General features: G+C 40.1%; 1 protein-coding gene across 2 annotated transcripts; it reads left to right on the forward strand.

Moving 5' to 3' along the window:
• Positions 1-16,836: 16,836 nt before the first annotated feature.
• On the forward strand, positions 16,837-108,508 carry znf385d (zinc finger protein 385D). 2 transcript variants are annotated; one of them, XM_022193637.2, is made up of 8 exons: positions 16,837-17,151; positions 28,291-28,433; positions 63,196-63,303; positions 74,929-75,097; positions 94,496-94,840; positions 98,197-98,378; positions 104,665-104,766; positions 107,375-108,508. In XM_022193637.2, exons 1-8 carry the CDS (start codon positions 17,130-17,132, stop codon positions 107,627-107,629), a joined length of 1,326 nt encoding a protein of 441 aa, XP_022049329.1. In that variant the 5' UTR covers positions 16,837-17,129; the 3' UTR covers positions 107,630-108,508. The 2 variants fall into 2 exon arrangements, with proteins under 2 accessions (XP_022049329.1, XP_022049330.2); XM_022193638.2 differs by lacking the exon at positions 16,837-17,151 and having other exon boundaries at positions 107,378-108,508.
• Positions 108,509-120,069: the final 11,561 nt, after the last annotated feature.

Raw genomic sequence — 120,069 nt, forward strand, 5'->3', positions numbered from 1 at the left:
GCTTTCTTTTAAGGGAACAAATCAAGTTGAAAAGTAACATATTAGACATGTGCTTTCTGTATTCTATTTGTGCCCAAGTACAGTTCTTATTTTCATACAGCAGCAATGTCAGTGTAATGCAATATGTTGTAATACTCTGCAACGTCTATTACCACCACACCTATCAAGAGTGCTGAACCGAAATGTCATGACAACAGAGAGCTGAAAAAAAAAAAAACAGAAATTAATAAGCTGAAGCGTTTCATTTTTATTTGCTTGGGATCGAGGAGCGATTATGAGTCATTCACGGAGAGAAATATCAAAACTGCACAAGTGGAAACTCAAAACCAGATGAGAAAGCTCTGGCCCACGTCGACTCGACCACAAGTTTGTAGACCGAGGATTACACTGACGGCCGGCGACTATGACGGAGGGTTTATGAACTGCACTGCTACATAAAACTGCGCCATGTCAAATGTGGCTTGTGTGTAACCCACCTACATTTGCAGTGAACGCATTGCGGCCTGTGTCCCTCCCACTAAGCCTTCTGGGATTGAATCTGGTTTCCCACTATTTCCCCTCCATGTGTTTTACATCACTGGGTGAACGGCGAACAGGCTGGAGATAACCGCTCATACCTGCAGGGTAAAACACTGGCTCAACAAAGGAATTGGAGGAGCTTTTATTCTGAAATTCGATATACACCATTTAAAACAAGTGGCAGTACTTTAAAACAAACCTGGCATGAGAGGAAAGCACACAACTGTTTCCAGTTACAGCCATGACTCATGCAAAACTCTCTTTGCTCAGAATTGTTGTATTTTTGGGGATATCATCAATGTTATATGAGATATTGACTGAAGGCACGAGCTTTTTCCCCTCTCTGTCAGTGTCAGGCTAGGGTGGATGGCAGCCTGCAGCACTTAAGGAATAAAATGACACGTAAAACCACAGCAGTAACACTTGCAGTTGCTGTAAAATTGAAAATGGGAAAGAAATGGGGTTTCAGGTTTTCAGCCTGAAAATGCTGCCTCTGCATACTCTGCAATGCTCGACCGCTTACTAAATTGTTGATCCATCTTCTATCCTGCTTTCTTTCTTTTTTTCTAGCCTTGGAGTTTCTCAGCAGAGAGGATCAAAGTGTCCACGCAATTCTTTTCAACATCCACCACCACCACCAACCCCCCTGCTTTTACCCGACAAAGTAATTGGAAACAGATAGTGAAGTTACAGAATACTGGACAGATACTGTGATCGTTAGCAAAGAGGATTCAGAACAGAAACAAGAAACCAAAGAACAATAATTGCAAAAGGTTATAAAAGGCGTCTACTGCTGAAAATTGGATTTAAACATTCTGAACATGTCAATTACATAATGTTAACTTTAAATATGGTATAACTGGCTTTCAAATATTAACATTTTGGGGAATTTCTGCCTTTGCTCCTGACATTTCAAGAGAATTGTCAGTGTAAAAATAGGAACAACGTGAAAAAAATGTTTAAAAAAAACTTGTCTTCTAAAACCTAAAATATTTTATTACAAAAACAAACTTATTTTGGAGGAGCAAAAAGAAACAAGTAACATTCTTTCAGTCCAGGAAATGCTGCAGAGTTTGTAGGAGGATGATCAGGGAGGGGAGTGTGAAACTGCATCAGTAAGCCGAGACAGAATTACAAACGGCAGCATTGAATTGCATGTGTGCATTGCTTTGTGTTTTCTGATTTGAGTCGAGTGCTGGGGAAGTGGATCCACCTGTAACAAACAAAAATACTGGATAGAAAGGAAATCATATGAGGTAAAAAGTGCTGATCATAAATGGCACAAGGGCTGCCACAGTGTTTAATTGATGATTTTGAGGTGAAAATGCATTAGTCTTTTTTTAACTAATGTATGTTCATTAGTTCAAGACTTAAAATGCTTCAATTCATTATAATAAACTTTCTTTCATGTCACAGTGCCTCATGACATCAGCCAGTTTTAGATCCACTAATTTGTTGACTGGAATCGGCACTACAGTTTAAGACAATGATGGCTGCAGCAAATTCGGGTAAAAGTTTCCAAAGACCCAATGATTCAGCATGTGGATACATCCAATAATCACAGTGCAAAAGGCGGTTTGTAAAGTTTGACACAACGCTATTCGGCACTCAGATACTCTACTTCTGTTCTCTCCAGCTCTCTGTGCTCACATATGTCGCCTTTCAATACAGCCAGATTCCCAATGAAGCTGTTCCCATTACACATTTTCAGTTCTATCTTCCTATTTCACCATTTCTGTCATCAGACACCAGAAGAAGGACGAAACTGTGACTAAAACACAGATCATTAAAACCATTTGTTAACCAGCAATCACTTCAAAGCCGCTGCTCTGCACCACTAAAATCCTTAATTCATCGTTCAACAAACTCGCTGTACACGAGCCACAAAATAGGCCATGCCACGAATGAGACTATAATTTCATGGAATTCAAAGCTATGACAAAAGTCTGAGATGAATTACACAAAGAGACAAGAAACTGCTTTGACTGGTCTGTCCTTGTCATATAATTACAGTGACCATGTTGCACTAGAACACAGAGGACTTAATTTATTTTACTTTGAGTTAACAGAAATTTGCATTTCTTTTAGAGTTCCATTACTGACTTTAAATAAGAGCCCTCTATTAATTTTTTTATCATGCTGGAGTTAACAGCTTAAAGTTTGGCACTTTAAAACATAAATCGTTGTTCTGTCCTCTATTATACAGTGACAGTTTGTTGAAAATATTTTTGTCTTTTTGAAGAAAAATTCGTAGTTTAAATTCACTCAGAAATAGTTAAAATAATTAATGGATTAATCAGTGATAAAGTAGGTGTTCATGACAGACCCTAAGTAGCACTGGGAATTAAATTTTCAGTCCAAGAAGACCTCGAAACGCCGTTTGTTTTTGCTTGTTTTAAAAATAAATCACCATCAGTTTTAGACTGAAAGTCCCAAACAGACAGAGACACATGGATTACAGTCCAAATCTGTGTAGCAGATAGTGTTTCCATTAAAGGGTCAGCTCGTTTCTCAGTGGCGCCACATGGGTCACCCCCCCACCACCACCACTTTGATTTGTTACAAGCCAAGACAATCAGAAGTCCTGTTTTGATTCTCTTGGAATTTCATTTCTCTCTTTTCTGTCTCTTTTCAGACCTCCGGCTTTCTTTCTCTCTCCTCTCTGGGCTGCTGGTGGACGGCTTTGAAAAGTCGAGAGTGTGCCTGTTGATCAGATAGTCCTATAACTAATGAAAAGCGTCATGGAAGTGACAGCAAGATTAATGAAGTATCCCGGGCTGCACTCGCATGCGACGCACTGGGGCTTTTCCTGCAGGGCTGCCGCTGCTGCTTAACCGCTATTTATGGTGACAAATAATGCCCCATTCTGCCTCCGACACCTGCGAGTCAAGGTTAAAAAACACATTTTCCACAGCTAGTGTGCGGCTGAGGACGACAGGATGGGGGAACGCAAATAAAAGGGATGGAAGATGGAAGGCAGGGGGAGGACAAAGACGAAGAGAAAGGCAGAGCTGCCATTTCAGATAGAGAAAAAACTTATTTTCTGAAACCGGGCTCGATGGGGGAGCAGTGGAGGTGGTGGGGGGCGGACAGGGAAAATGGGAATTCAGGATTAATTGAAAACATCTGTGCTGTGCAAAATGGCCGCAGCAGAGGAGCCTGAAGGGGATGATAGCAGAGAGGAATCTCATACAGCGCATGAGAACATTTATTATATTTGATTCGGTATTTATTTTCTCACTCTCGAGGAGACAGCTGATGATGTCACCAACTGACTGGCTGTCTGGATGGATAGATAGTGTATGTTTGTGTGTGTATGTGCACGCGCAGACATCGCTTTGATCAAGAAAGTGTCTCATTTGTAGTCAATACCGGCAGCCGGAGCTCAGGAGCAGTCAATTCTGTCTGACCTTCAGCAGCAGCAGCCTTACAGTGGGCCAGTCAGACTGTGTGTGTGTGTGTGTGTGTGTGTGTGAGTGTGTCGAGCCAAAACCCAGGCGGAGGTTAAACGTGTAGGAATCCAGACCCACAAAACACACTTACACCCTGACAGTGATAACGCACACACATACGCACAGAGGCAATCCTGCTTAGAGCCAGGGGATCATTTGAACTTCTGCCGTGAAGCTGTACAAACATCTGTACAGAGACACAGGTGCAAATATGTGCACAGCTTTGCTTTTTGTATACAACATGTTTCAACATGCATCCACACATGGACAAACATACATGTGAATACAGTAGTTTGCTTCTGTCAGCATGTTTTTACAGCAGAAACAACAACAACATCTGCATATGAATGTAGGGAAAGTGCATAAAAAGGGGGATGAAAACTTATTTTGTCTTAGGGCTAGGTGATATAGTTGATAAATTGTCTTTTTATAGTCAACATCAATAATTAGTCATTAATTTATAAAGACCAGATGAAAAGAGATTCATTTTGAAAAGGGTTTCACTATTTTTACTTTAAATTTACCACTTTAGCCTCTTCATTAAAGGTGCACAGACAATGTTAACACAAAATGGAAAAAAATAAATTGATACACATAAACAAAAATAAATAAGAATAACTAAATGATCTCACTTGGATAAACATTAAATAATAAAAGCAAGTAAAATTCACCCCTACGTTGTCAGTGCAGGCTGCCAGAAATGCGCTGTTTAGATGGAGGAAGTGGGGAACAAAGGATTGTGGATGCTTTAGGACCACAAAGCTTGCCTCACAAGAGTAACCTCCTGTTGTGGCCTCATCCTCCACCAGGAGAGATCTGTGAGCTTGGATGGAGGCAACAAGAGACCCAGGCAGCGGCAGACCAGGGGGGCTTCATTATTAAAGATTATGACAGCCTGTGTATGAGGCAGGCAGGAAGCACGGCTGGGGTTTATTCAAACAACTGTGCAATATTATGTGTAATGCACTAAAGTGAAACTATTAAACATTCTATCAACCACTTTTCTTAATGCTATTGATGAAGTGTCTACTTCTGACACATATCATCGTTGTATTTCCCTGACCTAACTTATCTTGTATTTTAGCTAAAAAAAAAAAAAACCTGATTCCACAGGAAGTTGCAAAAGATTTGACTGGATGTAAAACCTCTCTAACATGCCTGATTGACAGGGGTTTTGATTCCTCAAGCTGCAGCCAGCAGCATCTCAAATTCTTTGTATTTTAACTTAAACAAGCTACGATCAGAGAAACGTGGATATTACCACAGGAGGGAATTATCTCATCCAGCAACCACATCTTGAAAATTTGGTAAGACTTAGCCATGGCTTTCACCGTGACCTGATCTCAGTAAGATGTAATACATGCATTTTTAAGAAACAAGATTTCACCCAGCAACTTGAAAGGTCATCTAATTAAAATGAAGCAAGCAGTAGCCAGCAGGTTCCCACCTTACAAAAAAAAAAAAAGGAATTTAACAAGGAATGCCTTAACTGCCAAAAAGATAATAATTAAGAGAGAAACACAGAACATGAAGGGCTAATGAGAAAAAGTCCAGAAACTGTGTGAACAGAGAAGACCGATCCACTCACGACAACAGAAAAATCACATCAGGCACTATGATGCTGCCAGAACTGACTCAGCCCTCACTATTTGCCTGTATTTGAGTAACAACATAAATGCAGGGCCATGTTTAAAAAGCAGACACAATGTTTGACAGCACTTACTCGTCACCCAAATGTGTGACTCCTGAAGCTTTGAATCATCAATCAGAATGTTTTCATCCGTTAATGAATTAAGCAATTCTCCTTTCATAGAATTCATTTTCCTTGCATCGCTCAACATGAGCAATGCATGCGTGAATGCGATTGTGTAATTTGTGTGTTGTGCAGCTGTTTGGCAGACCCCATCTGTGTGATTTTTATGTGTCTTACTGCCACATAAAGAGTTTTTACATTACTATGAATTTGCATTTGTGTGTATTTGGCACTATGTGCGTGTGCTGCCAGTTGTTTTGAACCTCTCTGTTTATCTGTGTGTGTCTCCCTTAGAGCAGTTTGTTGTGCTGTGTGTGTGTGTGTGTGTGTGTGTGTGTGTGTGTGTGTGTGTGTGTGTATATATATATACATATATATATATATATATATATCAGTGAGCTTGTCTTAATATGTGCGTCTGTATCTGATTGTGTGTACAGTTTGTGCTGTGTGTTTTGCGCCTAAACATCTTATGTGTGTTTGTGTTTAAGGGCCAAAGATAGAGGAGAGCAGGAGTCTCATGACTGCAGAAGCAGAACAGCAGTCTGATATCAGCTCCTGTTGACTGTGATTACAACCAGGCAGAGAGGGAGAGGGGAAAAAAACACAAATCATGAAAAGAAAACGAGAGCGAGTGACTAAGTGAAAGCACAACAAGACAGAAGGGAGTGAAACTCAACAAAAAGACATTCTGGGAACAAGCATGTGAGAGTGAAGAGAAAACAAAAGCGTGAGTGTCATCAACAATGGCTGAAAAAAGATGTGTAAAAGAGCAGAGAGAAAAAGACAAAAAAGACAGAATCAATCAAACTGTTACATGCACTTAAGTAACTGTCACCTAACTGCAGTAATCGGATTTCTTTCATGTCATGCATATAAGCAACTTGGCTTCTGTAATTGGGGTAGGGTGATTAGAATAACTTGATTACCAGCTATATTTCTCTTGGAGAGCTCAGGCAGAGCACGAATCACCGTGACAGCGAAACGGCAGGATGAAAGGCAAGATCATTAAATGCAGCAATGAATCCTAGTTTGAAAATAATTTGGTTCCAAGTCTGAGTAAAATTGAAAAGAACACAAAGAAATTCTGTTTTAAAGTCACCTATTTGTAAAACTCATGCTGTGAAGACAAGCTGGGCTCTCACAACACAGATTCTCTTCTCACTGTGCCATCAGTCCAAATGCTCCAACACATACACAGAAGAAAACAATAAATCAAGATGGCGCAGAAATAAGTCTGGGGATATGGGAGGAATTTGATTACTGACCTACAGCAGGTATACATGTTTTTTAACAGCTGGACACCCTAACCTACACTGACTAATTAGGTATTTCACATGAAAATTCAAAATACAGCCACAAGCAGCGGCTTGTATGGTCAACACATTGTATGCTCAAAGCCGGCAGCAACAAGCTTGGCAAAGTCTTCATTTCAGCTTCCTAATAGCACTCTTCAGACAGAAGATACACAACACTGCTGCTTAATCAATCTCTTATGGTGACAGCACTCTGTCATTTAGACATACACCGTTTCTCCATCCAGACACACCCATGACAGTGATGGACAGAGCCAGTACATGCAATTCCTTTCCAAATCACTTCAAAACAAGTGTAAGTAGGGCTACAGTGGGGTAGTGGTTAGCACTTTCGCCTTGCAGCAAGAAGATCCCCCGTTCAAATCCCAGCCTGGGCCTGGGATCTCTCTGCATGGAGTTTGCATGTTCTCCCTGTGCATGCGTGGGTTTTCTCTGGGCCCTCCGGCTTCCTCCCACAGTCCAAAAATATGCTGAGGTTAACTGATCACTCTAAATTGCCCGTAGGTGTGAATGTGAGTGATTGTCTGTATATGTAGCCTTGTGACAGACTGGCGACCTGTCCAGGGTGTCCCCTGCCTTCGCCCGAGTCAGCTGGGATAGGCTCCAGCACCCCCCGCGACCCTAGTGAGGATAAAGCGGTGTATAGAGAATGGATGGATGGATGAATGTTGAAAGGGATACAGAAATGTTACTAGTTCTGAACTAGTGAGATTGTTGTCATGACTGTTACCGAAAACTGATGAAGGTGCTCCAGGGCTCCAGACTGTAAATAAATGGTTGCATTTTGTGACCAAAATTTGAGCGAGTGCGAGTACATTTTTCATCTCCTCACGCATGTGCGACCAGTAAATTTGCCAATTTTTTTAAAATTACTATTGAATATTTTTTGCTGCAGACAAACTTCTGCTCCACACTTCAGCCCAGCAGACAGTAATGCGCAAATGAGCTGGTTTAACCGAGATTAACTCCAAAAGAAGAAGAAAGGAAACGAACACCAAAGAAGAAGAAGGTCGGCCAATGTGTGTGTGAGCGGGGGACGAATGACAGTGAAGCTCCTGATGTTTCCATAACCCTTTATTTACGTTCAGCCTTATTTTGAACACAAATTCACCTTTCTATCCTTTCCTTTCTTGTCTCCATTCCAGCTGCTTCTAAGTTTAGACAGATCCTTTGCTAGACAGCAACAGCATGTAACCGTTTTCTTTCGTCTTTACGTCGATTTTCGGAGTCTTCTGCAACATCTTTGTAATCTCAAGAAACCTCTTCTTAGAGAAACACTTCCTGTGCCGCTGAAATGGTCACAAAATAAAAGCCCGTAGCATTAAAAATACTCCTTTAAAATAAAAGCCTGGAGGAAACTGTTATTTTAACACTAGCAAAACAAAGGCCCTGTGCTCATCCAGATGTGGAGCTGACACATTCAGATGCTGCCACTTTGACAGAAATGGGCTTAAATCTGTCTCAAGACAGACTGACAACTATCAGGTAATAGTTTCATCATTTCATCAGTATACAAACTGTACATCCAACAAAGTGTAAATGTAGGAAATGAGATCTCATCTTGTCTACTAGTGGCAGAATGATTTACTGGTCAGCCAATTACTCGGGCTAATTGAATATCCTTTTGTGAAAATCGGCATCTTTTGACTATTGGCTCAGTATTGGCCAATCACCAGGGAGCAGGACCTGGTCCACAGCTAGCTACTGCAGCTACAGTGATGGATCGTTTTCCATCGTGCAGAGCCACACGTTCAGTTGAGTATTGGAGCCTTGCCTCCAATGCTGCAAAAAGACAGCATTTACTGCAAACATCATTCTCGCTTAGAGAGGCTGAACAAGAACTAAAGAACAGAGAAGGTGAAACAGAGTTAGAGACATAAACCATTGTTGTCTGCTAAAGAAGTGGACATGAGATACCACATTAGGTCTAAAATTAGCCAGGTACAAGTGCTTGGGTAAAGCAAGATTAAAATAGACCCTGTGCACGTCAAAATGCTAACTTCCGGGTTCTGACCGGAAGGGCTTACAGGTCCTTCCGGAGGCTATTTCGCAGCATGGATAACATGGAATCAAAAAAGAAAAACACTGTTTTCTCAGAAGAACAAAAAAAATCTGATTTCAGCGTGTTCAATGTCGATATGGGAGGTACTGTAGAGTACCGTTATGTTCGGCTTGTGGTGTTTATAACCGTTCTATAAGCCTTCACCGTTTTCCAAAAGACCGGCATTTGCGGGCTCAGTGGATTGCCAAAATTAGACGAAAAAAAATGTTTCACACTGAGCTGAGGATCGGAAATATTAGTGCATAGTCACTGATCAAACAGCAAATATCTGATAAACTATGACAACAATCCGTGCACTCTTCAATCATTTGTTATTCCGTTTTGACACTTACTCAAATATAGAGGAAATCCAAGCATTTGTCATTTTGTTCAAACAAAACTACAAATATAAAATGTCTTGCTGAACTCGACTAACCCTTTAAGCTGCAGTCAATTCCAGCCATTTTCAGTACAAAAAAAAAAATCGCTAACATTCTATTTGTAAATAAAAATATGACGAGAAATACAGGGAATATTGGACGCGCATCGCGAGGTGCATTTCCTTGAAAACGACCTATTCGTGGAGTATATACCGACTTCAGGACATGTTTTGGACAAAATATGTTACTAGCTTGTTTAGTCTGGATGTCCAAGGTTGGATTATGGCCGTTTTTTGTGGAATATTTTCATCCGTGTGTAATAATGAACCCGGAAATGTGAGTCGCGCTGTGTACGTTGAAGCCGTGTATAGAGAACGGATGGACGGATATTTGTTGTTTGTCGGACAAATGTGTTTATATTACCCGCTGTGGTAATCACATCTGAAAGTGGTTTATACCGGCGGATTCATGAAAAATCTAAGCTTTCCATCGGCGTATAGTGTTTGTATAATCACGTTTGCAGTTTCAGACATTTAGCAAATTGCTTATGCAGATCTCAAAGTGTACCGCAGATGGGACACTGAAGCGCAACTGAAGCGCAACGGGCTAAGTACCAAAGACTGTAAAGTGGATTCTAGTAGCTAACTAAGTAAAAAATAGTAATGTATAAATACTAGAAAATAAAATGATAAGGTACATGTTTGGAAGCCCTACAGTTAAGTTAGGCGCTAGTTATGTAGGATGCGATGCCACTTACCTTCAAAGTTATATATGTACTGGGATATATAAAATTTGAATCCCTTTTCCCGTTTTCTTTGAGGAGCTGAAGAAAAATCATCAACGAGACGATAAACATCGTCAACAGAAATTTTAGGCAAGTTGCCTAGGCATCTGGAAAAGTAAAGTGTACTGCTGGCTTCTTCCATTTTGACAGCGCTGTAAGCAGGACCGGAAGTAACTGTAGCACCCGGAGTTTTTCAACCGGAACTAGCACATGCTATCATGCACAGGGTGCATTAGCTGCTGGACAGAGAAATTTAATGCTATTGTCTTCAAATGACACACGATGGTTACTGCGACATCAGACATCAGTACTAGTGGTAGAAAATGATGCCGTCTCCTGATACACTCTGTTGTTACTCACATTACCACTTTGATATTTGCTTTGTTTTTTCGACAGTATTTACTACACAGCATACGGGAATTTAAATCTATGTGAACCAACAGACATCACAGAAATCAGCTCAACACTTTTCTACCATTGATCTTTGATGTAAAAAATAAATAAATCTACTTCAGCTCTAATTAATATTTTCCTCAAAAAAACACTGAAAAGGAAATACTGTGACTGGAGTTAATGAAGTGTTTAATAAATTCAGAAAAAAAGCACTATAAACAGAAGGTGCTATTCAGATACTCAGCCATGTTTTACTCCTTTTCAGCTGCAATTGATTCAGGTTACATGTTTTATTTGACTTATTCCTCACCTGAGGTGTTAAGTGTATTTAAGGTTCTGTAACACGAGTCAAGAGATTGGAAAAGCATGGCAAAATACCAAAAATATAGAGAAAACATAGCCTGTAGGCCCACGCATAGGGATGCAACTTTCCTAACCAGTACTTGACCATGTAATCAACAACTGATCAAAGTAAAAGTAAATAAAGTAAAGTGGTTGTTTTTCTATGTACTAATGAAGCCATTCTAGTGCACATCTATTCACCTCAAATTCAACTCATCATTACTGGCCACACGAACGCAGAAATTTTGTCCTGATAAACTTGGACTTGTTTTGTGTATGAGAAAACTAGTCTAGAAGTCATTAAGTGCATTAACCAAAGTCTCTGTCATGGGGGCCCGTCTCTAGTTAAACCCCCATGACACTCTCAGCCATACAAACAACCTTACATGTCCACAACAATCAAAATTCAAGCTCAACACAACTGAAAGAACAATTACTAAATAACTCATCAACAAACTAGATTACACCATCAACATTCCTATGGTTGTTTGAGATTGCCAGCACAGAACTGCCTGTTATCCAAGTAAGCGTCTCCTCAGGTCGCTACAGTGTTAAACCCGGCAAACGTGCTGCATTCTTTCATCTCATTAAATAATAAGAGGCTCCACATGGTGGAACAACCAGGCACTACAGTTAATGTACAGTACATTTTCTGACATGCATGTCCTCCATCCTTGCCTTATCGGTTAATATATTGTTAATCATTACCACCCCTACTCATGCCTCAGTTTTGTGGTAGCATGATAAATCTAGGTTACCTCTAAAAACTGGGTAAGGTGCTCGCAACCCGTGCAGTGAGGATATGCTGGCCTGGATGCTGGACTAGTCCCAGACCGCTGTAGAGACTTTGTTGCTCTGATAGGTACGGCTGAATTTCATTTACCTCAGTGAAAACGTTCTACTGGTGCACTTTGGCAAAGATTTTGTGGTAGTTGATTACAAAATTGCATTGGTTTGGCTTGCAGATTTCCGCTTTACTTTTCATTGTGTAATCCATCTTGTCAAAGCAAAAAAACAAACATAAGTTTGAGTGTACTTACTTGGTCTATATCAGTTTGCCAAAGGATGTTCAACCTGCTGTGTTGAAGAAGTACAGCCAGTGGTCATCCTGACAGCAGCTGTTCTAAATGTCCTCCGATGAATGATGCTTTGTCCTTTTCTTCATTACCAGTGAACACATGATAAGAGCTGTGAAGGGAAAGAAAACCAAAATATTACTATATTGGAACAGCCTCACTATATGGCACTGTAAGTTAGTGCCATTCTGGAAATAAACAGTTCTAAAATTTTGTGTCATAAATCTATGAAAACAAATTACTGTTTATATTCCTATAGATTCATTCTATTTCAGATCATCAAACTTTTAACTACTTCTGCTCGGCCGCAAATTTTAGTTTGCTATCTTAAATACTTTCCAAGATTTTTAGTTTAAAAAACCTGTAATGTTAAGCATGCTTTTATTTGCACATTAAATCTTGATGTTTAGGTAACATCGTATTATATGCAAAGATAAAAAACTGAAATTTATCAATTTTTTTCATTGTGCCATTGATTCAGCATTTGCAGTATCAGAAAAGTAGATGAAACGAGTAGAAATATGACATAAGAATTAAGTCCCATCTTTGAACACACATTAACAAAAAATGGTAATGAAGAAATCTTTATTTATTATTATTATTATTATTAATTATTATTATTATTACATTTTCCTAGTTCCTCATTGGAGAACCCTTTGATTTCAACCAAATCAGAGAAGATCCAGCAGAAGGCCATTGATTGTTTGAGATGGAATAATCCAATTATGAAACTCCACTTTCAGGTGGAGTGCTTTTTGTAATTGAGTTTACCATGGAACTATAAAATTAGCACTGTAATTATAAATTCACCTGCATATAGACGACATTAACAGTTCAGAATCACCTACGGAGAGCAGTTTTAACTAATTTAAACGCACTTCCTACACCGCAAAATACACTTAAACAAGACCAGGTGCTTAATTAGACCACCTGTTGTCCACTGGGTCGACAGCAGCAATTTTACTAGCTCACCAATTCTCCCTTAAAACACCCACATTTTAACGAAAAAGTGCAATAATTTTACTCAGTAATGTTCATGATATGAAACAAAATGACAACCAACCTTGTTCCCACATCAACCAGAAGCCAAACAAACAAGAACAGCACTTCTCTCGCCGCGTCGTCAAATTCAGGTGAAACTGACCGTCCTTATCCTAATTAAGACGTTTCCGTTTTTTTTAAAAAAACATCGATTTCACAATAAAAGTACTTGAATAAGGCATAGACTGTATATATAGTGGACGTAGCATCTGGCTCCAGAATTGAAGCCCACCCGGAAGTGTCAAAAACTTGCAATATCACGCCGTCCGCTAGGGTTGGCTCCAAAAAGCTTTTTCTCCATAGACCCCAATTCATTTTTGGAAAAAATAAAATTTGATAGACTGATGTTCTACAGCTCAGGATTTTTTTCCCATTAGTTTTCATGGTCAAAATGAGAGATCAGGTGGCCGATCTTAAAATAAATCAATACTGAATTTTAAATAAATCGTTAAAGTTGGCGGAGCCAGGGGGCGTGGCTATACTTGATAGACAGCAACAGAAGCCTCTGCGGTAAAATGTGGGCGGGATAAGAGAGTCCTCAGCCAATCCTGCCCCTAGTTGCTCTCCGGTCCAGTCTGTTTGATGACACTTTTTACGTCACTGGCTCCAAAAAATCCAAAACGGCGACCAGGAAGTAGCAAAATCCGGGCTTCATTTTGTCGGCGTTGAAACCAACGGGTGACGTCACGGTTAGTTTACACCTGGAATAAGGAAACACTTAAAAAACAAACAAACAAATAAACAAACAAAAAACAGGACTGGGCATTATGGCTGAGAAATTTATCACAGCAAAATGTTTATCAGTCGATATCAATAATTATTGATCATTTAATAAAAACATTTTACTTTTTTAAGGCAGATCAGAAGAACCTATAAATATAACCACCCATCTTTTAATTGAATCACTTCAGTCCATTTATTAAGGTGCACATCAAATAATCCTAATTTTGCACAACACTGTAAAACACATGCAAATGCATAGTTCATTTACACACACATACATGAAAATAAAGGTATGATCTCAACTTGTATAAATGTGTGTAAATATTTGCTACTGCACAATCCAAATTTCCCCACTGTGGGATTAATAAAAGCCGATCTTATCTTATCTTGTCTTGTGTTGTGTTGTCTTCTTTTGTCTTGTCTCGCAAAGAAATTATGTAAATTTATGGAAACATGGTCATTTGTTCATGCAACCAAATTTTGTATTTTATGATATTTATGTTTCAATGGCAGGTTGCATCATATGCATTTAAGTGACAATATCAAACATCTATCAAACTATTTTCTTATTGCTATTAATCAAGAGTTGCAAACATGAACAGAAACCAAACAGGAAAAAAACAAGCTATTTATTTAAGTATGCTGGATTATCCTAAATGCAGTTTACAGTTAATGACAGATTTATGAAAACAGAAGAAAAATGCTTTTAACAGTCTGGTTTATAGGCAATTTTCTGGTGAGCTACATCCGTTCATCCATTCTCTATACACCACTTTATCCTCACTAGGGTCTCGGAGGGGCTGGAGCCTATCCCAGCTGACTCGGGCGAAGGCAGGGGACACCCTGGACAGTTCGCCAGTCTGTCGCAGGACTACATATACAGACAAACAATCACACTCACATTCACACCTACGTGTATCAATTAACCTCAGCCAGAGTGCCCGGAGAAAACCCACGCATGCACAGGGAGAACATGCAAACTCCATGCAGAAAGATCCCTGGAAAGCCGGGACGCGAACCAGGGATCTTCTCGCTGCAAGGCGAAAGTGCTAACCACTACTCCACTGTGCATGGTGAGCTACACCTTTATCTAAAATGTTTTTTTTTTTTAAATGAATTCAGGTCATTTAAACAAATCTCTACCATCTACAGAAGAACTCTGTAGCTCAATCTTGCACCAAGTTTGGTCACCTCACCATTTTTCACAGCGTTGTGAATAGTAGCACAACATCCATTATAACATCCTTTGCTGCTGAAAGGCTTCTGTGGAAATTATTGCACTAGAATTGTGTGAAAAATTCCAAAGCAGTCAGTATGAGGGCGTGGCCTTTCCTTTGCATATTTTGAATTGCATTTCTGAGCCTTTATTGTACCTCCACATGTGGCTGATTGAGCTCATTCTTTTTTGTATTTTGGCATTTGCCTTTCATTTCCAGTTACTGGGCCAAGTTTCAAGTTTCTTTGTCATTCCTGCTCAGGGCAATTTGAGCTCTGGCATAACAAGGAGACTAATATACCCTAATAAACACACTATAAGGGGATGTAGGAAATCAAAATAATTACATAAATTCATACTCAACAATGGTAGCTAATCTTCCTTGGAGGTTGGTGAGGAAAAAAGCTTGAGAAACTAATAGAAAACATACAGAAAAGAAAAAACAGCAGTCCTTTCTACCAGTCAAAAATGATCGTTGTCTGACTGGAGAGCTTTTGCAGCACTCAGCTGGTGATTACAGCATTTCGCCCACCTGTGGCAGCACTGAGCGCTCTGCTGCTGAGCAGTGCTTCAGTCAGCTGGAGAGAAAGATTTCTTTCCTTCTGTCTTTGATTTGAAAAGGTTTGACATTAATGGTAGTTGCAGTAAATAATATTTTTTGTCCTGGACATTTTCCTCTACATTCATGCTGCATTAACTCATTCATTCACTTGAGGAAAGCACAGCAAGCTGCAGACATGACATGACACATTTTATCACCTTATTAAATTGTTATGGTGAACATGCTCGCACACTACTGCCTGGTTTTACATCTAGTAGATATGAAGCAAGAGAGTCATGTTTCAAGGTCAATTCACTCTCCTATTCACTCTGGTTCAATCTTCACCGAATCCTCAGGGAAATATTACGATATTTTCTGAACAGCTTGCCCTCCTTTCTTTTTTTAAAAAAAAACTTTAAAACAGGAAAAAATTGAACACTTTTTGACTTCAGTCACAGTGAAAATAATATGCAGCACACAGTGGATGAACAAGTATGTGTCCTTGCAGATTACAGGAAAAGTAGCAAACTATTATTGTGCTGTGGAGCTATTGTTCCTGCTATCGTGCCTGTGGGGTTGAAACTTTAAAACAGTTGATGACATTCAGAATATGGCAGCAGATTTTCCCTTGGCCCACTCACTTTGTTCTGCAAAGGGGTTAAATGCTTCATCATCAAGGTGTGATGAGTAGTGGTGAAAGTTAAATAGTTAATTTACAGCTTTGACACTAAAACATTGAGCTGCAAGATATTAAAGCACTCGACAGCACTGAGAATTGGGTAATTTTCTTTCATATTACCCCTGATTGCTTTTGCTGCTTGAAAATCTAACTTGTGCATTGTCTACCACCATCTAGTTCCTATTTCAAAAAAACATTGAAAAAGACACTTACAGCGGTGGAAACAGAGTGAGAGAGACAAGGAAGAGAACGAACTGAAGGATAGCAAGGGAACAGGAGGAATAGCGAAAAAAGAAAAGGAGCATGCTGGAGATGGAAGCAGGGAAAGGGGGGAATAAGATCAAAATAAAGGAGAGACAGCGGGGGAAAAGAAAAAGTGAGAAAGGGAGGCAGAGGCTTGGTTGACACATAAAACAAAGATGAGACAACTAAAGAGAGGGAGAGAGGCATTTGTGGAGAAGAGGCTGTTGCTGGAAAATGTAGATAGACACTTCGGAGAGAGAAAAGAAAGAAGCGAAAGGGATTCAGCGCGTGGAGGGGCCAGAGAAGAGGAGGAGGAGGAGGAAGACGGAGGAGGTGGAGGGAAGGGAAGAGCTAAAGAGGAGGGGAGGGGACGAAAGAGGCAAGGGAGGACCAGTGCGAGGAGAGAGAGAGGGGAGAGAGGCTGATACGGAGGTCCACAGACAGCAGCGGCGTGCAGAGTGCAGCATGCAGACTGGCCATTGACGCTTCTGTTGGATTGAACACACATGCACATACACACACACACCCCTGAGGAGTGTATGAGACATGCCCAGGCTGCTGTCCATGGACACACACACACTGGCAGGGCACCAGAGAGGAAATACAGCAAACCCCCGAGCCTGAGGAGCTATGGAGAGCAGCATGTTCTTTGGTGAGTTTGTATTTATGTGTGTGTTTGCATCCATAATCTCATCCCCCGTGTGTGTGTTTGTGTCTGCCAGTCTGTGCAAAGTCCCTCATCTAAATGTGTGTGATCTTACTTCTCATTCTGGAGTCTAAAAGCATAAGCGGCACAAGCACTGGTTTCCATTAAAGGAAAAGAGTGTGAAGTTACACACCTCAGAGAGCTCATTTTTTATGTATGTGTGTGCACTGCATGTGCTTTATCACAGTCAAATGCAGAGTAGAAGTGCACATTCTCCCCCGTCTCCTAAATGTAAATGCGTTCCAGCCTGTCTGTTACTTGTTCTAAAAAGTATAAAAAGAAAAAAAAAAGATGGATCTGGTGGCTGAAAGTGTGAAGCTGCTCACTGAGGGCTCCTAAAAACACTGAATGAACCTGCTCACCAGGTGAACTCCTTCCTAAAGCTGTGTCACGCTTTATTGGACTTAATCCCAGATGGCTGAGGATTCAGAGTTTTGGATTTGATTGTGGCTGTTTAACCAGCTGACTGTCTGCTGGAATCCAAATAAGATTGGAGTTGCCGGCTTTGAGAGCCCTTGATATTCTATGTAGGATATTTAGAGGAATCGAAGGGAGACCCCCTTCCATTAGTTTTTACAGAAGAGACTGGAGAAGGCTTTGGAAGACTTAATGCGTGAGCAGCTTCTAGTCAAGTGCTCTTCTCACGGCTGGCTTACAGTCACATCGGAGGAATAATTACACAGGGATCCAGAGTTCTAAAGGGGTGATTTGTTAAATGAAAGACTCTTTTTTTTTTCATCCCGGGGATTAAAGCGATCTGAAGTTACAGACTGTGGCTTGTAAGAGCGAGACGGATTTTCTCTTGTTATGCCATACACAGAGGAGGAGGGGGGGAGGAAGGAAAAGGAGCTGGGAGCTTATAAATGAATAAGCTGTCAGGTGCAGAGACAGCTTCAGCTCTTTGAGATCCACCACCGGTGTCGGTCAGGTGTGAAACTGCTAGAAAGCAAAGAGAAAATAAAGGTGTCGCAGGTCTGGTTGGATGGATGGGTTTTGAGTTTGGGCTCGTTTAACCCAAAACCACGAGAAGGGAAAGTGGAAAAGCTTTCCGGCCTTCAACCAAAGAGCAGGTCAGAGAGGTGTGTTTAGCTTGGGGACGCTTGTCCTGTCTGCATTTTGAGTAGTAAGAAGCGTCTTATCTCCTCTGCTCGGACTAAAACAAAACAAAAGAAGAGTAAAGGTCACTGTTTGTGTACAGGATGTGCAACGTTTTAGCTTTTATGAATGCAGTCCTGAGTGCACCGCACACGCAAAATAGATGGTATCTCTTAAAAGATTAATAACGCTGTTTGTCCACCAGCTCTGCCTTACTGCTGGTTAACTAGAACATGTTTTCTGTTAAAATGATTTATATCAGGCGACGTATAAGACTCTTGACCTTTTTGCAACAAGATACCAGAAGTGAAACAAAAAATCTAAACAAACAGAGCAAAAAGAGGTATTGCCTGCACCAAATCCAGGCAGTAAATGAACTGTAACCAAGGAGGCTAATAGGTGTTGAGTGTGTGGTGCAATCATACAAGTTATTAGTGTTGTTGAGTCGAAGGCCTGGAGGAAATCTATTCGGTGTGTCTGCTGTTTGCGGTCGGCGTTTAGCAGCACATAAATGTCTTTTTGGTTAACCTCAGATTACAGAGCGCATGGGAAGTGATTGTTGGAGCCAATTCAGAGACATCTGTGTTTATTAGTGAGCTACACTCATGACAGCAGAGAGAGAGCTACAGTATGCTAATGTGAAGGGGATGAAGGCAGCAGCGAGTGTTGTTTAGCTCAAAGCCGGAATGTATGCCACACGCTGGCAAGATTTATGAAATTTCTAAAGAACATAGAGTTTATCCAGTAAAGGTTAATTGGAAAATCAGTGAAAGTATAGCTTTCAGAAAATAAGAATGCTTTAAATCTGCACTTTGTGCTCACTTTGTTCAGTTTAATAGGGGTGAAATGATTTTATCCTTGTCGCTTGAAGGGAAGTACTGATCTCACAGCATGTTAAGGGTCATGGAATACAATCAGCAAACTCAATGAAAACACAAAGGTGTTAATCACATCTGTACTATCATCAGCATACAAATGAGTTTCAGTGGAATTCAGATTTATCTAATAATTGGATTTATATTTGCTGAGGGGAGATGGACGGCGGTGCGATCTTTTTATTTTGAGGCTCCGTGGCTGCGCAGACTCTCAGCCACTCTGGACAGATCTTATCAGAGCAGCCGGCAGGTTCAGGACAGTAAGAGGAGGCAGAAGGTGGAGGAGAGCAGCACAAGATGATTAATTATTAATGCCAGTCGGCGTCCTCCAGACATCATTTTTACTCTCTCCCTCTCTCGACATACTGCCGCAGGAGTAAAAAAGCCCGAGCCCAGATACATGAATCCTTCAGGAAGGGCAATGCAGAGGACAGTCTGAAACACACCGCGATACAGTAACCGTACATATCCTGTCTAGTGAGCTGCTCTTAACATCTCGTACTGTACGTGCTGCATCATTAAGCTTGGTCTCAAAGAGAATGGATAAACAAAGGCCAGTGGGTAAAAACTTTCATCAATTCCGATCTTTTTCAAATGTTTCCACAAGTCAGATCTCATCGCAGTTCTACACCATTACACTTCTGGGCAAAGCAGGCAAAAAGAAAAGCATCTCAAAAAGCCTGAGGTTGAACGTGTGTCAAACGGTTTGAACTTCATTTGGTTCATTATTAGAATAAACCCCTAAAGCCTGATATCAACTGGCATGATAAGGTTGTTAAAGCTGCAATATGTTAATGTTTTTACATTTCAGGAGCCTCAGAACAGCCGCAGCGTAGCTTTGGTGTGATGACACAATGCAACCTGACAAGTTTAGGAATAACATTCACTCCTCTTTTAGCTTGGTGTTGGTCTCCACCAAATCCCGTGGGAAATATCTTCCTGTTTACCTGTTTTCAGCTATTTGGTCTGACATTTGGTGCTGCATAGGCAGGATAGAGGGACTCGTCAGAGCTTTTTTGTTTTTTGCAGAAGCCGGCTGCCTGTTGTGGCTGGAAATGATGACGATGAGATCAGCTGAATCTAAACAATAAAATACTGAGCTGTAAAACCAAAACAACGAGCTGAAAGCAGCTAAAAATGCCCCTACTGATCAGAGAGAAACAGCAGATGTAAATAACAAATTCTCTTTGGGTTCATCACAAAAAGTTTCACCTTTAATTTGTTGATTTAAAATACTGATTAGAGGAGTTTTATCCCCCGAATCACAAAACCTATCAACAGGTTTCAAAGGCATGTTTCTTTAAAAAATTTCCAACATCATCATTTTTTTCATAGCTAGAAAGGAGAAAGAACCATTGACTTTTCTGCTCTCTGCAAGTCCTTGCTCTGTGTTTTGTCATTCCAGTCGAAAAAGTAACCAAATGTAACCTTAAAATCTTGATATTATATTAAGGTAGCTTTATTCTACATGTCGCTATTTAAACTATGCAAAAAAAGAAAATTTTTCACTAAAAAAGATTCTGTCAAAAACAAAATTTAATAAAAAAATCTGCATTGCAGCCGTGAAGTGCAAGGACGCAAATTAAAAATGGAAATGGGAAGAAAAACCTGTAGCATGCAGAGAAGCTTTTTCATTTCTGGTGACAAATGTGAGCACTTCGAAAAATGTTGACATGTTGATTCCAGGTTATATGACTACATTTTTGTTAAGTAAATTGTCAAAGAAATTACATTTTTCTATTTTTTAAGATTTACATATTATTGAACTGTGGAAGGAAGCCAGAGTACCCGAAGAAAACCCACGAAAGATCCCATTTACGGGGATCTTGTAGCTGCAAGGCGATGGTGCTAATCACCAAGCTACTGTGCAGCCCTTTTTCAGGACAGTGTCAGTTAAATTTTCAGTGTGTAATATATTTAAAACATGTGACTGAGCATTACTACATGAAATACCACCAAAACTGTGGCTGCAGGAGCGGAGGAGCATAGCATGATTTTGTAAAATCATTGATGTGATGGTGTAAACACCGGATCAGACGCACTAAAAAATGTATGAAGTTTGGCCATTAAAAAATGTGGCTGGGCTGATGTCAGTGGAACCACAGAGCACATGCCATAAACTACCCCTGAAAGTTTACATCAGTTTTAAATCAAACTCCATTAGTCTCATTATTTAATAGTCAAACCTTGTGTGTCCAAAATTGCTACATTTGTGATTTGCTAATTGCATTGTTTAAAATTTAGATTTGAAATCAAATACTCATCTGCCCTATCGACTATTATCTCATTTTTTGCTGATAGGCTAAACCGACTATAATCACATCCCAATTTAGATTTTATCTGAATATTTGCAGTTAGTTAGTGTCTGGTTTGTTGTTTGACAGCTACAGGCACAAAGTAAAGCCTTTTTTGCAGTTTTCTGTGTGGCCGAAAATACTAATCTGTGGTAAAGTTTTACATAGACAAACAGTTTACAACCTCAACCACTTATAAATCTCACACTGAGCCACTGGATACTTGGTGGGAGAAGCTCACAGCGAGACTCACTGTGCACACCAATCAGTACTGGAGAGACTGAGAAGGTGCAATCCAGACATATATTCAGGCTTCTTACACCACTGACCTTTAGCTTTCTGTTTGTTTTTCTTTGACTTGTTGCGATTACTTTTGTTTTCATGAGTCCAACAAATGCCCCTGACAGAAAAATGGACTACAAGACGAAACTGGAAATTCGTCTTTTTGCATAGTTGGCCTCTAACTCCCAGGCTGCTCAGACGGTCCTCAACTAGTTATTTTAATGACTGCGACCCTCTGACCTTTCAGTGTGAAGCGACTCTCCTGAGCGACTCTTGATGCAAAGTAGATGAGAATATCGACGGCAGACTCTCAACCCACCTGGGCCCTGCACTCCACCAGCGGAGTCTAAATTTAGAAGCTGTCAACATAACGCAAATATTAACATTTATGGCTCAACTTAGGTTAAATATTGACTCTTCCAAACAAAAATGATAATCATGTGTGCCAGCTGAGTTCCTGACTTTTTCTGTGTTAGTGTTGGAAGTCAGTAAGGTTCAGTCTACCAGCCGTGCAGTCATTTTCCGGCTGTGCCTTATATTTTGCCCCCTTTGTTGGTGGTGACAGATGATCAGGCATAAAACTAAACCCTTCCAGGCAGGAATGCATTTCTGTGTTTTGGCATGTTGCTGGATTTTTTGCTTAATCTTTCACAGCAGGGGACAAAGAAAATCAGAATTACCTTTAACCATCTCAAATAATCTCAGGTTTGGGAATGTGTGTAAATTTAGATATTTATCAGTTATATGAGCTAATTATTGTACTTCAGACCAAATTCTATGGCACTCTATTCCAAATTTTCATCACATTCTTGAGGAAAATATCTGATGTTTTTTTTACACCACAGATTTGACAGCTATTTCTTCTTAGAATTTTAGCCACAAAAGCAGCTTTTCTCTACAGTCTTTCTAGTAATATTGGTTGGTTGGTCTACCACAGTGGTCCAGACTGAAATATCTCAACAATACTCAAATGTACTGGGATCAAACTTTGCACAGAAGATGAACCACAGTGACTTTAATGATACTGGCTTTTATTTAACACCACCTTGACATCGACGTTTGTCTTTTGGAGAGAAATATCTAAACTACGACTGGATTCGTCACTGTTAAATTTGGTTCAGACCAGAAGTCGTAAAATGTAGCAACTTGCACATATCAGATGCCTCACAGGATTTCCCTAAAAGCTGTCTTGCAGATCAGTCTCCTCTATTTTCAGTCACAGTCAAAGCAGATGACATCCAGGGTTTTTACTGCATGAAGGATTTTTTGGCGCTTCTCCAGGAGGCTTTTCGGTGCTTCCTAAAGAGACTTCAGCCAGAGCCAAAGGAAAAACAAACAAACAAAAGTCTTTAATTGTTCACTAAGGTTTCATTCACTCCAATATAGTAGACATTTTTGTTGATCAAAAGGTCAGAAATTGCACAAAAATGCTGAGATTTTTGTTAAATAAGGTACCACTGACTCATTGTCTTTACTGTACGTGGAGCAATCCTGCTAACTGTCAAGCATAGTCAAAAGGCCAGGTAAACCCTTGCTTGAATAGATGTCTGCAATGAGAGAGAAATAGCTTAGAACATGACACAGAGACCTTATTTAGCTTCATAGCTGAGTGTAAACTGGTCTGATATTTTTCTCAAACACCTAGGGCTGGCCCGAATAGTGGTTTCTGGTCTCCGGATATCCGGGCCCTATTAAAGACGAATATCTGAATATTCGTTCCGCCCCGTAACGTCCGACTGGGGGGGCGAACATTCGGACACCAAAATTAATATCCGGATACCGCCGTAGCGAACGAATATTCGGATATTCGGGATATTCAGGTCCAGCCCTACAAACAACATACATTCTCTCACTTTTCACAGCAAGATGGTAATGGCCAAATGCCAAACTTGAGGTTTCAAAACTTTATTTCTCAAACCAATGGGTGCTGTCACAGGCTAATATTTAATATACGGCATATGGTTTTTTTGCAGAATATCAGAAAATCTCCATTTACACCATTTCCAGGTAATACAAGCTGGTTTGATTATTTCCTGCTATAACATTAACGTGTGTGCATGTTTTAACAGTGTAGAATGTAAAAGAATCCTTTTGATGTAATTATTTAAAAGGGACTGGGAAAAAAAAGAATGGGCCATGTATGTTAATTTATTCTGCTTAATATTCTCGCCCCATTTAGAAGCAATCTAACACCACCATTCTTGTATTTGATACTGATATGCAGGAGTGCAGTTGCTATTCTTGATTTACAGTGAAATTATATCAGTCACAGGCACTTACATGCTCTATACAAATAACAGTGACTTGACTGGACTTGACAAGTATTTAATGTCCATTAATTACTTTTCATTCAAATGCAGCCCGTTATGCAGAAATATTTTGCCAGTCAGTGTTGCTTCCATGGCAACCCTGAACGCACAGAGCCCCCCTCCCTCCCCATACTACCAATCCTATTTTAACTCCTGGTTCAGATATTCATGTTGCCCTGAGGAGGAATTATATTAGCTTTGGTGATCCCTTTACTTTCCCATTAGTGCCTGCAGCAGTCCCAGATTTCAATTTTACCAACTTTGGTTCATTAACAAATATCTGCAAAATGCATTCTGTTCCTATTAGCCTTCATTTTAGCTTGAACTTAGTGCCCATCAGCAAATGTTAGCATGTTAACACATTAAATGAAGATGGTGAACCCGGTAAACAGCATACCTGTTAGACATAAGTGTATTAGGATGCTAATTTAGTTCAGAGCACCTTAATTTGTTACTGTGTCACATGTTTGATACTTTTACTGTGAAACATTATAAAAGTGGTACATAAATTCCTGTTTACCCACTGATGCTTCTAATATGTTAGGTCAACATTTTTGAATCTGGTAAGCAGTGGCCTAAGTATTCAGGGGTGGAAAGCAACTCAATTAATTTGCTTACCTTTTAAGGTGCTTTTCATCTTCTTTTTCATACTACTTTGCACTGTACTACATGGTAGAGTGAGATAATATATGTTTTTGACACAAAACATATGGTTAATAAGGTTCAGCAGCCAGCGGGCAGGCCGTTTTGATATCTGCATAAGCATTTTTCGAAATTAGAATGACACTGCCAACTCGATGATAGAAACATTATACACCGATTCTCATGAATCCGCCGGTATAAACCACTTTCAGATGTGATTACCACAGCGGGTAATATAAACACATTTGTCCGACAAACAACGACTATCCATCCATCCGTTCTCTATACACGACTTTAACGTACACAGCGCGACTCACATTTGCGGGTTCATTATTACACACAGATGAAAATATTCCACAAAAAACGGCCATAATCCAACCTTGGACATCCAGACGAAACAAGCCAGAAAAGTATTTTGTCCAAAACATGTCTTGAAGTCAGTATATAATCCACGAATAGGTCGTTTTCGAGGAAATGCACCTCGCGATGCGCGTCCAATATTCCCAGTATTTCTCATCATATTTTTATTTACAAATAAAATATTAGCGATTTTTTTTGTACTGAAAATGGCTGGAATTGACTGTACCTTATAGGGCTATAGTAATGGAATATGTAATGTCACACATTTAAATCCACAACAGTATATGAAGGAGTTCATAATACCTTCATAGTCCCAAAAACTTGACTTTAAAACATGTTGAAAGATCTCATTCAAGTAAGTCTCATGACTTAGAAGTTTTAAATGGTCTAATGCTATTTGTAACTCCGTCAATCGAAGAACAAGACTTTATTCTGAGTTCTGTTTCACTGGTGGAACAAATCAGCCTCATGTGATGTAGGAAAAACTCCCAGACTTCTGCCATGGTGGCATGTCAGATTTCATCTTCTATCAGTCAGCAAACCAAACATGACCCTATCAAACAAATTCACATTTCAGTTTGTCACTCTTCATCCCAGTGCAGACTAATCCTGCACATCAGGCCTGGTGTGTTTGAACGGCCTGTTTTGACTGTCGGGTTGATGAATGGTGGATTTGGCTGGGAGTGAGGTGAGGCGAGCCTGAGGACTGACGTCAAGCCGGCATGTCGAGAGATGGCACGGTTGGATGATCTCTCCAGAAGGACATGCTTTGTTAAAGTTGGGACTAGGACGTGCCTCCACATGAGAGACGGCATGTGTTCTTTTTCCAACAGATGGCAGCGCTCTGGCGACTGGAGGGAGAAGACAGAAGACAGAATGAGAGAAGGGGGGACAGTCTGTGGTTTTTCCCACTTCTTTATGACTTTTGCTTTTTATTTACCCTTAACCACTGACTGGGGACCGAAACGTGGCAAACCTTGTTTTTATTTGTCTCAAGACGGTGGTTTGATACTGTATCTGCCAGCTCTTTAGAGCCATGCTGGCCTGGAGTTCCACTGTTGTTAAATGTGCAGCGATAAAAAAAAAATCATCCCTCTGGTTCTCATTATAGCTTTGCGAAATAGCTTCTTTAATTCCTAATGTTTTGGAAGGCTGTGACAGTTTTCTCTGCCCCCTTTATTTCGATCCCACTGTTGAAATCAGCCCTGTGCTGTTTCCAATTGGTGGTTTAAAGGCACTCTGCTGGCGTGGCGCGCTCACATGACAATAAAAGTGAAGTATTTACTTTTGTTTTTCCTAGAGATGTGTGGGCCAGGCCTCTCTTGCTATTGAATCATCTCAGAGGACACACTGTGCTTGCTGCACTCATTCTCCACGTCGGCTATTTGTGGTGACAATTTCAGAATGAGAACATCTGTTTCGGAGAGATAAACATCATTGTAGCATCACACCGTGGTCATCTGCATGTAGAGCTTGTTTTCTGCAGACAGGACGGATCTGATCGTGATTACAAGGAGAAATTGAATTCAGTGAATTCACAGGCCTGCATCCACTGAATGACAATTCACAGTAATTGAAGCCATTCTCTGGACAGTGATGGTGGGAGAAGTGTTGAAATATTACATATTACAGAATATTGATATTACAGTAAATAAACACACACTAGTGTGTGTTTATTTAAGAGTACAGAAAGTAAAAGTGTTAACGTGATAGAATGAAATTTAATGAAAACACAAAAATAGTTCAAACATTTTCAAACGAAATGATACCAAAATTGAAACAAAAGCAGTAAAACCTTTAATTTATCTTTAAAGTTCAGTCTTGACTTCAGGTTCAGTAAGTGTTCTGTTCCAAAATAATACATCAAAGTACACGGACAAGTTTTCTGGACCTTGATGGATTTAAAGCTCAGAAAATCTAAGACACTCGGTGTTAAACAACTAAAAAACACGAGAAAGAGACAGTGAATAAGCAATGATCCACAATTAATTTAAAAATGCAACAAAATTGTCAACCTGGCTGCATTATGTATAATAATTTAGAATCCTTTATTTATTTGTAGTGTAAAGCGCAGGGGAAAAATAGGGATCATGGCTCCTTTAATAAGATATGAGCTCCCTTGGGCTCTTTTTGACACATGATGTGTGAAGTTTTTCAGGGTGTATAAAATATAGACGGCATGCTATTTTTGCATTTGTATTTTTCCGTGTCTTCATCATCATGAATCATGAGCAAAATGTGTCCGTTATCGATGTTTGATTCATGAATGAGGGTGACTCATCACTTATTCATTTTAATAAAGATGCTGACATGCATGCTGTTCTTGCCATCATCATCGAAGCATGACTCCTAACTATCATAAACTTCACTCACTTTCACTCAAAGATCTGAAAAAAACCCACAACTTCTATGATGCCAACTGCTGTAAAACAAAACAGGACAAGTCGAACCTGCCGCTGTGCTGAAAGCGGACAGCAGCCGCTATTTTTCCTGTTTTCTTATTATACATACTCTTATGGATTTGAATAATGGCAAGAAAAAGCTTTACAAATGCTGTATCTGTTGTTTCTAACCATGAAAAAGAGGAAAAAATGAAGTTTTCCAAACGTAAGTGTGGTCCGCATGCTGCTTTTGACCACATCTCACCGTCTTCATGGCTGAGATGTGTTAAAACAGTCCAAAACGTATTGTAAGCTGACCTTGAGCTGAAATCATTTAATCTCAAACATTGGAGTGTTACGGCATTTAAGACCTCAAAGAGGAAATAAGATTATGATAAGTTTAAATTAAAATAATGAAAAACATCGCTGTAATGTGAAGAAAAATGTAACTTTTAAATTATGGAAATCCCCCATAGGCCATGAGACTGGAGGTTTTTCCAGGTTTAAAACATTAAAATGACCTAGATTGCATATTTTGGGGATTTCCATGCCATCAGATGAGTTACAAGCTACTTTACCAACGGCCAAAAATAGTTTTTACTCCTGACATCAATTTAAATCTACAGTAAGAGCTCTGGAGCTGAAGTATGGGATGCCGTGCCTCTGCAGCCTAGGGTGCTCCACAGCTCCACAGAATTACATAAATATGATGCGAGGACGTTGAGATACGCAGACTAATCAAAATCTGAAGGTTCACTTGGATGTAAGCTGTGAGATTTTTGGCTCAGGCGTCTCTCCCTGCTGCTGTGTGCTCTTCAACATGTTGCCTTCGCTCTGCCTCCTACAGGTAACACATGTCAAAATGGCCTGATGCCTGCCCTGGTGCGTCCCACCCTCCCTGCTGTCCAGACCTCGCTGGGCATGAAGCAATTTCTCCCGATTCCACTGGATTCAGCCTCGGCGGTGAGCCTCTTCCCAGGATTCAACACAGTGAGTCTCAGCCTTATCTCTTTGTGTGTCACGTGATCTGCTCGCCGGTTCTCAGATGCTGTTTGACCCTCGCTAAGGTCACCTTGAAGGACACTCACTGCGATCAGAGCCGGAGATATGACTGTCTTTGTGTTTCCCTGCTGTTTCTCTTTACATTGAAATCATTCTACAGTGTCTCTATTTCTCATAGAGATCTATAATCTGCACATTTGTCATTATCTGCGTCTGAGCTGTTATTACCGCCTCAGAGCTACAATACGGAGCTTTCAGCTTTGAGGCAGCGAGGTTCAGCCTTCCTGTTCATGCGTCTGTCTTATTATCAAATGCTTGCTCATACATAAAACATCTAATTAAGTGATTCTTTTAAAGCTTGAATGCAAGTTTGAAATGGAGGGAATGCATTTGCTGGCGCTGACACTTCCCTTCAGAGGAGTACATGTTTCTGCGGAGAAATGTACGTTTCATTATGCAAACAATAGACCAGAAATTGTGCATGTCAAATATTTGAGTGCATTTCTGTTACCGAAGGTCTATATTTTCTTTTTTTTAGCAATGCCAAAATGCAAAGAAGCTTTTGATTATTGTGATTATTGTGCACTTACTCTGCAGATAGTTTACTTATTCTGCTTTATCGCGGTGATTTATAGACAGCTCTGTCTTTAAGCTCTCAGTTCAGGACTCATAAAGTGAGAGCAAGTTATTTCTCTTGGAGGAATTTGCCTGCACAGTACGACTCATCTCCTTGTTAACATTCACATCTGTTTTTATTTTTAGCCCAGACACAGAAACATACACAGAAAATATTGAAAACTATCTTTCATCCCGCTTGTTTAGCAATACAACAGCACGGCTGAAAACATGACAAACACATCTTGTGTGAACAGCCAGTGCTGTAGTAACAGCTAGAAATGCTTGGGAATTAAGAAAACTCTCAGAGCAATTGCAAAAGAACATTGTCTGTGTTGCACTAATGACTGTTTGGAATACTGTGGTGTTAATGTCTGCCACCTGTTCTTCAGAGTAGCATCAAAGTTCAGCTGCAGAAATGCTGCAGATAATTTGGAAACACTTTATTTTGCGTGTCTGTCCAGATAATTAGCTAATAATTTCCAAGATGTTTCCTGGAAAGTACTGCGTAATTTGGTTCTAATTACAGGGAAAATAGACGCAGCGTTTAAAAGTTACATTTTCACACAAATGGTTCAAGTAATTACAGGTGTAATCTAAAGAGTTAATGTACAGCCTCACAGCTGAACATCAAAATCTGTTCAGCTTGTCTGTTTTCTATATAATTAGTACTAAGCGCAACAATTATTTGCAGGGAACTTTATAGAAAATACCAAAACATTACACATCTATAAAACTAAGATTAACATAATACTCCTCCTATAGCTAAAATAAAATCCCCTCTGGTCACAATCAACTTTTTTTTTTAACCCTTTTTTAACCTTCTCATATAGTGAGAACATGAATTAAATTTTTAGTTGTTGAATTTCAGTTGTTTTATTCGTAAAAAATGTACAAAAACAAATCCTGTCAACTTGCAGGATTTATTTTCGCTATCTCCACCAAGGAACACAGTGAGGTTATGTGACGTTCGGCGTACATTTGTCCTTCTGTTAATCTTGAATCTGTCTGTCTGTCTGTGTACAACATGACTGAAAAATGGCATAATAGATATGGATGAAATTTTCAGGGAAGGTCAGAAATGACTCAAGGACCAAGTGGTTAGATTTTGGCAGTGATGCGGCTTATAGTCTGGATCCATGGATTTGTTAAGGATTTCCGTGTCATTTCAAGATAGCGGCACAGCATCACTGTCACTATGACAACAAGTGAACGTTACATCAGCTGCCTGCTGACGATCACATGGTTGCGATCCTACTACAAATAGAGACCTGCCGACTGATCGGGACTTATCCGTCAGAAATCATACAACAGCTGTGTAGCCTCGGTGAAGTACTCCGCTCTCTGAGTGCTTTTCTTGTTTGAATTTCAAATCAATTTCTGGTTTGAGCGTTTCTGGTTGAATTTCTCCAACATTACAATTTGCTGTTTTATCGAGTACAGCTGTTTTACAGTGCTGAATTGCAGGTGAGCCAGTGTGCTCATGCTGCAGACAGTGGGTAGGGGTGCTTGGAGAGAGATGAATTTAAAATTTTTTGATACACAGAGGCGTTTATAGGGGTTAAATCAATGATCGGAGGTGGGCTTTAAGACAAATATTGCTTGCTAGCTTTATGTGGAGATATATAAGCTATAATTATATCTATGCACAACTAACTTACATGAGAAAATGTGTTTCATGTCAGAATTAGGAGAACATGTGATTAGTATATTTGACATGTACATTTTAGTACCAAACATATCAATAAAATGTTCACTGACAACCTTATTCATGAGCTTTTTCAATTACCAATTCATTTAGATCATTTTTAAAGGTAAAAATACTGAAATTCTCTAAATTTGAAATTCTCAAATGTGTGATTGGATTGATGGACACACAAAAAATTCTCTGAATAATCGTGGATATTTTACAGACCAAACAACTAGTCTTTCAATTAAAATTTTATAGAAGCAATAGAAACAATAGTGTCACTCAGTAAAGAAAATGTACAATTTCTTCTCTCAGCAACTAAAGCATGAACAAATCTGGATATATGTTTTTGTTTATGTTCATAGGTCCACAAAATCATCCAAACTATTCTGTTGGGGTCAACCGATACTGTATTTTTTCAGGGCCAATGCTGATACATATTGTTAGTAATCAAGGAGACCAACAACCAGTATTTGAAACTATTGAAAATTTGCAGCAAAAATGAAAATCTTGTTGTTAAAATTTAGAATACCTCAAACTTTGTCACAATATTTACTGTAAAGCCTTTTTTTTAATTTTATTTTATGCCTTACATGATCACGAGGAAACTTTTGAACGTGTATTCTTCATGATTGGCTGTTGCTTGTAATGTGAGACCAATCAGATCGTGCTGTGGGATCGGAAGATATGGCTGCGCCAGAACCATTTATTTAATCTGGAAATGATGACGTAAAAGCCCCACAACAAACAGATAAACAGAATTGGTCAACCTCTACTGTGCTGTGATTGTTATTGGCTTGTTTTGTTGTATGTAAATTGGTATATCATGGGTATACTATTCATCTTTTGCTGATATATTTCCGTTTAAACCAGGGGAGCCATAGTAGCTGCTGTGAACTGCTTTCTGAAATGCGGCGGGAACATGTGGCTGCCCAGACCTCATTGGATTTGTGACCAGTGAGGAGCTACCTTTTTAAATGGAGCACTCACCCGGTGTGCATTTACTGTACCGGGACGCACATGCACTCGTATGGATCTATTGATTTTCTTTTTGAAAGTAGAAAGTAATTATGTGGAAATATGTGGCCTCACGCAGCTCGAATCACCAAGGTCATCAAAAAAATACGATGACTCTCGGAAAAAAAAAGAGAAACCCTGACAGATAAAAGTCTAAAAGGGTTTTTTTCATGGTCTCCTTATGAATTACGGGGATAGCTCAATTTAAAATCTACTGGAAAGAGACGTTGAAATATGGAGCACAGCTGGACAAGAGTGAGAAAAAAACACGCACATGAAGGAGGGGAGAAAAAATAGGGGACATCATGAAGAAAAGGCCAGATAACCCATGGGAAGATAGATTGTTTCTGCAAGGAGAGTTTCATGAGAAAGTTCAGGAATACTGCGTCCCTTTACTCGCCCTGTCTAATCTGTATTTAACAGACTTGTCTGCAGATAATGAGTAATACACTGGGAAGCCTCCAAATGGTGGAAAGCTGATACTAGATTAACACAAAGTAATCACCTCTCACTCTCCGTCGCACAGACACGCTAACACACACCATTCTCACTCTTTCAGCCCTCTGCCTTTCTCTTTCAGCCTCTTTCTGTTTCCCTTTTTGTCGCTTATTCTCTCAAACTTTCCTCTCAGCTCCTGATTTCCTAATCACCAGTATAATGTGGTGTGGATTTAAAGCAGGAGATGATACCAGAAGTTTTACAAAGGACTTCATACTGTTCTACATTCTGTTGTGCTGCAATACAAGCCCTCTGCAGCGCTTTCAACACCAGTGTAAGTTTGGTTTCACGGGTGCAACAAAGGAGCCTGTTCGCCAGCTTGCAGGTCTGATCGGATTTCTTTATGTGTCACACAGCGGGTGGTTTGCTGGGTGAGAAAAGATGTTTTTCAGATGATATAAACAGTGCTGGGTATGTCGAATGAGGCCACAGACAGAAAGTTCCGAAATGAAATTGAGTAGAACTACAAATAGGAATGAATGTTTGTGATATTTACTTTCACTAGTCTAGCATTTAAATGTAAAATTTAGAGTCAAAAATTCAGTATTTCACTTTGAAATTATGTGGCATTCAAGTATAAAGTTGCATAAATGGACTACTAAAATACATTCAATAAATTACACAAAGAACTTACTTAGCTTTAAATAAAATGTTGCTTTATCTGTATATGCACAATATGGCTTCACTCAAGCAGTTTTATTAGAAACTAAGAGATCTCTGATTATAATTGTGCACAGAAACCAAACAGCTGTTTGATTGAGTGGAGCAGATTTTGTGATTTACAGATCAGGCTGAAGCTAGTTTCCAGCTGCACTCTCACTGAAAGCAGACGCTTTATATCTGCTCAGATGAGGTCAGATTTGCTTACGTGCCTCCAGGGCTCAATAAACATTTGTGCTTGCTTATTCAAAAAAAAAAAAAAACGAGTGATCCTATAGATGATGATGACAGTTCTTCCATTAACGCACTGCAGCAGTAAGAACACACTTAATCTTGGCAGAATTCAATTTATTAGAGGCATTTTTCATACGTGGTGCAATCGGACTACAAAATGTGGATAGTGTGCGTGTGCCTACACCTGAATGACATAAGACTAATACCAAAGCCTCTTGTTGAAACTTTGCACAGTCTTGTTCTGGGATGAGTGACTGACACAGTCAGGAAGTCCTTAGCCAGAGGGGATGAAAGGGTGTTTGTTTTCTGTCTCTCTCTCTCTCTCTCTCTCTCTCTCTCTCTCTCTCTCTATCTGTCTGTGGTTTCCCCCAGTGGGAGGAGGGTCTTAATACAATAAAATGTAACAGAAAAATGTGGCTTCAAGCGATAGAGAAGACATCATGCATGTAACTACATGGGCTCAGAGACACATGGGGTAAAGAGGCCTTTAAGGAGGAGTTTCCAGCTCAAAAAGAGCTCAGATGAATTCAGAGGAAGAAGGAAAGGAGGATTTAGTCATGTTTTTACTCCAGGTGTTGAACATTTTATGAGATGAATAGATCTCCTAGACATTGAGTCACTTTTTAAAATCAATCGGTTGATTAGTTTTTTGTCTCTTAAATACATCACCTATTCACAGTGTAGAATATTGTGCATTTAATTTACAACAGAGCTCATAGAGAGGTGTACTACGAAGCAGGATTACTGGGTTAACGAAGTACATTGAGCCTAAAGTCAGACTTTTAAGTGACATGAAGGTGATTCTCTTTTTATCTGGTTTGATCACTAATACTGCACAGTAACCTGCTCCAGAAGACGTTCTGTTTACTCAGCTGTAAGAAGCATGCTTTTATTCTTGATCCTGATTTGCTATCAAGAATGTTTTACACTGCTAATACAACACAAATTGATTAGTGCACTGGTATTTATCACAGAGAATACTGAATCAATAACATTGATTGCTAGGGTTGTCCATACAGTGGGAGTCATTTCATATTTACTATTTGTCAATACAGAGTCCCAGTCTGATGCTATTTTCCCAGATAATACACACTTCAAGTACATCACCGTTATTAAAATCAGTCATATATATATCTGTAGGTGGTTACAAGCCTCGTTGTAATGCTGCAGTAGGACACGGTTTGAAATGTAGCGTGGAGAAGGTAGGGTGTGTAGTTGCTCCACAAGCTCCAAAACATGGCAAAAATTTGTATTCTTTACATGCATGTCAAAAAATGTGTTGTAGATTAGCTGTAGTGCCTAAGTTTTCCCCAAGGTGGAGCCTCTTACTGTTTAATATTGCAGCGACCTGGACAGGCTGTCACTTGGACTACAGGGAGTTTCATGTTGGCACACAGAGAGCGCTACGGGAGTTAGCCAGCAGTGGGCACCATGACAGAGACGTCTGTGATGCTAAATGTACTCTGCTGGTCAAAGTTGCCGAGGAGAAAAATTCAGTTCACTAAATCTGACTGCTGTTTGGCAGCAGCTGCAAACAAATGATCAGTCTTAGACCGATAATAGACACTGGAAAAATAATACTCACTTAAAAAATGCCATGACAGACCACAGTCCCGATCATTATTTAGGGACAGTGCCATTTAGTGATTATTGTGTTTAAATGTATAAATCTTAATGTGCGTCTGTTTCATTTCTACCAGCATTTCGATCTTGCCTTAAGTGCAGCAGCAGTGTTGCTGTTTTCTGTGATACATTCTTTATATCCCTCATAGCTCTGCAATATATCAATTTGTTCTTCTTGATTGTAAGTGACACCATTTGGGCAGTTTTCTGCACAAGACGAGTCACACAGTGACAGCATTAAAATGCTGCTTTTTGAGGCAGAGTGCTCCGAGTCTGATGAAGAAAGTCTTTGTTAATGAAACAGTCGATAACCTCCATCATGTTACCCATTATCTGTGGTTGGGGCATTACGTTTTATTGAGACAGCTATCACTAAGAAAGTCTCGCAAGGTGGAAGATTTTGTATACATACAATAGGAAGCCCGCAAAATTACTGATTTGTGTTCACAAATTGATAATATGGGAGTTTCAACATGTATTTACAGTATAAGATTTCAAAAACGCCACGGTTTAGTCCAATTGCCTACTAACTAAACACATCCACATATGTATCACCAAAATCAAAACAAGACTATAATGAATTCAAACAGCTCATTTAGATTAGATTGTCCGTGACATTCTAATTTTCACTGTTTATTTTGCACCACTATTATTAACATATTTCTTCTCTCCATGACAGTTTCTGGGCTCCGGAAGAAACAGATATTGCCATCTGGTTATTTTATCCTTCAACAGTACCTACAAAATTCAGATTTTTCCCCTAAATTTGCTCCAATTTTCCTGCCCTCCTAGTTGGACAAGGGGGCCCTGTTTCAACATGTCAGGAAGCATAAAAATTCTTTGCAGCACCTCTGACTTGTAGATAAACATTGTGCTAACACATCTTGATTAAATTAATGAAAACATATCTGGTGCAATCACAATTTTTGGTTTTGTCAATTATATCATTCCTCATCTGTTTTCATATAATCGAGCAGGAGAGCAACAGTGTCACATTTCATCGTGTCATCTTGTCATTGAACTTTCTCAACCATTCATTTTTAACTGAAGGGAAATTGTGGAAATTATCACCAAATAAAAATGGACTGGATTTTTTATTTTTTTTTTATTGCAATTTACATTTGTTACCATGCTGTGTCAGGATGTGCTGCCACGGGTCTGTTTCAAACCTCTAGACACACAGATGTGTTGACGATGGCACAGAGTTACTTTGCAGCTAAGAGGCCAGTTCACAGTAAAAGAAATGGCAAGTGAGCTTTGAAGAAGTTTCAGGATTGCTCTGCAACTTTCAATTGATTCAATCTTGGAGGAGTTATTGAAATTGCCATCTTGAAAGAAACGGTGCAAACCAGAGAAGAAAAAGGAGGGAGAGCTCAACAGGAACGGGCGAATTTTGGAGTGTAATGAAAGAGAAAAGTGAAAAGGGGAAAAGTAGTTTTCAGGTTAACAGAGTGGGGGGCCGTGTGGAGGACGGTGTGTGTGTGCGAGTACATGTTTTGGTTGTCTTTCTTTGGCTCTGAAAATAAGATCTATCTTGCCTGGAGCCTACATTTGTCTTGGAGAAACAATACAAACTCCATTTTCCCCTGTAGAGTAATCAGGAATGTGATTTATCGATTCTGTGCACAGATCTGCACGCTGGGAAATTGCTTTGTAGTCCTGCAGCTGCAGTGACACACCGGCCTCAGTCTGCACTCACGACAGCATCACAGTCCATTTCAATGTGTATCCACCCTCGCAAAGTCAATGTTAGCATCAATGGCTGTAATGGAAATGTGCTCTTTGACAAAGCACAGAACACAGTGAGCAGTAAAGTCGGAGGAGTTCTTTTGTGCATTTGAGTAAAAGTCACATTTATTTTCTGCAAAGAAAATGTGAGGTGACTGATAGTGGGAACACTTCCAAACAAACCAGAATCACCGCATAGATTTGGGCAGCAATGCAATAGGGCAAGCCGGGCCTTTAAGTGTAGCTAATCGGCCTCTTTGTCGACCTCCAGTGGCTCAGCTTCTCACCTGTCTGCAGTGATGCACAGGTGTACTCCAGGAGACTGTGACATCAGTGATGGGTGTGGTTGTAGCTGTAAATAAAGAATCTTCTGAACACATTCAACCACAACCACAGAAGGCAACCAAACTGCATTCCAGTCTGGTGTTAGAAGTCCAGTGTGGAGGGTTTATGGGATCTATTGAAACAAATTGGAAACACACCTATCAGCCACAACATTAAAACCACCTGCCTGATATTATGTAAGCTTCTCCTGTGTACTGACAAAATAGTTCTGACGCATGGAGACAAGGACACAGGACCTCTGTGGGCGTCCTGTGGTGTTCTGGTACCAGGATGTTGACAGCAGATCCTTTGGCTCCTGTGGGTTGCAGGGTGTGGATGTGTGATTGGACTGGGATATTGAGAGTTTGGTAACTGGTTCAACGGCTTTGGGCTCTTTGTTGTGTTCCCTGAGCTGTTTTTGAGTATTTTTTGCAGTATGGCAGAGTACATTGTCCTGTTAGGGGAGACTGCTGGTGTTGTGGAGTTCCTTGGCTGTTGGGGATTTGCTTGGTCTCCAACAATGTTTAGGTGGGTGGTACATGTTGAAGTATTTACATGAATGCCTGGAACCAAGGTTTCCCCGTAGAACATTGCATTGGGATGAGATGATCAATGTCATTCAATTAACCTGTCTTGGTTTTATTGTTGTGGCCAAGTGGTGATCTGAGGGCCTGAAAAATGAAGCCAACATAAAAATACCAAAAACTGCAGTTCTTCTTTTTGGTTGTGCCAGGATTTATAGCTGCTGCTTTAAGCTTTACGAACTACTTTAGTGCCTTTCAGCTTATCATTTTGGTTTGTTTACTGCTTTGCTTTGGACTCACACTGGAACAACATTAGTGGCTTTCTGGTGAACAAAGGTTCAGAGCCTGATATTCTGTCTCTGATAACTCACCAAGCATGCCCTGGAACAGGGCCGCTGGTCCAGCTCTCCATTTCTAGGATTTGATTGCACCAGTCCAAAGGGTTTAACTCTAACAAGTTCTGTAGAACAGCATCAGCTGGAGTCGAGGAAACTCTCCTAGCTTCTGACTGCCTTCATCCAGATGCCTATCCCTCTTACTCTAATAGTTAACCTAACTGAGTAGCCTTTATAGTTAAGTTGCTCTACGAGTCACATCTGCGATTGGCAGCTTTCCTTTAAATGGATTTAGCTCCTGCTCAACTGCTAGATTATGATTTAGAGGTTAGGAAACAACGTCAGGGATAAGTTCAGAATTCTATGTCATTCCAGGACGACAACAACCTTTAAGAAGCATTAAAATCTCATGCACACAATCATCCAAGTTTTAACTACCATCAGATCTCAGTAACAATAAGGTAATTAATAATAGTCCAAACTATAGTCTTTAAATGCAGATTAAATATTAATTAGCATGCGCATGGCAACAGCTCTTGATTACAAATGCTCTCAAAATATGATCATAGTTAATCAGTCAAACTGAGCGTTTCTAAAAAAAATTACTTGATAGTGTAACTGAGAGGGAAAGAATAGACAGAATGCTAATGTTGCTCTTTGTCTGCTGGATGTGTAAACAGGATAATTGTTAAGACATGAGTCATAACAACTTTATTAAGTGATATTATGAAGGCGTCTACAGCTTCTCACGCTGTTCCCTGGTCTCCAAAAACTCATTTAATTCTGTTTCATGGTTAAATAAATCTAAAGAATGGCATCAGAAGTAACTACTTGTAGACACAATTTGAAATGAGCTCTTACGGTAAAGTGTGGTCACATCTAATCTCTACTAATTTAATCTCATCTAATCTAAAGTTTTCTGTTGGTCTACAGGAGACTCACTAAGGAACATCAAGAATATTATTTAAATAAAGTTCTCAAAATAAGTAGGCACAGTGGTAGAAAAAAAATGTCCAGGTCCTGCAGCCTGCCTCTTTTTTCATTATTGACTTTCAAATGACAAATGATTGTTCCAAGCATGCTCTGTATGATGATAAAACACAAAGAACAAAGGGTGAGTCAGGGCTGCTTTGCAGACTCTCATTTGATTTACACATGTCCCATAAACATCTAATGGACTATAAATTGTATTCCTGGGGGAAGCATGCAAGTCCACAAAACGGCAGGGAATGATCAAAGCGAGAGAGCGAGCGGACCACCACAGTGCCAGGCGCCTTCCTTCCAGCAAGTCACACCTGCTGGAGTGGAGTGGAGTGCATATCTGTCTAATGTGTGGCGCAGCGGCCCTTATCATTTAGCTCGTGCTCTGGGGCTTTTTAACCCCCTGAACTGAGTAGAGGCTTTATGTTGGCGAAGCTCGTCTCGATGTGTTCTCCCACGATAGTATTTCACTCTCTCTGGATAGCTGCCAGCTCACTGCTCTCTCTGGTGGAATGCAGAACTCAAGATGATTTTTTATGGAGGTGCTTAGTGCCAGCTTCCCAGGCGAGCTGATGCTAGAAGTGCAGAGTCCTCTGTTTGTCTGAGTAACCTGCTAGTACTGTACACCACCGTCAAACAACACTCACAACCGAGTGCTTTAATTCTGTGAAATATGAACCACAGTGTCATAAAGGTTGATCACTGCGCTTCGAATCAAACAACAGCTTTCCTTTAGTGCCATCAGAGGTCTGGATGTAAGAGAGGAGTGGAAGACAGGAACAATCTGCTTTTGATTTTATGCGGGTGCCATGTGCTTTGGGTTCTTTGAGGCGATAGCAAAAATATGTCAACTTTAACTGCCCATCTGGTCGTCCGAAAACAAAGAATACTTCTCAATTTGACAATTCAAGACAGCATGTAGCAGTTCAAAACGGCAGAGTGTGTTTTACATTTAGGTTAGGGAGAGAGTTATGGTCACAGAAAATTTCTGGTTGTCTGTAAACAACAGTATTAGACCTTAGTGACATGTACAAGAATGGAGGTTCATTTAAACTGTCACCTCGCAGCTCGAAAATAAAGCACCTGAAAAAGTCCCAGTCTGTTACAAAATGCTGCCTCTTCAGCTGATACTCGCCTGGCCACAAATGTTGAACAGATTATCATGATGCTGACACAGCATGGCTGAGGCGGGGATGCTCAGAGCTGAGCCCATTATCGCACATTAGTGTGGTTACTTTAACCCCTCCCTGAATCTGAGGATGCAATTACAATTTAAGTGGGATTAGATTGAATTAAACCAATTAAACTCCATTACACTTTACTATCAGATATTCTTGAAATCTGCATTTTTGTAATAAACATGCTATAATTTAGGCATGTCACAATAACACAGTACCACAAATTTGGCAATTGATACCACTACCACAAAATTCCACAATTCCTGCAAAAATATGTGATACCAAAGTAATAAATCAGTCAAATGAATGGATTTCCAAATAAACTTTGTATAATAAATACCTGCAGCACACAGTCTGATAACACCTGCAAACGCATCCGCATACTGTTGTTCTATTCTGCATACAGACAGACTGAATAGTTATGAGAGTAGCTGACTGGGTTACAATCTTACTATGTGCTATAACTAAAAGAACTACTACAACTGTGCGTTATATTTACATTTCTGGAAATGAATGGTCTTAAAAGAATATATGTCATAAGAGCTATTCCTGTCCACATACTAATTCAGAAAGTAGCTGTAATGACCATAAAGCTGTTTGCCAGCTGCCATAAAACAACAGAAGAAGTTATAAGCGACGGCTACTTTAGGCTAAATAAAGCTATGCTGTATGTACACTGCTGCTATAACAGATGTACCATTTCACAAACTAAAATGGTAACAGGTCAGGATATAAACATTGCAACGCCATGTTCTTAGTATAAAGTAACAATTGAAACTGTCTCGATTGTTTTTCATCTATAACTTGTCCCTGATCACTGACTCCAATTTTATTTTTTCTACAAGTTGCCACAGACCTACCTGTTGCTACACCTGCACCTTCACCAGGTTCATACTATAGGACTCACAGGGTATTATCAAGATTGTAGCGCATGACCTCATGTGGAAACAGATGGAAACAGCATGGAGGCTGTGAATCAACAACTTGCTGTAATGTCAATAACAGTTTGGAGTTGCAAAAAAATAAAAGCAGAACGCCAAATAAGTCTGCTCGAGACAATGGTTGGACAGATGTAGTCAATATGCTTTGATAATGCTTCAGCAGGAACTGGAGGTGAGATTTTAACTATCAATTTTAATATCTGTAACTAAAGTTTGCCTCAAGGGCTAGAATCCATCCATTGCTTGAGGCGCTCGCTTGATAAATGTTACCATCCACATCTTAGCTCATAAATATGAGACATGTTTGACATTACTGGGGCGTCCCCAGTGAGTCTGCAAGCAGTTTGAGGAGATTTAACACTGGATCAGTAAACCACTCACATTACTAAATAATGTGGGCTGAACATCAGTTCAGAAAAAGGTCACAAACCAGATTTCTCCTCTGATTGTTGGGAGGGGTGAAGTGGTGTAACTGAGCTAAATCAGCCCAAAATTCCTGTAGCATGAGCTGGCCTTACCACAAACATTCCACGTGTTGTTATTGTGAAATATCTCCAGAACCTACATCATCTCCTACACCATAGGAACTGGACTTGGGGCTGAATTACTGATTCTCGTGACATCTCTACTGTTGTTCAGTTAAAGTAAACAAACCAAACCACCTCAGCAAAGCACACAACCATACAACAAGGCTCACAATGAAGAGAGAAAAGTTGCTCAAATGAGAGCACCTGATTTTGCGGGTTTTGCATTATATGATAAATTGAATACAAGACAAAATTTTAATCTTAACTATAATATATTGGAGTACTGACTTCTAAAATAAATATGCATGTGATTGACATGATTGAAAGTAGAAACAAATTAATAAATAGGGCCATAAAGAAGCATTGGTGCTTTACCATCATGGTATTAATTTACACCAGCTGCTAGTTGCTTGCTCAGATGGATGTATTTCAAGTAAAATTTTTCATTTCTTACTAAATATTTTTAGTCTCTTTATTTCTGCAACATAAATTATTCTGCCTTTATTTTTCCAGATTGTTCTCTGAAAAGAAAAAAAAAAAAGAAATACTGGATAGTGTTTCATTTTCAGACCTCCAAAAATTACTCAAATAAAAAAGTTACTGCTTTAACTTCTCATATCCCAAAGTCATGTGCAACCTGTTCCTTTAAAGGATCCAAAAAGTTTGGAAACCACTGACCCAGATGACTCTGGGATCGAATGACTGGATTAAATATGGAAATTCAGTATTTGGATATCGACCAGATAACCTGAATGACTGTATACAGCTCAATTCAGTTTTATCAGCTTATAAGGAGAATGTTTGTTTCACAGTATTATCGTCTGTCTCACGTTAACAGTCTTTCTCACAGGAGGCCTGGATCTGATGCAACTTAGCCTGAAAACTTGTGGTTTGTCTTTGCCCAGTGAGGTTTAACTCAACCGGAGATCGCTTCTGCCTCCAAGGAATGTTTATATCGTTGAAACTTCAACAGTCTGGACATTGCAAACATATGAAAAGTGGTGAGAGGAGCAGAGTTTCTCTTAAGGACAGATGTTCCTAAGTTTCAAAGAGCTTAAGATTGTCCATCTTTGAGAATCTCTGACATCCGTCCTTCAGTAATCTCCTCCACAGTGTGTGTGCGTGTGTTCGGCTTGGCCTCGTGCTGCACCATGTTTCACCGTCAAAGCAGAACCAGCTGGAGCACGAGTGCGAGCAGTTTGCACCTGCAACACCATTGTTCCCATAATGAAAAGCACACCGGTCCCAGAGGGAGAATCCAATGGTGTCTTTTTGCATGAAGACAACGTTGACCCATGGATTTATGAGAGTGACAGACTCTCAGGACTAAATCATCATTTTGATGAGGCAGCCTGGGGCTCATGCAGCCTCATGCCAACGCTACGAGGTCTTCGAACACACCCTATTTATCTGCAGTGTTACTTCCCCTCTGTAAAGCTTTCTCATGTGTATTTTTCTCATGAGCAACTCTTTCCTCTTCGTGAGCTTACATAAATGTGTCCCCTGTGTGCCTAGAGAACTGAAATGAGGGTCAACTATAAATCATCCTTGCTACAAACCCCTCATCGGAGGGTGACAGTCAGCAGTTTGAATTCCTGCCTTGCATGAGAAAATATACGGAGAAAATGCAATAACTGTCACTGTGTTGAAATTTGAGAAGAGCACATAACCACATGGGAGTCCCTTAAAATAAAGCTCATGAGCGCACATCCGTATTTTACAGTAGTGGGGTTTGCTGGGGAAGATAATATGCGTAAATATGTATAACAGGATAAATGAGAAGCAGGGAGCTTTGATAAAGAGCGTGCTTGCTCAGCAAACTGTCCCTGCATTAAGTGAAGCTAAAAAAAAATACCAACATCAGTGAAAGCCGGATTAGAAAGTTGAGTCCCTGCAGGGCCTGTGAGGAAAGTTACAGTGAATTCGGCGCTTTCGTCGCATTGTTAAGATTCAGTGTTTGCAGGTGGCTCATGCATTTTTCTATCCGAGAGCATTGATTTTGGAAATCCAATAGATGGCCACGCTCCTCGGGCTCCTCTCTCATTACCACAGAATCAGCCTTGTTTGATATTCATGGTGGAATATTATGAGAAGATAAATCGTTTAATCTTAGTTTTTATTGAACCCTGTCATGAGCGCGACACTCCCCTCCATCCTGTGGGTGTAGCCGGGGTAGCTTGATAGAATGATGGATTAGAAATTAGCCTGCGAGCAAATTTAGCAAAAACACAATCGAACTGCAGCATCAGTTTGGTGATTTATATGCAAAAAGACTTTCAGTGTGCTGACATTGCAGTTGTGCAAAGCTTATTAGAGTACATGCTAGGAGATAAATACATACAGTTTTTAAGTATATGTACCATAATGAATAGATTTTGTCTTAATGGAGGTTGTTGTCAGTTAAACCATCAATCACATACTTTATTTATCCTTCATGGTGCAATTCGCAAAGAGTGAAGACAACGATCAGCATACAATATAACAATAAATACATCTAAAATGTTGTAATTTTACATTTTCACGTGTATTCTGTGGCAGACACCTGGATGTTGGCAGTAGATCCTTTGGGTCACGTGGACTCCAGGGTAGAACCTTCATAGATCAAAGTTGTTGTCGCGGGTATACTTGATAGGATTGGGATCTGGGCAGTTTGAAGGTTGATCAGTGCTTTGGGTTTTTGTTGTGTTCCTCAAGACATTCCTGAGCAGCTGTTTTGGGGAGGCCTCAACAAAGTTTGGGCGGGTGGTGAGCGGTCAAAGTAACATCCTCATGAATGTCAGGACCCATTGTTTCCCAGCAGAACATTGCATCGTAACAAGATGATTGATTGCCTCTGTGGTGAAGTCAAGCTTTCTTGTGTTTGTTCTTCAAGCTGAAGTTTTATAGCTCACTCCTGACAGCATCATCACAAAGTCGTTATGAAGCACATGTGTGGGGTTGTCAATGACGGCATACGTTTGCTGAGTCCTTGTTTTGATACAGACCTGAGCCAGGGATTTTTGGGTTTTTCCAATAATTTGTGGCCTGTTCTTGTCTGACTTGTCTGATGTAAACCAATAAATCAAAGAAAAGTTCAAATATTTTCAATAAAAGAGGTAAAAAAAATAAGTTATAACTCCTCAACAGGAGCTGAGTTTGTGTAAACCATGCACCCTCTTATGTGCCTTTTTAAAAACATCTGTGCTCTCTGTGAAGCTTAATTCCCCATCAAACACAGTGCCCAAATATTTGTAAGCTTACAGACAATCTTGATGCTTTCACCATGAGTACTTGTTGCCTCTCTTGGAAAGAGTTTAAAGGAGATTTTAGAGATTTAGAAATTACCTGCCACAACAATAAACAAATTCAGCAGGTACTGGACCATGAGACGGAGATGTTTTGCCGACAGCATCGGTGCTACAGTCTTTCATCACAGCATGTCAGACTGATCTCTTTGGGCTGAACTCAAATGGCTGTTTTTCTGCACAGCTGTGGTCTCAGTGATGCATTTATCAGTGTAACTTACTTTTCAGTTATAGTCTCCCGATGGCTGCCTACAGTGTAACATCTATGAAATCAACATATTTACAGACGATACAGTTGTGTTCGTCTCTAACTGGTTTGTAGTCTCCAGTGCGCAAAGGGGTGAAAAAATCTATTCAATTTTGTACAGATGGAAAAAGTGTATTTAGCAGGCTTCATGTCCAGTGAAGTCAAGCATTTTGGAGCTTAACATGCCAAGATTTAAGGGTCTTTTGTCAGTACAGTCTGCATGTATCCTGTATTTCTTGAGTCTATAAAACAGGACTCTCTATTAATTTGTCTTCTTGAAATTAGGAAAACACTAAAGGTCTGTGGTAAATTCATGGCATCAAAAGTTGGTTACTGCCTTAAGCAAAGTGTATGCAAGGCACGCCACTTCCTGAGGTCATAGGCACTGATGAAAGTTCAAAGTTTAACTAATTGGAATTTTGACACCTGAGACAAATACCTGCATGACCAATAGAAATGAAGGATCCAGCCAGGCCTAGACAACACAAACTAATGTGTCTGAATTTTCGAAATTATGACAAAAGTTTCTTGTCTGTAATGAGACTGCGTAAAGACAGCCCAGTCTTGGAAACAGGTTTCCATTCAAGCAGGTAGTCTAGTGTGTGTTAAGTTCCTTAACTGACTGAAAGAAATATGATTTTCAGACACAATATTTTCTTGATGTAGTAAGTAGTTCTGATGAACATTTTCAAAACTTTAACAATTTTATTCTGTCCATGACACCACCAAGCAGTGCATTTGCAGTGAGTCTGTTCATTTTTCAGTTTGATGTAGAGTATGCTGGAGGTCATTGCATCATCTGATTACAATTCTTCCTGAGGGGGGCATGAATTTATGTATTTAATGTTTTGACAATCCACTGCCAAAACATTACATTATTTTCCACAAATGTCAACCCCAGTGTAAAAGCTTCAGCTGCAGAAAAAGACAGCTCATCACCCAAAGCATTAGGATTGTATGGAAATCTATCCTATATTTGTTGATCTGTTTCAATACAAACCAAAACAGTGGATAGACCAAGGTTGTTTTTATTTTTATTGCAGCGAGCATTGCTATGAAGTGTGCGTGATTGGTTTTTTTAATGAAAATTTGTAAAAAAAAAAATCTAATTGTAAATCTACTAGCATAATGCAAAACGAAAAAAAATCTAAAAGAATGCAACATTGATAACCCATGAAAATATTAATGATTTGAAAATCGATTCAGTAAAAGCCACACACCCTATTATTTGTGAGCAAAAGCAATGGTTTGGTCAGTAATATTGCAATAATGTCGCCCCAGTGTTACACCTTTTTCTCACTTGCTGCTTCTTTCCCACTTTTTATTTTTAGAACGCCTCTCGAAAGCTTGATAGGTTTTTTTTTATATATATATCAACCGGCCACACTGAGAAGACAAATAGAGCTTTCATTAGATCAGAATCACAAATAATTATTTTTAAATAGCCATAAGAGCTGACAGCTAGAACACTATGATAGCGCTGAATGGAGTGTGATGTTTTAAGGTTAAGGGAGAACCTGGCGCACAGAGGAAGGGGGTTACCGTGTTACATTTTTATCTTTCATCTCAGCTGGACTGGGCACAGAGTGTGAGGCTGCCAAATGCCTTAAGGGAGCTCTCCCAGTTCAATATTTCATCCTGATGGGACCCGGTGGTGTGAGAGGGGTCAGCGGTGAAGAGCAGCGGGAGAATGTGCAGGGAACATGCATACCTGGTGAATAACACCATGTTTGTGTGAGAGAAGTGCAAAGAGAGTGGAGGGAGGAAGAAAGATAGTGCAGTTTTTTTGTTTTTTAGGAAAAGGGTTCAGGGTTGGAGGAAAAAATAGAGAAAGAAATTGAAAAGAAGCGTTGTAGGGCTGAGAACACATTCAAAGAGACATGAAGACAAAGACAGAATATGGCACTGGGAGTGTTCAACCTTCTTTCAAGAAAGCACATTCATGATGCCCACATGCATGTTTCTTTTGAATTTCATGTGCCTTCATGTTCTTTCTGCAAATCTATTGGTTAATTTCTATCACTAAGCAACCTGGATTTAAGACAAATAGCAAGAGGAGCTTAATGGAAGGAGTCTTGAGTGAAATAAAATGTTAGATTCTTTTTGTCGCTCCATTATTCTGTATAGACTATTTTGACTTAAGAAATAAATACAAATATTACAATTTATCATAAAAGCAAAATATACACAGCAAAGTAGATGAACAAGTATAGTAAAGCAGAACCAGTTTGTCCCCCAAAGGGCTTCAAGAGGGATGCTTGAAGTTTGAACAAAATCAAATAGATCTATAGTCTTACGTTAAACCATTAGAATATGTAAGATGTGTTTGAAAGTAGATTTTTTTCTGAATTTTCAAAGCACAATGACAATTTTCCTGTTCAGTGAAGCTCTCAACAATTAACTTGCTCTCTTTCGCCTTTTATTATCTGTAGTAGGAGTCTTTTCTTTCCTCTGTGCATGTGTGTCTGTTGGAGTCATTGTGCTCATTATACTGCACAGAAATTCCCACTCGAAAATATTACTTCCAAATAAATGTAGTATGTTTGCAGCAGTACCACGGGCAGAGACATCACAGTGGTTTGGCCTTGAATGTAATTCAGTGACACGAAGAGAGCTAGAGATCTGAAATAAGCTTGGAGGAGGAAAACTCTAAGCGTATTTTAGTTAAATCATATATATCCTTTTAATAACCCTCTTTCCACTTCATTGCAGTTAACAAGTCAGAAAAATTGACGTATGTGTGCAGCAGGCAATTAAAGTTTCAAACAAAGTCCTTCTTTAGCACCACAATGGTAGTGGCGGTCAAAGGTGCCAATACTAGCTCTATATGCAGCTATCATAATTTCGTGTACACTGTATTTTAAATAACCATTCAACAGGTACTGCTCTACTGTGTACTGATTTGATAGCAAAATACAGAAACATAGATATGTGATTGTATAGTAATGGATGCCTTTAGTTTAAGCTGACAGGTCATCAATCATCTGTGCTAGATGTTATCTCAAAGACCCCCGGGGCTCTGTCAAGCAGGTAAGCTGTTCTCAGTCCACGATGAGCATGGCCTTGGGGAAGGCTTCTAATTTTCTGCGCTCTCCACATGAGGACTTAATGAACTGTTTTGTAAGTTAAGTAGCGCCACACCGTTGATGTTCTTGTGCACATTTGGCTCAGTGAGACCTATTGTTGCTCAGTAGCTGAGCGTGCCACTTGATAACACTTCCTTTCATTCATGTGTTTTACTAATTTGTTCTCCTTCAAAAACTGAAGATTGTAGTTGACCTAAACCTTGGTGATTAAATGGCATGTCACAGCAGAAGATACCTCATCAATAGCAATTAGAAAGCAGTTCAACAGAATGAAGATTAGTTGCTCGAATAAACGTGTACTTCTTGCCTGGGTTATAAACAGCCCATCATAACTTAGTCTAACTCACATGACTATGAGAAGAATCTCAGAGCAGCAACCTACCACACTGAAAATTGCAAGTTTTGCTGAGGTTTGGGCAGAAAACCACCCTGCTTGTTTTTTTCCCCCGTGGATTATCCTTTTTAATGGCACTGCTCATCACCCTGCATGGAAGTGTTTTACTCAAAGAAAGTGACTAAATTTAAAGAAAGGTGGTGAAATTCAAAATAAACTTTTTTCTTCAGGTCTTGCTTAAAAATATCCCATTAAATTTTTTTTTTTCAGTTATCAGCATCATTGTATGAAATGAAACATTTCACAAAGCCCTCAATAAATCCCTTTTACAGTGGAGGTCAACGGGACAACGAGAGCTGTCAATTCAAAGATTGCCAAGAATGGCTCTTTGAGTGAAGAAACTACTTCATACTGAACAAACCAGCCTGTCCTCAAAAGAAAAACGACCACATAGGTCGTCTGTACACGCCCGTATTATGACCGCATGTTACGTTTTGACTTTTCCGACCTCTAGCGGCTGAGTAAATATCGACACTCCGTTGTGTCAGCTGAAACGTCACCATGAACAAACTTTTAACTAACACTATCCCTCTCCCTATCCCTATCCCTAACCTTAACCATAACCATAAACCCGTGCTGAGAAAGTGAGAAAAAAGCCGTTTCGCGACGGAAAAGCCGTTTCGCGAATTAAATCCCGTAATACCTTCCTTTTCCCCGTAGGGGCGCAAACGTTCATACGACCACATAGGTCGTATTCTGGTGCACGGTGCAAACGACCTATGCGGTCGTATGAATCTGAGGACTTTGGAACAAACACATTCAGTAACATCATTGTCACTGGCACATCTCTTTCTAATTTATATATTTCATTTCATTTCATTCAGCTTTAATAAGTACACAAAGATGGTCCATAGATTAAAAAAAATAAAATTGTGCAGGCTGGGGAGAAAATATTCATTTTTGCTGTTTTTCATAGGTAAAGGAAGAAATGAACTCCTGCACACAGTCTCTTTAGATAGCAGAAATAACTAGATAGAAACATACTTTATTTATCTCCTTGGAAGAATTCAGCGTTTACATACAGTTAACTCTTTAAGAAATACGGTGGTCTGGTCCTTAGAGCTTTGTTGGTTCAAACTGAAGGGAAAAAAAAACCTTGAAAGACAACCTGTACAGCCAACACTTCCTCAGGTGAGGCCAGTCAGAGACATGAGCTGTCAGTCACCTGAGGAAGTGTTGGTTATGCTGCTCTGGCCTCTTCTTTGTCCCTCCATGAGCTGATCCCACTTTCACTTCACTTTGATGATAAGGATCAAGAGACTTAAAGTATTTCAACCTTCTCCCAGGTGTCTCGGATCCACAGAGCCCAAGGTTTTAATTTTGGCCTCCCAGTTTTGCAGATGCTACTGATTGGATTTGGGGATGTCTTGAAAGGCCCCATCACAGACGTAAAAGGTTGTGAAACAAGTTCATATTAAAGCTAAAGATACTGATGTCCATTCTTAAACATCTAGAGCTTGAAACTTTTCCAGTTAGTAAAATTAATTCAAGACAAACCTGATGAAATCTGTGGCAAAACATGTGCGGACAGATCCATTTTTGTTGCATTTTAGTTTACAAGAAATTAATTAGAAACTACAATTTATATTGCAGAATTCAATTATCACCTAAATTACCATATTTTTCACAGATTTAATCACATTTCCTATTTGCCTGCAATTGGCTTACACTGACTCACAGATGACACACACTGACTTCAGCTTTACCAGCGGGCTTTTATTTGTGAAATCTTACAGGACTCCTTGCATCATTTTCTACCTGATACATTTTCAGGCTTAATATTTTAGTGGACATTTACCATCCCACCCCTCCCCAAGCAACAGTGTTCTGTGTTGTTTTATGAACACCTGGAGCCAGCTCTCACTCATTATTAGCAAATGAAATCTCCCCTCGGATTTAACTGGCTAATGTTTGAAGTCCTTTCTGCGTGGCAGCAATCCGTTGGCTGATGATGAACTAAGGGACTGGGTCATTCGCTGAACGTAATTGGGAGACACATAGAGGGGAGGATTACATTTGACAGGTCATTCATCCCACTTTAGTTAATAGTAAGCAAGTCTGGCGACCGTGAATACAGCATTTAGACCTCACCCGTGGAGCCCTCATTGACCAGTCATTCGCTCTCTATATGTATGTATTTTGATAGATCTGAATGTACATTTAAATTTCCATTTGCTATTACAAACTAGACTCCTCATACCGCAGGACTGTGTGAAGTATAAACACTTCTGCCTCAGTTATACATATATTTCAAATATAGCCTACGTTGTATATAGTTCATAACACAGACGTTTGTTGGAAAGGTTATGAGCTGTGCAGCGGCTCGACACTCAGAGTAGCAACAGATGCCATTATGAAGCCTCCAGATCTGTCACTGCAAATACATTCCCTGTTTGTGAAGTAAATGCATGTGCATTTCATACTTTGATTGATCTTCTAAATAAGGTTTTTTTTTTTTTTTAAATCTTATCAGTCTTTAATTTTATTGACTTCAAATTCACTTAATCTCTGTAGACAAAGAGATTTGCCAATGGATGTGGAGCAATGAATGCAATGTAAATAAAACAAAAAACTGTTTCTGGTGCTCCTGGACCCATTAATAAAAGTGACAATTGTCGTTCACATAGATGATGTTATGTGACTTACAGTTGGGGCATTTCTACTGCTAGAAATGATGTGAAACGTCTACTGCTACAAGATGAATAACTGGGTCAGAGGAAATCTGGGTCTTTGATTTTTTAAAAAATCAAAGTTACCATCCAGCTTAAAATACTCACTAAAGGCACTTTGTTGATAAAGCAGATATAATCTGCAGCTCAAATCAAATCACTTTTGAATTCGATTCTGGGAGAATTTAGCTGTAATAATGTGTTTTGCTCACAACTGCAATGACAAATCAATTTTCTACTTCATGATGCAATTCTTGAAACACAGACAGGGCTTGTGCTGTTATAAAGAAGCTGGGAGACAAAAACCACATGTCATGGCACGAAAACTGTAGGATGACTGAAAAAACCTGAGCGGGAAACTAATAAATGGAGTACAGTATGACCACTAGATCATTTATAAAGACAAAGAGGTCAAATGCTTCAGCATAACTACAAAAAAGGACCATTTGGTATACATATAAATTTTAACCAAAAGACAGAGCGTCTGAGCACTAGTGCACTATTGGAAAAGCAAGTTTGGATTACCCTATGGCTAAGAGCTTGTATGACATGTGTAACAGGAATCCAGACAGTCATAGAAGGCTTAGGGACTTCAAACTGAATATTCAAGGACGTGATCGTTTGAAATAAATACTGCACAATTTTATATGCTACAAACACAGGCCTTTTGTAGCCTTTTGTGTAGTTATTCCAAAGCATGTGGCCTGTTGCTATGAATGAACCATCAAGTTTTCATACTGTGGATTTATCCCCTGAGAGGTTTTTAACTTTGCAGTCATTTTGCATGCAGTAATACTATCTCGGCAACTTTTGCCATCTGTTCTTCATTTTTCTGTCAGTATGTACAGCACTACATGTGTAAAGTATGTACTGTTGCATGCACTGTGCAAATAGTTGGGACATATTACTTAAGCTTCAACCCTCTTGGTCTTTTCCGTTGCAGTCTGTATTGCAAAGTAAGGCACGAGCAGGTTTATGGTCTTCCAATGCACAGAGGACTGTGGGTCAGAATATCTAGAAAAGCATGCAGGTTTGCACACTTCAAATGACAGCTGAATGTAGTAGGACATCCTCGTATCTTTGGCACACTGCATTTGACACACTATGTATTCTGCCATAGAATATAGTATTGTAGTATGAACATTTGAACAGCCCTGTGACAGACTGGCGACCTGTCCAGGGTGTCCCCTGCCTTCGCCCGAGTCAGCTGGGATAGACTCCAGCACCGCCCGCAACCCTAATGAGGATAAAGTGGTGTATAGAGAATGGATGGATGGATGGACATTTGAACACAACCTGAAGAAGCCAATTTGTGCTCCTGGGTTGTAACCCAGCTCTTTTTTAACATGTAAAACCATCGCCCATGTTTTTTGAATGCCATTAAAAATAGCAATCTGAAAAGAGGCTTTTTAACTTTTTGCCAGAAGAGAGCCTTGGATCATTTTTCTTTTTGAACTTTTGCGTCCCCTACCAAGGAGCATCTTCAAAGGAGCTCCTTGATGGAGCTTAAAAGTACTTTAGATTTTCTTCATTTTTGGATTTGCTTCTGATTTCTCCTGATTTGTGCCCTATTTACTGTCCGCCTCCATAGCAACGGTGACTGAAGCTCATGAGCGATGCGGTATTTATGCTCATCCAGCAGGCTAAACTGATGGAAGAAAGATCATTTCTAAGAGACAAAGTTGAATTAAAATTGATTTCCACAATATAAACTTGAGGCACTCAGATCATTTGGGAGGCCCTTTAGTTTCTATGTGGAAAAGCACAAAAAACATTGTGTTCCCCTTCAAAATAAGGTGCGATAATAGGACATCAGGGTGGACGGTTGGACGGCAGCAGCAGTTACTTTTATCATCATGTTGACCTTTTAGAAAACCTTAATCGAGGATCTTCAATTGCGAAATCCCAATTTTAAACCTAATAGAGCCAAACACATTCATATACATCATGTCTGGAACAAAATAAGCCTTTTTTAAGTTTGAGGACTTGTTTCAGTTTCTGTCCAAAAGCTGAGTGTGTTTGAAAACCAGAACTGCAGCTTCGAGCTTTGTGCATATAGATTTACACCTCCAAGATCTTCTAAGCCCACAATCTGTAATTTGTTTGACCACATAAATTATGTATATACATTCACATGCATAATGAAAAGGTTTGAGTTATGCTCTACTGTAAACCACCATTTTGTGCTTTGTTTACAGGTTGATTAGGCAAAAATACACACCTGCTTTACTGCTTCACTGAGGGGAATAAGGCATAGCAGCAGCACAGCTCAAATAACTTGGAGGTAAATAGAGTAGTTGTCGAGTGTTGGCAGTCAGTTCAGCAGTGAAAAACAGACCTGCGTGTTTTTGGTCGAAAACAAACTTGTCTATATGTGTTCTGTGGTTTCAGACTTTTTGTAAGGAGCATAAATGACATTAAAGGCGCCACATTCATCTCAATTTTTAGCATTAAAAGTCGAGTTATTGGTGAATATACAACTGCTGGTTTTGTTCCAATCCAAAAATGAAAGAGAGTTTCAGTAATGTTACTTTCGGTGCCAGAACCTCCTTGTAGGTAATTATCAAGTTATTGGTATTGATCAGTCAAGCCTCTAGAGGTATATTGTAGCCATTTGATGCTGCAGGGCAGCAAAATTGTGACTTACTGCTGCTTCAGAGGGATTGTAATCTTTGTGAAAACAGTTCAGACAGCCAAATTAAACTAAAATGTCAAATAATTGATTGTATGATGCTCTGTTGGTCTATTTTAGATCCAGCTTATTTCCAGCTTGTTTGTCCTGCTGTCACACATACACGCATGTCGGAAAAGAATGGCATGCTTGTGCAACCAACGCAGACAGCACTCTGTGTGTGTTTCTGACCCTTTTATCAGTCGTCTGCCACAAAAGTCAGCCAGTCTCGACCGCCATCTCAGCTCATCACTGTCTTGTCCTGTCACATTATCCGGCAGCACCAAGTGAGGGAGCGTCAGCTTCGGCTGTTGTGCTGAACTTTGAGATGGACGGGCCTTCTGTGGCCTGTCAGATAGTATCCAGCAAATGACCTGCTTTTTCTCCCTCGCTGTCGACACTCTGCCAACGTCTCCCCTGACAGAAACACATCAGTGGAAATCAAAGACAAACAGACGAATGAAAGGAGACACCCATCGTCAGAGAGCAGGGGGAAGAAGAAATAGATTTACTTATGTCATTATCAGAGCTCAAACTTGATATGTTTCTCAGAATCTGCCTTTAGATTTCACATCATGGTCAAATTCTTCTGAAAGTTGCTTACACTTTGAAAAACTTACCAAGAAAAGTCATTCTTAGCTGCAATAAGCCGCATTTTTCATGAACATAACAAATAAGCTTCGCCTCACATCTTCTATGTGCAAGATCCTAAACCCCTTAAAATAGTTTTTTTCGAAGATGTTAGGGATGTTTACACGACTTCAAGACCTGTTCAAAAGCACTGCAAACATTTCTTTTTCTCTAATTGCAGATTGGCTGTGTTCGCCATCTGCTCTCTGATCGTCTGCGGTGGCTTTGTGGTTACCTCAGCCTCGGGCGAGAGGCTGTTTCAAGGCAGACAGCTCATCAGGATGATTGACAAATCTCGGTGCTGGAACTCGACCAGCTGAGAAAAAAATTGCATATTAGAGCCACATAGGAAGTCATTTGGAAGATGACACTGAGTCTGCTGCAGTCAGAGATGGTGCAGCGGGCAATGCTGCAGGCCTGAGAATGGGCGGATGTGATACGCGTGTGGTGTGTGTGGGTGTTTTTGATGCGCGTTTGCAAGTGGATTATATGTATGTGTCGCGGTACATTTGCTCCAGCAACATTTCGGTTTCTGGCAGGCGTGGCTCGAGCGGAGTGTGTGGCTCGGTGGGTGGCTGATGGGAGTGGAGCTCGGGGAATAACATGTCCCTGGCATTGCAGCTGCTCCCTGCAGACGAGGCCTGTACACATCATGTCTCAGTGCAGGGAGGAATAAAATGCTACATGACAGGAGGGTTTCTTAAAAAGATACATGGTAAGATGCACAGGAGGTGGTGCAGCTTTCAGCGCTGAATGTGGAGAAATTAGCAGCGAAGCCAAGAAAAGCAGAATGGAATAAATTCACATGCAGAATTCTGAATCCCCTTTTCACCACTTTATACACGTTGAGTAATGATGTTTCCACGAATAAGTCTCAACTGAGCATTTTGTTGGATTATGCTTTTTCTTGTGGCCTCATCGCAGCAGATTCTTTTCACAGCATCTGCACCAGAGTGAAGGAGAAATAACATGTTTCAAGCCCAGTGCGTGTTTCGAGTAAGAGATCACCCATTCTCTCGTGGCCCAGATGTTTTTAACTGGCTTTCCATAGCTCAGGCCCCGGTTTCCCAGCAGGCTGAAGAGAGTCTGCCTCTCTACTCTGGCGTTTTCCCTGCCAGCAAGCCTCTCCAACTCCATGTGTCATCCTCTTCTCTCTTTCCAAAAACTTGGGCGAGATTTACAGTACAAAGGTAGACTGTTGCATAACGCCTTCTTTTCCTCCAATTCAGCAACAAAGTGTGTCAGGGCAAAGGCAGAGGAGAGGAGAGGCTCCGGTAATGTAATGCGAAGTTTTCAGTGTTTTCAGGCGGATCTCGTTGCACATTTCACTGAATCTCATCAAGTACATTTTAGTTGGAGAAGTGGGTATAATTTGCTTTTATTTTTCAGACGAGCGCGGCAGGTTTCACATCTCTGAATGTGCACAGCAGATATCTGGTGTCTAATAGCAGTCAGCCATTTATGATATTTTGAAGAAACCGGCTTTGTATCAACTACTTTCAAACAGACCTGCCTTGTATTACATTCCTTTGATGAAACCCCCTAAAAACTCATCTCAGTGTATCAAAGTCAGATATTTAGAAGTTTTTCTCAGTGAAAAACTCCTTTTCAGCCTTTAAATGTCTTTTATGCAACTTTACACTGTTTATTCACAGCATACAGATCTATGAAAAGCTCAAGCACACCAGCTCACCTATGTCACTGTAAAATTACACAATGCAAAGTGCTAATATTGCAAATTTGTCTTCCAAAAATTATGCTTCTACATAATGAAACTGCGTTCTCATTTACATTTTCAAAGATATGTAATTTTAAATTGTGTAGTGGGAAAGACTTCCAGTCCATATGTAGGTATTAGTAGAGGACTGGACTGGACTTTTACCTTGAAGACTGGGATTTGTGTGTCGTGTTGGACCATTATTCTCAGACTTAAGTTTAGTTTTCACTCATCCTTTAGTTAGATTTAGAAAAACATCACGCTATGGTTCACACTTTTACAACGATTGCTATTTGTTTGAGGCTTGGCTAAGTTCAGGCTCAAAAATAACTTGGTTAGGTTTAGGAAAATAGCGCGATTTGGGTTAAAACATGACCTTTTCACTACGTTTGAAGCTCCTCCTTCATTTTCTGAGTTGTCAAGGCGAATCCTGACCCGTCTAATTTGGCATCGATATGTTTTTTGGAAATGCATTTATGATACATTAGAAACAAATATAATCTGGCAGAAAACACATTTTCCTCAAAACATAGCTGATAATGCAGTTATTGTAAAGGAACATTATTTTTTGAAGACATGGCTGACTATTGGAGTAATTTAGCCATATGATACCGAATAATGGTACTTTAAGCTCTACTCGTCAAATTGACAGGGCTGGCTCCTCAGGTTTGTTATGTATGAAACTCTAGAAGTCTGAATCTGTTTTTTTGAGGCTTCCACAATATAAAAACACCATATGCTAACAAGGAAGAAGAAAAAAAAGATTTCCACCGGAGGGGATCTTTAAAAGACGATAATGTATTCTAATTTTCCATCTGCTGAGTGGGTGTGTTAGGTCATTCTACCTGCTAAGAATACTGTTTAAGCTGTAAAAGCCTTTATTAGTCTGCTGTCCTCTCTACTGCTGTCATAAGTCACGCAACTCAGAGTAACTGCAAAAATTTAGGTGTAAACATTTTTCAACTAAAGAAAAGCCTCAGTTTGTGACACCTGAAACAGTAAACATTCTATTTTTCAGTATTCGAATGCTGGATATCTAACCAGAGTTACTCACATAATCATTGTCATCTTTGAGGAGCCGTAATTGTTTTTTTCACCCCTTGGGGCAATGGACACGCAGTAAACACAACACAGACGTACTGTATTATCACCTCATAAACATGATACGGTGAATGTGTTGGCAAACAGTAGCCAAATTACACATGCGGCAGACAGGGTCTTTTAGTTTGTGTTTCTGCTGATAAATACTCCTCTGTGTTCCCCAGCAAGTCATTAACTTTGAGTGACCGCTGTTTGCTGCTGGGCAGGTATTGTGTTGTGAGTTTATCAGAGCTGTTTTTGCTGAAAACGGATGCTGCGGCTGGAAATTACACAAATTAGAGCAGCGAAACTGAAAGACAACAGTAAAGCTGGAAACTTTAAAACCAAAACAGGTAAACCAAAGATGCTAAAAGGTGATTCATTTAGCTCATGTTGCATTCCACCACCGTCTGATCCTCGCCTATATAGAGCATTTATTAGTGCAGCTTTAATGCTTCGAGCAGTTGGTGTTTTTGTAATATCTTTCCTCAATGACATACTGTGTGTATTTTCTGTGTATTAAGAATCAGTCAGCTCAAGACATGAACATCTGTCCTGGTTTTGACATTTTCTAAGTTTCCTCCTCAGCTGCATCAAAACCACAGCAGAACAACATGACATATTCTGTGCCAACAAACACTGTGTAGCAAAGTCGTGTTACAAATATTCCTCTGAGTTTGCTGCAGTGCTGGAACACATCGGCAGCCCTCACTGATGATCGCCACAGCGGATTATAAGTGTCTGTAATGCTCACTGGGGACTCCTTTGGGATATTGTGTATTGTCTGTGAACATAAGCACTCTGAGCGATTCATTAGAGACTTCTCTCACTTCTGTGGCAGCCCAAATCATTTTCAGTTTTTTGGTCTGTGGGAAACATTTTATTGTTGCAGGGTTTTGATTATAAAAAAACAAGAATATCCATTTAAAGGCAGAAATCAGCAACGAAAATTGAGCCATTGACTGACTTAGAGAGCAAAGTCAGAGGAGCATGCTTGTGTTTTCCATTTTGAAACTAATTATTTTATCTCCACTGTGGTGTTTTGCTCAGAACTATCCCCCCAGCAGCTCATTACAATAGTCCTGCGTTAACTCAACAACATGTTTGAAATTGATTCTGCTCTAAGCCCGTTTGCCTCTGGCGAAACCTCAACGTCTCACTCTTCCTGAGCCCGTCTCGCTCTGAACCTGCCTCCGAATATAAGAACAGCACTCGATCTCATGACATGTTGTTCAGCCACATTAGAGATCAAAAGTGTTTATATCTGTTCAGAACAGCCAGTTGTTCTTTATCCTCTTGTGGGTCGATTGTTCCACTGTCTAGTCTGCGTAAGAAGTCATCCTGATGTCAGAATCTGTCTCGAGTGTGGGTTTTCTGTCAGAACAAAGGCTGCTTTTTGTTACGCTAACTTATGTTTCCTCATGTCTTCAAATCTTTGCCATCATGGAGGCAGGGATGCAACAAATAATCAACGTTGCCAACAGTGATCCTTGCGTTGTTTTCTATGTGCCAACCTGTGGTGCAATGTTGGAAGTGTCATAACTTGAGAAATAATGTCGCTAGAGTCCTAAAATGTTCTAGGCTCATCGCTATGTACACGTGGTACAACTCTGCTTTGATAGAACAATGCAAACTAGTTTTATGATGCTATATGCTCCACCATTTTAACAATGTTAGACAAGCTGGGGTTAATGGCCAGCAAGCATGTCGTCTTTGGTACAGCTGAGCTCCTCATTCTCAGTAAATTATCGTAATCCAGACATTAGAGGAGCCTTCATAATTCTGCCCTCACAGACCCCCTGTCAAAAAGACACTAGCAGGTGTCGTGGCACATCTACTAAAAAACATTTCACCCACCCTGTCTGTTTCAATATCATCCCCATTTCTGTATGCCTGTGTACATTAAAGTGTGCTGCATGCATCTTCCAGTCCCAGCTTCTGTGTTCACCAGATTTTCAACAAGGATCTTCCAATTACTTATTAGCACCTCAAGGAGATGACAGGGCTCACACAGTTGTGTTTTATGTTTTGTGTTCTCAGGTGGTGTGACGTATAAATGAACCTCAGGAACTTTGTGGATGTCGAGTTGAATAATTAAGTGATACAGCTGTGCAGCTCATCAGAGGTGCCATCGTTTCAAAGTGACACTAAGGAGCAAAGGATTTCTCATTTGACAGCTCCGGCTTCGTCATTCTCTTCTTCCTCGCATCTTTCTCTCATATCCATGCTGAGATGAGGCACGAGTGAGGAAAGCAAGGCGACATGTTTGCATAATGAAGAGCACCCAGTCTCTGCACTTCCCTCTCTTTCCTCTCTTCAGTTCCTTCCCTCTCCAGCTGTTCTGTTGTGGAATTTTCCATTCTGCGTCTTGCATCACCTGGGCTCTAAGTTGCCCTCGGTGAGTTTACCTCCTCAGAGATCGCCTGACCCAGCTGCTCATTCACTCAGCCCCAAACACAGAGACCTGTTCTCAGCCAGTCTTTGCCAGACTGTTGCTGCCAAGCCGCTGTAGCATCACAGTCATTGTTGTCACCTGCACATGATTACCTTCCCGCTTTGGTCCTTCTGTCTGATTTTCGCTGCCTTTCACAGGCCAAAGCAGTTGACAGTCAGAATTTCAGAAATACCTTTCAGTGCAGTCCAACACAAACCATACCTAGAAAATGCATTTTTGAAGTCAGCAGAGAGTCTATCTTTCTAGTGGAAAGAAAAGAAAAGCCATCTGTGTGGTTCTGCTTAGTAAGTACAGTCTTTTTATTCCAGTGGTGAATATCTGAAAATCTCAAACATCTTTTTCTATCCCTGCACACAAATACCTTTGAAATCCCAAGTAATGCTTCCATTCAGCCAAACAGCGTCAACAGCAAGCAACAGTATAAAATCATTGTGCCTACCTTCTGCAGAGCAATTGTCAAGGTGGATTAATCCTCCCACGCAGTGCTGCCACCTTTCCACTTTCCCAGAGCCAAGAAGTGCCTATTGAGAGTTTTCCTTTTTTTTTTTTTTGGAGAGAGGCAGATGTGTTTGTTCGTTCCCCAAAGCTCTGTCACCACACAGAGGGAAGCACAACACCAAACAGACAAGCAGCAATGCAGTTGTACTTCCACTCCGAGCACATTGTAAAGCGGGAAATGTGTGCCCTCGCTGTGCAGCAGAAGCTCTTTTGTTTGTGCTGCTTTCTTTTGGGCATTTTATCTTTTGTGAAATGAACAGTGAATGCAGCCTAACCATCATTATCTCCGTGGTCACAGCTTGATATCACTTATACCTACACATCCCAGAGCTCAGAATAAAGGAACTTTCAATCTCACTCTGCTTTGCTTAAACTGACCTGAGGTACCATTGTCTGAAATGAATAAACAGAGCTTAAAAATGTCTTTACATAAATTGCTGGGATTGCACAGTTGACATTAGATATAAGGCCAAAGATGTTCACTGCTCAATATCAAGAATTATTGTTACTGTACAGGGAATAAACTCCCTGAAATGTAGTCAACATTCTTGACAATCGATATATAGTGTACATTATTTATATATGGCTACTTGTATCTGGACAGAGCTTGGTGTGGAGTTGCTGCTCCTTTGCCGTGGTAGTGTGGACATCTGATTAGGATGCCTCCTGGGCCCCTGACTTTGGAGGTTTTTATGGTTTATCCACCTCAGAGCAGACTCCAGGGTCAGCACAGTATTTGTTCAGGTATTACATATCTCATCTGGCCTGGGAACGCCTCGGGATTCCCCTTGAGGAACTAGAAAACGCTGCGTCCTGCTTCCACTGCCACTCCACTACGAAGAAAATGGATGAAAAATGAATAATTTATATATGCTAAAGAAGGGACTTTTCCTCAGACTGCTTTGTCAAGTTATTGAGTTAATTCGATCAAGAGAAATTCCTCTCGAAGCAGTTCGACCGTTACAAAGAGAGCACAGGCAGGTGGAGCGGCAGCATGTGGAGGAAACTCTCAAACCAAATCAATCCAACTGATGCAGACGAGTTCATGAGTTTATTGAAAAACAATTACAAATGCAAGTTTAAAGGGATGGTCTTAATGCAGGGTAATGCTTACAGAAGCTCACGTGATGCTTTCAGGTGGTCAGTTGGTTAAAGCACATTACTTTCTACTGCAGTGTGGAACTGTTTTTTTCAATCATGTCTACTCCCACTGGATTTCTTCCCATTTATGCCAGTAAAACATACATTCTTATTGATTTTGTGTTTTCTCCTGTCCTGCAGAGAAAACCTGTTAGTTTATTATATAGGTATACTGTGTATATAGCTGTTCTAGAGAAGTTAAAAACACATTTCTCCAGTGTATGTGGCTGAATATATGTAGGAAGAAGCGCTTTATCTCAGAAGGACAGGTTATTTTGACCTGGGAAAATGAAGCAGGTGTTATTTCAGCCCAGAGTTGCCAGAATTTAGCCTGTTGTATATCTTACTTTGCACATTTGTTGTCCGGTTCCTTTCCATGTTTGTCAGCAACAACTGGAAACTTTGGGCAAATGTCAGACTTGCTTTGCTTTTTCATTCTTAAAACCTGCTTTAGTTTCAAATCCATCTGTTGACTCCATTTTTCTTGTTACCGTAAATAACAGTTTATGCGTTTGTATGTGTTTTGACTGCCCACCTTCACCTGCTGCACAGTTAAAGTCAGCCACTGCTGACTGTGTTTGGTCCAATGTTACCTGCAGGTTCTCAGCCCGACGCAGTTCACTAATGTGTAGTACAGTCCAAAAAATAATGTCATAAGTAGTTTTTATTTATCATTTAAACCAAGTGAAGTAAATAGAAAAATCCAAATCAAAGCAATATTGTGCAGCAGTTCGGAGTCTCATCATCTTCCCAGCTTGCACATAATTTTACCAGAACATTTGTCACCTACAAGTTTGAGTAATATTTTAAAGTTTTAATTGAATGCCCAAAGAATGTTTTAACGGTCTTCACCTTTTTAAAAAAAATGCCCCACAAGCTTAAAAGAGAGCTGAGATGAAATGGTTTAGCTGCAACAATCAGGGGATGTTTGGAAGACGTTCTTAGGGCCACAGATTGTTACAAAACAACAAAGTTCTGAAACTTACATTCAAAAAATGCTTTCAGGATGTTCTCAAGGTCTCAGATGGCAGAATATTTTTTGAAAATGTGACTGTAATGTGACCTATTAATAAATCTGGGTCATTCTGCCTACACTGTTCTGAGGGTGGTTTGGGGATGTTGTTGAGGTAACACATTATAGAACATTCTTCTAGAAAACATTTCCACAACATTCCACGATAATACACGACTAACATTTAAAATGTTAGGAGCACAATGTTCTACCAATGGTACCATGAAACATTTTTAGGATGTCTTGTTATCTCACCTTAAAGACAAACATTCTCGAAGTTAAAATAGAGATTCCTGCTAAAAACTTTGCTATAACTTTGCCAAACATTCTTAAAACGTTTTTAAAGCAAGTAAATTCTAGCTGGGTTGTCTCTGCATGTAATCCCAGACTCAGGCCGCTGTGGGGCCCATATTGTCTGTTCCTGAATAAAATTTTTGGTGCAGAATAAATTTAGAATGAATCAGACGCCTCTCTGATGTGATGGAAAATAATCTAAACATCTTCAGTGCCTAAAATTATTCCACATTACTTCATCTTAGTTGTAAATGTCCTGCAGTTTCTGTACATACACATGGTCATCTGAGAGAAAATGTACTGAACCACACTCTAAAACTAGATGTTGCCTGTAATATATGATCTATGACTGTGGTCGCTAGCAGGTGTTAAATTCATTGCTGTTTCAAGTTTCTTCTGGGCAAATGTTGCTAAAAATAGAAACAATAAAGCCACTGGTGCCCTTTAAGTGTTCCCTTGAGGGAATTTGCTCACAGCCACAAAAATAAGGTCAGTTAAGACTGATGGTGTATGCCTTGAGTAAGCAAATGGAGAATTAATTCCTGATATGTCTGTGTTAATGTGTGAGCATGAAATCACCTGTTGGCAACCCGTTTTCTCTTCACAGTCCAGAGAGCAATGTGGAGTGAAGCTGCTTTACAGGTCAGCTTCAGCCCTGTTTTAATTAGCCTCACTCTGTCCCTCTGTCCATCCACCAGATGGACCCGGTGCAGAAAGCCGTCCTCCATCACACCCTCGGCCTCCCTCCCACCGCCAAGAGGAAGCACGTCTCCTGCAGCGTCTGCCAATTGAGGTTCAACTCACAGGTGAGCAAGTTCCCTTCTGAACAGGAGAGAAAGTTGGAAAGTCACAAGAACTCTAGGCAGAAAACAAACAGTAAACACCCTGCACCACCTCACAGTCTGATGAGAATTTTGTAATTAAGTGTTCTGGGGTTGGCCATGCTGTTTTGCACATTGTTCTGTTAGGGCTCAGCATTTTTTATTTTTTATTTTTTAATGCAAATGATCAAAATATAACTTTCTATGACAATGAAAAAAGTGGTTAGAAAAGTAGACATTCATGAGAAGAGGCTTGAATTTGTTTTCTTCATTCACTGAGAGGGGAACAATCGCCTGAAGATTTCTTTCTACTAAAGCACTGAAATACGTGCTTTCAGTGCAGAAAATCAGAGAAAAGGGCGTATCTGAAGTAAAACTGCTCTTACTGACTAAATAGGAAAATATACAAACCAAACTCTCAGTAAGACTCACAGATGGAATATGCACTTTTGAAACGTAACCTTCCACATCAACAGAATCAGAGACACGTCACAAAAATGCAGCCTGCTGGATTTGAAGGAGGGATCCTCTCCAGAGGCAGCTGAGATCAGCAGGGTGTCAATTACCTCACAGTGGGTGATAACGAGGTGCTGCCTGCTGCGTATTCTTGGTACTTCCCTTCTAGAAAGGGCCTGCATGATCGCCAAGTGGGCCTCCACACGCTCCCACCGACTATTGATATGAAGATGTATTAAATGAGCGGTTGTTTTCTTTGCATTTAAAGTCTCAAAGGGACACGCCGATGATGAGTCTGCACAGATCTATTTACTTTTAAATGAGGTAATCATTGGCTCCACAACAACAGGAGAGATTAAATCAAACGCTCCGGGTGTTTCGTCTTGAATTGTTGAGCAGTTCCATGTCTGTAAATTGTCCTCCTCCTTCTAATTCAGGTAATTTATCGGTTTGTGTAGCTCTAGTTGGATTTATCCTCCCTTCAAAGTCATGATAGATTCATTACGATAGCGTTCTTTGGCTTTATATTTGCAATCAAGTCCCCATGTTTTAGTAATGTACATCATGTGTTCATAATAGATCACAGCAGGGAGAGTTTAATAGTGTTTCTGTAATCACTTGTCTGCAATACATTTGAATGAACTGCATTATATTAATACTAGCATGCCGAATCAAACCGATGGACAAGTATCTATCCAAGCAGATGGGTTTCGATTTCTCCTGCACCTAATTTCCATTTTCAAAGTAATCAAAAAATATTAGAAAAGAAAATCGTTGCCCCTGCCGCATGTCGCTAAATCAGTTGCATCCCTAAATAGCAGCGTCACGGCTCTTTCATTAAAGCAGTAATCAATCCATTTCGAACAGTTAATGGCTTGGTGATTACTTAGGGTGCGATTATTATGTTTTACATGGTGAAATCTATCTGAGTATATAAAGCTTCATTAGAGAAATAGAGCCTGTGTTTGGCTGTCAATCAACAGGCAGCTCTGTGAGAGATGGGAGAGTTTGCAGTACCCTGAGGCTGTTTTTTTTTATTCCTTGTTTTCATTTGAGCCACGGATGCTGCAGAAGATTGTCTTAATTTGCTCCACTGACAGTTTCTCATAATGGGAAGCTGCAGCTCGGACTGAGAGATGATGCAGAGCAGGAGGCTGGACCTGCTGAATGCTGATCCCTGCTGCTCTGGAGGAGAGGAAAGTCTGTTTGCGAGCCACCTAATGGCCTGGGATCATAAAGAGGAAAAAGCTTCTCTGTTTTAAAAGAATTTAAGATGTTCCCACTTTACTAGATGCAGTCATGTTTACGAGTCGAGGTCATAAAGTGGACTCAAGTCTGTTATTTGTTAAGTGCGAGTGAGTCAGCGGATGGTCTGATCTTCTCCTTTACAATTACCTGTTTAGGTTTACCGCATTTGCAACACGTTATCTGTACCCCGTGTTTTTGTGAATTTATCCTGTTTACCTTCGAGGCCTTTTACAAGCCGATAATCTTATTAGGAGTCCTCTGTAATTTTCTTGAAATAGACATGAAGATGTGCACACAGCGCCAGAGGTGGTGCTATTAGGAGACGAGGAGAAGATGAGATTCAGCAAAATGATCATGAAAGAAGCATTTAGTCAATCCGTTGGCTTGTTGATTGTTATTTCATTTGCAATACTAAACCCTCTGAACATCAAGCAATTCCTATCACATTTTTACTCACTGTGGGCTCATTTGTCACTGCAATAGGAAGACCTGCGCTTCTACGGAAATATCACTGCCATTGAGATTAAAGGTAGAGAGAAGTCAAACATCACAAGTCTTTGGTGCAGCATGGCAGCTATGATGCCATAAATAACAACTAGATCTTTTTCAAGCAAGAAAATAGAATCAATACTGAGAAAAATGGTGGTTCAACGTGTGTTATATATTTTACTAGCTACATTTAACAACCTCTTCAAGCTTGATGTTTTTCTGATTCTGCACATCAGCTGGAGGACCACCGGGCTGAATGTATCTTCCAACGACTTGCTGACATCTTGCTCCTGTGTCGACCGTTTTTGAGCCATGCTGCATTATTTTATTCAGGCAATATGTCTCATTTTGTGCCCGCACTTCAACTGTAAGGTCTCTGAATTTTTGCCATATGATTGATCTGAGTCATGAATGGCTTCTCAGCTGCATCAAGGAGAGCTTATTCTTTAGTTGTTTTCTTTTTTGAGAATGTGGTGCAAGTGAGTAATTTTTTGGCAAGGTAGTTTTGAATGAGACCAGTAGAAGGATTTGATTTTGATTATGGATGTCCGATATTGGCTTTTTTTTTTTTTTGCCAAAAACCGATAGGCCGATATTGTGCAACTCTCAGTTTTCGATTCCAATATCAACCGATGATGATATATGTGGAGTATTTAACTAATTTTAGCTAATGTCACATATCTTCTGTCTTGGAATTCAGGCATCATGAATAATTTTATTGTGATGCTCCACTGGATGCATTCTCAAATGCAAGAAGGCTTTCCATATGTAACCATTGTCTGTGCAAAATAAGATGAAATCTAAAACAGTGAGACAAGAAACAGAAAGTTTATAAATTAGTCTGAGTTCAGGAGAAACTATTCAAATCTTTATTTAACCAGTGAAAGGCTTCACTGAGAATGAATAATAACTTATATAAGAGGCCGAAATAACAACAGCTCATACAACTGAACACAGTAAACAAAGCACATCAGAAAAAATGTTATACATTATTTAAAATGTGTAGTTTTGGAGAGTATGATGAAAAGACAGATATGTACATATATGCAATAAGGAAAGCAAAGGAACAAAAGAATCACAGCACTGATGATCCAGTCCTACCTTTGTTTTCATGTACTAAAGCAGAAATGAATCGTCATAAAACATGCTGTGAAGGTTATTCGCTTCTTTTCCACCTCTGCAGGTCGCCTCTGTATCCATTCAAACGTCTTGCAGCAGTACAGCACAGAAAACACAACATTTCTGTCTTGTTTCTTTCTCACTGAAAATTATGCCTCCCAACAAAAGTTGCTTTTTAACCCTGATCTTCTGTTTGGGGCCTTGGAGATCTGCCCTCTTTAACAGCCTAAAAAACTAACCTAAAACTGTGTAATCACGTTGATACTTTATAATTTTTCCCTTCTGCCTTGGGCTTGTTAATGAAAATTACATTTTAATGATGACTTGTGTCAATCAGACAGAAACTTAAGCTTCGCTATTAGACATCAGTTGCAAAACAAATGGCTAAACGCAGTTAATTTTCAAACTGTGATTGGTGTTGATTTTATTTTTTACTTTTCCAATTCCCACCAAAAATGGATTTGGATTTCTGCTGCTGGAGTTATATTTAGAAGAGATCAAAACAGTTCAGCAGGATTCCATGTGTGATGGTCAGATTGTTTGAAAGCACATATTAAGAACTACATCTGACATATCATAACCCAGCCCTAAGGCTCCATCCACACTAATATGTCTTCATTTTAAAATGTGGAACATCTTATGCTTAGCATCCACTCTATTCCGGCATTTTAGGTTCCCTAAAACATAGACTTTTGCTGCTGACCCTGTTTTAGTTCTCCTCCGGGGTTGTGCTTTAATCTGGATGAACAGTATGAACAGACTTTTAGAAACTGTGATGCAAAAACTCATGTTCTGTTTCTCATTGGGCCTCTGTGTTATTACATTCTTTTCCTGAGTCCTGCCACATAGCTGTTTTCTGCAAGAAAACAAAGACATCAGCCTTGACTACCAGTGATTAACTCAACACGGATAACGAATTCGGTTGCAGGCATTGCTGACCTTGTTGTCTGTGCTGTTGTGCAGTTAGAGAAGTCTTACTTTTCTCCATTGCTGTACTTACTCTACAGTATTTTCCACAACTAAGCAGCCAATTGGCACCTGCATGCTGAGTGTACCAGAAAATGCTACATGATGTGTATTTTCAGGCATCTTAGTTTGCACAGAGATCATATCTGAATCATATAGACGTCTGCATCTCTTTGCATTAATGTGGTGACATGTTAACATGTTTGTCTCAGGTATGAATGAGCCCCCTTGTCATTTTCACTTGCAGCACAGCAGCAATACAGTATCCATAGCACGATTGAACTGAATGTCTTCAGATGAATGTCGGGCTGCAGCAGTACAAGGTTAAACATTGCGCATCGAAAGAGAGAAATCACATCCTGTACTGTCTTCTAACATTACTGCAATGGATTTATTGTCTCAATCTTTATTTCATAGGCACAAAGAAAATAACATCAGTCCAATAAAGAGTGAGACACAGTGAAAGAGCCGTTTCAAGTTGTTAAGATTCTTCTCAGATCACATCACTCTACATAAACAGTTTTTTTTCCCCTCTCACAGCACAAAACACAACAACAGTAATAATCTGCCTTGCCTTCCTTTATTTCCATTTTTCATTTATACCAACTGTGTGGACGAGTCATTGAATCTCCAGAAAAAAAATCAGCGTGTGAGGAAATAGCAATTAAAACATGGTCTAAACTTAATGTTCCTTGTGCTCATGATGGTCATTAATTAAGGCTTTAATGGCAAAACAAGTTTTAAACAGCCATCAGTGATGCAGCCTGTGAGCTATTCAATGTCACTGTCTTTTTTGAAAAGCTGTTATAACATTTATAAATCACTGCTTGGGCACAGTGAATGGCTACCACTTCACTGGGGATTGTATTATTACTATCTGCTCTATTTTGCCAAAAAGTGGAGTAATTTGTCTTCCAAAGAGCTTGGCCAACAGTTTCAAGCTTGTGTGTTTTCCCTCCCACTGTATAAACAACAATAGCTACACTGTCTGTGACATCTGCATTAATGCTATCAGACAGCTCAAGTAACTGGAAGAACAAGTTTTTAATCCCATCAGGCCAGAGTTCATTGATCTCTGTGACCTTTCATCACTTGAACACTACCCCGAAACATCAGATGAGTTCCCACCCACTCTGCCAGCTGCCTTCATGTATTTAAGCCGTAGCATCCGTTCCATTTACACATTTGTTTTCTGACTAGAGAGCGGTGTTGAACAATGGCTGTGAGCAAAGTCATCAAATACCTGCTTGCTACCTTCAACTTTTTATTTTACGTTGGTGTGGTCTTTATTCTTGGCTGTTTCGTAAACATCCGGATCAACAGAGCGGACCACCAGATCATTGATGACCTTCTTCCAGCCATAGACCTCGTCCTATTTATCGGTGTCGGGGCGATGATTTTTGGCTGCCTGGACCACTGTGCAACAATCCGAAAGAACCGCTGCCCGCTGGCCCTGTTCTTCCTGGGCCTGCTCACCATGTTTGTCATGCTGCTGGCTGTGGGAGTGTTAGGAGCCATATCCAGAACTGCAGCTGCACAGGAGCTGGTGAGGGAGCGCATGGAGCAATTTCTTCCGCTGAGCGAGCAGCCGGAGGATTTTCAGGAGTCGTTCGGACAGGTGGAGAGGACCAGCTTCTGCTGCGGATTCTTTGCTGGACATTTGGACTGGGGAAACTCGATGGTAGTGCCCAATTCATGTGACTGCATCGACACCTCCGTGAACTGCATGGTTCTGGATGGACGTGAGGTTTACTCCACGCCATGTATGATCTACGCTATGACGTGGTTGGACAGACTACCAGACTTACTCATGGTGACTGCCTTTGCCTTTGGCCTGTTGTTGATGCTGGGTATGATTTTTTCAGTGGCTCTGTTGTACCAGCGTAAGAACGGCATTGTTTGAAAATATTAAATACAAAGCTTCAAGTTGACTGCTGTTGGAAAGTTCTGACTAGGACAGATAATTGTCTTAGTCTTGCATCGTTTCTGAACTTTGCCTCATTGTAATTTTTTTAGGCTTCGTATATTTTGACTTATTTTAAAGACAAGGTCATATTTTAATTTTTTTCTGCAAAATAAACAGCTGATTATTGAGAAAATTGGTCTGATGTGTGGTGCATCAGTCATGGGGGTACTGTAATGGATTCAACTACCAAAAAAGCTTAAGCACATTGGTGAGGTATTGGAGAAAAATGATATTTACATCAGAATAAACAACTTATTGATGCAGTACATGTTGTCACTCACCACTGTCAGTGCATTTTGCTGATCACACCAACTTACCCTGTCTTAAGAGGACATTAAAATAAAATATTTTTGATTTACATGTGCTTCACATTATATCACAATGTTTCTAATTTGTATGAAATATTCTTTTTTAGATCCCAGTTTCATGTTTAAACATTTCTTCAGTTCTGATCCAACAGCCCATTCAAGAATACATACATTATGATGTAATTTTATTCAGGGAAATGCAAATACACTCAACAGCAACCAGGTGATGGCTGCAGGCTGGTACCGGAACAAAATGCATTTTAACAACCATTTTCCCCTCTTTGGTTTCAACATCAGTCAAAACACTTTGAGTCAAACAATGAATCAGAGGTGCGGCTCCTTGATATGATACTTGATCTTGTTCCCCCTCAGACTCTGAGGCTCCCAGGGTGTTGGGAGTTAAAACAAAGACCAGAGGTTCTTTGTTGTGAGTTGGAATCGTTTCCTTGGGTCTAAACAAGAATGTGGGTGGGTTTCTGCCTGCATTCAGCAGTGATTAACGAGGAAGAGCTTGTCTGTGAAGATGTGCTGACTCGTAGAGAAACAGTCTGCATAAGAATTGAATGAAGTGGTCTACGAGAGCACTTAGTAGCCACTTAGGGTGCAGTCCTCAGGTCCCTCCCAGGCAGATTACCACACACTGACTCAGGGGACCCTAATGACTCACATGTGACCCCGCAAGACTCTCAACCTCAGACTTTGTTTTAGCACTTAGATATCAGAGGAACCCCAACTCTTACAACATAAGATGAAAAAACTCCATCTCCAAAAGTTGTAGCTTCTCTCTTGAGGAGCTCTCTTTCCTTGACTTGCACTCTCATGACACTCCTGGCAACACGTCTTTGTATATGTTCTGTGAATCTGGGTCATAAAGATTTATGACCGTCTAAAAATGGTGCATAAGCTCTGTACTTCAAATAAAAGTGGGAGATGGCTCCAGCTCCATAAACAAAAAGGGGGTATAATCCACAGATAAAAAAACAAAACAAAAAAAAACGAGTGAACTATTCCACAAATGAAAACGGTTTACCCAGTGCTGGGCTCTGGAGCTAATTTTATTTAAATATTAAATTAATGCTGGGTTCAATGGATCTGGGAACTACAAACATAAACAACTGAAACACTTGTAAACTTTCTGTAATATTGAGCATGCCGTCTGTTCTCAATAAGTACAAAAAGTGTTTGATGTTCATGGAACAAAGCCATCACAGTCTTATGTAAATGACACCGAATTAATTGAATTATGAAGTCAGAACCTGTATTCCTCATCCCTTTTTTCTTTTTCCCCCATAAAATAATGGCCGGTTTGATGATTTTTCACGGTCTTCTACTCAGAATTTCCAGACTCCCAGGCAAAGCCTCCCATGATTTGAACTAAACATTTCAAGTTTATCTTGTTTTTTCGCTCTTTCCCTTCATCTCTTGCCCCATCACATGCTCAAATGACTGCAGGGATACAGTTCAATTCCATTTTATTTACATAGCGCCAAATCACAGCATGTCATCTCAGGGAAGTTTACATAGGAAGACCAAGACCTTATAATATTTTAGAGAGGAACCCAACATTTCCCCCATGAGCAAGCACTTGGCGGAGGAAAAAGTGCCTTTTGACAGGAAGAAACCAAGCAGAACCAAGCTCAGGGATGACTGCTGTGTGCTTCGACCAGTTGGGGTGAGGGGAGAGCAGAGAGAGAAAGAATGAGCACTGAGAAACAGACAACAAACAAGAGAGTAATAAACACCAGACAGGTTGGTGATGCCAGTAACTGTAGATCCGAAACATGCAGCTCCAGAACCAGAGATACCAGCAGGACAGTACAGAGAGAGACAGGACACAGGGGAGGAAGCACAAACTACAGGAGAGAGAAGCCTTGCAATGTCATTTACATGCATGGAGAGTAAAATTGTGGGGAGGAGAGGTGCTCAGTGGATCATGGGAGGTCCCCTGAAAGCCTGGTTTAAGTTCCTATAGCACCATAACAAAAGGCAAAATCCAAGTTCCTCTTGAAAATTACACTCCTATATGACTAAATTGAATATTTCCTGATTAAGTCTGGTTGTGACGCAAATGCACGTAAAAGCAGCATACCTTGATCATTTATTTAATGCCTTACTGTCACTTCTTTTGAGCCAATGAATCATATATTAGATGTAGTGGGACCTGTTGCCCTGGTAACCCAGAAAATGGCGAAGCTTCCAACGTTGTGAAAGAGTCAAATTTGAACCCATGCTGTGATATTTTCCTAAACCTAACCACCCAACCACATAGTTTTTGTGCCTAAATCCAACTAAACAGTGCATGAAAACTGAAAGCAAGTAAAAATAATACTGACTTATCCAATACGGGACACAAACCCTGGTCTCCTGGGTGACTAGGTTGCTGACATATGTCTGCGTTCTCCTCTTCTACCCCTTTCGCCTTCCGAATTTTGGAGGTGCTTTGATTTGTTCATGCTTTCCACTGATTGTGCCCAAATGCAGCGGTAAGAAGCTCTAAATTCTCCAGAAACCCTGCGTTCTGACCACCCGCTGTGCTTGAATCAGGAAAGCAACAAGTTCTGCTGGCAGGCTGTTTAATAGCACAGGCTGTTCCTTTAAAAGTTCAAAGTCACAACCTCACAGAAACAGCCACAGGAGTCCTGAATGTTTTTCTGTACTCCGTGTGAGTCGCAATGAAACCATCTGTAGACGTGCACATGTTGTGATAGGAATAAAACTGCATGCAAATCCACCAGTCCATGCAATGTCCACATTGTGGACAATGAAAAGGAGAAATCATGAATTGCCCTAAATAGCAATGTTAGTGTTCAGGGTCGCCAAGTCTTTACTAACTGAAAGCTTTATCAAAAGCAAAATCCAAACTGAAACCACAGCAGTGAAGTTCAACACATGAATGAAAAAAACCTTTACAGAAAAAATGTGGTGTTTAGTCAACTTTATCTTTATGGTTTTGAGTATGAGGCACGAAAATAGCGTTACTTCAGCACAAATCGAAGGAATTCTGAAAGGTCTTACAACTCTGAGGTTAATACAGCTTTACAAAGGTGTAACACACACACACACACACACACACACACACACACACACACACACACACACACACATTGTGAATTAACCTTTACCTGCTGCTGCTTTCCCGTTAATATGACTGAATTCCCACTTGAACATTTTAGTGTCACACAAACGTTTTCTGTAGTTCGACCCAGTCAGATTCCTGTCATGTCTTTTATGGAAAAATGGCTCTGAGGCTTGACTACAATTTTTTAGCCCTGGTCTGTGTGTGTGAGTGTGTAGTCAAAACAGTCAGACAACACGTCAGCGAAATGGCACGACTAAACAAAGCTCGGAGTTTCAGTTTCATTCAGCTGACACTCGTCGGTGCACAAAGAGGTCGAGCTGTTTGTTCGCGCACGGCTGTTGATGGATACATTGGAGTTTAAAGTGAGACCTTTTGGTTTTCCACAGCCTCTCTAAATCCACGAGCAATGCTGCAGCGCTGGTTTGTTTGATGTCTTTTCCCCCCTCACAGAGCACCTGGAGGGAAAACAAATGATTCCTTTCCTGGTTTTAATCATGGATGTGTCAGACTAAGAGTTCAGGTAATCCTTCCACTTCATTGCTCTAATGAAAGATGAATTATTGCTGTAGATGCATTAAACACCCATCCATATCACCTGAGTCTCATGACAAACAGTAACTTATGTCTTTGGTACCTGGAGGGTGATGAATGTGGGTTAGAATGAACGGTTTCATGCCAGAACAAGATGTGCGCCCTGCTTGAAAAAGTGATGCTTCATCCAAAAATGGTCTCTAGACTGAAGGGAAATGTTTGCGGCACTCCAAGTATTTCACAACCTTTGCCAACAAAATTACTGAGCTATGAATTCCTGGCACCGTTCTCCCCCTCGTGTAATGAAACCTCTTCACTTGTCTCATTCTATTAACTTGTCACATACTCTTGTGCACCTTCTCAGGTCATTACCTAAAGTTCCCAATCAATATTGTGAGTAAATGAGACAATTTCAAGCAGTATACTGTATACACAAAATAAAATGTTACTGGAGTTTTTGTAATGAGGTCATGAGGTTATATTCTTACAATTGAAGCAATCCAACCACTGCTGAAACAAAGTAATGAAACAAAGGGTGTCTTACCTATATGGTAATCCAGAGATTCTACCTGGAACGGTGTCTTTGTCCGAGCAGTCTTTAGTGAATATCCCAAATGTGGCCCATAAATAAAACTGCTCCCCACGGTTGTCTGGGGATGCACGATTGCCACACTTATTTATTCCACCAGGCAATTGCATCCCTCTTGATACCTTCCTTCTTGCCACAGGCAAAGCATACAGGAAAGTGTGCAGAGGTAAACAAGGGCAGCTCAAAGTCTTTGCATATGTCCTCCTCCTGTGTGCCTGGATGAATCTGCTGTGAAGGTGAATCCTGGTGATGCTACGTGTTCGGACTTTAAATCAAACGGCCATTCCATAAATTAAACGTCATGGGTCGCGTATGGGTTTAATCTCATCAATGACAAAGTAGCCTTATTCTCAGACAGTCATTTCAAAACTACTCTGGAACCATGGAAAAAATATTAATGTAACTGGCTGATTTTGCAAAATACTTGGAAAAATATTCGATATCAAGGCCTTATGAAGTTGCTAATGGCATTTTTGGAGCCTAAATTAATTTGTGGTCCAAAAAATGCCCCATTTACTAATAAATAACCTTCTGGGGAAAATAAAAATAAAAAAGGAACATCTCTTGAACTTATTCACTCCACAGATAAAAAAAAAACAGAGCACTTAAATTACTTAGAAAACCAGTGTTATTTCCATATATTAATCATTCCGTAGGAGATTTTCCCTCAAAACTGGCAGAAACAAAATCAGATGCTAACACTTTTTGCTGGACTACAACTGCCTTCTGCTAATTATGTTTAGTCAGCTTCATTGACTCTGACTGTGCTCCTCTAGTTTTCATATTTCATTTCATCCTGGCCCTGTGTTTTGCTGCTTTCCCACTGTTAAATCAAACCTGTTATTTGTTCTTCTCACAGAGCCAGGCCTTGGCCCACTACAAGGGTACCAAACATGCCAAGAAGCTAAAAGCCCTGGACACTCCGAAGAGTAAGCTCAAAGGCTCAGCGGTCGCTAAGGAAACCACCAACCAAGAGACCGCCAAGGGCATCAACACCTCGCAGGTCCCCAACGGCACTGACAGAAAAGGTTTGTCTTTTCCTGCCTGCTCCACATTCCACAACACTTTGTAGTTTTCTTTGTGTGGCCCCTGCCCTTCCGTTGAGAGTGAATGTTGGACCCTATAACGCACCTTTTTGGCGTTTTACATTTGCTGCACACAACTCATAATCACTTTAGGACCTGGATGGACTCACTGTTGATTATATCAACTCTGTGCTGGCTGGTTCGCCAAGTCCAACTGGCAGTTCAGGGCTGACATATTGAATTTTTAGGCTGGAGGGATCGCTGCAGGACACACAGGACAGTCAGACATGTGATGGATGGAGCAGGGCCTCAGTTTGCTTCAAAGATGGTTGTCAGATCATCTAAGACCACATTATGACACACAGCAACACTGTTTGATACATTTGAATGGGCTAGTTCCATCACTGCTGCAGCATGGGTGCAAATTCTTGACATGCATGAAAAGATAGACAAACCCTTTATGATGTCACCCACAAGTTTCCTGCAGAGCAGCTTTGAAGGTCAGTGTGGTGATGCCTGACTTCACCTAACTCTGGCTAATCCAAAAATGAACAAAGACATAGAGAGGGGATGGAGCTGAGGCAGACCAAACAAACATCTCTAAACCACGGACTGTCCCACGATGGTACTCACATGTCTCTCAAAGTGGCTACGCTATTAAATATGCATAAATTTCAGCCTTAGTAAAATTTAAATGGATGAGTTATATATAAATTCACCCTTTGTACAGTTGTCACAAATGGAGAAACGAGCTATAAAAACCAAAACCACATTGTGTCTTGGGATGTAAATGTGTCTATTTCTGTTGTAAAGTTGGCCATTTTAACATTGGGCTATGATATTGAGGATCTATATGCTTTTGGAGCCAGCTTGAAATGGTCATTTGCATTTTTGGGACATCTGTTTTGGCCTAATTTTTCAGCCTCAGAGGTTTTTCACTTGGTGCCAAAACAACGCATTGCTGAAAAATTACATGGTCGTTTGGAAAAAATAATGTTTAACAAGACTTAGCTTTTCTCTGACCTTTTGTTGCATGCACAACCATAGCCATCCACCAGTTTTAATGGAAATCTACAAAACAAAACCATCTTTTTGCAACCAACTCTGTCTATGAAAAAATGATAGCACTTTTCAGTTGATCCTTTACATCCGTAAACATTCTGTCAGGATTTTTTGAACACAGCATAGTGTTGATTTTATGAATTATGGTCTTATTTAGAGTAAAGTAGGGGGTGGTGGTGCTGGAGCCTATCCCAGCTGACTCGGCCAAAGGCAGGGGACACCCTGGACAGGTCGCCAGTCTGTCGCAGGGCTACATATACAGACAAACAATCACATTCACACCTACAGGCAATTTAGAGTAATCAGTTAACCTCAGCATGTTTTTGGACTGTGAGAGGAAGCCGGAGTACCCGGAGAAAACCCACACATGCAGGGAGAACATGCAAACTCCATGCAGAAAGATCCCAGGCCCAGGCCGGGATTCGAACCGGGGATCTTCTTGCTGCAAGGCGAAAGTGCTAACCACTTACGCTACTGTGCAGCCCATTTAGTCTATAAAACATGCAAAAAAATACTTTTAGAGAGTTCTTGTGGAGATAGAAGCAGTGTAATGTAGCCAGAGGGATTCTGTGAAAGCAGACTTTTCATCCTGTTTGGTGATTCAGAACAAGTATGACCATCAGCGGATGCAGGTGGAGAACATGTTATATCAACCAGTTCATTTTAAGCACTCTGAATTCTTCACTCTGGTGGCAGTTTGCCAAATGCTGCTCTCACATAACCATGTTCTGCGAGCCTTTTTCTTACTATTCAGGTTTGCACATCACATTTACCTATTATCCCATTTTTAATTACATTTTTGCTGGTGCACATTGTTGTGTGTAATATTCATCATGTTGCAGCCAGGTGGCTGTTTAAATCCAGTTATCTTGGCCAGGTGTCTGCCAAAAAAGATTCTTATTCTCTGTGGTATTCTCCATGTTTAAAAAGTAAACAAAGACTAGCTGCATCTTCCAGCTCCTGACACGGACCAGATGCAAATTATTTTAAAGACTTTTACGTGGTGTGTCTCACATTGGTGCTGTGGCAGATAATGTGTTTGGCAAGTGAAAGCACTGCTGAGGAGCTCTTGCCCTCTCTGTCTCCTGCTATGTAATATTCTTAAAGCTGCCTGTTATTATGTCATGAAATTGGCCCAATGAAAGTCTTCCCCTTCAACTGTAACAATAGAAGGTTTTTAAAGGAATTGGAAACACATTGAGCCGTGGCGCTCTGGTATTAATTTTTCCTCTGTCCACGACTTCCCCCAGTGTTCCAAAGTATTTAAATTAGGAGCATATTTCTGGAGCTCTTTTTGCAGTGTGACTTATTTGTCCAGTCTGAACTGTTTGAACTTGAAGTCAAAATATTATTTGAGGTGAAACAGAAGAAAATAATGCTTGAAATGAATAGGTCACATCTCTGAGAGAATGGACCAAGTATTAACGAGGCCACAGGTGAACGATTCGAACCCTTTACCAATATATATCAGCACAAAACTCCTACAAAGTTTTCTCAAAGTTTGTGCAAATTAGGTACTGTGCATCTAAGAATGCCCTCATTTTCCTGAACAGTATTTCCTGAACATTGGTTTGTTTTCCATTTTTGACATATTAGTGGCAAAGGTTGTTATAGAGTAAATTATGGTTATCTCTTTACAGCACTCCATAAATCAAAAAATACTGTACACAGCCAGAAAAAACACTAATTTTTGGCACATTTTTAGTACTAAAATGTTCTCTAAATCAGGATATGAGTGATATATGAACAAATCCCTCTCCAAAAAACATTAAATAGTAGAGACGAATATAACAGGAAAGTTTGATGTATGTAGGAAGCTAAGATTTTATGAGCAAAAGAAGAAAAAAAAAACTCACTTTGAGAAAACATGTTTAAAGATATGCATTGAGAAATTCCATACTTTGTAAAACTGGAAACCACTGTTTATGGGTAGAAAGTTTAGCTAATAGATATCACCATGAAACACTCTTTCATTACTTCAGGTTTTCTGAAATATTATTATAAAATATAAATATAAAAAGTAAAATAAACACCTAAATGTGTATTTTCAGTGTTTTTCCCCACTAGTCTGGAAGAAGTAAAATGTCAAAACTGATGAATGAATGAAAAAATGTTGTTTTCGTCCCTTTTCACCTCATATGTTAGTCTTTATGCTGTATTAAGAGCTTTACGTGGCAGCAGACTGTCTGGTTTCCCACAGAGTTACTTAGCTACTGTAGAAATGTCAAACCATTAAACAGGGCAATTTACACCCAAGCTTCCCCAAAGTTAATCCATGCTGCTGTTTGTTTCCCGTAACAGAACCTTAAAGTGTTCTGATGCTACACCTGGCTGCCACTTTGGTGGTCTAGATGTCTGGAGTAATATAGCTAGGAAGTCTCACATGCATTTCTGTACATAATATAAGTTCCTTTGCAACTTTGGCCTTTGAAAAGAATCTGAATTTATGTGGTGTAAATTTACTGCAATAGGACTCTCTCTGGTTCCTGATGGGTACATACACATGAAACACTGTAGACCAAGAGCCATATTTGGGAAAACAGTTTATATTCTTCCATATTTAATGCACCAAGTGAATTTGAATTTCTTCAGCAGCTCCTGTTTAGTCATTCTTTTTTATTTGTTTTCTTTAAAATACTATATTCATTCTTGTTCAGTCATGTTTTTATCACAACATAAAGGATGTGAACTATGGGGAGGATTCCAGTTATTATAATGTTTTGGTTCAAAAGAGGACCCAAATGCAGACACAGAGCACAGTCGCAAAAACAAGAAGGTGGACTTCATTAACTAAAGCTGATGCAAAAAGCCTAATAAGTACAACTGACCAAACAGAAGCAACAGAACGGAGCAGACAAAGGTTTGAAAAATCCATGAAGGCCACGAAAAGCACAGGGAACAAGCTGTGGCAAGATACAAAGCACAGCCCCGACTTCAAAAATGAACCAGGGCACAAACCAGGATGTAGAAGACAGCATGAGGGACAAAGGCAGGAACACAGGGAGAGAACTGAGGCAGCAGACACAAAGGAGGAAGAACGCTGACAGAGAACACAGGCAGAGAACACAGACAAACTTACAAGTGAAAGAAGGAGAAACCAGAGTGTGTACACTTACACAGGGCTGACAGGGTGGTGTGACTCAGGTGAAAGTGATCGGGGTGGAGACAGCAATCACAAAAGGCAAAAGAGACACAAAAACGTGGATACATGAGGGGCAGCGCGAGGATCTGAGGGACTCTGACAAAAACCAAATTGTTATGGCGAGACGACTGGATCAAAGCATCTCTGAAACGGCAGCTGTTGTGGGGTGTTCCTATGCAGTGGCGACAGGAGGTGGTGAAAGGGAAAGATCCGATCAAACAGATTAAATACAGTCGCACAAAGTGATGGAAACCTGAATGCCGCTATGATACAAAGATGTCGGAACATGTCAGAGTGCCCATGTTGACTCCTGTCCACTGCTTAAAACACCTACAGTGAGGATGTGAGCATCAACCAGGAGCATGTAGCAACGGAAGAAGGTGGGCTGGTCATGATCATGTGAAAGACCGCATGTTTGTGCGTCATCTGCGCCTTAGAGAAGGCAGCAGGATGCACTGTGGAGGCAGGGTGCTGCTGTGGACAATGTTCTGCTTGGAAAATGTGGATCCTGGCACTCCTCCAGATGATACCTTGACACCTACCCATCGTTGCAGCTCTCTCAGCAGGACAGTGCTCCCTGCCACACTGCAAACATTGTTCAGGAATTATTGTAAGAACGTAACAAAGAGCTGAAGGCGTTGACTTGGCCTCCAAATTCCCCAGATGTCAGTCTGATTCATGGACGTCCCTCCTTCCAGCTTCTTAAAGGATCTGCTGGTGATATCTTAAGCTTCAACAGGTCAGAGCTGTTCTGGTGGCACAAGAGAATCCTCCACAATGTAGGCGATTGAATGTTGTGGCTCTGAAGTTTTGTTATTAATGATGACCACCTTAGGCTTCTATAACCAGGCAAACTAGCTTTCTAGCACAGCGCTATGCTTCAAGGTGAGGCTAATCATTACCTATTCAAGTCCTTCATTTGCTAAACATCACATTCACTACCACCGTCTGTTTCCATGCAAGGTTGCTGTTTGTCATGTTTTTCTGCTGAGCGTCCAGAAAATGATTCTGTACAGTTGGAAAGTAATTTGATAGTGATGCATCTGTGTTGCATCAGTGCAGTGGATTTGAAATGAAAAGATGACAATCATGGAATTGTTTTGCTGAAGTTTAAAGAATCAGCAGAATCAGCTAGCATTTATAAATGTAAGGAAGACGTATAACTGTGTGTGTGTGTGTGTGTGTGTGTGTGTGTGTGTGTGTGTGTGTGTGTGTGTGTGTGTGTGTGTGTGTGTGTGTGTGTGTGTGTGTGTGTGTGTGTGTGTGTGTGTGTGTGTGTGTGTCTGTTTTATGTAGCCTACATGCTTTTGTGTGGTGGACTGCAAGGTGACATGATTGTGTAGGTGGGAACAGAGCGTTAGCTGTGATAATTGTATGTGACTGTAATGGACAGTTATATGTGAATGAGCTTCACAGTAAGGTTCAAATAATGACTTTAAATGTCGTGTTGGTATATAATTTGTTGAATGCTGGATTTACTGCATTCAGACCTTACTAACTCGAATAAAAACAGAACTCTGGAAAAACAGAGACGACTATTAATTAAATCTCTTCAGTCCGACTCAATGCAAATTCTTGCTGCACTGCTCAACAACAGCAAATCAAATCCACAGAAGTTCAATTTACATTCAAGAGAGGATTTGAACATTTCCAAAGACACCATGAATATGAGTTTTAGTGAGCGATGCAGAGGCCTTGGATTGAATATTTCACTGTAAACATTATTATAACCTTGATGAAGCTAGCAGATAGAGAAAAATATCTCTGAAATGATCAGAAAGCAAATTTATTTATAATGTTTTCAAATGTTATAGAGCAAATTGCAGGTTGGTGACCTTAATGAATCAATGTATAGGAAAGTGAAAAAGTTTTTTTTTTAAAGAACATGTCTTTATGTGCACTGAAAGAACCTTTAGAGTTGTACTTTAATCAGCCTCAAAAACACAACTTGGTCGTGAGGCCTCAAAAGGGACAGTGACCAAGCTTGGTCCAGTTTAACAATAAGAAATATGGATCCTTTGTAGTAGCTTTGGCACTGAATAGACAAAAAAATTATATTATAAACTTAATGTGAAGTCATATTGATATGTCATCTGTCAAATGCATATGAATATACATTCAGTTTGTAATTATGAGTCTGCTTGGTGTCACAGAGACCAGACAAGACAAGGATGAGGAGAAATTACTGCCATCAGGGAGAAATTAATTTGTGGTGTGAGGAACCAGTGATGAGGAAGGCAGGTGTCCTAACAAGTGACAGATCTGCTAACTTTAGATAATATCACATACTGTAAATACCAGGGACTGATACACAAAACTGTTGCACAAAAATCAGCTGTTTTCAGTTGCATCTTGCTGGTCTAACATAAACCAAAACTACACTTTATAGTGACACTTAAAGTGCAGAGGTTGTGTTTTCAATAGGCTAAATCTCAGGCATATCTGTAATGTTGCTCCCTGCTGCTGATGGTAGAACTGCAGTGTCTTTGTGTAGAGAAGGAACCACAACAGCAGCCCTGATGTAGATATTCCATTCAGAACTCCATTGCATCTCCAGGAACATAATTCTCCTGTCTAAAATGGGCACTGTTGCATTTTTCGGTACGGATGCAGCAGGAGAACTGCGGTCTGCGCAGAAACAATAAAAAAGAAACTAGAATAAAAGACCATCTTTCTAAATCGCAGCTGCTCAGACCCACTTACACATTCTACTGCAGAGACGACTCCCTTATGTGACATAACGTGATGTGTTGTGAGAAAAAATATGATTTTAAGAGCTCAAAATACCTACTTTTTCACCCGAGTTATTGCCTTTTTGTCTCATAAAAGATATAAAATCATTCATTAACTTTTAAAACAATCGTTTCCAAGAAATATTAAGTATAAATTTTGTGAAAATCTCCAGCTTCAAGTTGTTCTTTCAAGCCAAGGGGAGACATTTATAGATGGTGGATGTTGGCTCTTTTTATTAACGGTCTCTCCAGATAAAAACCAGAAGGCTAAACAGTAAAGGTGGGAACCAAGCATTGACCTCCTCCCACTGTACCTGCACTGAGATATCCATCTGTAATGGACTCTACACAGCCTGACATTAAACTTACAGTCTGGCCTTGGGGAAAATGGTAAACACATTACACACAAACAGAGACCTTAAACAACAAGCTGTCATAACGAAACAGACAAACGGCTATTAATCATTTCAACGCCCTTAAAAAAAATCCCAGAAGCACATTTTCACAGCATCTCACTATCGTATCTACAGCACGCGGAGGCGGTGCTTTGTCACAAGTGGCACGGGCTAATGAATATTAATGGGCTCGGATGTCAGAAGAATTAATTGTTGAGGCGGGTAAATGCCGCATTATCTGTAAGGCTGAAGTATTTGATGGTATATCGAGGGCACCAAACTCACTCTAATGAAAAGCAGGAATTAAGGAAGGAGTAATGGCCACAGTCAGAGTAGGTAGAAACACCATGGAGGAAGAACTCTGTTTGCTTTTGCAGAGTGGCCTTTCAGTGAGTTGGCTGTCAGTGAAAAACATATTTTCGCTCCAAAAGGCAACATACCAATGCATATCCTTGGTGGAATGCTTATTTTCGTTTGTAGAACTACATCTCCCTCCTGTATTAATAATGACTAGGTTTTATTTTTTCATAGCAAAGATAGTATAAAACTATTCAAGCTATTTAAATTTCAAAACTTAGCTTCCCTGCTGCCTTAAAAGTAATTCAATTCTCTCAGTTCAACAAGCTTCGGTGTGTAAAATCGAGATGTTTCCATTCGTTTAACCACTTCTGTCAACACTCAGCATGAATTCAGCTCATCCTTTTAAAGAAATAGGTAGGTGAACTCTGAAAAGCTCTGAAAATGAAAAGGAAATGAATCATCATGAAATTACTAAAACTTATTTATAAGGATGCACTTTGATATCAGCCAATAAAGGCCTTAACCTTGTGTTCATTTTTCACTGCAGTATGAAGTCGTACACCTCAATGGGAGCATCACAACCATTACTAGACGGAGAGAGAACTCAGATATGTATTTTGTGCAGTCTGACAATGTTATAACCCCATAAATCATAAAAAAGAAATGAAACGGAAGTTTAATTTCTGTTAATAAATTTACAAAAATCTAACAAACAGGGAAGCTCCACATATGGTAGAGATTTTAATACTTGCATATTTATTCTTCATCAGTATTTTTTGTTGGTAAATGAGAGACATTAGTATCGCACATCAGCATCTTCAAACCAGAAAAAAGGAAGTGAATTCGGTGACGTACGTGCATTACGTTTGCGCTGGGAGCTGCTATGATTGGTGGAACTCACGGGAGGTGGGCCAAAATTGCGGGAAAGTTGCGGTGATTGGCCGCGCAAAATTCACGGAGATTGGTTGATTTCGCATGAATTCGCGTCATCACAACATCGCGAATTCCTTGAGGGACTGTTTAATTAATTTCTGTCCTTGTCCTATCTCTGCTGTGTATGAACAATTGTCATATGATGGTTGGTCACAGCTAACTGTGTTTCCTGGAGTACTGAGGAGTACAGGAATTTTTTTGGTTTGTTTTATTGCAGAATCGAGTTCACACTGTTAATTTTTGCTGAGATTTTGAATTAGAAATGCAGAAAAAGTGCTTAAAATTTAATTTGGTTAACTTGTTGATGAAACTGCACGTCACAAATTATTTATTAGAGGACAGCCAAAAAATTGAACATCTGATAATTCTTTCTAGTTTACTGTCTCTGACTCCAATGCATGGTGAAAATTTGGCAGTTTTTTAAAGAGGACATGCCTTTCAAGCCTGCCAGTCAGTTCAGGGGGTCGTAGGGTTAAGATAAAATACCAGTGTTGATCCAAAATGAACACTGACAGAAAGATAACGCCTGTCAGGCTAACAGGTTGGTTCAAAAATACGGTATAATTCTGACAACTTTCACATGTTAGTTGAAATGCATTTCCTCTTTTTCCCAGTGAATGTGCACATTTGAAATTCTTTGCATTTTATGTCTGCACCTGCCAGAGGGTAGATGAAAGTACACACAGTAACGTGGTAATTCCACTGCAGGAGAGACAGATATTCTCTGTAATTAGGTGGAAACAGTATGTGCATATATCAACAATTGGCTGATATCTTCAAAACCGCAGTACTGTGCATCCCTACTTCTTTATATATTTAATGTTTTTTTGATTCAGCTAAATTGCTGTATTACGTTTTAGAGTGTAGGTATAACAATTTTCAAGCTTTTTAGTGTTTTATCTGTGGAAAGTTACTATTACAGGGCATGCAAGAAAAAAAAACTCCAAAAAATATTGCACAGGCGACACATTAAAATATGACACAATGCAATGGAAGAATTTTGTTTAACATCTTTGGACCAAAGTGCTTTGTTGAGGAATAATGAGCCTGGATGTAAGTGTGTACTCACAGAACAGATTTCCTAAAATGCATCTAATACTCAAATTCTTTCCCTCCTCATTGAACCTGCATGTTGTCTGGGATGGATGGGCAGCTGGACACAGTGAGATAGTATACATTAGCCATATGACTCAGCGGCTGCCTGTCAAGTTGGTGTGTGTGTGTGTGTGTCCATACAGCAGCCGGAGATAGCAGAGGTAGAGCGAGAAAGGCGAAGCGGGGTAGAGAGAGAGAGAAATGCCCACAGCACAGCCCGCCATCTCTCAGTTCCAGTCCAGTGCCTGAGGAAATGTACCCTGATATTAGCTATTAAAGAGCAGATTGTCAGGGGAGCCATGCCAGCACTGACAGCAGCTGTACAATAGAGCTGGCTGCAGGGAGGCAGGAGGCTAGCTCAGGGTTTTTTCCTCCACAGGCTCCCTCCTCAGATCCCCGTCGGCAGCTGACGCCCTCCACCACCCTTCCACCGCACCCTCAGAAATCTGCCTTTGTGCCCGAGTCCATGCGTACATGCAGTGGGTTGGAAAAAGCCCTTACAGACAGACGTCGAAGACAGCAGCAAACCTGATGAGTGTGTGATTAGATTGGCTCCATACCTGCACTGCGTCGCAAATGTTCTCATTTGTGAGGATTCTGGATGGCGACGTGTAACTGCGGAAACTTCCCAACAGAAATTAGGTGCGGATCATTTGCTTTCAAATGAAACTGGGAAGAGATAAATCTGTGTGAATTCAAATCAATGACTCCTGCTGCTGTTAAGTGTCTGAGATAATGTCGCTTTTCTCCCTTCAACAAAAAAGATGATTGCAAGCCCTGACGCACACCTATTTGTGGATGCAAATTTTTCACCTTATCAGTCTTTTATTCGAGGAATATTCAGCCGTGACTCTTTTCTCATTTACTCACTTTGGATACTGACAAGAGGGGAGGGGGAAAAAAATCATAGACGTCGAATGAAATTTGACAGATCTCAAGAGCCATGAGGGATTTCTGTCCTTTAAGTTGTGACAGCATATAATAAGGCCCAATCATTTTAATTAAAGAGCTTAATCCAGCTTCATTGAGAAAGGTAATCAGATCTCTGGGGAGTCTTGTGATTGCCTGAAAGCCTAAGCGGAGGGGAAGGCTTTCAGAGCAGCGTTTCTCTTCTATCGTCACAGCAAATGTCAGGGGAGAGTGAGGAGAGGCTGAGGGACAAATGGAGGAAAGAAAAGAGGCTGTGTCCTGCCGGGGTCACAGCACCTGTCCTGATCTACCTTTCTCTGGATTCTCTCCGTCTTTGTGGCCTTCACCACTCCCACCTTCTCAATTTCTCTCTTTAATTGTGTCCTGTACTCGATTACTCTCCTTTAATGTTATCTCTTTCCTCTCACCTTCTCATGCTCCTTACATCCCCACCTTCTTTTTCCCCCAGTTTCTTTCTTTCTCTGTATTTCACACACTTGATTTTGCTCACTTTTTCCGTTTCACTTTCATTTAACTTTTCTTTTCCCACCTCCATATTTCTCTGCCTTCTGAATCTATCGTCTTTTGTTTCTTTTACCTGGCCTCAATCTCTATCTCTTTCTCCCTCTGCCTCCTACTTTGCTGTCGGCCCTGCTCGCCCATACCAACTTTAGATTGATCACAGTCATTACCTCCATTAATGAGATGGGATTGAGTTCTTAACTGGGCCTTGCAGAGCCAGTTAGGTCACACTGACTGGGGATATGGATTACTGGAGGCTTCCCAGAGTGCGGGGCGTCCTAGGCCAGCCAAAGTACACTTTAATCACCTGCCCTTCCAACAGCAAATGGCTCTTTAATGACACCGTGGTAGATGGGTTCACCCCAACACAAGGACAAATACATGGATGACTCAACACAGGATGGACTCAGCAGCCAGGTTCTGTAGTGAGAGCACAGATAAAGACGAGCCTCCATTGCTGTTGATTATTGCTATTTTTCTTTGCACTTTTATCATCCAGGATTATTACATATTCAGAGGTTAAATATGCATGAGCCATGAGTCATACTGCTGCATTAAGTAGATTTTAATAGTAATGTCAGTGCATTAAGTGTGCAGCTGGAGCCCAGAGTTGACTCGCTAACCTTCATGTAAAGACTGAACGTGGTCCAAAAAAAAACAAAAAAAAAACACACCTAATTCTATTTCATTTGTTTGATCTGTAAAGAAATATATGGGTAAGAAAACAGGATAATCACCTCCCGGCTCTGACTATACTTAATGCACTGACATTTAGTGATATCAGTTCTCTTCTATTACTCTTAAGAAAGCAAATAAATCCATCACCCAATATTTTGAGCAATATAATACAATTTTGAATAACACACACTGCCTGTTTTCCTACGCTTGAACAACATCCAGGTGATTCTTTGCACCTGGTTGATGCAATAATTTATTTTACATTTCATATTATGAATTGATTGCCGTCGTTTTGTTGAAATATATTCCCCCTTTGACACAAAAGAGCCTCTTTGATTTTTTCCCCCCAAAAAAGCCAGATTAAATTGACCATGATTCAGTGTTGAAAAGCAATAAAAGGTTGAAAAATAATGAGTAATAAACAATGAGATAACATCCAAAACAGGTGTTCTCTGACGTATTGCTGACTGATTTTAGTAAAGTTACACTGATGTGGACGTGTCAGGCTAAATATTAGAATCTTTTTCATATGTTTTGGAATCTGGCAATTTCCTTCTGCCTGCAGTCCTTCTAGATTTTGCCAAACAAATCATGGATCCATCACAAAAAGATGAAATTGATATCAGTCTTCACATTACAAGTACCAGAGCACAGAAACAGTTTGCCAAAATGTTTTTTTAAGCAGGAACATGCCAGTTTTTACTCTCCCTAACTGATGTTCCAGATGTGTTGTATTTGCTGTTAAGACAAAGTCAGACTTTGTGTTTGCCAGCTGTGCATAAATGCAGGACAGAAAATGAGGATCACTGCAAAGCAAAACAAACACTCAACTCTAGCCTAGTCCAGGAAATCTCCGATAACAACCTAAAACAGTCATTGTGACGGTGCAGTTATTTCAGCTGTCTGAGTGCGAGAAACTTCAGCCAAAAGTAGTTAAACGACAACTGCAGGCAAAGAGTCTCTGGCTGACACGAACACCGAACCTTTACTTGCACTTTTTCTGGAAGCCCGCTCCGTCTGGTCAGCCTGCCAATGAAAAGCTGCCCAGTGAAGCAGGTGTGATGGCAGCCTTTCGGTCGCTTGTGAGCGCGGTGAGTCTGAGTGAGTTTATCACTGTGATTTCAGGTTGTTTTGATGCTTGGCAACCCCAAACGGACTGGGAGTAGGTGGTCGTTAATTGCAGGGAGCAAAGAGGTCGCTGCCGCTCTGCTTGTGGCATAAACATTAGTCATCAGGAGCGACAAGGTCGGCGGTATCATAAATAGTTCACTGATTAATTATTGTTCTCAGGGTTGCCTGGCCTTGATGGGGCTTAATGAAAAGTTGCCGTTAAAGCAGGTTTGATAACAGCTAATGACTCCTGCATTATTCTGTTCATGTTTAAACCTCCTGAATTTGTCATCTTTACCATGTGTAGCCAGTGGGGATTTTTACTTATATGATTTAAAGCTAAGAATGAGGTCTTTTTAAGGTGGTGTTTTTAGTGTGTGGACTGGACGGACTAGATTTTCTGGCTCTTGCCCGAAGCCTTTTTTGCCTCAACTCAAATAAAATAGAATATAAATTACTCACAGCTAATAAGTGAAGTCACTGTTCCTCTTTTCAAGTTGAGCTCACAAACTTTAAATAAGTGTTCCAGTCATGGTATTGAATGTAACAGCCGGGAATAATGGCCTTTTCATGCCAGATGTTCTTCCTTCAGTCAGTCGACAGGCCTCTAGCATTTACAGAAACACACAGGTAGAGTTTAGTTACCCACAGGTGCTGCACATTACGTCCACATCGCTCAATCACCTGCTGGCAGCAGTAATCAATGGGCGCCCTTGCTTAAGGTCATGAGATGGACAGATCTTGTCAGTGGCAGCCTGTAAGCACCATTAAAGGAGTGCAGCAGCAACACGGAGAGCGAAAAGGGAAACATAACAGCTGCAAAATATGGTTTCAATGACCCTGTAAGTCACTTCATAATTTAAACTATGAAGGCGTAATTTACTGAGTGCTTCCAAATAAATTGAATTTAGAAATGTCATTCTTTGTGGCTTTTTGGAGAACAGTATCTTAACGGTGAGTCACTGCCCTCGAGTGTCTTGGGTCTTTTCCATAACTGAGAGTAAGACGGAGCGTGAGATCGACAGGCGGATCGGTGCTGTCGACTGTACAGAGAAGAAGGAGCTGAATCTAAGTTTGACTTCAGCTGTCAGTCTGCATTCTGAAAGTCAGCTGTGGTACTGAGCTTTTCTGTAATCAAAACCAAGACAATGAGATCAGGTGCAAGTGAGCAGAATGAGTCTCAAACAGTGTATGTATTTACAGTTCCGGTGGTTTCACACCAAACTTGCAGAGAACAGAAGAATGCTGAGGACTACACAGTATGATTTTGCCAGGTAGAAATGGAGACACAACACTTCTAAATCACAACATATGGATGCTTGAACACGACCCATTAGAATCATAATGTGTGATTTTAAGCACGCTGTAGCATAATTTCTTTCTGATGATGTTCACTATTCCTTTTTTGCGTTATTATTTCTGTCTTTAATCGATGTTTGGTTAGATTGATAAAAAATCACAGTTTGTGTAGTGACATGCTACAAAGCAAACTTCTACCTCTGCGGAAACCTTCTCTTTCATTTTCTTGTCAGAAAATGAGCGATTGTGATGTGGAGAATATTTGGCATCAATTTCAGATGTTGAGGAACTTCCACAGAAGTCCATCGTATTTCTCTGATGTTTTAAATATATCTGGTACGTTTAAAAGTGACACCACATAGGGGTCATGATCAAGCATCCAGATGTTAAAAACTGTGAATGAGACTGAATTGAAGAGCATAGTTACAGACCTCTGTGAATCCAGAGACTTGAACCATGAACTCTTCCATGATTCTTATCATTATCACCTCCCATCAATACCAGTCGCTATGGGTTGATTATGTGCTGCAGAGCCTAGCAGGTTGTCCATGCTGTTGCGGATGTCTCTCTGTAGGTATTAACGACTTTGCTCTGCACAATGTTCAAATTTTGGGTGAAAGCTCTGTTAGTAATAAGGTGAGGAGGTCACACATCTGGAGGGAGAAGCTGCTCTTTCATGTGGAAAAGAGCCAGTTGAAATGATTCGGGCGTCTGATTGTGATGACTGCTGGATGCTCTCCTGTTGAGAGGTTACAGACATGTCCAAGAAGGGAATTTTGAGGACAACACACTGGAAGGATTACAGACCCCATCTGGCCTGGGAACACCTTGGGATTTCCCAGGAAGAGTTAGCGGATGGGTTTATGTGGAAGGACATGTGGCCTACATGGTTTAAAAGAAGAAAAAAAAGAGGAGGAAAATGGTGAGATGAAGCATTTTAACAAACTCCACAATAAGAAACGTGGCGGGCTTCATGGTTTGGTGTCTGTGCAGGCGTAGATTCACTGGATGGTGGGTGTTTTGGCTTTGGTGTTTTGGTTTTCTGATCAATATATCGAGTACAACAGAGCCACCACATCACCAGATGTCAACAATGGATCTGATTGTTTTTACTGATCTATCTCCCATAGATCTAAACACAAGTATCAGTTAAGTCACAATTCCTTTTGAAACACTGAAGCTCCTGCCATCTGTGCCCAAACTATGGACGTCTCAGATCTTTTCTTTTTACCATCTTGATACGAAATGAGTATCAGCTGGACCTGCTTAGCATTTTTAAACATGCTGCAGAGAATGACCTGGTTAATTGTACCATTCAGTACACCTGTGTGGAAACATCTGCATTGATTGTGTTGTTGTTATGTCCTTGATTCAGGGTCCTCCTTTAATTTGTTGCCCGTCTGTATCTTTCTCAGAGCTCTTTGTAAGCCAAATGTTCAGGGAAACACATGCTGATACTCCAGATTTCAGTTTTATTCTCAGATACTTTCATCGTTATCGTTTAGGATCTGCCTTGTTGTTCAGCAGTCCTGCTAAAGAAATACATTTCCTAAGATTATGTTACATATTTTTACCCTCATAGTTTTATCTCGCTGTATTTTGATGCAGAAGTCATGTTTTTGTGCATTTACCTGCCACCTGGTCCAGTTCCTTTCCACAAAGATCTGCATTCAAAACATCCAGTGCAATTCATGGTCGGGCTGCAAATTTCATAGTTGGAGTCAGTCAACTGTAGGAGGAGAGTATTACAGGAAAAAAATGTACCTCAAACCCATTTCAGAAGGTTAATGGATTGGATGCTCACAAACAAAAATACTAAAAGAAAAAGCCACAGTGCATACATTTACATGCATTTAGCTGCAGCTTTCATCCAGACTGTCAGCGCAACAGAGGAGTAAGCCCGAAACCCTGGATATCATTCAGCACCTCAGGCTGATTACAGACCGTATTCACCAGAAGCTGGCTTTTCTTCTTCTTATGTAAAAGAGGAACTTCTGTCACCACAGGTCATGACTGAAACACACCTGCTGCTTTTACCCCTGATTTATTTCGTAACCTTTTGTAGAAGTGAACGCGGTGACAACATACATTTGAAGGGCTTTGTGGCGTCAAGTGCCGACACCTCCACTGGGATAAATAAGAACCATGTATAATGGCCCGCAAAAATAGCATGACATAATTCACTATTGATTTGCTCTCCTGGCTGGCTGATCTTCATTTCGTGACACTGGAGTGCGGAGAACTCAGAGGCATTGGCATCGATCAGGTGGTGTCGCCGAGGCAAAATTTCATTTTCGCAAATGTGGCAGCAGTCCTCTGTATTCCACACACTGACATGTGGTGTTGTTTTATGAGTCAGATGTATTGATCCACTGCTGTCTTTGTTCCTAAAACTATCACACATTTCTTTTAGGGCACAGCAGCTCTTTTCACATGTTAATGTTGTCCTAATATTGGATTAGAGGCGCTGAGCTGTGAATCTCTGATACAAATAGCATGTGTCTGACATGCAACTTCTCTTTCAGACATTTTTATGATCATAAATAGAAATCAGGGCTGTTTTCCTCTGGGCGCGAAAGTCTAATGTGTTGACTCCACCTCTTCATATTAATTTTGACTTATTTTCCTACTTCAGTCTATGCCTCATTAATCTGTGCATAGATCATTTTCCTCATTTTCCTCATTGTTTTACCATAAAGGAACATATCTACACTTTTTAATTCTCTACTTCAGTCTTTATTTTGAGAATAATTTCATATGCTTTTACTGACACCAATATGTGTCACATTGACATTCACACTCACAGCCTAAAGATTCCCTTAAACTCAAACCTAAGGAAGTATAAAAGCTGCTCTTGTTAGTCTAAATCCCAACAGGTTCTCAGAGCTTTAGAGCTCAACTGTTGTCAGTTGCATTTATTAGTTAAAATGGTTAATTTTGGACCCTTTGGACATATTGCAGCATTTGTTTTACCATATAAGAATCAGAAGAAAAAGAATACAAATATACAGGGTGTCCATAAAGTCTCTTTACAATTTTAAGAATTTATGCGTAGAAATCAGTGGTTGTCAAAGTTTTTTCTACCTCATTTATTACACCTCTATATGGGCATCATTAGTTGCCCGAAACACATCAAGACGGTACTCGATTTCTTGCCATGTTCGCTGTAGCACAGCCTCATCAATGGTGGCAATGGCATCAGAAATCTTATTCTTCAAGTCAGTAATGTCCCACGTCTTTGTTTGATACACAATACCTTTAACATAACGCCATAGAAAGAAGTCCAAGGGAGTGATATCTGGTGAACGTGTGGGCAAAGAACTGGCCCATCCCTTCCAATCCACCGGTCTGAGCAGCCTGTCATTTTTTAGGGTTTCATTGAACAGTACCTCTTGCACCAACAGGATACCTGAAGCACTTAATTTCAATGTGATTACAAACTTCAGTAAACACTGATTACAATAAAAACAAATCTGGTTAAGATATGTTATCACCTGCCTTTGTAATAAATTCTTAAAGTTGTAAAGAGACTTTGTGGACACCCTGTACATCCGACTTTCTCCTATAGTCCAAAGACATGCAGGTTTAAATTCTAAACTGGCTGTAGGTGAGTCTGAACATGCATTACTGTCTGTCTCTCCATGTCAGCCCTCTGAGACATTTGCTGCTTCCAGTAAAGGTCTCTAATTGCTGGTGTTTGAGAAGTGCACCTCTCCTCTGCATGTATTACTGGATGGTGCTGCGTCACGTCATAAATTCACACAAGTTTTTGGAAGCGTTTTCAGTGTGCATCACCATTCTGTTTCCTGACAGATGTCTCATGGCCAAACCAGGCTTTAGGTTGCCAAAGTCTCATTGCTTTGTTTATCCACAATATACGCTTGAGGTTTTTGTAACTGTTGAGCTGTCGCTTTCTGTGCTGACACATGAAGTTTCCTCTGAGAGAATGATTGTCTCCTCAGCCGATCCAGCTTTTAGGAGCAAAACAGTAACGTGGTGTTTGTAGCTGCACAGCCGTCCCTTATGTGCCTGTTTTTGCAAAGTGAGGTTGTTTGTTCCTATAGAAACTCTAAGGTTGGATGGAAGAAGATTTGTTGTCAAGCAACATGTCAAATACAGCGGACAGTGTCAAATACTGTAGATGTTTATTGAGGCAAAGTTTCTTTGAACAGTTTTTAAGTGTCATTTTGTTATTTTACATATTTTCCCTGTCTTGTTAAATTACAGATAATATTGTAAAATCACAGAAAAATAATATTAATTTGCATGTTTGCCCCCCCCCCAAAAAAAACAGGCCAAAACTGTAATAATCTACATCAAATATCAGCAATTTTACAGCTGTTACTTTGTTATTGTATGTCTAAAAATGCATTTTTTTAACATTTCTACTTTTTGACATTTAGCCAATGTGAGAAGAAACAAGAAAGAAGAATTATGTATATTAACAACTGAAAATGTATTTCAATTGTTATTTTACAAATTTCCATTGTTTGTTTAATTACATAAATTCATTAAAATAGCAGAAAACAGATATTCATTTACACATTTAGTGTAAATTTGAAAAAGGCAACAAAAAAAAAACAGGCCAAAATTCTACCACATCATAAATTCGTATTTTTAGAAATAGTAATTCCTTCTTTTATAATTTTTGACTGTAAAATTAAAATAGCTTTATATAATTTTTAAATGAATAAAAATGAGTATTTTACAGATAATATTTGCCATTTGCGAAGGACTGAGAAAATAGCTATTGGTTAACTGTTATTTTTACTGAATTTCCCTGTTCTGTTAAATTACCTAGAATATCTATTAAAACCACAGAAAAAAGTATTACTTTACAAAATGTGTTGCTGTAAAATTACACAGATATGCTGCAAAAAATGTTATTATTTTACACATATTAACACTGTCTTGCAGTTTGTTTGTTTTTATATTGTACTTTATATCATCAAATCCTACTCTGGTCCTCATGTGCTTGATTCACTGTTCCCAAATCTCCACTTTCACAATACTGAATATGCAGGACTTCACATTTTTATGTTGATATTTTATGTTGTTTGCTTGAACAAATCAGACCAATAAAATAGAGCTGATCCTCTGAAGTCTGAATAAAAAGATGTTCAGTCAGCTGTTGGGTGAACGTTACATGAATAAAACATTTCAGTCCCTAAATGATGGATGGAGCAATTTGACTCAAAAGAAAATCGTGCATTTCTCTGTACAGATGGTGTCCCTGGAACAGCGCCACTGCCGCTCTCCCCTGTGCTCAGACCGGCACAACCCTTGGCATCCTTGGCGACCCCGACCACGCCAACGCCGGCACCTGTGGCCTCGCTGATGGTCCCGAGCTCCACGGCAGCCACAGCCCCGGAGACTACCTCAGCTGCTGGGGGAGACGAGAGGCCGTCGAAGCTCGGCTCACCCTCAGAACCGGACCTGGAGCCGGAGGCCGAACCCGAGACGGAGACGGACACGGAAACAGAAGAGGAGAAAGCTCGACGTCTTCTCTACTGCTCGCTCTGCAAAGTGGCGGTCAACTCGGCATCACAACTGGAGGCTCACAACAGTGGTAAGAAAGGACCGAGTGGAGTGATTAATAGAGAGTGGTATTTAATCTACTGTATGACGGAGGTGTTGATCCTGTTTGTTTTTCTCAGTCAACACTGACAAGGCAAGATCATGTTATTTCTTGTTGTGCAATTTCCATGACAAATCCACATCAGCATCAGAGCTGAAGTGATTTTCTTGGTGCTTTTTTGTCTGCAAGGTTGTTATCTCCCGGGTGTCTTCAGTGTTTTTTGTCATCATTGTTGAGTTATATTGGCTGCCTTCAACAATCCTTTTCAGCCCTGAAAAAAAAAAAAATCACAATTCCTCAGTTGTTTTGTTTTTGTCAGTGGTTACCATAGGAACCTGTTATGAAACTTTGATCAGGTATTGTGAGACATCCTTGCTTTCGATTGAATTCTCAATCAATTTCTAATACAGCGCTCAGACACGCAGTGCCAGGATATGACAGCACAATGACTCATCTTTGTTTTCAGTCGGAGCTTCGTGCACAGGAATGCCCCACTGCTTTCAGCATTTCTTTCTTTCTTTCTTTTTTCGAAAATGAGCATTTTATTGAAAGCTTGAGCAAAGGAACACAGTAAAATAAGCATTTAGCAACAGGGGGCTCAACATGACAGACAGAAACATCCAGACACAAAAAAGCATCTCTGGCAGCACACTTCTGGCTGCACCAGATTACAGAGGAGCCCCATGTGAACTCGTTCCGTCGAGACTGTGCGATCCTCTTAGAACCAGCCAGCTGGGGCATTTTGGAGCCTATTCTCACCACATCAATATCTTTTTTATCTGTTGTAACAGCTAAAATATTCCATTTGTTTTTAATAAAGGAAGAGTCAGAGTCTTTGAGTTCAGCGGTTGAGTGCAATTGACAGTGACAGTTTTGCAGAAACTTGGAACTCCTTCTTTAGCGCTTCAGCTGTTGGATGCTTCTCTCTCCAGCCTTATGTGCTGGACATGACCAAAATATCTTCAGAATAAAGTCGTGGCTCCCAGATGGTGGGTGGATTGTAAGTGGGTCAAGTTTGTCCAAAAATAAGAAATCCTCCAGAGTGGTGCCTTTATGTTCAAGTAGCGTTTTCTGCCTCCTGATAAATAGGAACACCACAACATACACACATACTGTAGAATGTACGGCAAGCTGTTGTAGCATTTAATAGCTAGACTGGAAATGTATTTCAGTATGTGGAATTCAGGCATTCTAAGTGAAATAGTTTCAGATATCCAAATCACCATCCTTCACAGGACAAAAGCTGTTCACATTCATGTGTACAGTGTTTTATTTTTGTATCTGCAGCTGAATTACGACAAGTTGTGATTCCTGTTTCTCATATCTGCAGTTTAATTCTCACTAGTCATAATTCTAGGTCAAGATAATTTTATTTTACCTAAATTCTACACATTCACAATGTCCTTTTTAGATAAACTGAGTTTAGATTACTCACTGCCTTGTAGATATCTTGAACTGGAGCTCGTTCTAAATTTTAGTTGTTCTAAATGTAATTACCAGATCTTGAATTTTAGTCTTGACAAAGCAGAATAGAAACTATACTTTTAGAAGAAGACGAGCTTCAAGGAGCCGTTTGGGGGTTTGTCATCATTGCAACTGTGGAAGAACCTTTTGGGTTAAAAAATGCAGCAGAAGTCACTGAGAGAGGTTTTTAAAGAAGAATTTGTGGGGTTCAGGGTTTCATTTTGACCTCTATTATCATCATTATACCCCCAATATATTTTCTGACCCCAAACATAAGAAATATCTGACAACATTGTAGATGCTTCTAAAAACAATAGAGAGCGATTGCAGACACTGCTAACAGAGTGCCTGTTTTTGGTCACCGTCATCCTCTCTGTAGCCAAAATATTTCCATCCAGCAGAAGTTGCATTTCTTCTTTTTCAAAGTTTCTCACCCGTTCTTTGCTTATTTTGCCGTGCACATGTGGAGCCTGCATGTCAGCAAACCGTATGTTCCGCAGTACATTGAGTGCTCACCTGCTGGCCCTGTGAGCATAAATTAGCTACAAATCAACATAAAAAGCTAGTATTTATTAAATCATTTGAACCGGGTTATTTTAGACTGAAATGATGACAGACTTGGAGCAGATAAGCTGCTAAGATAAGACCTCTGAGCTTGCATTGTGATAAAGGGGATCTTTTTAAACTTGAAAAAAATGTAGGGAAAAAGAAAACATACACTGAAAAATGTACTTTATCAACTGACAATCCAGGACAAGAACAATTGAGGAATATAACGGACATGTCAGCTGCCATGTTGGTTGTTGAGCTCTGATACACAAGTGATGTTTGCAAATTTGACTTTTTGCAAACATCAGTTTGCAAAAATGTCCATCTCTTTGAGCAAAATGAGGCAAAGATGACCTTTTTTTTAACATAAAAGAAGAGTCTATGCCAAAGTGGAAGTGACTTAAAGCTGCATTATTTCAAACAGCCAGCAGGGGGCGACTCACTTGGTTACAATTAGAAATCAGATTGTACAGAAATCTATGAGAAAATTCTACTTCTCACTTTATCTACTACCTCAGTAAATATCTTCCTGATGAACTTACAGACTCAATAACTATTTTCACAACTTTTCAATACAGCTTAATGTTCATTTTGTAAATTATGACCCCTTTTAGAGTAAAACAGATGAGAAAGCAGGTCTGCTTTAGGGATAGATCCCCATCATATTGGCATTTCTAGTGTCCATTGTTTCTTTATCCAGATCCACTCTCGCTATTTGCGTTCAGCTTCAAAAGACCGAGATGGTATCACCCAAATTGAAACCTTCAGGCCTGAAAACAGCAGTCCTCAAGTTAAAAGGTGAAATCTCAGAGACTAAATCCATCCTTTATATACGGTCTACGGTTTGGTGCAAACTCCAAGTAAACATTCAATAAATGTTAAATGAATTAGACTCAGCAGCTTCTGTTAGGTTGGGTGAGTTCAAAGTAAACATCAGGGTGTTGACAGGTAGCGTGTTCCTCCCGCAGCCAGAAATACTGGATTAATCCTGGATTATTGATGTCGACTTGAAATGAAACCAATGAGAATTTGGTTGGATGAGATCATATCAACAAACCAATCGACCACCTGACCTGGAAGCTGCAGCTCTATCGAACACAACTCAGAAGTTAAATAAAGCATGTTGGTTTAACACTGATGAGTTTAATAGCGCTTTTAAGCATCTCCGATCAAGGATGTTTTAGGACCATTCAGTAGTCGACTCTTGCAACTCTGACCTTCATATTTATCACATAATGAAACATGCATACCTCTAATTTCACCTTTTCCTCCAGGCAGAATCTGTGGATTGAAGGCCACGCATTGACCAAACTGCCTCCTCTTTGAACCTGCAGGTACGAAGCACAAAACGATGCTGGAGGCCCGGAGCGGTGTGGGCTCCATCAAGTCTTTTCCTCGAGCAGGTGTCAAAAGCAAACTGGCGACATCCTCCAAATCATCGACGGGCCTGCAGAACAAGACGTTTTACTGTGAGACGTGCGATGTGCATGTCAACTCAGAGACTCAGCTAAAACAGGTGAGACGCTCAGAAACACTCGGTTAATAACACAGAGGGAAATGAATTTCATATAAAACTGTTCCCGGCTTTCATGCTCACAAATGGAGTGTGAATAAAAGGAACTTCAAAATAGGGGAGTCAGTGAAAGACAGATAAAAGAAGATTGGATTGGCATATTATCAAAAAGTTAATTATAATATCATGGCTATCTGTGTGGCTATCTTGCAGTACAAATATCAAAGCACATAGAAAGTAATTACATTGGTCATTATCTGACATTATTAATCATTTTGCCTGTGATGGACTGGTTTGGCATTTTGCAAACTATTGTTATTCGTGAGAACATTGATACCACCTGCATATGTCACCTCTAAAATCACTGCCAAGAAATACGGCACATCACACCGCTAAGTGGAATTCAGCTTTCATTAATTTTATTATGTACACCGATGTAATATGTCAAAACATCTCAGATGAAAAAGGTCAATATGGAGCTTTAGAGGACTGTTGGACATTCTGCTAACACACCTTCCTCACCCGCCATGGTAAATCAGCAGGAGATGGATGAGGAGGAAATTAATAACTGGAGCACAGCCGCACTTTTCTGGCAATGCAAATGATGTTTTTGATGACTGACATCCAAACGCACTCCTATAAATAAATGTGTAAATCAAGATGAGTCATCTAAGCTATTTTAAAGTTTACAATCAGAGAACAGGTGGGGGAAAAATCCATACAAAAACACAGAATGATTGTTTTTGACAAATATTTGGCACACAAGATTACATGACTGGATAGTCAGCGCAGGGGTTAGAACTTAAACATGTAATTTTAATTTTGTTGCCATTCGCTGAAAAGCACAGCGGACACCAGCGTTGCATGGAGAAATCAGGTTGAAGAAGGAAAACAATTACATGCACAGTAATGACCTCATTACTGCAAAAGCTGCATTTACCTGCAGCTGCTCTGTAATCAAATTTCTCCTTCACCCACTACCACATTTGTGAAATTCAAACGCCATGTTTGAAACATATTAGTGCCATATGAAGCTGCTGCTTGAAGACTGGATTCATTTTTTGCTTCAGAGGATTTGGATATGTTGAGGCTCCACTGTGAGAGTACACGATTTGTCTGAGTTTCATTAGTAGTCTGCTGTGCCGTCTTTAGAAATCTACATATTTAGGATGACCTGATAGTTGAGTGGTTGGGGCAGAAAACACATGGGAGCTAATGCCCCAAGCAGTAAGTCTACAGTTTGATTCCCAGCTGGTCGGACCATTTGCTGCATGGCATCGCTCTGCTCTCCATCCTCATATTTCTTGTCTCTCTCTGTCTCCATCAAATAAAAGCATAAAAGGTCAAAAAAAGAGAGGAAAAAATGGATTTAGCCCCAGAGAGTGTCAATATTCACTTCCTGTTGGATACACAGATGCACAGACATATGAGTTCTTCCTTCATCCTGCTTTCCCTGTTTTAAGTTGCTGTCACGCACATGAATTCTTCCAGAAACCTTGAAGAAATCCGGTGGAATAGCACACGTGGCTAGGAGATTAGATTCCACCAGTAGAAACAAACTTAATGAAGGAAGTAAAAAGGAAAACATGTTCCTAATTTAAGGTGCAGTAGGCAAAAATGTAAAACAGATTGTTTAAAAAAAAAAAAAAAGCCAGAACCTAAAAATACAGCCCTCCCCTGCAGCTACAATATTGTTTATGTACACTTCAGGCTCAGAAAAATAATCAAGATAAAAGCAAACATTTGTTTATGGTTACACACAGGATTTGAACTCTACACTGCTGAGGTTCCTCTTCAGTCTGAAAGCCAAAACCTTGTTTGAAAGGCAAGTTAAAACAGGAGAATTTCCACTTTCTGATGGCCTTTGAACATAGCATATGGGACATATGGTTCAATCTGGAAAAACAGACAGAAATAAACTTAAAATATTTCATCATCAATTTTCGTCATTCAAAAATTCACCAAAAATAAACAGTTTGTGCAAAATTGTGTGAAAAAAAAATCTATGCTCCTCAGCACAGCTCAGAGCCAGTGTGACTCAGCTCTGATCAACCATCACGTGGCAAAAAGGCAGCTAGTTTTCACATAAACTGCAGGCTGTGTTTAATTAGAGCACAGAGGAAACAGCAACACTGAAAAGAAAATAAAGTATAATTGAAAAATAAAATAAATGCATCTGAAAAATGGTGTACAGAGGAGCATGCTGTCAGTAAGTTGTTGGAAGATACATTCAGCATCTGTGTAGTTTGTAAAGGCTGTGAAAATCTAAACAGGCCAGTCAAAATTTCTATTTGAATCCATTTTTTGTAAAACTTAGAGAATAAATAATGCTTTTGTCTCTCCCCATGATTTATGGCACTGTATTTTTCTTTGTCATGCTGTCTCTGCTTCTAGTCTCCATATAGGTGCAGAATGTTATACTACAGGGAAAAATGAGCCCACAGAGAATAAAAGTGTGACAGGAACAAAAAAAAAAGCAAACCGCACCATCGTGTCCTACTCTAATTGTAGATTTTGTTGCTCTTTGTGTTTTCTCACTTGATCTGTGTGAAAAGCCCCGTGATTGGCTGAAGTCTCCCTTGATGAGCGAGATTTTCTAAAGCCTGAAAACGGAGCCGAGAGGAGGTGCAGAAATCTTGCTTCCTCTGAGACCACTGAGAATTACTTTATTCTGAAAGGTTATTTTGGATTTTTTGTCCAATGACGCCATAAAAATGAATACAAATGGAGCCTCCCTCAGCTTTGACATAATGTTAAACCATCTACAGTTGCAAGAAAACTAAAATCTCTTTGACTCGGCTGAAATCTCTGCCCGTGTATCCTGGTAGCTGACGTGGGGCACTCTGCAAATCTGCTTTTCTTATAGCTGCTGATCATTCTGTCATGGGGGGGTATGTCATCTTCAATACCTGAAAACCGCTGGCTTTTGTCTGAGCTAACCTTGAGATTTCTCCCTGAAAACAGACAGGCTTTGTATGAATTTTTCATGCGAGGACTTTTACTGAGTACTTCTGAACGGCAGCGATTCTCTCTGAAAAGAATCCAGCATGACAAATTTCAGTTGCAGCTTGAAACCAGAAGAAAAGTGTGATTGTTAAATCCACTGCAAAGAGTTGTGAAATTTAGGCACAGCCAGAAATCTGCCTTTTGTTTTCAACATGTACACACACACTGAATTATTTATTGGCTTGAGGTTGGACAGTATTTCTGTATGTGTCAGTCTGCATTCTTGTCTTCTTGTTTATTCGGATCCACTGGTTGTTTATAGTCTTTCTACATCAGAAAACCCACATAAATTCTTATTTATCATGGAAACACAATGTGCCATTTAGTAAAAGCTCTCTGCAGCGTACCTTGCTGTGCTCGAGCCGTACTCATTTTCACCACGAGCGGCTCTATTTACAATAAAACCTATGAAGCTGGAGTAGTTTTGCCTTGAGATAACAGGTGTATTTTTGGTCTTGGCTGCTCTGTTTCTCCACAATAAGTGGAACTGAATCAGATTCAGGCATAACTGGCATCTGTAAATCATCACAGCCATCTCTAATATTACTAATACAAATAATAATAGCTAGTATTTCTGTGGAATTGCTCTTCCGTTAGGGTATTGGTGTTGCAATATTATTTGCAAATGTGTGTGGAGAGTTGCAAAGATGTGTCTAAATCTGTTTGTCTCAATGTAATCTCCAAATTTATAGTGTGCAGAGATTTGCGCACGTGTTAGAGTTGGAAAGTCTTAAATTTGTATTAAAAATGTATAAAATATTCTCCCAATGAGTGCATTCAAAAACTCAATGTAAGATGCTTTTCTTTTTTTAAGTATTTAGCTTCATTTTCTAGACCAAAAAAGCCAAATTCTTCGGTTCCCTTTTAGCTGCGCCTCTTACTGAGCTCTCCTTTTCATCTGATTTCTCCTCACAGCTTTCACTGATAGAAGATTCGCATTCAGTTTCTGCAAATTTGCAGATGTCTTTACAAATGTACAAATCTTATTCACATTTACAGATTCTTTTATACAGCAACAAATCTGATTGCACACATGGATTTTGACCAAGTTTCACAACACTTCATGCATACTTGGAGTGATATTACTACAAGAACGTCCCGCCACTCCTTTTAGACTGCTAAGAAAGAAGGTTTGAATATTGTATTTTTTTCAGGAGTGCAGGGACGATAAACCTAAATGCAGTTTAAACGAGGCTTTTTGAATAAATAAAAAAACTGATACAGTCAAATTAAATCAGAGGGCAGAGTAGGAGATAAGTTAGTCAAGTCTAGGATTTTAGATTATATGGTAGGGTCTTAAAGTAACTATTTCAGTTAGTCTGGTAAATTTGAAATGTATATAATAATGTGGGGTCTAAATCTAGATATTTCATTTAGTCAGGTAAATCTGTATAGTAAATGCTATTGTGAGGTCTGTTGTGGACTTGGAAAGTTGGTAACAGGACTTAAGCCTGATATTTAAGTTTGTCAGGTTAATTTGCATAATAAATAATACTGTAGGGTCTAGGGCATAAAAACTATGGTATTTTTGAAATATAACAATAAACATGAATCCACTGTGTACTCATAAGCAACTTCATTAGCAGCGACTTTGTAACATTGTGTCAACAACATAATATAAGTAACATCCTCTCTGCCCCCTAATGCTCTGTGGTCACTATGGTAACGTTTAAACATGCCTTCAAAATAAGACGCACAACAACAAATATAAAGTGCATGCAAAACCATAATTCACCACAACACTGAATCAGTAGGAGACTTGAGCTTGTTTCTCTGCAACGAATGGTGGGCAGGATCAATTCTACACCAATAATGAATGGCTTCTTAGCCTTAGCAATACGGTTAGCAACTAAATAATGCTCTCGGTGCACTCACATTTGCTGATGTGGTGGCCCTCAGTAATTGGTTCTGTCCTTATTGTTCACGCTTTTTTCTTTCATAATACTCCAAAGGCTTGTCTTTTATTGCAGTGTGCTCAGTTTCCCAAGTGGCGAAGCATTTTTAAAGACTTCATTGCTTTATTAGCGAGTCGGTTGCTGCGTATTATGCAGAGCGGGATTGGTGCATTGGAATCGCCAGTCCGATGAATCCATATTTTAAGCAGGACTCCTGGTATTGTCTGTTAAATGCAATTTTATTTTTCTTGGAAGTCGTAGGCTTCGTCTTTCTCCTCACTGGCCTTTTCCTCTTCTCAAAGAAACTAGCTAGCTTGTGGGTTTAACTTTAGCGGTAACATATCACATGACTGAGACAAGCGTCTTTACATGCATGAAGAGTGAGTCATAGACAGACGTAGCACAGAGAATCCGGTCATTTGCCAAAGTAAAACATCATTCAGTCTCAGATGATGAATAAAACAGAAACAGTGTAAGTTATTTATGGTTTCTGTGCGGCCCAGTACCTAATGACCCTCGGACCAGTACTGGTCCGTACTCTGGGGTTTGGGAACCACTGGTTTAAGGAATAATTATTTTTAGTGCCACCATCTAATAAAACCTTACCCTTGACCTACACATTTGTTTGACAGGATATCTTTAAAAACCAATTCATTTTCCATTACATTTGCTGGTATTCCTGGCACCCAGAGGATGAGTCCTACAAAATGCACCACCATCAGACCACCTGTGTGCAAGAAATGTCCAAATGAAGCATTTCCCATGAGACTGCTATAAAACGTCAAAGCTCCCTGGAGAATTCTGATTCAACAATTCCAAATCCAGCCACTTACATGACAATTACAGTCGCCTGGTTACATTGGTGTTCGGTGTTTCAAATTTAGCCTGATGCTCACCTGCTAGTGAACAGGTGCCAGCAAGATTAAAATCCGGATTTTTTTCCCCCCTTTGTTGCCATGGTTACATAGACGGCCATCATAAAGTTGGAACCAGTCATGCACATTCACAGGAAAGTCAGCCAGCTTCTCCCTCCTCGTCGTTGAAGCCCGCTTTGGCAGCTTGGCTTTTCTTTGTCTTCGCAGCTTTCATTTTTTCAGCCTTGACCTCCCTGGGTTGTCTTGGTAGACGCAGTCAAACTAACTCCAACAACAAGCTGTATCATTAGTAAAATTTTCTACTTTTTTTTATAAATGTGTGTGTGTGTATACAAAGTCACAGACAGAAATGCAAAATCAGTGCTCCTTCCTGTTCTGTTCATTATTATTTTAATGTGAAAAGTCCATTTGCATATTGCATTACCCACAGTAAAGTGACACGCTGACACCAGTATTATAATAAGCCTCCCTCTTTTGGCTCATTCCAAGCTTGTTGTCTGTCTCATTTTTCAGCACATCAGCAGTCGGCGTCATAAAGACCGAGCAGCAGGTAAACCAGCCAAACCTAAATACAGCCCCTACAGCAAACCGCAGAAAGGCCAGACCAAGCAGCCGGTGAGTCACTGCACACTTCAGCCATCTTATCAGCTACACGAGTCCTGGAGTCGACTCAACAATCACACTGACTCACCTCTAAATGGCCTCTTAGGAGTCTGATTTATCAACGCATGAGAAGTAGTTACCGTTTGATATTTGAAGCTGTCTTCATTGTCATTCTCTCCTACTCAGTCACTTGCAGTTTTTGCAGTTCAGTGTCTCCAGTCCTACTTTGTTTTTATGGGAGAGAGAAAAATCTGCACTTAGAATTTAAAAAATCCTGCTCATCTTTGCTCATCTTTGCTCAAGTGTTAGTGCGGTCGGTCTACTCAACTGCACTCAGCTTTCATAACTGGATCATCCATTTATTTAGCTATCCTTTAATCTCTGTAGGAGGGAACAATGGGATTTAATTTGAAAGTTGGATATTTTATTGATACAACTGGCATGTGTGACTGCTCATCTGAGGCGGAATGCAGACCTGGGCTGAATACAGCATAGAGGTGATTGCAAATGTCTTCTTTAACTTATTTGGACCGCCTCACCGTGTGGTCTTTGGCTTCACAGCAGTTGAAATTAGAGTCAGGCAAACTGACAGACCACAGAATGAGAGAAGTGCACTGAAATACTTTGCTGAGGTGATTGTTTAACTTCCTGGCACTCGCTGTCCTTTGTAGCGGATCCAGGCCTGCACTCCAGGCGGGTTGTAAAGTCGATCTCTGAGTGTCACATGACGCACGATCAGTAGGATGCATGACAGAGCCATATGGATTCAATGAGGGAAAGATAAAGGAGAGCTTAACTTTTCATCTAACAAAAGGCATCTGAAAACGGCATTCATCACACCCACTGTTTGCCGAGACGAAGCACAGGGGTTACCAGTGTGGGGGAAATGACTTTTTCTGAAACCCATCATTGACTGAGTTAACGGAGAGGAGCTTCTCTGATGAGCGCAGAGTAAAGAATGCTTCCCATAGGGTTTCGATGCCTGACTCAGTGATTGATAACCCATGACAAGTGCTGCCATACTGGTGCAGTGAGAGCATAGCTTTTCCATCACTGATACAGAAGATTAAGCCAGATAACTTCAGTGACCTTTTCACCTGCTTGGGCTGTTGCCAGAGGTTGGGTGCTGTTAGCCTGTCTGTCACTGTCATTTCTTATTTGCCTTTGATTCTTTTATTCCTTTTCTTTTCTTTGTTTCTAGTTAAAACCGACTAGACTTCACTCTGAAAGCAATTCTCAAATTTCCACATGAAATCAAAGGCTTTTACTTTGGAACATCTTCAATGTGAAAGCGCTGCCACTAAATCCTTCTTATTAGGGTGATTTGACTAATAAGATTTAGGCACATTTCTCACATCCCTGGTGCCCATCTTACAGGTACACTGGGCAAACAGCTGAAAAATAATGAAGGGGGTTGACATTTTCATAGCTGTTTCTCAAACCAGCTCTGGTTTTGCACATCATGTGGAACGGTTTCAGCAATTAGCAGCTGATTTCTGGCACCTGCTTGATGCTCTGTTAAGCTCTCTGGCCTCAGCTCTCTGCTGCAGCAGCAGCAGAGCCTCTGTTGTTGTCTGTTTGTTTGTGCTTCTTGTAAAACATCAAATTTACAAGTGAAACCCTGTTTGTGACTCCAGCATGTTGCAGGGATTGTGTCAAGTAACAGACTGGGAAATGACAGCAAAGCAAACAAACCGCTAAAAGCCACATTTTTAACTAACCAGCCGTTTATTGTGTGCAGGATGCTGACAAATGCGCTGGTGCGGTTGATTGTTCAATATAATGTCAGAAAGTAACAAACGCGTGCCTCAAGAATCAGAAGTGTCCTCTTTGAATAGGTTGTTGTCCAGCTTACCAATACCAAGTAGAAAATCTGTTGGGATTCATAAATTTTACTTTTTCTTTGATCATTAATTCTTGATTAAATCCACATTTTGCCCATTTAATTCATATTCAGCCGAGATTCTTGTACAGCTGCTTGCTCTTACTGTGGTAACGTTTGAGATGAGGAGTGGCTTCTTCTATTAAAACCAAATTGCAGATTATTAAGTAAGCAATGCATTACATTTCAAACGATACTCTAAAAATGCAGTTTTGCTTTTGCAGCGCTGATTTGGTTACATTGTTTTTAACAAGAAAAGCACTCAGAGCACAGTACTCCACCAAGACGGTTCATTCCTCAAATTGTGTATTCAGAAATCACGGCAACATAGAATCTGACCCTTTAATATAGATCGACCCACTAACTAAATACATTTTTAAAATACTTTGCGTGAGCACAGGCATGTGTTGTGCATGCGTATGTTATGTACAGATACTGTGACGCCGTACCGGCCGCAAGATCTTGCTGAACAAATCCGTGGATTCAGACTATAAGCCACATCACTGCCAAAATTTAATAAGGTGGTCCTTGTGTCATTTCTGAACTTCCCTGAAAATTTCATCAAAATCCATTAGTCCGTTTTTGAGTAATGTTGCACACAGACAGATTCACAGACAAATGTACGCCCTTCGTCACATAACTCCGCTGCGTTCCTTGGCGGAGCATTTAAATATTTCCATTATTTTGCTTACCCTGTGTACATACTGGCTGTGTTAACTGTGTGTTGTCTTTCTCCAGCAGATAAAGTTGCTGTTGGGGAAGGAGCGCCAGTGTCAGCCTCTGAGCGCTCAGATCATACCTGCTCACCTGGCAGCAGTGGCAGCAGCTGCAGCCGCCATCAGCAACTCTTTCACACACCGCACAAACCATGCCACCAATCACACCCCGACCCCCGCCCTCTTCCAGACACAGAGCCTCCCCGCTGCACTGCTCCGCCCGGCCCCCGGGCCTATCAGGACCTCCCACCCACAAGTCCTATTTGCCCCTTACTGACCTGTTTGACCCAGGTGGAGCTGCACTCAGCCTCCAGTCAAGGACCAAACCATGTGGGTCACCCAGACCAGGCCAAGGAGTCCTCTCAGCATCTGTACTCCTTCTATGCATCCGGGATACTGAACATCTCCGTGCCATGATCACACCTTGATTACTTCTCACCTCTCCTTGTATGGATTATTTTCCATTTGCAGCAGCGAAGCATTGGGTGCTTGTTTGTGCTGGATTTATTTCTCTTATCTCACTGGACTGTATATGCTTTCTGTGCCATTCTGCAGCCTCATACCCGGCCCCCGGACTTGGACCTACATTGTACCGCAATAATGTAAAAGACTAACCCCGTGAACTATGCAGTGTCATTATTTCATGATGCAAGGCACAGTTTGAGCTAAAAATGCAGTGTGGATATGCTTTTTGTAAAGATACAGCGTGGCACTAAGTTCATTGCTTTAGTGGAGGATTACTCTCACTCATAATTTAAAAGGTTGTTACTAATCATAAGAGCGAGCAAGGCCCTCCTCTGTTCCTGTATGCACTTTAAGCCCCTCCTCTGTTGATGTCTACATTAGATGGCTAGACCGTGTTAGATGGCTAGTATGTGTCGTAATGTGCGTTTTTTGTATTCGTCCTTGCATATCTGTATGTGTGTGCGAGTGTGTACTTCTGCATGTGTGCTAGTCCGAATATGTATGAGTGTGTGTGCGTTGGGATGTGTCTGCGAGAGACCTTTCCATCCATCAAAAGCCATCCCAGTTGATATCCAGCACACATTATCACTGACCATGTCTCGGGCCAGAGGGACCACAAAAGGCTTGTCTATGTTAACTGTCGGTGTGTAAAAGGTGAACAATTTCAAATAAAAGAGCCCTAATTTGTTAATGCTGGTGGTGATTTCATGGATCATATCACACAGTGGCTGCAGTGTCCAGGTCAGCTGGTGGACCTGCCCTTATCCAACCCATTTCTTATTAATCAGTCAACAACTGGTGTTACTTTCATGAGAAGAAAAGCCCTCTGGGATTATTCCACTATTTTTGCAGTGTGAGAAACGGACAACCCGCATTTTCACAGCACTGAACTCAGCCAACCAAAAGGAGACTGCAAAGTTTTAATGTTTACTCAGAGTCAACTCCAAACTAATTGACACCGTGTCAAATAAGTTGTCAGTGTGTCAGCATTTTGTTCAACCAGATGTCCAAAAAGTCAAGCGTTAACTTTGCGAACAGCAGTTTGTATATCACAGCTCAGCAAGGAACTTCTCAATAGTTCTTGTGCTGGATCACCAGTTAAGTTCTACTTTCAGACCTCATATGAATATGGACAGCTAGCTTGCTGTGAGTCTGTTTTCATTTCAGTATACATTAATATAATGACTAAATATGCTGCAAATATGAGTTTTTATGTTTATTTATACTTCATTTTAGCTTATAAGGCTAGCAGGTAGAGTGCATTGTCTGGAGATTAAAAACTGTAAGAGTGCAATTCAGTCGACCAAGATTTTCTTTGGTTGACTACAGCCTTAATCACACGAGCCATCATGCTAATGTATGTTCAAAGCGTCGTAATGTATTAGCAAGAACTGTCCATCCATCAATCTGATGTTCCTGCTTTACCCTGTGGAGCGTCATGGGGGGCTGGAGTCTATTTCCGCTGACATTGGATAAAAGGCGTTCATGGTGCACCTTGAACATGTCGCCAGTCCATCACAGAGCTAACACACATACACAGACATCCATGCACACTCACACCTGTAGCCAATTTAGAATCACTAGTTCCGCTACCATGCATGTCTTTAGACAGAGGACACCTGGAGAAAACACGCCCACCTAGCAGTGAGGTGACATATGACATAATTCTTGAGCAACCAGTGGACAGCTGTGAAACTGCAACATGAATCATTTGGTTTTCCAAGATTTCTGAACATTTACTTTAATTCAAAAGTCAAATTCTGAACATGTAATCCAAATTTATAGTGCAATACTTACAAGAAAAGAAAGCATACATGCACATTGGATCCCAAACTCTTGTAACCACAAGACCCCTTAGTCATAATCAAGTTTTTTCATCTTGCTAATATGTCCATATAGTGTTACTGATACGCTGAGAGACGCAATATGAGTGAAATATTTATATATTGAAACTGCAGTCTACTGAGGACGGCCTCAAAGACATGGATTCAGGGTTCTGGGGTTTCTTATGTAACAAATCAAAGGAGCCATATTGGGACTTTCTTTATCATTATTCATTTACAGTTCTCAGTGTGACCATGTATGGCTGAATTCCTCCAGTATTAGATCAATTTTACAGTGTCTGAGCAGAGTCGTAGGTGATCTGGTGTGCTGGGTTGCAGAAAGAGGTGGGTGACTTCATAGATCTGCATATTCTAAAGGAAGCAATGGTGCAGAGATGCATCTAATCCATTTTAAACCTTTAAGAGAATATTTTCAAAAAGAAAACTTCTAAATATGCTACTTTCAGTTTATAGGGATCAATGACCAGGGAAAAACTTTAAAATCTCTTCCACCACCAACTGAAGGATGCTCACTACATTATTTTTCACTTTTCCACGGTTCAGACACAGATCACTACATCGGGCTTTATTAATGCACATGCACCTTCAGAATATAAAATTCATAGTCAGGATGCAGAATTAAAATTCCTAATACAACTCCACCCCGACTATCCCTGACAAAATATGATGTCTGCGCTGTGTAAGTGCAGAAGCGAACCTGGAATCCTGATAGAAATGCTGCTGCTGCTGGCAAATTTAAATTCAATGAAATCATTCATAGAGATGAAGTAATGATGTTGTGTTTACTTAAAATGAGCACGCAGGGCTGCGGGGTCCGTAAGTGATGTGAAAGTGTGTAAATTCAGTGCAACAATTTGGCAAACAGGCGGAAGTGGTGCATCATCTATAGGAACATCAGTGCAGCAGAGCTCATGATCTTGATAATTAGCTGGATGCAGTCGTGCTTACTGCAGCCTGTCAGCTACTTCAGATGTAAACCATTTTTTAAATAGAAGTGCTTTCATTAAACAGCTGGGCACTGTAGTTTTAAGCAAACAGTAAGTTGCGTGCTTGTTATGGGATATTTTCAGCTGTGAATTATTACACATTTGGAGCGCCACTAAGTATTTGCGGCAGCAGGGCGGTGCATGTGGGACTGAGTCAAAATAAACTAGAGTGTGTGTGTTTATGGTAATGAAGGAATATGTCACCCAGTGCAATAGTGTGGCTTACTGATGTGTTTTTTTGTTCTCTAGAACAAAAGCTAATTCTCTCCCTCTTTTCGTTCCCTCTTTGTTCTCTAAGTCTGTCTTTGTGCACCGCATTAACACGCATGAGACAAACAGAATGAATGCAGAGGAAGCAACACATGTACAGTCATTTACATTTTTCTGCACCCCTTAAATTGATTTAACAGTGACACTATATTAAGGTGGATGAATGCAGGCCTCTACAAAAACACATACACGTGGCAGATAAATGTCAGCCCATGCAAAATACTAGATAAATTTACAGACTCCGCATGCTTGCTCACACACCATAAATACACTCATGATGTCTGACATCTTTAAACCCAGATGGCCTCCGTCCATCCAGGAAATAATATCACTGACCAGAGCAGGTCTGAGCGCTTTAACATTTTGGAGATGCACCAATTCACCACAACACCATAACTCATATGCTACGTATTAAACTCAGTTGCTCAGTCTGTGAACTTTTCCATGAACCCAAAAGCTGATTCATCCACCCCTCGTTTGTAGCCCCAAATTCCCCGACGCATGAAAGCTGTCCACATGAGGGAGCTTCTTTCCATCGAAGCCACTGCTCGCTCTCCAAAACTAATACAGCCAGCCGCCCTGAGGACGAGGCCGCTGCTCTGTGAGCTGAATCTCTGGCCACCATCTCGCTTCCATTTAATCTCACTGGAGCGATGATCACAAACATCTGTAAGTGGGATGCGGAGTCTCTCTATCTGCTGTTCAGGAGAGGTATCAGCAGAAAAACAGTGACTGACTCCTTCTCTGTCAGCAGGGAAAAACGCTGTGAACAGCTGGATGCCCAACCAATCCAGCACTGGAATGTAGATTAGGTCTGAGAGTGACTCAGAGGAGAGAAAATCTCTGTTTGTGGCTGTAGTTGATGACCAGACTAATGCTGAAATCAAGTGAACTTTAGTGGAACCATGATTCAAGACTACGAACTAAATTACGTCCATTTGTCATTTTGAAAAATTCAGTCTGTAAAGAGAATGTGAAACAGAAAAACAAACTATTCTCAGTATATTCTGGATCTAAGTCCTCAATTATTTATTTCTGTTCAGGTCTATTCATCTGGCAAAGATTGATCTAGTATTTATTTATCATACGATAAATGCCAATTGAAGAAATAAAGCGATCAAAGACAGGAAAAAGTTAAATAAGAATGAAGAAAGAAATATGTGTAACTTTACCTTTTTGACATACACAAACAGCTATTAGATTATTTTAGTTAGTTTGTTCAATTATACATTCTTATTGCTCAAGAATCCAAATGACAACATAAAAGGTAAAATAAATCAATCATAGTTTGGCTTTTTTTTATTTTTCAACATGAAGCTCTCAATCAACCTTTCAATGTTTCCAGGAATAAAGTGCTTTATTTGTTACTTTTATTGGCCTAAAAGTAGCCAGATTTAAACAGAGTCTAGAAATTCGATCAATATAATCAGCAACATATATAAGAATATAAGCTCTGCCCGTAGTGATAAACCCACAAATTCATAATAAATCAATAAACATGGAGGACATGATCTCAGCGTCCTCATTTGTCGGCTTCATGCTCGCAGCCCTCGGCTCCAATATTTACACAGATTCAAGCAGGTCTGGTGCAGAAACTGCAGAGTCAATCTGAGCCTTGTTTGCAGGTTTAAGAACGAAGAAGCAATGTAACCAATACAATGGCAGGTAAATTAGCTAGCAGAAATAATGAGTATACATTTTTCTATTTCTTTGAGCTTCTGCTGCTTGTGTGTCGGCTGAAACAAACATGAGCATGATGTCAGAGTGACTAATGAGGAGAAAAAAATGGAAATTCACCCTGATTATCTGGATATAATTTTAGGTTTTTAGAAACGTGGCCAGCATGTAGTTGAGAAATTGATGGAAGAAGTATTCAGATCCTTAATTGAAGAAAAAGTAGCAGAAACGGCAACGTAAAAACCTCCATTACAAGTCAAAGTCTTGTATGGAAAAGTACATGAGCATTCGCAGCTAAATGTTCATGTTTATGTCTAGTTTTATATGCAAAGACAGAAGATAAATCATCAAAATAATGAAGAAAAACAAAGTTCTGATCCACAAACCTGTTTTCAGGTTTTGGAATGCTTCAACATTGTTGATTTTTTTTTTTTTTTTTTTTTTTTGGGGGGGGGGGGGGGGGGGGGGGGATTGGAGGATTTAAACATTTATTGAAATGAAACCATGTCAGAAGTTTAGAGTTTGCAGGGAAAAGATATCTTTTTGGTGGTTTTAAGAACTCATGTACGTCTGAAATGTGAGCCTGACACACACCCTAAACTATGTGTTGTACTTTTGTATGTTTCATTGTGAAAAATCTATAAAAGTAAGGCTGAGATAAATGTAGTGGAGTGGAAAGAACAATTCTGACCTCTGCAACGTGTAGAGTTGAAGGATAAAGTACCATTTAAAGGAAATACCCAAGTTAAGAGACAAAATGCTTCGAACCTGTCCTCATGTGCAGCACTTGAATAGGAAAAGTATTTCCTTACTTTCCACCATCGAGCTGTGATGACTTTAATCTCACTTTTAGGTGATGTGAGCATTCAGTCAGAAGGTGCTGGGAACAGTAAGAAAATATTTCTAACATATTTATCGCTTTGGAGCCAATGAAAACCAAACACACACAAGATCCCTTTTCATTTCATTAGTTTTTAATGGACCAAACCTGTACGTCATTATCATCAGGCCTGACGAAGCTGCAGGCAAAACATTCATTCTGATCCCAAAATGTTAAAGATTCTTTTCCAGCGAGTCTGTTGTCATGGATCTGGCATAATGATGTGACATTTTCAGCTCCTGTGATCAAAAAGTCCCATCTTTGATACGTTTGACATTTCCTTCCACAAAAACAACAACAGAATTAAAGCTTTATCTCGTCGCCTCATCTGCTCGGCTACGACTGAATTACAACAAGCACTGGCTGCTCCGCCTATAAAAACTAACAGCACACAGTTATTTATGAATGCTACTAAAGTTACAAGCCCAACACGGATGTTACAAGCCCACAGTAACATTTAAGAGCATGTGGACATCTGGTTTTGAAGCACTGAGCAACAGAAATGACCAGTGAGAACACATAACGCAGAATTACAGTAGTGGTAAAAATGAGAACTGAACTTTAAAATAAAACATTCATTGGAATCAATAAATAGATGAAGCTGCTTCAGGTTCACCTGCACGTGGTCGTCATTTCTACAAGCTTCTGTTTGTTTCGCTTCACGTGTAGGTGATGTGTGACCAGGCTCCCTGCTTGGCACAGTCAGACTGTGTGTTATGGTCGAATTCCTTCGGTCGGATTCATCATTTTGTGCTTCTGCTTCACTTTAACAAGAAAGGAGTTCATTGCTTTTCATTAGTTATATTGAGTTGTTTTTCATTTTTCATTTCCAGCCGGCTGAGAGGAGAAAACCCTAAAGGCCACAGCACTCGCGCTGGATGCTGTAACAGATACTCGACATGAGCTGCACTGACAACGCCCCCGGGACTCCTGGCAGGGCCGGGCACGTCCCGGCAGCCCGTTTCCCGTGTCCGTGTAAAAGCTTTGATTCAACATCCTGATAAACGCCTCAATTAACATTCCACTCCATTAAGACGTTGACATTTTTACTTCATCTGGACGTTTACAAAAATCCCTCGCTCCTGGCCTGCGATCTTTTTGAAACACGGTCTCGCTTGTGAACTTGACAGAACACCTGCATTAAAAGCGGCCTGGCTTTAGTGTCCTGTGTGTTTTTGCAGAGTGCTTTTAGGCTCCAGTAACAAAAGATAAAGATTTAATGAGAGGGGAAGTGTGCAGAGGAGTCACTGAGAGGTTTACCTTTGCAATTTCTTCAAGTGACTCACGGAGGCCCAAAATAGGCTGAGTGCAAAGAGCTGGAAACTTGCTTAACATATGCACATATAATATACACACAGATATCCGTAATACATGCTTATGCACACATAAATCTTCCGTATCCACCCACACATAGGAATCGCTTTGATAGATAGAACAGCAGCATCTTTGGTGTGCCATGATGCATTTACAATGAAAAACATGCACTGTGGCTGCATTAGAGATGTAACCACCGTGTAAACTAATTCACATAATACACGCAAAGGCAAGCCATACTGGGCTATCACAGTTTTAAACATCACTAAAATTATAAAGGAAATAAAGGCTGTGCTTCAAGCTGGCAGTGAGCTGCATAGTTAGTTTTTGCAGGATGCTCTCCTTTAAGTTCACTCTTCTCGCACAAGAACTCCAGGGGTTTTCCAAGCTGCATCATTGCTTCAGTTCCCCTCTATAAATAGAAAACCGTTCGCATTTGTTTCTAGGACTGACCATTGTTTAAAGAATGTCCCCGTAATACGAGACACTTGGCATGTACTAGTCCATTTGAATGACCAAATGATCAGATATTCTCAATTCTGTCAGCAGAAATGTGAGTTAAGAATTCAAACCAGAGCATGCCAGAAATTTAAAATGAATGCAGAAGTCACTGTTTTTAAAGAGAACTGGATTTTGTCCCCTTTTTTGGCTAAACTCCTCTCAAAAGGCTTCTTATGACTTCAAGCACATTGTAGACTTTACTTCTCATGTCAAACATGCAACCCAAAGAACTCCACTTAAAAGCTACAAACGTCACCAAAGCATTCTTCTTTTTGGGAAACCTAATCGGACGTTTCAGAAAATGTCCAAAGACTACACATGTTTATGTGCAAATGATAAACCCCTCAAGGAGTGATGATTCATCCGCTGGGATCAAAGGAAAATGTGAAAGCCACACTGTCTGCAGAGGGAGGAGGTTGGGGTCGATGTCAGGATCAATAAAACTTTCACACAGGAGACGACTGTTTGTTTCCTGTTTTCCACAAAAAGTCGACATTTGATTCTTCTAACCATGACAATAATCGTTCCCTAACTGCAACCAAGTGGTTCTTATTACAGTAATAATGACAACACTCCCCAATGTACTTGCACTTAGAGGGAAAATTGGCCAGGAATGCTTGTTTGATGTTAAATTTCCGGCAATTCCAACCCTCCCTTATAATGGTAAATCAGCAATAAACATACTTTGGCTGAAGTAAGTGCATTTGATGAAGGTATAGAAGCAGTCAGGGAAAGACGCGCACTTGGTAAGACATTGTTTTCATGCAGATCGACAAACAGCAGCTGTGATTTTTAAACATTTTTAAAGCTTAAAGTTCTGCATAATAAAGATTGTGGCTGGTTTGAGTGACAGGTCAGTATTGTCACAGGACACCTATGGGTGACACCATGTATGATTCATCCGTTATTATATACAGCCTATGATTTTAACATGAAACTATTTAAAAAAAAAACAGCCCCAAAGGTACAAAAAAATAATGTCATTCTGCTAAGGGGCATTGGTTCACCAAATGCGTATGTATTTCATTCAAAGGGCATTTACAGATTGCGCGTTTAATTTCGAGCATCAATGATGCTGTCGTGGAAATTTTCACCTCAGAAAATTAAACTAGTGGCCTCAGTAGTTATCATTTGGCCTGAATCCAAACTAAATCGTTGCTCCTGGTCTCTCTCTATCCAAGCATTTCTTGGTAAGAGTAGCTACACTAGAAATATCAGACATGCCTTGCAGAGATGGTTTTCCACATCTGAGTGACTGAGTTTAATCACACACAGGTAGAGAAATGTCTCGTTGTCAGACATTAGCTTGCATTTGGCTCTCAAAAAATCTTGGAATCTGCTAACAGTGTGGCTACATGAATAGTATGTGGGCAATCTAAAAAATTTCAAGGACTGGTGTGACAGCTCTGTTTTCACAGTCCTCATGAATATAGACAGCATTGCTTTCTCCTGCAACTGTGACTCACGCTAAACAGCTGACACAGAAGACCATCTTGCAATTTAACTGTTCATCTCCCTTTGACTAAGCGTGCATTTGTTAGACTGCAGTATAAAACAAAGGCTACTGTTTAGGAAGCACACAAAACCCCAAATTAAGCCACCGAAGAAATAGCTAGACATCTTAAACAAAAGAGGAGTCGGATGTGAAGAGTGATGCCTGTTTGATGTCTGTCTATTAAATGTAAAGCAGCAACTGGATGTTTGTTAGCATAGCTTTGCACAAAGATTGGAAACGAGGACACAGCTTGCTGGCTGTATCATGTTCTTATTATAGACGATTAGAAAACAAGGGCAACATTGTAAGAATACCATTTGGGTTTTGGTAAAGCAATCGTGCTCTATTTCTGTGAAGAAATAGGGCCTTTTGTGTTGATATCTGGAAAAAAAAAAACAACAACTCCATCCTTTTTCACATTTATACAAAATGTATTGACTGTGTCAGAAAGATACTTTAATCATCATTTCCCCTCGAAATTAAAACCATGTGCATCTCTGTGGCAGGAAGTTCCAGAAAGGCTTCAGGCAACAAAAATACCAAGTACCTCAAAGATCTGGTCCACAATAACAGCTTTTGTGCTCTTTGATTAAAGAATGGCCGTTGATGCTGCTAATCCCACAGACAGTGAGTGACAAAAAAGCCTTCAAGCTGCTGCCGTCACAGTTCAATTGCTCCTTACTTCTAATGCTTTGTGACCTCTTTACAATAGCAGACTGATGGATGAGGAATGAAATGTAACTGAGAAGATGGGGTTCATCCAAAAAAAAAAGGGAAAATTAATGAGTCAGCTCCCTGCGAGCAAATATTAAGCTTTCCATAAAAAGAAAGCAAAATGCTAAGGTCACATTTGCAAGCTGTGTTGGTTGCAGAGGTTTTGCTCGGAAACACTGAACATGAAATCTTGATTCCCAGTGACAGCAAATTTTATGCCAGGGATATTTTTGGAGTGTTTTTGTCTCCGCTGATTTTACATGTCTAATTCAGTTAAATAAATCTAGTCACACCACTGAGGGAATCTCAGCTTGGAGACCTCAGATTTTAGCCAGAAAGAATGAAATACAAACTGGGGATGCTGAGTTTGAAAGATTTGTCTGTGTTATGTGTTTAATCTGTCGTGTAAATCACTTTGCAGAAATATGGTGCTCAGAATTACAAAACAACCTATTACAAACCTCATTTTCCAGTGATTTTTTTTATTGATGATTACTGAATTTGGGCCCAGACCATATTGGTACTCTTAGCAAGAAATTAAAGCTTCTTATATGGTTGTTTTAATGCTTTGTTTTCTCCATTAATAACCATTATTGTATTCTGAATGGCCTCATTAACACCTGCGATCTTCAGTTTTGTCAGCTTTTATAGCGTTGTTCTCGCCAACTAACCCATGCTAAGATAACTATGACTAATGTGGGGGTTTGTTTACAACCTCTGCTCTGATTTTCTAACCGCTCTGTTTTATTGCCCTGTAAGTTTAAAGTTGCATTCAAGGATCTCGATAATTACTTTAGTGGGCATAATTTTAGTAATAAATAAACGTTAATGAAAGCCGTAATAAACTGAGGGTGACAAGAAAAACGAAAAGCAAACAGAATGACCTATTCAGTGAGGGATAAATGGAGTAATTTGAATGCATAAGAGTGAAATGAGTATTGAAAAATACCGTCTGTTGAAAATTTGGGGAATAAATTGTCATTTCTGTATTGATTTGTGGAGATCCAGACGAATAACAAACACACAGCAGCTGCGGTTATTGCATCTGCTGTGTGAATGCTTAAGACAAATGAATATAAATGGATTCAAGTCATTTTTAAAGCTTTCTGCCAGCACTGTTTACTGTATTGGAGTTTACAGAAGCACTACTGATTAACAATGAAATATTCACCACTTCACGGAGCGTACAGTACCAAGTGCTGCAGGCTGAGGCTGTTCACTGACCTCTCATTAACATGCATTACCGCCTGACCCAAACTCCCGAGGACCCTCCTTGCCTATATGACGGCCACATCAATTATTGAGCCATTAATTACTGCCTCAAACAGATGTCAGTCAAGTGAGACGGACACTTTGACCCTGACGACTAGCAGCGAGCTATAAACATGCGGTGAGTGTGTGCCTGACCGTCCGACCATGAGCACTCATGTATGAACACATTTGAGAGGTGCTATAAATTTCAAGGACGGTGAACTAGTAAAAGGAGAGCTTCCATGACAATGACTGGCTCATATATCAGCCTGCATGATGGTATAAATTCTGACTCTGCTCCATTTCACCTCAAGGAACCAAATAAGCATCCCAGTAGAAGACATTAGCACATTTAATTTGGGCCATATGGAGGGAAAAGTATCTGCTAAGGAGCTGCAAATACGGGATGAAAGATCCACTGGTAGTGTGCAGGGTGGCAGGGGCTGGAAGATCACAATCTCTTAATATAACCTTCCTGGAGCCCCGCAGAGTGAGAAAAGCTCGGCTTAGAGAGTGATTTTATCTTCTGCTCAGGCTTATTGAGCTTATTTCAGTCAGTTCGGTTGGTAGAGAGCTGCACTAAACCTCTGAGTTCAGCCTTTCATTCCCTCTGGGACTACCAGCGCTACTCTGAGTGTTCATTTATCATACTTATGGTGCTTTGGATAAAAGTGTCCATTAAATCATATGCGTGTGTTAACTAATGTAAAGTTAATTAATCGATTTTACAGCTACTTAAAGATAATGTGGCTAAATGCAGGTAATTTCATTGGGTTTGATTATACTTTAGTGAAACAACAGGGTCTTCTCTAGTTTGGATTTTTCAGTTGCTATTGCAATTTTTTTGTTTCAAAGTGATTTTCATATGTACACATTAGCTGGATTTGAAACTACAAATCATTGTAAAAGAAGAATAGAGTGAAAAAGAAAACGGAAAAAGAAAAAAACCTAGGGGAGAAAAATTACCAACAATTTAAACTGGGCCAAAAACAAAGAACAAAATCAGACATACAGAGGTTGATTTCTACACACTGAAATTCATTTGATACTTTGACATTTACATATTTATTTACACATACAAACACATAAATACAATGTGTATGCATGTCTAAGCACATACTAGTATGTGTTTTGGACTAAAACTTTTCTAAATATTTTCTGAAGTTTCAGATTATACCAAAAGCTACAGGAGCAACCCATAAAGTCACGGGGGAATGTTCTAGTGGATTGCAACAATTTTGTCTTACCTTCCAATTTGTTTTGTGCAAACTCAAAGTCAAGCAAACTTAGAACCATAGAGAAAGACTGACCTTTATTATG

The sequence above is a fragment of the Acanthochromis polyacanthus genome, chromosome 12 (genome assembly GCF_021347895.1).
Source record: "Acanthochromis polyacanthus isolate Apoly-LR-REF ecotype Palm Island chromosome 12, KAUST_Apoly_ChrSc, whole genome shotgun sequence".
NCBI lineage: Eukaryota > Metazoa > Chordata > Actinopteri > Pomacentridae > Acanthochromis > Acanthochromis polyacanthus.

Bases quoted from the DNA above. Each gene is read 5' to 3' on its own strand.
- znf385d (XM_022193637.2), top strand. From the start codon at position 17,130: ATGGAGAGCAGCATGTTCTTTG. The intron at 63,304-74,928 runs GTGAGCAAGTTC...TTCTTCTCACAG, and splicing joins AATTGAGGTTCAACTCACAG to AGCCAGGCCTTGGCCCACTA. The intron at 75,098-94,495 runs GTTTGTCTTTTC...TTCTCTGTACAG, and splicing joins CAACGGCACTGACAGAAAAG to ATGGTGTCCCTGGAACAGCG.